Source organism: Macaca fascicularis, chromosome 1, assembly GCF_037993035.2.
Source record: "Macaca fascicularis isolate 582-1 chromosome 1, T2T-MFA8v1.1".
NCBI classification, from domain to species: Eukaryota; Metazoa; Chordata; class Mammalia; order Primates; family Cercopithecidae; genus Macaca; species Macaca fascicularis.
This window is the reverse complement of record NC_088375.1, coordinates 178,063,191-178,185,086: the sequence shown is the minus strand read 5'-3', so window position 1 is coordinate 178,185,086 and position 121,896 is coordinate 178,063,191. Positions and strand designations below refer to the sequence as shown.

Sequence of the window (121,896 nt, the reverse complement as noted above, 5' to 3'; positions counted from 1 at the left end):
GGAATACTTTACAATAAACAAATGAATGTATGAATTTACTCTAACTGGCAGGAATCTTATGCAGATTTCTAGCTTTTAAAGTTTTTTGTTTTTTTCCTTCTATCTCTACGTCAGAGAAAATGTAAGTCCTCATTAATTCCTAAGGACAGGGTCAATGTTTTGCAATTCTCTATATCCCTGCGGCCTGTTTAATTGGATGGTTACCAAGAATCACATGACTATTTGACCTGGATGATGATTAATTGGTTCAAAATTGCCAGGAACTGTTCAGTGCCAGGCAGAAATGCAGGATTTGCAGAGGGTAAGACTTGCTTCTGCCCCTGATAATCTGACAGTCTTGATACAGACCTTTATGCATGCAATTTTGGTACATTAAGCTAAGGGGTTACTGATGTCTGCACCCAGCATGCTCCGAGCCAAGCCCCGGAGGAGTGTGGCTTGGGGGCAGCACACCTGAACAGAGTCTGCAGATTTAAGGAGCAAAGAGTGGGAGTATTTCTCAAACTTTATTGTGCATATGAATCACCTAGGGATCTTACCCAAAGGAAGATTCTGATTCTGTAGGTTGGGGTGGGGCAAGGGTCTCCTAGGTCTGTATTTCTACCAAGCTCCCCGGGGATACAAATGTTGTTAGTCTGTGAACCACATTTAAAGAAGCAAGTCAAGGCCCACAGAATGCCATGAGCAAAGAGGTATAAAAACAGATCTTGCAAATCTCATCTTTACTGAGCAATACCCCAAGGCTCAGAGAGGTTAAGAAATGTGTCCAAAGTCACAACACATAGCTGGTAAGTGTCAGAGACAAGACTGCAACCTGGGCCTGAGTCCCCAGGTCCTAGTTTCCTTCTCCACATCATGCTGCTCCTCACAATAGCATGCAGCTCCATTGTTTCCTTAAGTCCGCATGAAACGGGGCTACTTCTCAAGTTCCATTTGTCAAGTACTGTTGGAAGGTAAAATGGAAAGACTGGGGTACTAGGATCAGGAGGCTTGAGCTCCGGTCTCACCAGTCCCTCCACTCCCTGGGTGCCTTCCTTCTCCCACCCCCACAAACAAGAGTTGTTCTGCCCCTCTGCACATTGGTTCTTCAGATTTGAAATGAAAATTTGGCCTCTGGCCTTAAGGATCTTCCTAGCTACATTTTGGGGCCCAAAGAAACATCACCACTTATAGAAAAATGCTGTGAAATTGCTGAGCTATTCCAGGGGCTGGAGGGGGCTGCATTGTCTAGCAGTAAAGAGCAGGCTGACCTTGGTGTCAAGGAGACACGAGCCACTTGGGTCTATTTCCAGGACTTGAAGCCAAATGGAGCACTCCTGGCTGGATTTTTCTTTTTCTTTTCTTTTTTCTTTTTTTTTTTTTTTTTAGGGTCTCACTCCATTGCCCAGGCTGGAGTGCAGTGGTGCAACCTCGGCTCACTGCAACCTCTGCCTCCCAGGTTCAAGTGATTCTCCTGCCTCAGCCTCCAGAGTAGCTGGGATTACAGGCATGTGCCACAATGCCCAGCTAGTCTTTTGTATTTTTAGTACAGATGCAGTTTCACCATGTTGGCCGGGCTAGTCTTGAACTCCTGACCTCAAGTGATCTGCCCTCCTCGGCCTCCTAAAGTGCGGGGATTACAGGCGTGAGTGAGCCATCATGCCTGGTCCCTGGCTGGATTTTGAAGTTGCTTGGGATTGATGACTTCTTTTTTCCTTCTATTTATCTCCCCCGACTTTTTTTTTTTTTTTTTTTTTTTTTGAGATGGAGTCTGGCTCTGTTGCCCAGGCTGGAGTGCAATGGCATGATCTCGGCTCACTGCAAGCTCCGCCTCCCGGGTTCACGCCATTCTCCTGCCTCAGCCTCCCGAGTAGCTGGGACTACAGGCGCCCACCACCACGCCCAGCTAATTTTTTTTTGTATTTTTAGTAGAGACGGGGTTTAATGTGTTAGCCAGGATGGTTTCAATCTCCTGACCTCGTGATCTGCCTGCCTTGGCCTCCCAAAGCTCGGGGAGTACAGGCGTGAGATACCACGCCCGGCTTCTTTCCCTTTTTAGATAGGAATGTCTTTAACTGTTATTCTATGCCTGTCCCACCACTGAACTTAGGGAGCAGATAACTTGTTTCTTAAGTTTCACAAGTTCATAGAGAACAATGTATTCCAGGGTGGATTAAACATGGAGCCTCTTTACCTAATTTGAATGGGTTAGTTTAGATGATGAGATTTGGGGTGTTTACGTTGTTAAGATTTAGGATTTTGACTTGATACTGCCATATCCTAGGTCTTTAGGGGATGTGGGGATAGGGTGATAGGTTTTGCATGTGGGATGGGTATGAATCTTTTGAGGGTCAGAGGGTGACCTCTGGTACTCCTCATGTTCCCGAAACATGTCCATGTCTTCAATCCCTGGCATCTGTGAATATATGTTCCATGGCAAAGAGGAATTAAGGCAGCAGATTGAATTAAGTTTGCCAGTGAACTGACTTTAATATACGTGATTATCCTAGATTATGAGCAGGCCTGTGTAATCACCAAGGAGGGCCCTTACACGTGAAAGGGGTGGCAGACGAGGAGAACCAAAGAGATGGCAGGTGAGGACTCGACCCAGTGTTGCTTCCTCCATGTGAACATGGAGGAAGAGGGCCACAAGCCAGGGAAAGTGGGTGGCCTCTAAAGATGGAAAAGGCAAGGAAATAGCTTCTCCCCTACAGCCTTCAAGACTGTAAGACAATACATCTCTGTTGTTTTACGTTTGTGGTAATTTGTTACAGCTGCCATAGTAAATTAATATAAGACCTGTCCTACAATTTAATGCTCTAGGATCTTAGACAAATCATTTCATCTTTGCATTCCTTAGTATTCCTTCTTTCTAAAAATAAGAACTGCTGTGAAGATCAGACAGAACAAATAGGCAAAAATCCCTGGCACACAGGTGCTCGATAAATGTGAATTTCTAGCTTCCCCTTTTCTTCCAGGTTGGAGGAACACAAGGAAGGGAAGCAGGAGCCACATGCCATTCTCAGCAGTGCCTGCACCTTCCTTTGATGTGGACTGTGTACAGGATTCCCTCAGTACAGCTCCCCCAGCATACCTTATCTAGAGTGAAGGCTGCTTATCTGCCCTTGGGGCTCCTACAGCTCCTACCTCTCTGATGGAAAAATCCCTTTTAGAATACAAAAGCTCTCTAGAAGAGCCTGAGATGAGGGTAGAGCCAGGGCCTCATTCTGCAAACAGGCTTTCAGAGATGAAAGAGCAGGGCAGACATCAGTATCTACCCTATGACCACCACATTTCCCACTGAAAAAAATCAGGAGTTGGTGCCCTGAGATGAGGCAAGCCCACTCAAAGAGGCCAGCCTGTGATTCTTCCTTCTCCTACCCGCACACCTGAGACAAACATCTCTCAAACACTCCAGGCTTGCAAGTCCTTAATTAGTTGTGTTATGAGCTTTTATTTAAAAAGCACATTTAATACAAGTATAGTTTCGCAGATACAAGTTTTCACTTTGTATGCTACAAAAGTCTTTGAATATTATTCTCTTTACAAAATGGAACCTTACAAAAATACTGACAATTTAATGTTTTTATACAGTTTTCTCTAGTTGCAGTTATTTCTTTCATTATAAAACAATGTCTACCACAGAACTATGATATTTTAGTTGATATTTAAAAAATTAACTCAATGCTTTTTTAAGCAGCTAATGTAAATAACACAGGTCGAGACACAGTTTATAATCATAGTGGATATAGCTAAAATTGTTTCAGAAATAATATCTTACATAGTTAACTTTTAATGTTTTATACATTATTTATATAATATTTATATATAAAAATCATAGCTTGCTATAAGTTGAAATGAAAGGACGGATTCTGTAGTAAGGATGTGCATGTGGTTGATCCATATGGTTACATGTAACCCTTTGAAAGGTCTGCATCCAAGATCTAAACGCATTTCTTCCTTCCTCCTTTCCTCAAAAGGTTCAGTAGAAGGGGTCCCTGTCTATCACCTAGAGTAGGACCTTGCATGGAAGGACACTTATGGATAGAGGATGAGGAAAACTCTCTACCGAGATTTAACCCATATGTTCTGCCCAGCAGAACCTATCAAGAACTGCCCTAGGGGTCAACCCCAAGACAATAGTGCTTTACACAGCAAGAGCAACTCCTACAAAGACCCTCAGCTCTGTCATCCTGAAGGGTAACCTCTCAGGCATGAGACTGCCTGCTTCTCTGGCTCCTTCTGATTTGCAACAGCTAAAAGGTTGGTTCGATTTTCATTCTGCCCCCTTCACTCTCCCATCTGTTGTACAGAAGGCTGCTTTCCATCAGCTGGTGGCAGACCATGCCTTGCTCATCCCGGGCCCTCACAGGAAATCCTGGTGGGCACGCAGCAAGGATTTCAAGGGAGAAGGCAGTAACCGAAGTCGAACTGTTTCTAAGAGTGTGCAAGTGCCCGGTGATTGACGTGCACAACATCAGCATCCTGCAATTGACATTTCAACATCACAGGATGGTGCGTCAAAAGAAGAAAAGCGAAGGCCTGTGCCCTCGATTTCTTCTGAAATTGTGCTATTTGTGAAATTCACTCGTCCACAAAGAGTCTGCTAATCACTAATGTGAGGAACTATGGTTGTTGGCCTATGGGCAGGGGAGGTGGTAAGGCCTTAGCACTGGGAATCTGGATTCGGGATCTGATCACTTGACTGAGCAAACTTGCTCTTTCCTTCTATTTAAAACACAAAGCAAAACTTCCTGAACTAAAGTCACAGTACAGAATAGAATGGGATGGACAGAAAGACTCAAGAGGGCAGCTCTGCAATGGCTATTTTCTTGATTCAGTGCTATGTCTGGCATCGTGTGCTACAATGTGAATTTTTGCTTTTCTCACAGGCCTGGGATTCCTCAGATCACAAAAGGTGACCAGCAGCCTCTACTCAAATAATTTTAGTGTTTGTTCCTGAACAAGCCGTGTTCACTAGAACATGAACACTTAAACCAATTGCACATCCAGGACTCTGGCACTTGGTGTTAGTTTGCTGTTGTTTCCACATAGGCGAACACTACCTATTTTGGAAGGCCACAAAGTAAAACATTTTTTTTTTTCCTTTTAAAAAATCAGTCGGGCAAAAGTTTTTCCCTACATTCTACTGTCTGATGAGATTGGAGAGCAGCAAGAACTTGCTGTCAGCAGTCATTTTACAGAAACAGCTCAGGAGGTGGGTGGCACCTACACCATGTTGTGGTGATTGTTCCTGTCAATAATGTCCACAGGTGAAAGGATTTCCTTCCGGATAGCAGGGGCAGGCAGGGAGAGCGTCGTCTTAGTCTTGAAGAGGTCAGACACGAAGAAAACCTAGAAGCACAAATCAGAGATGGAAGTCAGTAACTGATATCCGGGGTCTGGGTACACAGGATAAAGGAAGGTCAGAGGAGCACAGACTGCAGGAAGAGGGGCCTCAAATCACAACTCTTTGAATAGGGAAGGGTGATAGGGATCATATCGTCAAGGCTTATTGTACAGATAGGGAAACTGAGGCCCAGGAAAAGGCAGTGACATGCTCCAGGTTGCACAACACCAGTTCAGTAGAATCCACTTCTAAGGACTCTCAGTCCAGTGCCCGTATCTGCAACCCACACTTCCTTATTTCTCAAGGCAAACGAATAGCAATGAAAGATAAGTTCCTAAACAAAGGAAGCAGGTCATAATTAGTTATAGTCATTAATTCACACTACTTTCCCTTTCCTCACAAAGGAATCCAGGGTGTAACCAGAAAAGATCAGCCAACATGAACTCCTATCAGCAAGAGCTGAAGTCAGGCAGTGGTGACTATTTTTCCTGAAAACCTACTGATATCAACTATTTGATGGGGGTCAAGAAACCGGGTTCTCGTTGCTGAGAAAGTTGGCAACTAACCTGGAGGAAAGGTTAATGAAAAATCTCTTATCACTTATTCCCAGCGTCCTTTTTCCTCCTGGGAATGTGACCTCACTGAGTCTTTCTTATAATACCTGAGAAACATTTATTGAATGCCACTTGCAAAAGTGTGAGGATGGCACAGGCATAGTTCCTGCCTCAATGAACTTATGATGAAAGATCCAAGGGCTTGATGAGCTACTGGAGTAAGAAAAATTTATGCTTTGTATTAGATGGCAAAATAAATACAGACATCCATTTGAGCCATTTAGCAACAGGAGTTTTTACTAAGTAACCATAAGCGGCAGCTATCAGTCATGTAATTTAATAGGAAACACATGGCTGGGTTTCAAAATAGCAAGTAAAACACTATCAGAGTTCCTATATCCAACAGCTTTCTGAATTGATGGGTCTTTGTCCTGCAGATGGTAATGTGCTCACTACTAATGACAGCACTATGGCTTCACTCTGGCCACATTATAGGCAAGAAAACAAAGTTCTTAATAAGATTTTACCAAAACTAAGGCTCTAGCGATCCAGGGCCTGGCCACAGTAGGGACTTGCATTATTTGTTAAACTCATTTTCACAATGTCCCTTCTGTAGCAACACAGCAATCAAGAAAATGCTATAAAAATCACAGCAAGAAGCTGGTGATGCTGGTTACCTCGAGAGAAGGGAACTGGGTGGCTAGAAGGCAAAGGTGAAACAGATGTTTACTGGTCACTGTAAAACCCGTTGTACCTTTTGAATTTTGTACCCATTACATATATTACCTACCAAAACATTTAATAAGTATTATTTTGTTGTTAAAAAAAAAAATAAAGCTAGGCTACTTCTATGCTACTACAAGAAAATAAAGTATTAGCCAAGAAGTATAACATCGTAATACATTCACAGTTTGAGTGCTATTGGATGTACCACTTTGCAAGGGAAAAAAATTCAGTCTTTTCTCCCTTTCTTTTGTCAGGAGGTTTGAACAGTGAAAACCATGGTACCAAAAGATTTGTCTCCTAGTCAGAGTCAAACTTGGGGATCAGGAGAAAAAAGATCTGTGCACAACCTGCCAGTAGGCTCTAGGCTCCCCTGCCAGAAAATTATTTGTAGTTGGTTTGGGAAACGGTTTTCAAGTGTCCCCAGTATGAGGAAACAGACTCGATTAAAGTTCAATGTGAAGATAATTAAACTTTTCAACTCTACTCCAGCCCCAGCCCCACATTTTCCCTGATCTCCCCCAGTGGCCTTACTTCTTTTTGTACTAAAATGATGTTATCATCTGAGAGGTGCAAACAACAATGTCCTCATCTGTAGCTCAAAATTATCCTCCCCTTTATCCTTCAATTTGTCTCAGAGGAAGAGGTTTTGATCAATCTCTCCATCACTACTTTCTTTTTTTTTTTAATTATTATTATTATTTTTAGACGGAGTCTCACTCTGTCACCCAGGCTGGAGTGCAGTGGCACGATCTCGGCTCAGTGAAACCTCTGCCACCCAGGTTCAAGTGATTCTCCTGTCTCAGCTCCTGAGTAGCTGGGATTACAGGCACGTGCCACTGTGCCTGGCTAATTTTTATATTTTTAGTAGAGACAGGGTTTCACCATGCTGGCCAGGCTGGTCTTGAACTCCTGACCTCGCGATCTGCCTGCCTTGGCCTTCCAAAGTACTGAGATTAAAGGCGTGAGCCACTGCGCCTGGCCCATCACTACTTTTGAATTCACTTATCCCAGCTTAGCAGCTAGATTCATGAAAATAAGTCATACAGGTCTAATTTCTTAGAGCTCTTTCTCCCAGAATCCATCCCATCTGCCAAGGGCAAATATAGCTGGGGACAGCTCCCCCATCCCCAGCAAACACCTTCCCCTTCAAGATCTTGAACAATCTACCACCTCAATCTACTGGCTTATCTCCCAATCTAATTTTCTGAGCTCATAGTCACTACATCTTAGGGTTTCCATTTCCTAACTGCAAGATAGGAATCATATGAAGATTAAAGGCAATAATAACTTGCAAAGATCTAAACCTGTGACTGTTGCATAGTTCAATAGAAGGTGTTCCATTCTCTAATGATCTGGATACCAAAGTAATTACTGGACCCAGAGAAAGCCATGCTCTCCCATGTGTCCAAAACTTTGCTTATCGGCCTTTCTTCCTAGATGAGAGGCTTCTTGAAGATGGAATCCTAACCCTAATCACCCTCAATCACCCAAAGCACTTAGCTTTGAGCCTTGTACACAACAAGGGCTTAATAAAGGTTTGTCATTGAATTTCAAAAATTCTCTTTACTTAATAGAAAGCAAGCACACTGGCCTTGGACCTTATTGACAATACAACTCCTACAGACTTGAGGGGGAACCACATACTCAAATACTGCCTGCTCAGAGCCAAGCGGCGAGGTGAAAAGTTGAGTGAGGTCCAGCAGAATCCCACTTTAAGCTGTATTTCACTTTCAGCATGACTTGAGGTTACACAAACACTTTTTTTGGGATCATGAAACATAATACTGTCAAGACTGAAACAGGGTTCAGTCTTCCTAATATTTGAACAGCAGAACACAAAAAGACCTAGCAAAAGTAAAAGCTTCTTGGCTTGGAGCAGTTCCATTTCCTACAGAAGATGATCTCCACCCAGAAAGAAAACCCAGAGGCCCAGGCTGGGAAGGGTCTATACAAATTAAGTGGCTGTCTTAGGTCTATGGGATAAACCCACTCCCAGCCCACAATCCTACTCCACAGATCTCTGCTGTGCGAAAGGACACATTCGACAATAAATACAGTTCCAGCAAACAAGAAAAACTATACCCTAAGCACCAAGAAGAGATCTAAGTTACAATGTGCCGAACATTTGTTTTCAATTCCGTTTCTCCAATGCTTTGAATTTTAAACATTACTTTTTTTTTTTTGGAAAATGAATGAATGCAATCAATAAATACTTATTGGATTCCTGCTATGTGTTAAACTCCAAAAATATGAAGATGAATATACATTAAGACAGTCTTTTACCCTCCGGGAGTTTGTAGGCCAGTGAGTTAGAGAGCCAGGTAAACAGATGACCACAATACAGCATATTAAGGATTATGATGGAGGGAAGCCAGGGTGTTGAGGAAGCACAGAGAATGTGGCATTTAACCCAGACCGAAGGGGAGTGGGAAGCAGGCCTTAGAAGGCTTCTCCTAAAGGATGTCTATTTGATCTCGGCTTTGAAGGATAAGGAGGAGTTAACCAGGCAGTGAATGCTAGGATGTTGTTTCAGGCAAAGGGGATAGTGTGTGCAAAGGCACAGGAGAAAGGGAGTACAGCACATCCGGGAGCTGCAGGAACCTCAGTATATCTAACGTGGAGCAGTCAAAGAGGCTGGAGAGGAGAGGACTAGATATTGAAAAGCCTCCTGGGACATGTTAAGCAGTTCAGATCTCATTGTTTTAGCTCTAGGAATCATTGTCAAGGCAAAAGTGGGGAAGCAACACATTGGAAAGACCTGCATTAAGATCATGTTGGAGGTCGGGCGTGGTGGCTCAAGCCTATAATCCCAGCACTTTGGGAGGCTGAGGCAGGTGGATCACTTGAGGTCAGGAGTTCGAGACCAGCCTGGCCAACACGGTGAAACCCCCCCTCTAAAAAAGTACAAAAATTAGGTGGCTATGATGGCAGGTGCCTATAATGCCAGCTACTCAGGAGGCTGAAGTGGAAGAATCACTTGAACCTGGGAGGTGGAGGTTTCAGTGAGCCATGATGGTGCCATTGCACTCCAGCCTGGGCGAGAGAGGGAGACTCTCTGTCTCAGACCAAAAAAAAAAAAAAAAAAAAAATCACGATGGTAACTAAAATGGAGATGGAGTCAGAAAGTATGTAGTGAGCCTGGAGGCAGGGATTAAAGAGTCTAGGAGAGGATGAGTCCCGAACAACACCTATGCAGTAAAGACAAAGAAGAAGAGATGGATTTTGAAACGTTGAGTATAGGACTGCAGCTGGTAGAGGTGATATGTTTGGGGTGGGTATGTGTGCGAGGGAGGCAATATTTTTCTTCCTAGTTCTGTTTTCAACTCTAGAAATCTTTGCACTTATTCCCATAAAAACTTAAAATTTCGGTAACTATGCTAGGAAAGAAATATATATACAACTTGCTTTCCTCTGCCTGTGATGTTGTCTTGGGGGAGTGATTCCCCCCCACCCCAGTGGTATTTGGTACTGTAGAGTGTTGTACCACCATCACTTTTATCTAATTCCAAGACATTTCATTGCCCCAAAATAAAACTCCATAAACTTAGAGCAGCCATGTCCCGTTCCCTCTTCTCCCCAGCCCCTGGTAACCATCAATCTGCTTTCTGTTTCTATGGATTTATCTGTGGGGAAGTGATTCTGACCTCCTCCTGAGTCAAAAGGAGTCAACTGTTCCGTGATCCCAGGGTGGAAGATGATCTAATTTACCCAAGCACTGTGGACAATGTAGCTCCTTCCTTCAAGAGCAAGAGTACACACAAGACAACGCTAAGCTGTAAGAACCCCATTCACTGTGATGAGGAGATAAGAAAAAACAAACTAGAAAAAGAAAAAAGAGAGAGAGGGGGGAAAAAAGAGTGGTTGAGACTGTGAACGAACATGTGAAATCTGACACGTTCTAGCTGGACGTAGAGGCAATATGCTGATGGGAGTTTTCTATGGGACAAACAGAATCTGCTCTCAAAGTTCTTACAGTTTCTAGGGCTATCTTTGGCCAAGAGTTGGCACACTCAAAGAGGAAGACGCTTCCGATGGCTTATACCAGCATTCACACTCTGGAAATGTTAACCTCCCAGGAAGCACAAACAGTCCAGCCCTGCTGGGGTGCTGCCTGCCTAGAGGTCACCAAGAACCAAGTACACCAGAAACAAGAAGTCTGGTAGGTAGCCAGCTTCCTCCTTTCATTGCTAGGAATGGCTGAATCAGCAAATTTTGAGGATCATTTTGTTAATTTTGTTAAGGGCAGATTATAACAATAAAATTATCCTTTAAATGTTCCTAGAGTCCCTGAGTGTAAGTGAACTCCTTGAAAATAGGAATCCCATCCTTACATAACACATTGATCTGAAATGCTAGCAAAAGGTAGATAACTATAAAAGAAAAAGATTTTTTGAGTCTTAGAACCTCAAGAAAACTGAGCGTCATCTATTCTGGTATTTCCTAAAGTGTTGTCCTCAAACCATCTGTTTCAGAATCACCTGGGAGCTTCCTGAAATAGCAGATTCCTGGGTCCATCTAACACCTACTGAGAGTGTTGTTTGGAATCTGCATTTTAGCAAACACTACAGTTATTTGTTATGCAGACAACAGTTAAGAGAGCCATTAGTGGACAGTCTGTAGAGATTAACAGATGGGCTCAAATCCCAGACCCGCCATTGCATGGCTGTGTGTCTTAGACAATCTACACTGAGCACACAATTATCTTCTTTGAACGACTCTTCTCTCTTTGGTACCCATATTGAACTTTTAATAACCTTCCATCTTAGCATTAGGCCATAGGCTTTGATACATGATGCACGTATTCCTCTGTGCTCTGGCCCTGGGATTTCCTTTTAGCTTTCTGGTCTACCACACTGAACAATCTCATGGATTAAGGAAGGAATAACTCTCTTTGGAGGAGAAAGCCTTGGGACCTGGCTCACCCTCATGCCCTAAGTACAGTAAGTGCTATCTAAAGAAAAGCCATCTTTGGCAGCCTTGTTTTTTAACTAGATGGGGTTATCCAACTGCAATCATTATTTTTTGACCACAATAAAGGGCTTTCAGTGGCTTTTGGCCCTGGGAATTTGTGAGCATTTCTGTTGAGTGACTTTCTAGTATATCTGAGAAGGAAAATGATGAGATGGAAAAGAGTGTGACACTGGAAATCAGACAGCAGAATATCGTCCCAAAATTTCTACTGGTGTGTGATCCAAGCTGTCACACTTGTCTTGAATTTATACAAGATGAAAAGGTTTTACAGTTGCAGATGATGGGTCTGCCCTGTATTTGTGTGCAAATGTTATTTTTAAAATCCACCAGCTGGGCGCGGTGGCTCACACCAGTAATCCCAGCACTTTGGGAGGCCGAGGTGGGTGGATCACCTGAGGTTGGGAGTTTGAGACCAGCTTGACCAACATGGAGAAACCCCGTCTCTACTAAAAATACAAACATTAGCCGGTTGTGGTGGCGCATGTTTATAATCCCAGCTACTTGGGAGGCTGAGGCAGGAGAATCACTTGAACCTGGAAGATGGAGCTTGTGGTGAGCTGAGATCACGCCATTGCACTCCAGCCTGGGCAACAAGAGTGAAACTCTGTCTAAAAAAAAAAAAAAAAAAAAAAATATTCACCTACCTATGGTTCCTGTAAGGCTTACATGAAATATATGTGAAAACACTTTGAAGAACTATTCATTCATTCATCTATTTATTTATTTTGAGACAGAGTCTCGCTCTGTCGCTCAGGCTGGAATGCGGCACCATCTCCACTCACTGCAACCTCCACCTCCCTAGTCCAAGCATTCTTGTGCCTCAGCCTCCGAGTAGCTGGGATTACAGGTGTGTACCACCGCACCTAGCCAATTTTTGTATGTTTTTGGTAGAGACGGGATGTTGGCCGGCCGGGTCTTGAACTCCTGAACTCAAGTGATCCACCCACCTCAGCCTCCTAAAGCACTGGGATTATAGGCATAAGCCACCGCACATCCAGCCTTATGAAGGACTATTCAAATCATCACTGCTATTGAGGAATGTGAAGGAAATTAGTCCCACAAAATGAACAAAGAGGGTTTAGAGAAGCAAAGAAAGTTGAGAGCAATTTTGCAGAGCATGCTGCTGTGTGCCTGCGGTCCCAGCTAGTCAGGAAGTTGAGGTGGGAGGATGGCTTGAGCCCAAGAGTTTAAGGCCAGCCTGGGCAACATAGCAAGACCCGCCCCCGGCCCTCTCCCCATCCCTTTAAAGAAAGTTGTGGGCAATACTGATGGAGAGCAAGAATCTGTGCCAAGGAACCTTCCAGGAAAATATTCATAGGCTATTAGGGAGGGTGTCTGGTAAGGAGGACCCAGGGGACTGACAGCTCTGTCTATGGGGCGCTAAATGCAGTAGGAGCTGGAGCTTAGGAACACAGTACCCAAAGATGACCAAGGTTCGACAAAAGCAGGGGACCCCATTCCCAGAAACCATCCAATTTTGAAGCCGAAAGGGAGAAGCAGGCTACTATTCATTGAGGTCACCTCTCCCCATTATCCCACAAATTCCGTTGTTCTGCATTTCTAGGGTCACAAAACACATCATGTTCTCACCCATCTCCATGTCTTTGTGCTATTCCTTCTGCGTGGAATTCCCTTCCTTATTTTTTGTATCTTACAGCAAATGGCCATTCATTTTTAAAGAATTACCTACTCTAAAAATTCTTTCTAGTCTTACAACACCCTCAAGAAGAATTAATCACCTCTTCTCTTGTAACCGCACTGTCCTCAGTAGGGTATCCCATCCCAGCAGCTGTGCCCTTCTATTATACTTCTCTGTTTACATGTCTGTTCCTACTAGATCATTCTCAAGCCATTAGCAAGCTACAAAATCAACTAGGTAGTCACCACCAGCATTTTTGAAGATTAATAGAAAATATTAGAATGTCTCACGCAGTAAGGGCAAGTCTTATTTTGTGATGTTATTTGTTTTAGTTATGTGTGGGTGACTCTATTGGGTTATGATATAAAGTGTATTTCTTATTATAGATGGTGGTCAAGTCTTGGAAAGCTACTGCACTAGATAAGCTCTTTAAGGACCAACTCCTTTTAGCTCTGAATCTTTAAACAAAGCATAGTACTTAATGTACAATTCACTATCAACATTGCATGTGCCAAGCATGATGCATCTTTAATTCTCTAAATCCTCAATCCAAAAATCATGTTAGGTATTATCATCCCCACCTCATGGGATTGGAAAAGGTGGCTGAGAGGTGAAGTGACTTATCCTGACAGCTTACCTAGCAAGTGGCAGGAATATAACTTCCCTCTCTGAGCCTCTGCTTCGTCAGCCCATCCATCTTAGCAGGGAACCAAGAAAGGAAGTTTTAGAAGTAAAGTTGATCCTTGAATAACATGGGCTTGAACTGCATGGGTCCACTTATATGCAAATTTTCTTCTGCTTCTGCCAACCCTGAGACAGCAAGACCAACCCTTCTTCTTCTTCCTCCTCATGAGCCTACTCAACATGGAAACAACCAGCATGACTTTTACGGTGATCACTTCCACCTAATGCACAGTAAATATATTTCCTCTTCCTTATAATTTTCTTGGTAACATCTTCTTTTCTCTAGCTTACTTTATTGTAAGAATACTGTATATAATACATAAAACATACGAAATATGTGTTAATTGACTGTTTATGTTATCAGCAAGGCTTCCAGTCAACAGTAGGCTATTAGTAGCTTTAAGTGTTGAGGGAGTCAAAAGTTCTATTTGAACTTTTTTTTGTGCTGGAGGTCAGAACCTCTAGTCCCCATGTTGTTCAAGGTCAACTGTATTTTGACCAGATGTAGAGCACTACAAAGATACTGTCATTATCTATTAGCGGCCAAAGTTTACTCCTTTGCTTCCTTCTCTCTCCCACATCCATGTTTCTACCTGCCTAAGAGTAGGGGCCAGCAGTGGCAAGGTCACATTAACTTAAGGTCACATTACTGGGCAAAGAGCTAGACTTCTGCAGGGCCAGAAGAGGTTTGGGAGCTCATTTCATCCATTCCCCTGTGCCCAGGCAGCAATGGAGTAAGTCAGAAGGGAATAGATGGGACTCTCTCCTATTAGAGAAGGAAGAGGCCTTGCAAATTCATGGCCAGGCATGCTTGGAATTTACTGTTTAGCCCTTTAGATGGAATCAAGAAACTGGGGATTTGGTTCCTACTCTGCTACTGTGTGTCCTTGGGCGTGTCCTGGCCTCTCCCTGCACTGCAGTTTCCTTTTGCAGGGGTTGTCATCGCTGAACTCTTCTTCACACTGGCATTCTTGCTGGTGCCTTTTCCCAAGGTCACCTCACTGGGGAAGAGACAAAGAATGCCCTTGCCCTTCCCTACATCTGGAGGAAGATAGCAGCACACAAAAGAGCAACGGCGAGCGGAGCCACACCCCCGGGAAGAGGAAAACCAGGAAAGCCTCTGCTGTGTATTTATGCAATCCACGAGCAGCTGCTTCCTCTGCTGAACCCACAGCAATGGCAGCCGGGCCCTCCCCTGACCCCTCCCAGGGGCCCCTAATTTGCCATCTGTTAGAGGGTCAGGGAGGAGGTGACCAGATATGCAAGTTGTCACCAGACAGGAAATGAACCGATGTCTCTTCCTTCGTCCTAGTCCCTGGGTGAGTCCAGCTGTAAAGTTCACATCCTTGGTAGGGTGACTTAGTGAGTGTGTAGGCGGGAGGGGGGCTGGGAGAGTCAATATGAGCCTGTGTTGTTTTTTTTTTTTAATTTGTCGTTCTGAGTTCTGGCAAGACAGACAGAATGGACCTCTGTCTATCTGGGTATGACCGGGTCTGCCCATGCACCTCGTGGTCTATCTGGGCTGTGGCTCTCTCCTTTGTCCTGTGTACCCCTGTACAGATCTCTGAAGGTGTGCAGGCAGGCCTATCTGACCCTAAGTGCTTGTGTCTTTGTGTTGAGTCCATGACACCGTATAGGTCTTCCGTCTGTGCTGGCTTCCATTGTCTTCCCTTTCTGGAAAGCATTCAATTAGTAAGCAATGGAGGAGGAAACCAGACATCCATTTGACATGTGATTTTTGTCTAGACAAGTCTGCCCTGCTGTGACAGGATCTACCCTCAACAGACCCAGGTAAAAGTTCTTGGCTGTCATGCCTGGTGCCCAAGGCTCTGCAGTTATGGAACCAACATTCTAGGGTAACGCACGGTACTTCAGTTACTACAAAGTCAGCTGTGCCACAGAATGCCTGTGCACAGAGGTCATGGAGCTACAAGGCCTCCAGCTTCAATTCACAGGTAAGGAAACTAGGCCCAGAAGAGAAGTGTCTGGCCTGAAGCCACCAGCTAATACATCATTCACCATTTATCCAACGCTGATGAAGCACCTATTGTGTCAGCTACTATACTAGGCACTGAGAATAAATAATCAGAAGGTTAAGCCACGGATTCTGCTATTAAGGCACCCACAATCTAGCTGAGGAGACACACAGAGCAGGCAGTGAATAGATCAGGCCTAAAGCCATGGCAGGAAGAAAGCGCAAAGGGCCATGGGGGACTGGAAGGAAGTGAGACAATACTGTCTTCAGGGACTGGGGAAGTTGTGGAAAGCTGAACAATGTCCCCCAAAGACGCCCACATCCTAAGTCCCAGAAGCAATTAATGATGCTACATGATAAAATGAGATTCAGCTAAGATCTTGAGATGGAGAGATCATCCTGGGTTATCAAGGTGGTCCCAGCATCTGTAAAAGAGGGAGGCAAAAGGACAAAAGTCACAGAAGAAGGTGTGACAAATGGAGGCAAAGGCCAGAGAAAGTGTATGCATGTGAGAGAGAGAGGGAGAAGTGAAGATTCTATGCTGCTAGCTTTGAAAGTGGAGAATGGGGCCATAAGCCAAGGAACGCAGGTAACTCCAGAAAGCTAGAAAAAGCAAGGCAACAGATCTCCCCTTAGATCCTCTAGATGGAACACAGCCCTGCCAACACCTTGATTTTAGCTCAGTGAGACCCTTTTCCAACTCCCAGCTTCCAGAACTGTAAGAAAATAAACTTGCATTCTTTTAAGCCACTAAATGTGAGGTAATTTGTTACAGCAGCCAGAGGCAACTAACACAGAAGGCTTTATCCGAGATGAAGTGAAACTGGAACTGTGTTCCATTAAAGGGAACAGCTATCTAATATAGAAACTTGGGTGTTGGAAAATATTGAAATGTTTGACATGCCGGGAGGTAAAGGGGTAGAGAGATGAGAGGAGGCCTGCCAAAGTCTGAGTCTTGGAGTGCCAGCTCTGTGTCAGACTGTCTGGGGTCAACTCCAGTTTTGCTACCTTCTAAGTGCTTGGGCTCTTGGCAAATGTGGCGAAGATTACATCTCAGTTAACAGGGAGTCTGTAGAGGCTCGGCTCAGGAGGTTATCTGGCAGACTGGAAAATGGATTCTGTGTTTCTTGGCACCTCAAGCGGTGGCTTTTGTGCCATACGTGCTGCTTTTTTATGATCCTCCTAACCTCAGGTGATGTCTCTGTGTTTCTTTTTTTTTTTTTTTTTTTTTTTTTTTGAGATGGAGTCTCGCTCTGTCACCCCGGCTGGAGTGCAGTGGCCGGATCTCAGCTCACTGCAAGCTCCGCCTCCCGGGTTCACGCCATTCTCCGCCATTCTCCTGCCTCAGCCTCCCGAGTAGCTGGGACTACAGGCGCCCACCACCTCGCCCGGCTAGTTTTTTGTATTTTTTAGTAGAGACAGGGTTTCACCGTGTTAGCCAGGATGGTCTCGATCTCCTGACCTTGTGATCCGCCCGTCTCAGCCTCCCAAAGTGCTGGGATTACAGGCTTGAGCCACCGCGCCCGGCTGTCTCTGTGTTTCAAACACCATTCAGTACAGCCATAGTCATCAGTAAGAAGAGAACTTGGTCCTTCCTGGGATTCACTGGGACAGCGGCCCTGATTCGTGGGGAAAAGTTTTGTAACGTGGCACAAGCAGAGCAGAGGTCACAGACTCCTGCCTGGCACGTGACAGCTACATTGCACAACCCTGATAAAGTTGCAAAACCCATGAGGCAGATGCCCATGATCCTCCTCACAGTTCCCTCTCCCGGATACCTGGTGTCTTCATCACGTGGTCTCTGGTTCCCCACACCTCCCCACAGATCTACCCATCTCTGCTCAATCCAGGGTCCTGAGCTTTGCTTCTGTCTCTCTCACAATCAAACCCAGGACGACAGAATCCTGGGAGCTTATGACTGGAAAAGACACTACCTTCTTTTCTCCCAGCTGAACATTCCCAAACTTTTATTCTGAGTAGCTACAGCTTCCAGGCACTTCCCTGAATGGGCCTCTCAGATGGCTTCAGTGAAATGAATCTCTCAGTGCTGCGATTCCAAGCCATTCTGGACCATGAGGTCCCACTGAGCACAAGGCTGGGTGTCAGGCATTTGGAGAAAAATGATAAGTAAGATTGAGTCCCTGTTCTTGCATGTTCACAGGTGAGTGGGCGAAAGGCAGGGAAAGATATTTATCACCCCTTTCCAAACCATCTTTACATTGTAAATCAGGCTTTCAAACTCAAAGCAATAACTGGATCCACCCAAAGGGTTAGGAAGGACTCTGTGACACAATTAAATGATACTCTTTAAGCAGCTAACTATGCAGCTTTTGTTTTGGGTTAACTGCAGGGCCTTCAGCTTCAGGGACCCCCTCCTCTCCTTGCAGAGTGCAGAGGGCATAGCTTTGAGTCCAAGAGAATCGTGGTGCAGCTGTCTATTAGCTCTCTGACCCTGGATGACTTAAGTTACCTCTCTGGGCCTAGTTACTTCTGTAAAATGGCTGGAGTACAACGGCTTAATGTGGCTAAAAGAAGACAATAGGCAGCCGGGCACAGTGGCTCACGCCTGTAATCCCAGCACTTTGGGAGGCTGAGGCAGGCGGATCACCTGAGGTCAGGAATTCAAGACCAGCCTGGCCACTATGGTGAAACCCTGTCTCTACAAAAAATACAAAAATTAGCTGGGCATGATGGTGGATGCCTGTAATCCCAGCTACTCGGAAGGCTGAGGCGGAAGAATCACTTCAACCTGGGAGGCTAAGTTTGCAGTGAGCCGAGATCGCACCATTGCACTCCAGCCTGGGTGACAGAGCGAGACTCAAAAAAAAAAAAAAAAAAAAAGAAGACAATGCGTGAAGTATCAGAATGGCACCAGCAGAGAGTAGGTCCTTGTAAACATTAGAATCAAATTCCTATACTGTGCTACAGTCAGCAAGAGCCAAACAGGACACAAGTCAGAACCCTCATTTCACTTCTTGAAAATAAGCCATAGTCCTCCCGAACACTCTGTCTAATTGCTTATGGCCCATGTTTTAGGATATAAAAGAGAGGAAGGCTAGTAAGGATCCCCCAACCTTTTAATTTTTTTAATTGGGGGTGCAGAGGAGTCCAATTAGGGCAGTGGCGCCAAGAAGGAACCACAACAGCAGGCCCCCGCAGGCTGTCCTCCTGCTGAGAGCAAAGCTCAGGAGGGCACAGTCAGTAAAGGGTTACCCTTCGGTGCAAATGCCCATCCCCCACTGTCACCTCACATTAAAGGGCCAGGCACCAGAGAACAAGCGGGTCAGTGACAGCTGCTCTCATTAACGGTTTGCTCCCCTAGTTTCTCTCCCTTTTGGCCTTTACTTTTACAAAGAAAAAAGAAAAATAAAGCAAGGGAGAAAGCCATTAAAACAGCCAGTCCCGTAGGCTGGGATTCCCATGTCAAAGGCTGCAGGCAGTTCACACGCTGCTTTCTTCGTGGCGCCCACTCTGATTGCTGCAACTCCTTCTCCCTCTTCTTGACCCGTGCAATGGATTCAGGTGCTTCCCTGCCTGCTGAAGCCCCCTGCACATGTCACTACGACAGGCCCCCATGGCACCGAGCTCCTGTGCTTGGCCTGTGAGAGGAGCAAGAATGGGATTTCCTTGGGAGGGCTGAGCCTTACTCATCCCTATACCTTCAAGAGAATACTCCCTACAGTGTTCTCAAAAAAGGTTAGATCCACTCGTTGATTCTGGCTTTTTGCTTGTTAAGCACACATTTGCTTAGTCTGAGCTAGAATCCCTGAGAGGCCTTGATAAGACAGGGAGAGTAACATATATGTTACAAACGGTCCCTGCCCCCAAGAACTCACAGCCTAAGGGAAGACACCCATCACAATTTCAATCCAGAGGGTTTAGTGCTGTTACAGAGGAGCTGGGGAGAGGCTGCATAGAGACATGAGCCTGCAGCCAGGCTCACAAACCACGAAAGGATAAGAAGCTGGTTGAGATCTCTCTATTGTTCATAATTCTTACTGTGAATGAGCAAGGATAATACTAACAACAATACAACCTACATGTGTGGTGCTTAAATATCCAGCCATTATTGTATTCTGGGATTCCTGCTGGGCTGGGGTGAGCTCCCCTCAGCAGGGCCCAGGAAGTCACAATATCAAAGTAGGTGCTCAGTCATGTTTGCGGAACAAGCCCCTCAAAACTCTTAGCAGGCAGGAAAAGCAGCGCCTAGAGATGGAGGCTCAGAGAAGTGCAATGCCTTCTCCCACCTTCACCGGGAGTCAGAGATGAAGTATTTCATTTGGGGCAAATCAGTATGTGGTCCATCCCAAGTTATCCCTAGGAAGTCTGTGACTCGATGTACAAGGCCGTCAGCCTGAGGGAGGGCTCAGCCTTCAGAAAACCTCCTCTTCTCCAATGAACACTGAGTTTAGCATCTGTCTGAGTCACTCCCAAGGTCACAGAGGGAAGAGGTGGCATTTTCCAAGAAGCCGAGAAGTCCCATTGCATACTCAGTGTCCACCAAAACAGCATGTGAGCACTCGAGTCAGGAGACTTAGATCTTGCTACTACTAGGTCAACAGACTTAGCATGACACTAAGCATGACCTGCTGACACATGACCTTGGGTAAGTTTCTTCCCTAAATTTCCTCATTCATAACATGAGCAAGTTGGATAATATCTCAGCTCTCTTCCGGTTCCATTCTATGAGTCCAAACCCTCTGTATTTACAGAGAAGATTTACTGACCCTATCGGATCAAAACTCGCAGGCTGGGAAGAAGCAGGAATTATTCTCATTTTACTGAAGGAGTCCTAAGGCCTAAGGCCAGGTGACCCCAAGCAGGGAACAGGAACGAGGTCTCTCTAGCTTTAGTCATTGAGCTGGAAACATTTAACAAGCAACAGTCCAGGGCTCCCCTTGCATACTGAGGACAAAATGCTACTTACTATGCAGCAAGCCACCAGGGCTCCTTGAGCAAATCCTGCCAGCACATCACTGGGATGGTGCTTGTGGTCTGACACGCGGGACAGTCCCGTGTAGAAGGCCATCATGATCAAGGTGAACTGCAGGAGGGGCCGGAGCAGGCGGGCTCCTCGCCAAGTGAAGCGGGCCTGCAGGTATAGCTGGAGAAAGGAGACAAAGAGAACAGACATTATGTGACTCCCCACTCACATGCACTATAACCCCAGGTGACACACACTACATTTCTACGAACTGGGACTATCTAGACCTTGGGTGGCATGTTGTAGATACAGCAATTTGAAGATGACCTCAAGCCAGTTATTTAAATGATGAGCCTGGCTAGGCGCAGTGGCTCACACCTGTAATCCCAGCACTTTGCGGGGCTGAGGTGGGCGGATCACCTGAGGTCAGGACTTTCAGACCAGTCCGGCCAACATAGTGAAATCTCATCTGTACTGAAAATACAAATATTCAGGTGTGGTGGCGTGTGCCTATAGTCGCAGCTACTCAGGAGGCTGAGACAGGAGAATCACTTGAACCCAGGAGGCGGAGGTTGCAGTGAGCTGAGATCACACCACTGCACTTCAGTCTGGGCAACAGAGCGAGACTCTCAAATAAATAAATAAATAAATAAATAAATGCTGAGCCTTAGTTTTCACACTAGAAAACAGGACAAATAGTTTATCTAGGGAGACAAACTAGGGAAAGCTGAGCAAAATAATATGTGTAAATGACCTTAGCATACTGCCACATAGTAGGAACTTAATAAATGATAGTTTCCCTTTATCTTCCTCTTGAGTGAAACTAATAATTAAAGAGCAGTAACCAGGGCTTGCAAAGGTTTTTTTTTTTTTTTAACAATTGATGACAACTTACTTAACACATTTGTGTATTTCCCTGGGGATTATGGCTATATAATGGCTATACTACCTGGTCTCAGCATGGAAATTAAATATGCAATGATAAGAGGAAGTTATTACATCCCCAATGAGATGCTTCTGCTTCAGAAGAAAGCAGCTCTACCAAGGACACATTTCTAAGTCACCACTTGGAACTATGGATATTGAATGAGAATATAAGGAAACAATAAACCAACAAGACAATGCCAGGGAACTTTCAAATACAAGTTGACAGACACTAGACAGGGTGGAGTAGAAGAGTAACCTGAAGTAAAATGGAAGATTTAAAAAAAAACCACCTCTAGCTGAAGCAAAGTAGTTGAAATGACGTCAACTGGGCATTGTCCCCTCAGAGTTATCTTGCTGCAGTTTCCGTTCTAACCTCTGGGCACAACCTATTCCCAGGTTCCTGTGGGAACTTGGGAAGTGAGGGGGAAGAGGCAAGTGGACAAGAGGAACTTCCAACTACAAATCAAAGCGTTTGGAGAGGCAGGAGAAGGGAAGAGAGCAGAGGGGAGGAGGCTGATGGCCTAAAGATAGACCTGCGGCAGTGCTGAAGACATGAGTTTGTCCTTCCTGGGACAAATGGACACCTTCCTTCGGTGGCAAGAAAAGAGCAAGCAAGTGGTCAGTCTTGACGAGACAGAAGAGTGGGAGATCCCAGAATCATTCTTAGCCATAAGTGTCTAGGACTGAATCCTCAACTATATGGAAAACGATTTCAAATAAACAGACATGGAAGACAGCAGACAACTTTATAATCATTTTGAAATTATATAAATGTATTATTGGAAAAACTTAAGAGGAAAAAATAAGAATACTGACAAAAGATCGCACTGAGGCCATTGTCTGCTAAACAAGGGATAAAAACAATGGTTTTCTCATATATAATCACCAGTTAAAAATGTAGAAGAAGATTGCACAGAGCCTTTATGGAATAAAGGAGGTAAAGGACAATTTGAAGAGACAGAGAGTGAGAATTTTACTTAGAACACTCAACTTTTAAATTCAGAAGTTGATATGTAAATACTGTTAGATTGCCATGGACATCCTAAAAAGATCTGGAGAAAAAATTATTCTAAAGATAACCTAAAAGACCAAATCTGTAGCAGTAGGCAAAATAATAATAATAATAATTTAAATTAAATTTTAAAAAAAGAAAGAAGCTAGGCACTAAGAAAAATGCTAAAGACAAATAAAAATGAGGAGTTATAAATCCTGACGTATAGAGCAGACAGTTGAGGGATACAAGAAAATAAATAAGTGTACTAATGTGTTTTATAGGAGCTATGAAAGAAGTTAGAGGCCAGGGTCAATTACTATTTGGAAGGGATACTTGACCTGAATCTTAAAGGTGAATGAGTATTTGCTGGGTTTAAGGGAGCAGGAATGGGGGATATATATTCTAGGCAGAGGGTGGCTCAGAGGCCTGCCATAGAAGTTCCCCCAAACTTCAAATAGTTCAGTATAGCTGGAGAAGAGGGTGTTGGGGAAGTGGGGTGAGCAGGGATGAGAAATAGGGCTGCAGGGACAAGGAGGGCCTAGTTCATGAAGGGCTTTCAGTGTCAAACTAAGCAACCCAGACCTTATTTTGCAGGCCGGTCTTTCCCAAACCGTATTCCACTGAATATTAAGGGCTTCTTCAAAAAAGGTAGGCGAATGATCTATACTAAATCCTTATTTTTGTCCCTTGTCATGCTTATAAGATTACTAAAGGCTCTGAGAAGTCCTGCAGGAAAGAATACTTATTTGACCTTTCATCACTATTCTCAGAGAACACCTACCTATTTGAATCACAATTGGAAAATATTATTATAAGCAATGGTGAAAAATTAAGTGATTTCATGCAAAATACTGAGCACCACACTCTCAGTGCTTTTCAAGAGCTCTAGGCAAGGCTAGGTCACTACAGGCAATACTAAACTAGGCAAGACTGGGTCACTATAGGCAATACCAAAGTCAGTGAATTGGAGCTATAGGCCAAAGACTACTCCCTTAATGACCCACCAGTGGATGAAAAGACGCTTCCTTTTGGAAATGGGGATGAAGAGGGTGTTAGTATAGCTCCAACTCAACACAAGTCTTCAGGACAATGGCAACTTCAAGGAACAAGGAATCATCCACTTGCAGTGTACTCAGTATGTTTGGCCTTCCCTCAGCTATTCTTGGTAGTGGACAAGGGTGGGGTACATAGCACAGATTTTAATCAGGACAAGGGTGATGGACAGTGGACAAGGGTGGGGTGGACAGTGGACAAGGGTGAAGGCAGTGGACAAGGGTGGGGTACAGAGCACAGATTTTAATCAGGAAAACCTCCCTGAGCCTCTGTTTTCTCGCATATAAAATAAGTGTAGCAACCACTGTCTTAGAGGCTGTGGTCCAGTTTGGTTGATAACGTAGATCAAGAGGATGGCATGAAATACTACTCAATAAATAGGTGATTTTATTCGTTAATCACATTTCTTAATTTGGAGCGGCAAGACTTTCTAACTTCCCTTGCTGAAAACTCGGTAGGTCCTCGGAACATGCTTGTTACGAGTCCTCCGACCATTCCCCCTGCCCCTGCACGCAGGCTTAGGTCACAGGCCTTGGAAACCGAGGGTGGGGCAGAGGAAGGGCGTGTTTCCCAACCGGACATGGCCCACATCTCCCCTTCCACTGATTCAGATACTTAAGGTTGGAGCGCAATACAAGAAAAAAATAAATACACTGGAAGAATTTGAGAAGAGAGGAAGAGACCAGTCATCAGAATAGCTCCAGAAAGGAAGAGAATGCTTATGAATGAGAAAGGAGTAGGGAGCCAGGGGGAAAGAATGCCTTTGGGAAGCAGTCAGTCAGACACGGAATCACAGTAAGCAGATGGGACCTTGTTCCCTGATATCCACCAGTAACTAACACATTTATGGAGGAATGCTTCAAGGTCAGCACTGATCCTGGTGTCTGCGGCTGGGGATTTTGGGGAAAGAGGTGCATTAGTAAAGTGCATTTTGGGGTATAATAGCCCTGACTCCAGTCCTGGCTCTATCACTTACTAAGTGGGTGGTCAGTTTACTTCTATAAGCCTCAGTCTCCTTATCTGTAAAATAGGTAGAACAGTATCTCCTTCTCTGGTTTGCCAGTATCAAAGGAGACAATATGGAAAGGAAGCTGTCTGACACAGAATGGGCACTTAGGATACTTTTCAGAAATCCAGGTTACCTTTTTGCCCTGGTGAATGACATTTACTCAATGACTATGGCAATTTTCACCAAAACAAGTAAGTTTTGGTGAAACTTAAAGAAGAGTTGAGAACAAGATTGCACAATGACTTTCCATCCAGTGGCTACATCTGATATGAGAAGTAAGCTGGTAGCAGCAGGCTTTGAGATTGATGAAAGGATACAATGACGTTCTCCATCTCACATCAATTTCACTGCTGCTAAATGGATTGGATTTTGCCAGTGTAGAGCCCAGTTCACACGAGCCACTCCAGGCCGGAGATTTGGGCCTCACTGGGATCAGGGAGTACATTCTGGAGGCTGGGGACAAGTAACTCTGGAGGCTCCAATTATTCCCACTCCACAGGAGACAGGTACAACTTATTCAAGAAAGGAAGTCAAACCCTTCTGATAGATGATGCCATCCCCCTATTCTGGACCAAAACACACTTTCCCAGATCAGAATACCCACAGGGGCTTTAGTAAAGTCCTAGGTGCCCTGAAAGGGTAAGCAGAGCTGGATAAAACCCGAAAGCCTAAATCATCTTGGCCTCTTCTAGTCTACTGCTGACATTGTGGTTTATCTGCATTCACTTCCCCATCTGCATGGCCTCTGGGCTAGAGAATCAGCCCTCTCAAACTACTTCCCAAGCACCACTATGACACAGCAGAAAGTAATTTGCAGCCAGAGCAACTAGATTGGAACCTTTTCTCTGCTGCATACAAGCTGTATGGCCCTGGAGAAGTCACTCTGCTTCTATGAATTTCTGTTTTCTCATATATAGTGTAAGAAGATTAGTTTATTTTTTAAAATGTTAGAAGCATCTATTCAAGACTGTGAAAGACACAGATGTAAAAAAGTCCCTTCACTAGAACAGCATATAATCTTAAAGACCTTTTCTTGTATTAAGATTTCACTTTCAGTTGCTTAAAAACAGAAAAAGAAAGGTGTATGTCTGTTTCCCATACCCCGAAATGATGTATGTAAGTCCCTGGAATGTAGAACTCACTTTATCAGTGGAGTTCTCTTCTCCTTCCCTGTCCTAGCTTCAGAACTGGGGTCTTGTGGAATTCCAACAAAACCTCCTTAGAAAGCGTCCGACTGAACTTGAGGCTGTTCCTCTGGTCTGAACCAGCAGAGTCAGATGAGTGGGTGAGTCACACTCTCGTTCTTGCTAAGTCATTTGTGTTTCATTACATGATTTGCATACTGGTGGAACAGGTCTGTACTGTCCTCTCACTTCATTTCCTTTGCTCTTGGGACAGTTCTGCTAAGAGTGAAAAGGAGGCTTTTGTCCTTCCTTAGGTCCCTGCCTACCCTCTTCCTGGAAGCCAGGCCAGACCACTGACACCCAGTGAGAAACTTTCTCCCTTCTCTAATCTCCTCTATGGCTCTCACTGGGCTCTGGTTCATGTGTCTGGTGGGTAGCTTGCAAACATAGTGTAGAACTAGAATTTCTCTCTGGAATGTTCTTTACTCTCAGGACAAAAGAATTTTTGATTGACTTTTCCTTTAGAAGAAAATCAAATCTTGTCTTCCGTCACTATCAGAGGGAGGAAAGAAAACTACCATTTTGCTGAGCACTGGTGTAGCGCCTGGGCCAGGTGCTTTAAATTACATTACCTGCAATTGTCACAATAATCCTATTAGGTGGATACCACTGTGCCCATTCTACAGCTGAAGAAATCAAACTAAAAGAGGCCATGGTACTTGCTCAACGTAACAAAGAGACGTGATTTACATTAAGTATATCTGCCTCTTTCTGAGTCTGTGCTCTAAGCACAGAACAGCCTAGCCTCCTTAGGAAATTACTGCTTCACATAAAGTCTTAGTCTTTTTATATTGGGTCTCTGTCTTTGGAGAAAAGAGGCAGTTTGAGGGCATTACACCAAAGAACAACCTCCAGGGGACATTTGGAACTTCAGACTCCTCTAATTCACCTGCACACACTTCCATCAACCCCCACATTTGAAACACAAATGTACAGCTTTTGTAAGAGTTACAGTGGAATAATCTCTGACCTGATCTGAAGCAGAAGGGAGTCTAAGAGCTGACTCATTACACCTTATAGCAGAGGTGAGAGCCACTTCCATCCCCCCGGTCCACCCCTAAGCAGAGAATGCATCCAGTTGTTTGGCCATTAATTTACTTCTCTGGCTTTCCACACAAAATTATGAGCTCTTTTGGTGTCCCCAGGCACTCACACAGGTCTGTCACAGAATAGATACTCAGAAACAGATGGATGTGTGGTGGGGCGAGTGAATGATATAGGGAGAAAAAAGAGGAAAAACATCTGGTAGAGATTTATTCCCCTTGGAAACAACAATCTTGCTCCCCCAAGGAGTTTCTATAGCCACTCCCAGGATTTGTGGGTACACCTCGTGGGCATACCAGACCCCAGGCTCCAGGGCGCCGAACATGCTGAACAAAACCTCAATGACTAACAAGCACAGCCCAGAGAAAGGGCTGTCAGAGCACAGCTACTTCCCTGTTTCCTTGGCACCCAACAAACCCTCTGACACAAGAATAGTTCTCATGGGACAGCACAGTAAAGGGTCAATAGGGAAAGAGCTCAGCAAAGAGGCAGCAAAGACCTTGCCCACATGACACAGGCCCTTAGCAATCTATCAAGTCCGTGATGAGGAGACAAAAAAAGTTCTGATTGGAATGGAAAGGAGTATGGCCCGAGAGTGTCAGGAGACCTGAAATTCATTCATTCATCAAATATTTATTGCACACTTACTAGGTATCAGGCATTGTTCTGGGAAGTAGGATATAGTAGTGAATCAAGAGACCAAAAAATCTCTCCCCCAGGGAATTTACAATCTTTTTTAAAACTTTTTTTTAAATATATATATAGAGACAGGGTCTCACTCTGTTGCCCAGGCTGATCCTGAACTCCTGGGCTCAAGCAATTCTCCTGCCTTGGCCTCCTAAAGTGCTGGGATTATAGGCATGAACCACTGCATCCAGCCAGAGTTTATAATTTAGTTGGAAGAAACAAACAAGCAAGTAAAAATGTAGTATGTCAGATGGTGAGAAGTAAGGCTGCAAAGGGGCATAGGGAGAACAGTATCAGAGGTGGGGGTTGTCATTTTAAACAGGATAGTCAGGAAAGGCTTCTAAAGAAGGGGAGGGGGCAAGGTGCAGATTTCAGGGTGGGGTGCGGGGAGAACAGCAGCTAAGGAAAGGCCTTGACACAAAGTGGCTGCCTAATGCACCTGCAAAATGAGGAGCTGGGACTGATCCCAAAGGTATTTTCCACTCTCAAGCGTGCCCTCCATTCCCTGGTTCCTAGCAGCCATCCAAGCTGTACTGAACTGAATACCTGCAGTTCTCCAAATCACCTCCTCCTTTTCACCTTCACACACGTAGTTCTTCCAGTCTCCTCTATCTTCATGTGACTAACTACCTCTACTGCCACTCTCTGCTCCAGGTTAGCCTAGGGGTCACAATTCTGAGAGTCCATAATATAACCTACGCATCCCCTTGCCCCGAGGGACAATGTATCAGACTATTATCATTGTGTACTATTTCTTTAGACTAAATTATGCCAGGGCGGTAACCATCTCCCCATTCCCACTCCTAGCCTGGTGCTAGGTGCATCATAGTCCCTCACTAAGCAAGTACCAAATGCTGAATGTTGGATGCACAGGTGAGTTCCTTAAGGGCAGGACCCAGCACAACAGAGCAGACACCAGGTGTGCTGCATGAATTGGTGTCTGCCCTGGTGTTGACATTTTATCCAGATAGTATGTCATCCTCAATCTCCAACCATGGAGGTGCAGGGTCAATCCAGATGTGGTCCTCTGGGGTTCAAGCCAGGGCTCAGAGGTATAAAGCATACTTTATGTTTATATATGCTGTGGGTTTGTGTGTGTGTGTTTTAATTAGAACTTGCATTAATCTCTAACAAGCCTTAACCTCACCCTTAAGCTTCTGTGTGCAGAGATAATTTGGTGTTTGGGGCATGGTTTTTCCAAGCTCATCATTTGGCAAAATTTATTCATTGACCAAACATGAAGTGCTCTTAAAGTTATGGAGGCTCCAGAAGTGGCTGCTGCTGAAAGGCCTGGAGTGGAGCTGGCTGGTGCTTCCGGTCTGCTATTCTCTGAACTCGATGGTAATGTAGGCATAAGTTTGTCTTGATGGCTCCCCATCTTCCTTTTTAGCACTTAGAGCAGTTCAAACTTTTTTCAAATAGAGCCATAGTGATTGAGAGATAAACAGACAGGCCATCTCATCCCACTCTTTCATCTGACAGACGGGGAAAGTGGGGTCCAGAGAGGAAAAGTGGCAACAACTCTGCAAAATAGACAAGATCACTTCCACTTTACAGATGAGTACGCTGAGGCTCTAAAGCTATGTAACCCACTCATGGCTTCAGAGTTAGTCACGGATACAGCCAGATTTGATTCCACATCTGCTTGATTCTAAAGACAAAAGCTGTCAATGCTGAACCTGGCTGACTCAAATGTGATTCTCCCCAGCACCCCAGGGAAGCTATGAATCACAGGCTGCATGAACAAAAAAACAGCACAGGGTGCACCGGGGAGGCCAGTCTATTTGCCCAACTCCAGCACTTCCTGAAGCCCAACATAAAAGCCCTGAGGGAGGGTCTAAGGGCTTCTTGGACTAACAGCAGAGTTTCCCACCTCCTCTGCGGGGCCTAAATGGTGTCAACTTTTTTAAGAAAGTTTTGCAAATCAGCCAAGTCTAGTGGCTCAAGCCTGTAATCCCAATACTTTGGGAGGCCAAGGTGGGTGGATCACCTGAGGTCAGGAGTTCAAGACCAGCCTGGCCAATATGGTGAAACCCTGTCTCTATTAAAAATACAAAAATTTGCTGGCTGTGGTGCCACGCGCCTGTAATCCCAGCTACTTGGGAGTCTAAGGCAGGAGAATTGCTTGAATCTGGGAGGCGGAGGTTGCAGTGAGCCGAGATTGAACCACTGCACTCTAGCCTAGGCAACACAGCGAGACTCTATCTCAAAAAAAAAAAAAAAAAAAAAAAGAGAAAGTTTTGCAAATCGACCGAGCATAGAGGCTCACATCTGTAGTCCCAGCGCTTTGGGAGGCCAAGGTGGTTGAATCGCTTGAGCCCAGGAGTTCAAAACCAGCCTGGCCAGCATGGCAAAGCCTTATCTCTACAAAAAAAATACAAAAATTAGCTGGGTGTGGTGGCATGCGCCTGTGGTCCCAGCTACTCAGGTGGCTGAGGTGGAAGGATCACCTGAGTCCAGGAGTCAGAGGTTGCAGTGAGCCAAGACGGTGCCACTGTGCTCCATTCTGGGTGACAAAATGAGATCTTGTCTCAAAAAAAAAAAAAAAAAAAAAAAAAAAAAAAGAGAGAACAGCAGCAGCAACAAAGAAAGTTTTGCAGATCAGATGTTAGAAGAGTTGGGATTTCTCTGTAATATCACATAAGCACATGCCCCGGCAAAGAGTGCCATCCTTACTTTTGGCCCTTATCTTCACTGGTTGTTTTAGGGCAAGATAACCTTAGAGCTAAAAACACAGCTGTGTACACATGTGTTGTATATGTGAGTTGTGAGTGTTGAATGTGGGTTTGTACAAGAGTTCTGAAGAATGTATGTGCACAGTGGGGTAGGAGGTCAGGGATATAATACTATGCTAAAAAGAGGATAGATTAAGGAGGCTCTCTTTCTTCTTGTCGTTTACTTTTTTAAAGAGACACGGTTTCCCTATGTTGTCCAGACTTGTCTCAAACTGCTGGCCTCAAGGAATTCTCTCACCTTGGCCTCTTAAAGTGCTGAGATTACAGGTATAAGCCACCGTGCCCAGCCAAAGGAGGCTCTCCTTCTTCCCTCTCTCTTCCCTTCCTCCTCCTTCCCTCTTTCTCTTCCTTCCTTCCAGCAATATGGAAGAACTACAACTTTTTCCTCCCTTTGAGGGATGCAAATAAACCTTCAGTCAAAATATACATCTCACCCATCATCCCCATAAAGATCTCTAGCTGGTAAGGAGGTAATCGGAGTTGGGGACGGGAGGGAGGGGACATCTCAACCATCAAAGCAAAAGGAGACAGGTCTCCTTCAGGCAAAATTTAAGTTAGGGTTAAAAGGAAATATTCCTTAAGTTCATCCTGAAGAGGTCTGGTTTTTGTTTGTTTGTGGGTTTTGTAGCACAGTACAACAAAAAGAACATATAACAATGTTGGAGTCTGGCCTGCAAATACCTTTTCTGCCTCTTACTGATGGTGGAATTTTTGTTACTAAACTGCTTAGATTCAAATTGGATAGGATAATCAAAATACACCTCATCAGGTCACTGAAAAGAAAATGCCACAGAGTAAGTAGATATGGTGCCTGGCACACAAAAGGCATCCAAAGCGTGTCAGCATCTTCACCTGTTGTGCAGCTGTGAAGGCCACAGTGCACAGTGCTGGCTTCAAAACAATCCAGTATTTTTCTTTCGGAATAAAATGAAGGGATATGAAAAAAGTGAACACATACCCAGTTCCTCTAAGCACTTTTATAAAACACCGAAATTACATTTTTAAAATTGTTTCCAGCCCTGGGTAAAATATACACAGGGAGCAGGAACCTAAATATCTTTGCTAAATTTTCCTTTCTAAGAGCAAAACAAAAACAATAAGATGAAGAATGGAGGGAAGTGTTATTCATGAACACACAACATCCACGTTTCATGTTATCATAGGTTGGGGCCCATCTTTCAGCTCTGCATCCTCAGTAATGGGAAGCCAATGTTGGCTTAGTTTAGAGGCCTCTAAACTTGGAAAGGATTAGGGGAAAAAGATAAATAAATCAAACAAACTTTCTGTTGTTTTTCCCAATTCCTAATTATGCTTTTTAAATAAGTAGAAATCAAAATGTTCTTTTTTCAAACAGTTTGTGCTCCTCTGAGCTATGTCTGACCTCTCAGCACCTTCTCACTCTGAATTCCATCAAAGCGGCTGAAAGCAGGAAGTGCCTTGGCACACACGGACCTCATTCAAGGGGAGAGGAAAGGCAGGGAAACCCACATGTAACTGACAAAGAAAAACAGACTAGCCCTCTATCTGCCGGGCAGCTGGAGGCAAGCAGGGCACTTCACCTGCATTGCCCAACCGTCTCCAGGAAATCAGAGCCGACATGGCCATGAGAAGAGCAACATGAGAATCAAATCATCGTTCCACCACTGGTTGAAGGAACTCAAACATGCTGCTTATCCTCTCTGGGCCTTGATCTGTGGATTTGAGAAATGGGGCATGGATTTTATACTTCACAGTGTTGTTATGAAGTCATGCGTCCTCATGGAGCAGAAGTATTTTGCAAAACTCAAAATTATTCTAAATACTTAGGTAATGATAATCCTTAAAGCCCTTCCATCCGTAGAATACGGACGACTGACATGGTGAACGTTGCAAAAAAATTTATCAGAAGGTTTGGGCTTTAGCAACAGTCCTGGTGTTTATGTACATTTTGGCAGTTCACTTTAATTCTCTGAGCCTTACTTAGCAATCTTTTCCCGCAACAGATTTTCAGAAACAGTGCTTGTACCCTAAAATGTTATATTTAGGTTGGTGCAAGAGTAATTGGTTTTTGCCATTTAAGTAATATAGTCCAGGGGTTTTTGTAATGGCAAAAACCTCAATTACTCTTGCACCAACCTAATACAAGTGTCTTTATCGCTTTAAAATTTCAAAATGCGTCCACAATGCTTATCAAGCAGCTATGGCAAATACTACTTTTATTTGAAAAACGGGGGGAAAAACTGGAAAGTAAAATAACTTCTGCTAAGGCAGTGGCAGAGCTCAGAATTAAACCTAACTTTTCTAGCTAACCTCTTTTTCAAGGATTTCACAGTGATGTCATGCTCCTAACTATTTTGAGGGCTATGATATCAGAAGGGATGGAAGCTGGAACTGAGCACTACTCAGATCAAAGGGTGGGTACTTACCACCAAATACAGCATAGTGTACATGGAGAAGGAGGCATGGCCAGAGAAGAAGGACTTCCTGTAAGAGCAAGAGAGGGCCATGAAACAGCCGTATTCACATCCCTGATACACACTTGTCTGTCTGTCTTCCCTCCCCAGACTGTAACCTTGAGAGTAGGCACTATGCCCTGTTCACTTTTGCATCCTTCACAGTGCTTTGGACCCACGCCTGGAACATAGCAGGCACCCATGAATGCATGAATAAACAAAAGAATGAATAAATGAATGTACTTACCAATGCTATATTGGAAGTATTGATTTACATATCTGTCTCAGTCATCTGACTATGAGTTCCTCAAGAATAGGAACTATGTCTTATTCACCCATCTAAACTAGGGACCAGCTAGTAAGTGCTCACTGAACTGCACTGTATCAAAGGGGTCCAGGCTCTGGCCATGGGGAGGTGGTGTCTCACCTGGCTTCCTGGACTTTGCTATCATCACCTCTGCATCTGTAGTTCTGAATGTAGCCTTCAGAGCAGTTGATCTGGCTGAAATCAGGGTTGCAGACACTCAAGAAGTGAGGACGCAGGCGCCCTATGGACACTTTGGCAATGTCTGTGAAAGACTGGCTGATGGCACAGCCAAAGAGGAAGCAGCCCACTTGCTTATAGAGTGCTGCCACGTAGGGGTTCTGAATCGTCGACCGCGACTTCTTCAGGTAATAGATCCGGTAGAATTCCCCCGTGATGATCTAAAAGGAATCCAATAGGGGAATTAGATGGTATCAAGATTCATCATTAACACTGATGCTGTAAAGGATATTTAACAACATAAGAGAATATTCAATATTTGCAAAGGAGTGTCCTAATTTTCTAGTTATGAAATATACAGACACAAATATGCACAGAAGGAAAGATCAAAGTGCTAATAGAGTTGGGTGTTTTAAGCCCTACATGACCATGTAATACCTTTGTAACAACAAAAATATACAAATATATTTATAATATATTTATATGCATATACGTGTGTGTGTGTGTGTATCTCTCTCCCTCTCTCCCTATATATATATATTTTTAAGGGAGAGACAAGAACTTAACTATAGAAAAGAAATACTAAATGAAGAATCAAGGACAAGGTTAAGGGTAGCTATGATGTCACAGGGTCTGAGCAAATCTCGGGATTCTGGGATTTGGGGTAAAGGATCACAGACAATGACCTGACTCTAGTAAGGGCCTCAGCCTCGTGCTGACATTGGCCATGGTGAGAGTTTCTGTATGAAGAGGTGGATATACCACGGTTAAGTCCTGGGGAATCCAGACTCTACCACCAATCTGGTATCCTTCAGCAATAATCTATGCCCTCCAAGCTTCGGCCTCCCGCTCCATAAAAGGAGGCTGCTCACCTTTGCAGCTGTTGGTTCAAATAGGATAACATGAATGGGAAATGACCTAGACCATAGAGAATGATACTTTTACTTTTTAGAAGCAGAATGTGATGAATAGAATACCAGTCTAAAAACTAAGAAACTTGTAGTACGATGCCCTTCAGTGTTTGTGAATTTCCTCCAGTCAGCCTGTGTGGTCTTCTCTGATCCTGAAGACCCTTCTCAAATCCTTCTTGATTTTCACACTGTATCTATGATATGATGCGTAGAGATTTATCACTACTGAAAACAATCCACCAATTACAGATTACCTATTATATGCCAGACATTGCTTTTAGATTCTTTGTGTCATGAAATCCTGATGCTCAAGATAGATATAGTGACATCATTTACATTAAGGATGGGGGACAGCTGATGTTCTATAAGGTAAATGCCTATGATGTGTACAACCACACACCCTGCTGCCTTTGTCTTAACTCCACAGCCCAGCCATGGGCACTTCCTGCTTGTAACCACAGCCCAGAGACAGTGATGGTCAACTCATCACTCACCACAAAAGTCCCTTCACACTTCCTCCCAGGGCAGGATGATGAGCTACACTTGCCCTTTCAGAGGGAAGAGGGCATGTGCACAACCACAAGGGAAGCAATAGTCTGGCATATCTGGACACTCCTTTGCAAAGGCTCCCAATATTCTTTTACAGTGGAGGAAAGCATCAAGGCATGAGGTCTGATCAAGATCCTCAAGGGCTCCAAAGTCTGGGGAAGGACGACCATGTAGGAAGGAAACACCAGCTGGGCCCAGGGACAAACAGGTGCAGCAGCGAGAACAGCTACTATCACTGCCAACATTGACACAGTGACTCTGTGTTTATAAATGCTTTATATATAAGAGCTACATTTCGTTTTCCCAGATCATATTGAGTACAATTCTGTATTAGAGGAACACAGTCAAAGGCTACTTTAGCCAGCATCTTGGCATAGCCGTTTCCTGAGAGAGTAAAACTAGTATGTGACCCTGCATAGATGCTCAAAGACTATAAGTTGAAGGAACAAATGAATGAAAGGGAGCAGGACGGTAGTCCTCAAAGTTGCCTTATTACAAAATTGGAAGGATCCCCTCAACATTACCAAGAATGCTTTGATAACACGTTGCAGAGATTAAACTCCGAGAAGCATGGCAAGTCATTAATGAAAGGGACCATTATATTTAGAAGAAACTTAGGTCCAAATGAGCTCCCATCTAAAGATTAAACCCAGGTGCACTGACTCCCTGCCCAGCATTCTTTCCTACCATTCATGATCTAATTCCCCTTTTGAACCTGTTTATACATTTACCCTATGTAACCTCACAGGCAAACAAGTTCCAGATGTTTATTACCACAATCGTGTTCTCTTACTCTTTTTTATTCTTCCTTACTTATAAGTCATACGAGATTTTTTATGCAGCAGGAAGAGCACTGAACTAGGAGTCAAGTAGCCAAGGTTCAAGTCCCTACTTGTTTAGTGAAATTAGGATAAATTGGTTTCTGCATTTGTAAAATGAGGGTGCTAGACTGATTGATGACTTCATAACTGCAATGACATTTATTCTCAACTCTCCTGGGCTATGTTCACCATCCACCACTAGCCTGCCAACCAAGCACAGGTAATAAGCAATAGCAGAGGAAAGTTACTTGCTCAGAGATGACACCAGAAGCAGGGAGCAGAACCAAGGCCCCAGGCAAAATCCCTGACCTCAGATTGCTCCCTGGTTCTCTGAACCAGCCACTGCTACAGATTAAGGAACTGTTTCTAAGCAGGTGTGGCCTGAGGATCAGTCAACACAATTTCCTGTTTGATGCTGAGAAAGAACATGTGAGTTTCCACTACAAATTAGCATCTCTTGCATGAATTTACTGATTAATCTCAGATGAGTCACCTTTGTGCTCTAGTCACTTTCAGGGAGACAGGGTTTGACTACAATTCAGGGATTCTTTTCAGCTCTAATGTCCCATCTCTAAAACTTCCATTTTTAGTGTCAGTCTTAAGATAGTAAATTGCAAAGTGAAATGTTTCCTTCACTCATGGGAAGACAAGCAGATGAAAAGAACATTTTGGAGTACCTCAAATTCTTAATAATAATGTTAACAGCAGCCATCCCCTACATTTATTTTGTACTGTAGTTTCATTTAATCTCTGTGAAGAAGATATTCCATTCTATGGATGGAGATACTAAGGCTCTGGGAGATAGTGACTTTTCTGAAGGATTTGAGGCCAGTAAGTGACAGAGTTAAGAGTAGAGCCCAGGTATTCTGACTTAAGCTTAAAGACCCACAGCAGGCTACATTGAGTTAATTTTATTATTTCTATTGTTATTAAAACCAATTTCCACCGTAGGAGAGCAATTGCAGATTTTTAAGGAGAGGGTCAGGCTGAAGCCATTTAGCAGACACATGACTCCAGGACCACATGGCTTCTGGGGCAGCCTTGACAGATTTTAGAGTGAATGAGCAACAAATTATGCATTTTCTCTATCCCCTTGTATAGAAGGGTCGAGGAGTCGACAACACAGCCATAAATCATCATTATGAACCAGCCGGACTTGGCTTCTTGTAATCCTAACCCTTAAAAGTCTATTTAATGAAATTTGGGCTGTGAAAGGCAGCCTGAATACCTCACCTCCACAGACGAGGCGAAGGCTTAAATTGTTCTCCGACACGTTACACACCTAACTCTGGAGTCCCAGATTTACTGCTTTCGGACTTTATTCATTACTCACAATGTTTTTATTCCTGGGTAATAAAATAAGCTCTTCCCTCCCCCTCCCCCTACAAAGACTCAGTCCCCACTCCCAGACTCCTGCCCCCAGAGCCCTCATTTCTGCCTCAGTCAGCAAGGTTCTGATATGTAAATTTCACTGCTGAGAAAAATGCCTTCAATGTTGATCCCTTTCTGAAACAGCAAGCAACAGATTCTGGGGGTGATGGCAGGCTGCCAGGCAAGCAGAGAATTCTCCCCTACCTGCCTTTTAAAGCACTTGGCACAGAATCTGGAAACTAATAAAATGGGAAAGCATTGCAATTAAGCTACAAGGGGACAGAAAGGGATCAGTCCTTGCCTGAGAAGGGCTGCAGTTTGGAGAGAGGTTGGCTCCAACTGCAAGACAGCTCCTCTTCCTGTCTTCTCTGGTGAAAAAGACCTCAACTGCCCACATATTTACAAATATTTAACTGTTACGGAGAGGAAATATGAAGAAAAATTAGGATAGACTTTTGGGAAATGATAGCGCATGAGGTGGTGAAAGAAGCAACAACGTTGTAGCCAGAAAAACCTGTCTGAATCTTGTCCATTACCTTAGGCTTGTGACTTTACCTCTCTGGGCTTAGGTGTCCTCATCTATAAAGTAAGGTTAATAATATCTACCCGGCAGGATTGCCAGGGAATTAGATAAGGTGATATGTCAATCACCTGGCACCTAGCAGGAGAGCCCTACAAAAGTTAACTTTTTTATTCCCTCCATTGGAGAAGACAACAAACAAACAAACAAATAAAAAACATGTTTTGTAGAGAATATCTCTTCCAAGAGCTCCTTGGACGATACCATACCTAACTGAAGAGTTTGGAACTACCACCCCTCCAGGGTAGGACCAGAAAATGTGTGTACAGATGACATTGCTTCTGATCATTTCATCTAGTATGTCTTTTTCAGCTGATCAAGACAGAAGCAAAGTCTAAACCCAGAGCAGAAGGGACAACCCTACTCTACTGTTTTGTGTTATTTTTAACATTCCACTGTATTTATAAACTATCGCAAGAAAAGTAGTATCTTTGCACAGCAGCCTAACAATCTCTCTTTCAGAGACTGAGAACTCATCTTCCACTGCTGAGTCTGAAGGACAAACTTTCCTATACTCTGATCTGCTTTAATAATATTTGCTTAGTACTTTACAGCTTACAAAGTACTTTCACATCCACTATACTGTTTGCTTCTCACAACACCATATGAATTACTAAATTATTACCAACACTTATATAAATGAGTATGATGAAGGCCAGAGAGGGCAGTGAATCACTCTTGATAAAAATGAGACAGCAGGAAGACCATCACTGCAGCTGGGACTTCCTCATTCTAATTCCTGTGCTGATCCCAATGACATCGAGTTGGCCTTCTCTTAGAAGTCCTACTAGGTGGTAGCATGTATGTCTCCAGAGAGACAGATGTTCACAGAACGCCCACTAAGCGCCTGCCATCTTGAAAGGCACCTGCACCTCTAAGTTCCTGGTAGCCACAGAGGGTCAAGTTGTTCTTTTACATCTCGGTTACATGAATTGATGAACTTCTTTCGCCCAGAAAAGATTAATTCAACAAACCATTGATGATGGAGAATCATGAAGGGAGAATAACCTCTCTCACTTTAGTTCTCAGTCCCAAAGGAAAGGAAAAATATAATGTATCTGGGTCCTGTTTCTAAGGATGGAGACCGATGTATGGCTGTATTTTCTCTGGAGCTGATTGCTCCATCTACTGCAATAAAGTGAGGCATCTTAAGTAACTAGAAATAGTTGATTAGAAATTTATTCTCTGATTCTTCTGTCACTTGGTTACCATTTTCAGCCTTTTTCAGGAGATCAGTGCCTCACCATCTGGGAAAGGTAATGAAGACAGAGATCTGTCCAAAGATACCAGTGTAATTTCTGGGTTTTATGGGTAAGTCAGAACTCCAATATCTAGAATAAAGACAGCAAAGAGGCCAGAGAGGGGCTACAGAAGCTATTTATGGTTGAAATTAGCAGTGGCTGCCCTGTGCCTATAAGTCTCATGAAGAAGAGAGTCTGAAGCATAAAGCATCATTATTTTCCCAAAAGTCAGGGACTCAGAGTCATGGGCCTCCTGACTGCCCAACCCTGCCAGTTCAGGCAAGAATCTCCTGGCTGTTCTTTCTGCAGCATTGCCTACTGAAACCTCTTACTCTTTTTTTTTGCCTTGAATGTCCTAGGCTTCCTTAATATCACACCAGCATGCTTTTGTTACTACTTCTAAATAAATGTGGGTCTTCCCTAGGACTTTGTTCCTGGCGTTCTGCTGTGATCTCAGCTGCTTCAATAGCTTCAATTATTAGCTCTGTGAAGATGACCTTCAAAAGGCCATCTCTCTCTCTCTCTAGTTTCAGCCTACCCTTTTCCCCTAATTGGCCCAATTCCAGTCTTCTGCTAACTCTTCCCAACTAGAGATGTTATTAGCCTTTCAAATTAACCAAGTCTAAAGTCACACCCATTCCCACTCCTATCCCAAACTTCACTTCTCTTCCCTCTATTTCTGCTCAAGGTGCCACCAAGCATATGACTGACAAAGATGTGCAATCTTAGACTCCTTCCTCTCTCTCATCCCTTTGTCCATCTGGCTTTTGCAAGGTCTCTTGCATCTATCTTTTTCTCTCTATTCCCCTTGCATGGCCACCACTGTGGTTCAGGCCTCATCCTTACCTTGATTAGAAAATTGACCAAGCTCACTTAAAATACTCTCACCAACCTCTAGCCAATTAGCCAGAGTAAAAATTCCTCAGCATTCAAGGATCTTCACAATCTTGCCACAATCTTCTTTTTTTACTGTAACCTTGTCTACTTCCTTATATTCCATTCATTCAGCCAAACAGGTCTGCTCTACATTCCCTGAAAACACTTCATTGTTTTGAAGTCTCTAACATTGCTGAAGCAACGCCTTCTGCCCAGGTCAGGTTCTCTGACGAAAATCCCACTTATGCCTTAAAGTAGAGCTCAAGTGCCAACTAGTGTCCTGGGTTAGAGTTTGGCTCTTTGACTTGAGTCTTGTACAACTGAGCTCTCTCTAAGTCTCAGTTTCCTCATCTCTAAAAATGAAGATTATGACAGTATCAGAAGCAGGGTTGTGGTGAAAATTATATGGGACAAGTGCTTGGTGAATGCTGATGATGATGATGAAGTCTTGGCATAAGTGTTAGCCTTAAGTGCTCTTCCTCTGAACTCCCATAGCACTTTATTTAGACCTCAGACATCTGCAGCATTTGACATGTTTTGTCCTTGAAGCTCTCCCCTCCCTAGCAGCCACCACCATGCACTGCCCTGACTCTCTTCTTATTTTCAGACTAATTATTTCCTTTCCTTGAGGGTCTAATCCTATAGTCAGTCTTGTACTTGCCTTGAATTCCCTTTAAACTGTAAGATCCAAAGGCAAGATTTGTATTTTACACATCAGCTTATAGGCCAAGGTGCCTATCACAAAGCTGCTTGTTATAAGGGAGGTATCACCCTGTACCTACCTACACACAACAGGTGATCACCATCTCTTCAAACCATTGATGCACACTGTCAATCTTAGGCAGTCATCTGCCCAGTGTTCTAGATGTTTTATCTTCCTCCATACATTTAGCTCTCCAAGCCCAGTAACTAAAAGCTTTTATAGCTAACTAAATAAAGAGCACTCTACTTAGCACTGACCAGAGTGGGCCGTCATTAGCATCTGTTAAAGCACTTAGGCTTGAAAGCCAGACTTAGGTTTTAATTCGTGTTCCCCCATTCACTAAGCAGAGTAACCTCAGGCTAGTCACTTCACCCTTATAAGCCTCGGTGTCCTCCCTCATTTGTCAAATGCGGTAAATAATAGCAACCTCACACAGCTGTTGAAGAGGATTTAAGATAAGACATGAGTTTCCGGTCCATTAAATAGCTCATAAATGTTATCTGATTCTCCACCCCATCCCCAACACACACTGCCCCTCACAGAAAGTATTTCTCGGCCTCCTAAGCATTATCACTTCAAATGGACAATATCATCAACTTTGTATTAGTTTTTCAAATAGTCATGAATCCCTAAGAGCTGTACCTAACTAAGGAAGAATTGCTGCTGTTCTCACTTCTTCCAGGACATGAGAGTGAGTGCGGGTGGTGGAGAAAGGGAACAAATGAAAATTTAGTGCAATCTCCATGCCTGGGTTCGTTAAATCACAAATAGATGCCCCCTCCCACTGTTCCCCCAGGGATAATAAGGTCTCAGAAGAACTCCGTAGCCATCTGATCAGGGGACAACACAGTTGAAGGATTAATGTGGCCTCTCTCTGTTGGTGGTCTTGGTAATTGCACAGATGTAGAGGATTGTAAACTGGGGGACTGGGTCTCCCACTAACGCACCACTGGGCCAGCACAACTGCACATTTTTCAGAGTTGAAAATTCGACTAGTCTTTAATGAGGAGGCAATGTTGGGGAACCTTGTTTTCTTGGCAGGGCTCTTGCAGATAAAGGGAGATGGAGGGGTGGGGAGGAACTAATGAAGTCCAGATGTGGGCAAACTGAAGCCTGATACTGAATAAACAAGTCTTGCAGGTACTAAGCTCTTCTTCTTGTCTCTCCAGCAAGAAATCTGCATGTGGTACAGAGTGTGTTCCCGTGTGCCTCCTGGAGCATAGTTGAGATTTTAAGGAAGAAAACAGGACATTTTTCCCTGCTCCGTGAATCCTCTGATATCTTTTGACCTAATGCTTTTGATTTTCTGCTCCCCGTTTATGACTTCTTCAGTGATTTTTCACAAGCATATATTGAGCACCAAGGTCTATGTCTTACACTAGCAATACCAAATCAAATCAGATCTGTTGCTCCCCCATGCAGCTAACAGGATAGCCAAGAAATAGACAAGTAAACAGACATGAGAATCAGCACAGTGACTGCAGCCACAGAGGTAAGCCCAGGGTTCTCTGTGACCTTTGGAAGGTAGGAGAGGAGACAGCTAAGGAATGCTTCCTGGAGAAATGTCTGCCTGGTGTTTATTAAGTACCTACCATGTGCCCAGAGGAAAAGGCCTGGCCCCTGTCTTCCAGCAACCTATTATGTAGCTTTTTTTTTTTTTGATACGGAGTCTTGCCCTGTCACCCAAGCTGGAGTGCAGTGGCACGATCTCCGCTCACTGCAACATCCACCTCCTGGATTCAAGCGATTCTCCTGCCTCAGCTTCCCAAGCAGCTGGAACTACAGGCACGTGCCATGAAGCCCAGCTAATTTTGAAACTTTTAGTAGAGACCGAGTTTCACCATGTTGACCAGACTGGTCTCAGACTCCTGACTTCAAGTGATCCACCTACCTTGGTCTCCCAGAGTGCTGGGATTATAGGCATGAGCCACTGCGCTCGGCCTATGACAGTATGTATTAAAGGTGTTATTTGCTGTTCGAGGTGGGGTGGCTGCTGAGTTTCATGACCAGAGACAACATGCAGCTGGTTGGGCTGAGGTTCACCACTGTGTCCCCAGCACCTGACACATCATAGGCACTTGATAAGTACTTGTGGAAGGAGGGTAGGCTGCAGAAGACAGCAGCAGGAATCAGAGGACTCCTGGTCTGGCCATGCCACTACTTAGTTATGAGAGACTCACTTAATATCCTTGAGCCCCGGTTGACTTAGCTGTAAGAATCAACCTCCCAGGATTACTACCAGGTGCAAAGAAGAGTGTGCACATAAAAGCCATGCTGTAAACTGTACAACACTACAGAAATATGAAGGATGATTCTCACTTATCACACACATAATATCACATGATTTGACAACCAAAACAAGCCTATAGCATTGGTGAACTATTGTGACCAATTTATAGAGAAGCAAAGTATAGCTCCAAGGGGTTCAATGGCTCTCCTGAGGTTGAAGGGTAAGTCACAGAACGAGTAAGCACGGAAGTTGGGACATGAACCTAAGTCAGATGATGCCTAAGTTTGACTTTTTCTCTAGTTAGGAATATTATTACAGAAGTCAGATTCAAGTGGGGTAGCATTTTTATGGCTAGGGAGAGAGGGGATTCATCTATGACTCAACCATACATCAATTATTAGATATTAAGACTCTGTATAAACCCCTTTTAGGGTCTGAGCGAGGCAAGCACTGAGCCCATGTATATTTAAAATGAATACTTAGCATTTCTTCCCATTTTAAATCTTTGCCCATGATGCTCTTTGTAATACAGTGCAAGACAAAACTGAGAGATAGGAGATGATATTTTACTGTTTGCTCCTAGTCTTACTGCTGCTAGAGTCATTAAGCCTTTGCAAGGCAGGGATAGGAACCATTGCTTTGTGGATTTGGAAGGAATTCCTATTATGCTATAATTCCAGAATCTGAGATACATCTGAAAAAGAGGTCAACATGACTAGGTTTTTCCATATCTCCTGCCATTGAAAGGTGTTTGCTTTCTCCATAACGCCTGATGATTTTTCATCTCTAAACCACACTGGTCTCCTCCACTGCCATTCCATTCCTTTGTTGTGGACACCATCCAAATTGCAAAGAGGAGTGAGAGTCAAGAGACCTGGGTTCTAATTAAATCACTATAAGAAAAGAGTGGGGGATGTGTAGCTAAGGCTGGGGTTCCTTTCCTTACTGTTTTTTTTTTTAGACGGAGTCTCGCTCTGTCGCCCAGGCTGGAGTGCAGTGGCCGGATCTCAGCTCACTGCAAGCTCCGCCTCCCGGGTTCACGCCATTCTCCTGCCTCAGCCTCCCAAGTAGCTGGGGCTACAGGCACCCACCACCACGCCAGGCTAGTTTTTTGTATTTTTTTAGTAGAGACGGGGTTTCACCGTGTTAGCCAGGATGGTCTCTATCTGACCTTGTGATCCACCCGTCTCGGCCTCCCAAAGTGCTGGGATTACAGGCTTGAGCCACCATGCCCGGCCTCCTTACTATATTTTTGCCAGATATAATGTTTGGCTGTCACTTCACCATTTTTTGACTCTGTTTACTCATTTAGAATAAAAATAGTTAACATTTACTGGGCATACCGTATGTGCCAAGCACTGAATTACTTTATATACATTAGCTCATTTAATTCTCAAAACCTTAGTAAGTAGACATAGTATCTCCACGTAACAGATGTATTTCCGAGGCAGGGCGCCATAAAGGTAATTTGCCACATGGTCCACAGCAGATGGGTTCAGGTCTGAACCAGGGCATGTGCCTTTAACCCTGTGCTAAACTGAAAACCACAAGAATACCTAGCTCTTGGGGTTTCTTCAAGGGTGAAATGCATCCACATTGTTCAAGTGTATCTCCCATATACAGTTGCACTGGACAAGCGATAACAATTATTGCAGTAATTTCTTGGCTTATGTTTCTCTGGAACTATAGGAAAGCACTATCTAATCCATTTTGCTGCCATTGTATGGGTTGGGGAAGCAATGCTGTTGCTCATTGTATAACAAGGCCACAGCACATGACTGTTTCAAGAAAACCTGGGAGGTCAGGAAACATCGTAATTAAAATATCAACATGAAACAAGGAAAGGGCAAGCCACAGTGAAGCTCTCAAAAGCACATTTTTTCTAAGAAAAGGTGACATCCCTTAAGGAGAAAGGGACAGGCCTTGGCAAGCAGCAAGCAAAGAGCTGCTGACCTGAAGCTCTGCTTGGGGGAAGGAAAGATGGGAGGAGACACGTGAACTCTAAAGAAGTTACTTTAGCATTTTCCTTTGCCCATCCTGGGGCCTGGTGAGAAAACCAGAACCATTCCCAACTAAAAGACTCTGAATGTTCCAGTGAGCCCACTGCTGCAAAGTGCAATTCCAGGTCTTATGGCATTCATTTGATTCTTACAGCGATCCCCTTGAGGGAATCCAAACAGCAATCTCGTTTTACAGATGAGGAAATTGAGGGTTAAAGAAATCAAAGATCCACCTAATTCACATAGCTAGGAGAGGCTCTGAGGAGTGTCTCTTTCCACTGCCCTGTGCCTGGGAGCAGCCCACTAGGCAAGCTGGGAATAATGCCACAGAGAGTGACGAGCATGTGACATTCCTGTCCCTGTGCTTTTCTTATCTCACCACACTCTTGGGTATAGTGGGCTCCTTTGAAGTGTTCAATTAACTGATCCTCTAACTTTCAAAAACACCTGTTCAAACCTCAGTACATGATACTGTGCAATTATTTGCCTTCCCTGACAAACACCTTTTTCAGGGAAAGCCATTCTTCCTAGAAACTGAAACCCACAACTGTCAATTTGGAGCACATGGGAAAACTAGACCTTTCATTTTTCAGTTTTTGAACACAAAGATCCTTAGTCCACCTTTAAGAAACTACTACAGTTGCCAAACGAACTGTTTTTCTTTTAAAGGCTGGAAAGAATTCTACTAGCCTCCCTTCCCCCTCCCCAAATTCAAGCTGTTGATTGTGTGCCTGGTTTATGATGTTATTAAAAAACAAAGAGGGGTCTCAAAGTTTACAACCAACCTCCAGAGTAGGCAAGTCAAAAGAAAACTACATGAAATGTGGTACCCGTAACATCAGCAGCTTACATTTGATCCAGAGTAGGCAAGATAAGCTAACTGCCTATCCCCTTGAGCAGTTCATCTGGACAGGTTAGCCTTCCTGAACTGTAAGTCTCTTTGAAATCAGCCGGGCACAGGCCGAACCCAAATTTTCTGTAGCTGTAGACTTTGAGTATGTCTTAACTCTCACATCTGTATAATGGGGGTGATAGCACTTATTTTACATTTACTGTTCTTAGGATTAACTACCTTGCTTCTTGGCTAAATACAGGCCAGAGAAAGTTGGCTTCTACTTGGTATAAATCTCTGTTGGCTCAGACATTCTGTAATATGACAACACAGGGAGAAGTCAGACAGGATCCACCACAGCAGAGTCTGGACACTTACCGCGAGGATGGCAATGACGATCCCCACGGCGCAGAGCACAGCGTCATTTATTGTCTCACCAGTTTTCAGTGGGTACTTGATGCTCTCATCATTGCAGTAAAACCCTCGGTGGTAAGGCTTGATGGTGCTTGTCTCGATGATAAGGAAGGGGAGGCCCGCTGGTCCAGGTGGAACCACAGCATATACCAGGAGAGAAAAAAAAAGGAAGGGGAAAACATCAGTGCCAGAGAGGAACCTCAAGCAAAGACCATCCTAAATATCACTGAGAGTGCTAATCTTTCCTTCCATTTGTAGAGATCTACAGCCTAGAGAGAGCTTTTGCTATGCACATCGCCGTTCCTCCTTTCCACACCCCTATGAGGAGAGAGGCATTATCCTCTTCTCTTCCCCAAGAGCTTGGAGGTAGGCAGTGAAGGAGCCAGAGCAGGGCTTTTCCCACAGTTCTACGATACCCTGCTAAAATTAAAGCCCAAATCGTAACATTTACTAATATAGCCCCGAATCTAATGATTTATGCCTCCAAGTGCATTCATTTCTTAGCTCTCAACCACTTCCCCTTTGAGAAGTTCACTAAGACTGTGCTGCCTGGGGTAGTGAAGGCCTTGGAGTCAAAAAATCTGGATGTGAACCCCAGATCCATCACTTCTTAAGTGATTTGACCTCTAGTTCCCACTCCATTTCCCTGAGTCCCAGTTTTTTCCCACAGTAAAATGAGTTGTGGTGATGACTAAAGGAGATCAATGCACACACAACCTCTAGCACAGTGCCTGGCACAAAGTAGCTGCTTCATGAATGCCATTTTCCCAGGCTTTTCTTTCACTGTTCAAAGAACTACCAATAAGAGTGAGCAGAGCTGAGCTTGGCCCTGCTGCCTGCAGACCTGAATAGAGGGCCCAGGGCACCCAGGAGCACCAAGTGGCTCTTGCAGCTGCTGCTGGTTATCAGTGACCAGTTCAGACTATTCTCTCAAAGGTCATGACAAATGGATTCCATCACCTGCCAAGAAAAGTCCCTCAAAACCCTGACTCAAAAAGCAAAGGCCCATGATAACTCTCGTTTGGATGCTACAAGAGCCTCCTAATCAGGCTCATGGCCCCCATTCCCTTCTACAGATAGCCACCAGTTTGCTTCCTGAAGGGCTTGGACCATGAGCATGTCAAAGCCTTGCTAAAGCCTCTTCAACGGCGCCCCATGACACAGGGTGAAATAAAGCCTCTAAGTATGACTTTAGGAGTTCCCATGACCTGGACATCTCTCCAGCTTCATGCTCTGCTGCTCCTCTTCAGTAAGCCTCCAAGAAACCAGTACACACAGACTGTGGATTCATGCTGTTCTCTTAGACCAAAATACCTCTTCCTCCCAAACTACCTAACTGCAATACCAAGCTCCAGTGACACTTCGCAAAGTAAAATGACTAGCTCTTTTACAAATCTTGGAACTAGGGAAGACTACCAGAAACACGGTGGCCTTTCAGCCGGAACTGCCATCTTCCAGTAATTCACCAAAATGACGAACACAAAGGGAAAGAGGAGAGGCACCCAACAGATGTTCTCTAGGCCTTTTAGAAAATATGGAGTTGTTTCTTTGGCCATGTATATGAAAATCTGTGATAAAGGCGATGTTGTAGACATCTAAGGGAATGGGTACTGTTCTAAAAAGAATGCCCCACAAGTGTTACCATGGCTAAACTAGAAGAGTCTGCAGCGTTCCCTAGCATGCCATTGGCATTGTTGTAAACAAACAAGTTAAGGGCAAGATTATTGCCAAGAGAATTAATGTGCCTACTGAGCACATTAAGCACTCCAAGCACTTCCTAAAAAACATGAAGGAAAATGATCAGAAAAAGAAAGAAGCCAAAGAGTTCAACTGAAGCGCCAGCCTGCTCTACCGAGAGAAGCACACTTTGTGAGAACCAATGGGAAGAAGCCTGCTGCTGGAACATATTCCCTATGAATTCATGGTATAGTAGGTGTTAAAAAAATAAAATAAATAAAAGACTTCTGGACTGTAAAAAACAAAACAAAACAGTGGCGAATACAGCCACTATTGAATGCACACTCACAATGTGTTGGGTTCTTTATATCCATTTTTGCATTGAAGTATTATTTAAGCACTATCACCCACCTTCAAGTGGAGGGAACAGAGACTCCGAGAGAATACTGAGCTCATTCAGGATCTCTTAGTCCACCTCCAAATGCTGAAATCCCTAATTTAACTTTGCAAATTGATTTCATCCAAATGTGAATTTCATTAGCTGAAAAATCCCAACATAAACAGTTGTTTAAAAGATAAAATCCCATTTTTCATGTTTTTCAAAAAGAATTAAATTCATGTCATGTTGGTTAAAGTCCCAGACCACCTCTAAAAAAAAAAAAGTACCATGAACTCCACAATTTTTCAATTACTTTGGTTCAGACCGGCAGTGATAAAAATGCTCACTTTCTAAAAAGTGTATTTATGTATCACTGTGCATAAACACATGGATTTATTTGGTTTTATTCTTTGGATTTATTTGAATTCTATGGCTATTTATTTTGTGACCCCTAACTGCTTCCTGCTAGAACAACAATTTACTTTATCAAATTCATACTGGTGCTTTGAAAAGAAAGAACAGCAACACACCACAGTATTGTGCCTGACCTTCTCAAAGTAAACACAGAGGGGCCCTGACAGGCAATAGCCATTAGGTTTTAAAACTTTGTCTCTGCAATGGAGGAGAGGGGGCAGGGAAAGGCAGTGGATAAATGTTCTGGCTTAGAAATGATCTTTAGGGTTTAGGGGCCGGGGAGAGATACCATATGGTGCCGAACCATCTTCGTGCCACTGCCTAAACATTTTGAAATGCAACCCAGTTGGCTATGAAAAGTAGCTGAGAAGCCAGCAGTATGATATTATTAATAGTCTGCTTTTAAAGTTCCACATATTGAGATTTAAAAGTTGAGCTGCAGTCGCTCTGGTGCCTAGGAGCCAAAGTGTTGCTAATAAACTCAGGAAGGGAACAGACCCCAAGTTCCCTACATTTGCACTCCACTCTTAGGCCTCCAGCTTCTATATTTAATAGTGTTCACATGATAGGCCTGTAAAGCATATGTTTCTATGGACAATAAAACACATATAAAAGAGTTTTGGAGTTAGACAGAACTGGGTTAATGATCTCGACTCTGCTCCCTACTACTTATTTCACGTCTCCAAAACTCCCTTTCTCATCTGTTTAATGGGAAGAATGAAATCTAACTTTAGCATGGTTGGGATTATATAAAAATTAAAGCATCCATTCATTCATTCATTCAACAAATATTTATTGAGTCTTAACTACATATATTAAGTTACAAGGAATACAAAGATGACCCAGACCCTGCCCTCAAGAAGCTTACAATCCAGTAGGGGAAGACACATATCATCAAAATCAGTTGAGAAGAAAGTCAAGGCAATAGCACTGAGTAATGTCAGCATAGAGTCCAGGGCACACTGAGGACACTCAATGAATGTTAAAAAGAGAAGGGAAGAAAGCCTCACAGAGAAGGCAGGGGAAGAAAGCCTCACAGAGAAGGCAAGGGAAGAAAATCTGGTCAGTCCTTTGCCCACTTTTAAACTGAGAACAGTCCAAATACTTTTTCCTCTTTCTTTGCCTATGGCTTGGGGAGGGTTTCCAGTTCTGATTATGTGGATGAAGACCACAAACAGACAAGAAGTTGGAGCTGAATATGTTCTGTTTATTTTCTTGAAAGGCATGGAGATGGCATTTACAAAACCCAATGGTTTTTGGGTTTTTTTTGTCTCCCCTATAAACTTGTGGTATTATTGAGGGTGATGCCAGTCAAATCTTGATTTTGATCCAGGAAGAGAGAGTAACCACAGATTTCCTTCAGTTGATGGGAAAAGCATAAACATCCCCCCAACTAGGCAACTAGTCCTTAAGAGATATAACACTGTGCCTTGCCCTTCCAGGACACAGAGAAGAGGCTGTTCTTCTCCAATGATCTTTATTTCCAATACCGTCACCATCTTTATTACCAATCACTATAGTCCCTTATCACTTCACTTCGAGAAATTTCCCAGTGCTAGACACTGGAATTCTGGAAGTGAATACATCATAGTACCTGCCCTGGAGGAGTTCACAGTGTTGTAAGACAGTCAAAAAAGCAAGAACACTGAATTATTTCTAGTGTGATGACTGACATATGCATAGAGTACAAAGGACACAAAGACCATTTTACTAGAGTCTTTCAAGGTGTCCAACAGAGGGTGGGAGACTTCAGTTAACTCTTATATAGTAGGAGGGGTTTCTAGAGTCCACAGGCTAAGTACAATCACACACACAAAAAAAATCAGTGCAGTTTAGGGATTTCAATACTGCCAGTTACAAAACTGATGGTATTAAACAAATACAATTTTAAAGTTTGCTATAGAGCTAGAAGAGATGAAGGGAATGAAGGAAAGAAAGGGGAAAACAGCACAGAGAATAATAATAGGTAACATTTACTAAACAGTTATTATGTGCCCAAACTGTCTTGAGGGTCCCCACATAAACTATTGTAGACTGACAGACCTGGCTGCCTATCATGGTCTAGGCATTGACTGGGCCAATGAAATGAAAGAGGCTAAGTTCCAACCTTCAAGTGGTCCAAAGGCTAATAGGATAAACAGTCATAAAAACTAATACATTAAGCCACCCTAAGGTTCAAAGAGATTAAAGTGACTTACCAGTCACTCTGCAAGTAAGTTATGGAGCTGAACAGGTTTCAAATGATCTGACTCTTGATTTTGGGTGCTTTCTATAAAGTGAGTCACTCTTCAGAGAAGGAAGCACCTATAAGTATTAGTAAATTAACTGAAGCTCAGCAAATCTCATGGCCTCTCATGGAAAAGGCACTGTTCAGAACAATCAAGGGAATGGCACTGGCTCAAGTTCACTGAACTTTCACTGTGTATCACACATGTGTTAGGTAACTAATTTCATCAAACTCTGAAGGCAATAGCCTGGAATTTACATTTATTTGTAATAAAAGGTGCATTACAAAATTTTTGCAAAGCATGACCAAAAATAAAAAACAAAACAAAAATATCTAGTGAGTGCAGACTGAGACCCAGACTCAAGCATTTCTCCTTCCTTTAATCAAGGATCAATTAACTTCTTATACCTCTGGGGATTTCTTGGGATGTGTAGGTTGCAGAGGAGGTGAAATATGAACTCACTGACAAACACTTAGTGGGCATAAAATCAAAGCATGAAGAAAGGCCCCTGTGTTGGGTTCAGACCTTTGAAACTTCTCTGGCTTTGAAAAACTAACACTGGGGCAGGTTGGGTGGTTTGGGGGTGGAGTGTAAAAAAACACAGACTAAGTTTTGAGGCCCACCCATTGATAAACTCATGTGGGAAGCGTTACCCAAGTGACCTGGCCCCAAAGCCCTGCTCCCTGCAGCCACAGTTCACCTTTGCACAAAATTAAACACAGCCTCCTTCTCACAAAGTGCTTTTCAGAAAGCCCTTGGTGAGGCTAAGAAGAGAATGAGGGGAAGAGTGAGGAAGGAATCTTTGCATTTTTGCCTGATCAAAATCAGAGCACCAGGAAGGCACTTTCATGTCTCCTACATACCAAGTCCTTCATGTCCTTTTCCAGAGTTGTTCAATTTTTCCACTCGAAACAATCTATAGTCATTATAAAATACATGAAGTCCAGGATCTGCGAGAATAATAATTAAACTAACATCTGCAGAAAGCCTACACATCTACCCACAAAATAATACTGGTTGCACAAAAGTAGGCATCTGGTATAGCATAATTACTCAAATCGGGCAGCTATTAGAACTCTGTGACAAGGCCAGCTGCGGTGGCTCATTTCTGTAATCCTAGCCCTTCGGGAGGCTGAGGCAGTTGCATTGCTTGAGCTCATAAGTTCGAGACCAGCCTTGGCAACATGATGAAACTCCATCTCTACCAAAAATACAAAACTTAGCTGAGTGTGGTGGTACCTGCCTGTAGTCCCAGCTACTCAGGAGGTAAGAGGATAACCTAAGCCCAGAAGGCGGAGGTTGCAGTAAGCCAAGATTGTGCCACTGCACTCCAGCCTGAGTGACAGAGCCAGACCTTGTCTCAAAAAAAAAAAAAAAAAAAAAAGAACTCTGTACATCTTACCTACAGTATAGAGTTGTGAGTAGGCACTGTTCTACCCATCTTACAAATGGAAAAACTGAGGATCAGAAATGTTCATCAGTCCACCTAAAAGGCAGAGCTAGCAATGGTCCCAATTTGGACCAGCTATTCAAAATATAGACTGGAGACCCTGGACCTTGAAGGAGTTTAGAGTTGAGGAATTAATTAACTTAATATCCACAATAGCTATGAAATGTTGTGGGTTATTATTTTCATTTATACTCAACAGAAAACTGAGGCCAGAAGTTTCATAACTGGTACAAGGTCCCCCAAGTGAGTAAATTGGTCACTGGGTTTCGAACCCACATCTGTCTGTCTTTTGGCTCATATTTTCTTACTCTATGACCTGACCCTCCCTTTCTTTATAAACATATTCCCTGTTAAAATATCACTCACTGATTTTTTTAAATCACTTAAGGCCAGAATGGTCAACACAACTATTACTTAGAGGTTCAAAATACAAATATTTACATTGCTTGTAAGTGACAGGGCTTCTTTTTAAAGTAATTAATTGCTACTGGTCTTAGAAGTGTGCAAACTTTCTTTGGTTTACGATATTTGTCCAGATTTTTAGACTGGACACAATCCAGATGAGACAAAACTAAGTTTACTATGAAGGCATTTTTCTACCTTTGAAACAGGCTGCCATGAAAAACACTTGCTGTTGGCTGGTGTGAACACGCAATATTCTGGGTCTGGAGGTCTTCCTTGGCAATTGCTCATTCTTCAGTACTGGAAAGTTCAGGCCCTTTCTCCACAAAAAGAAGACTGTTGGAACCAAAAGCAACTACGTGGTAGAAATGAAGAAACCAGTGGCAGATCTAGTCCTAGTGCTCGGGTTTCCTGACCCCAAATCAAGGTCTTTAGTCCAACTCAACACACAAGTATGGCTCTTTCCTAAGTACTGGGTACCGTGTTAGGTGCTGGGGAAAACAAAGGTGAGTAAAATACTGCAGTCCTTTTGAGTTCCCTGCCTTCTGAAAGTCTCAGCTTCCATGACAAAGAGAAACCTGTTTTAGTTTAACCATGGGTGTTGAAAAGAACTTTGGGTGTCCTTTCTTATTTGAAAGTGCTTACAGTGAAAACATTTTGTTTGTAAAAATAATTAACATCAGCCTCCTTAAAACCCCCAGCTCTGGCTGTTTTGGCCCTTTCAGTTGGATTTTTAAAGGGTTGCTACATTCATCTGCAAATAAAACAAACTGACCAGCAACTCATGGTTCATATCTTTAACTGAAAGAGCTCCAAACCTCTTTTTGTCATCATTATATATTTCACAAATGAGGTGTTTTATTTCTAGTGAAACACAACTACCAGAGCAAACAGGACTCATAATCCTTTTATCCCAGGTAAAGCTGAGTCACTTCCCAAGACCTCCTTCTTTTTGATCCCTCTTTAAATAAGGATGACAGTAAGTATATATTTATTGGGCACCTACTATGTGCCAGGAGCTTTGGATACATCAATTAATTCTCAAAACAATTTTCTAAATTAATTATTAGGATATAGACGAAAGATCGAAGGTCAGAGAGATTGTAATTTGTTTCAGTATCCACTCTGAGGAGAAGAGGCATAAACAAGATATGTAATAGAACGGTCTGGCTCTAGAATTCATTCAGAGATGGGACCAGTTAGCCTTTATTGCTAAGTACACATGAACTATGTCTATGCACATATTAGCAACCTAGAAAGTCAGCTACGAAACTCTTGAAAGTGTATGTTGGCCTTGGACAAGGGCAGAAACCAAGGCTCCTCTTTAGATGTTAAGATAGAACCATACAGATCCAGCCACTCTCTCTCTGCCTCATAAGCTTCCCTTATGACCCAAAGGTGTTCATTTGCAACATGGCTGCCCAGAGTTAAGACACAGCAATAGTTCCATCCATGCAAAGTATTTCTGAGTTCTTACATAAACCATCACATTTGATCTTCCTAACAACTCCATGAAGTAATGTCTTTAACATCTGAATTAAAACAACTCCTATTTATCCTTCAAGACTTAAATATCTCACCCACAAAGGATTTACTTAGCCATGTAACCCACTCTAACAGCATTAATTGCTTCTTTATTTTTTCCAATTTAATCATGATCTTTGGAGTCAGGCAGACAAGATTTCATATTCCATTCCTATCAACTGACATGCTTGCGGTATGACCTTAACTCTGTGAACTTTATTTTTATCACTGTACAATAAGACTTGGCACATTAATTCCCAATGTAAAGAGTTGATTAGGAGGACTAAGATGTAGTTTATAAAATATGTTAGTTCTTGCTCTTATATGTGACAGGGAGCCACCAAAAGCTTTTACATGCGGGTAAAATGTGACCAGATTTCTGTCTGAAACTCATGCAAGTAGCCATGGGTCCACCAGCCACTTCCCATACGCAATCTAATCTCCAGGGAAAAGCATGCTCATGAAGTCCTATAATTCCAGGGACTTCTTGGGTAGACAAATGGGGCTTCAACAGTGGTTAGCAAGAGCCAGCACCCTGACATAGGGAAGAAATATCACAGTGGGAACCCTGCCATATATTCTCAAAAGATCACATGAGGCTGTATGGGAGGCAAGTCTATAAGGCTGAGAAAAATACATTTATTTTTATTTTTCCAGCAGTTAAACATTCATTCTTCAGCATGTGCACTCCCACCCAAGCCATGCTACCCAGATGTACACAAAACACCCCGTCCACGTGGCAGAATAAACAACCTGTGGATTGGCAGGACATCAGACACCAGGGATAGCCAAAGTCCGAGATAGTCAAAAGGCAAGACTGGAGCCAGATGCAGTGCCAAAAGCGAAGAGGTGAGCATTATGGGAGGCCTTGCAAGAACAAAATCACCCTGGTGAGCAATCCACGGGCACTCCAGGTACACCACCGAGCTACATGGCCCATGATCTAGGTCAAAGGTCACAAGCTGGCAGCCCACGGCCAAATCTGGCCTGTAGAGATGTTCCGTTTGTCCCACCCAGGGTTTAAAATGTTTTAAATTAGTTGTTAACATTTAATAACAGGCAGATAACATCCAGATTCCCAGCTTCTTAAACCAGCTCTAAAGTGTGTGGTAATGCAGGCAGTAATAACAGCGGCTGCCTTCCTGCATGCAACATATACACATCCTCCAGGAGCCACCCACTCCTCACTGTCTCCCTGACACGCAGGCTGCCTGTGGGTTGCCATTCTCATTGAGCTTGTGCTGTCAATTTTCTTATACCTGGTCTACTTTAGTCATTCATGTTTAATTGCCTGGCTTTGTAAACATTTGACTTTATCCTTGCTGTAGAGAGTAAGAGTCCTTGGTTAATGACTCTTGGATAAACCTATGAAAACAGAAAATAACTCTTGATTCCGTACCATCTCCCATAGTAAGTAATGGCCACATTAGACATGTGTATATGGTTATGTGTGTGTATGGATTTATGTGTATGTCTTAATCTTAACCAAGAGTGAGCCTCCTATCTATGTTTTCAACTATAAACCCAAAGACCATGTCAAGTCAGGGCAAGGCAGTTCATTTTTGCATTTTAGTTATGGGGAAACCGAGGCTTAGAAGCTAAGTAACTTGCCGAAGGTCATACAGTAAAATGAACAGGGATTTGAAACAAAGTCTTGCTGAACTAGAAAGCCCTTAGCAAGTTGATTCCATGAGGCTGGTGGTTAGGTCAAAATGAACACCTACCTTACTGGTCAGGTAAACAGCTTATCTTAATAAATTGCATGGTTACCCTTCAGAAGATACAGTGGACCCAACTTATAGCTCTCTATGTGATACTAAATGGGAATATCGGAGAGTTGTGTTTTTAAAAGCAATAGCTATCTAAAATCAAAACAAAAACAATCTTCTGATAGAAGCCCACTAATTCTAACAAATAAAAAATAAAAGCAAGGTGAGAAGGGAGTTAAAAATTAAAGCCCATCCGATATTTGTTGGCATCATAAATCTTACTAAAATGGAGTTAGGCACATATCAGTAATATCCTGATGAAAGTTTAAAACTGTAAGAGATCTTAATGTCATTTATTTTCATTTAATTGATGGGAATGTTGAGGCCTCCCACTGTCTAACATTGTAATTATTCCTGTCCCAAAGATCTCCTGCACTAGCTAAGATCCTCAGAAAAGGGTTTATGTTATTCATCTCTGTGTCCCTGAAACAAGGAAAGATTCCTGGCATATAGTGGGAGTTCAACAAATGTGTATTGAATAAATGTATAGGAAACAAACCAAAATCTGGAAGACCTGGCTCCCTACCAAATACACTCTAGGACTTGTGGATCGTTTTCTCCCTACTTTCTAAATTTTAACCTAATGTCTCCCACATCCCAAATCCTGTTTTTTAATGCAATCCCCCAAAACAGCACAACATCCCATACCCTAATAAAGAGTAGACAATTCCATGAGGAATTATTTACAGGGAACCTAACCAGCTTCAAGTCTCAGATGGGTGGTTAGGCCGGATGGCTAAGAATAAGACACTTACCTTCAGTTTCCAGCCTTTTCCACATAATGATAATATTAGAAAATACTCTATAGGACACTCCTAGGCAAGCTGAGCAGACTGCTGCTCAGTGATTCAGCTGCCATGCCCTACCCGGCCCAGCTGCCCAAGGGCGAAGGGATCCATTTCAGCACACCCCTACCCCATTTGCTGGGATCCTCTTGGGAATTTCTGCCCTAAAGAAAGCTCCAAGTAAGGAAGAGCAAAGATCTCAAGAAAGCAACTCAGCCCTGGGTTTGAAAACCAGTTTTGCCACTGACGCTCTATGTGATCTCCAGCAAATTGCCTCATTTCTCTGAGCCTCAACTATAAAAAAAGGATGCCAATATCCACTTTGAAAAGCTGTGAGGATGAAATATCAGAAGGCAGGTAAATTTAACAAAGATGAGTTATCTTCCTTCCCGGTCCTGAAAATCTACTATCAAGCTGTTTACATGATGCCAATCAACTGGCTTGACTGGTTTCCTCACTAAGGTGGTTGGGGTAACCTGGACAGGGCTGTGTCAGCTCAGACGAGGACTGTCACTTGCATTGAGCAAGACTGGAGCCGTTCCAGGGTGCTGTGGATAGGACAACCCTCACCCTGGGAGCACACTCCCCATTCCCGGTCCTGTCAATGTTCCTTTTGTAAAACACAGAAACTTTCTTCAAATCTGACAGCTGCCACCTGCACAAATAATTCAGGGATGTAATTTTGTAACTGAATACAAACCTTGAAAGCTGAAAAGTTTGAAGTCCAAACTAATCCCTTTGACCTTCTGCCTAAACACTCACTAATCACTTTTTAATTTGTAGTTGATTTCCTCTCTATGTGCTGTCCTTACAGGCTACATTTTCGTTTTAGAAGTATCCAGGGAGTAAACGGCATTACAAAATACCCAATTGAAGTACAACTCAGACTTCTTTTCCCAGAGATCTAAGGCTTCTCCACGGCCCACTGAGTTTTCCAAATGGCAATGGGTGGCAGGAAAATGAGGGAGAAAATTTCTCCTTTGAAGGGGGAAACTCCTCACTGGGAGAATTATGAGCTACAGAAGTTAATAAGATGTGGTCTCTGCCCCCCTAAAGATGCGTGCTCTGGGAACAACCACCCACCAGGAATGTGACAAGAACTTCCACAGCGGCATTACTAAAGTGAGAGCACTGAGGACGCCCTCAGCACATGACCAGCTGGCATGCAATACCTATTTACTGACTAATCCAGTAAATGAATTTGAAATACTCCTTGTTGTCATTTGAATGCCATGTCATTTGAATGCCAAGTGGTATAGCCAATTTAAGGCTATACCAAAAAAAAAAAAAAAAAAAAAAAAAAAAAAAAAAATCCAGAACTGAGAAGGTTTTCTTTCCAAGAAGCTGATAAAACTGCTGCTTTGTTCAGCTCTTCCAACCTTTAATGCTAAGGAAAAAAATTAGAAAAGTACTTTGAGGGAGCCCGTCTAGTTCCTAAAACAATAGATGCTGAAAAGATGCTTGCTAAAAAGGAAGCGAACTGGCAGTGAAAGATGTTAATGTTGTTAAATCCAGAAGAATTTTCTTACTTGGGGAAAAAAAGGTGTCTACTTTAATCATCACTAGGATTGTTGTAAAATGAAACAAATTGAATTCCACTGGAGTCATCCTGCTCTGCGTGGCCGTTCTTTTTGCCTACTGGGTAATGGAAGCCTCAAGTGGGCCAAGCTGGATCAGGGAAAGTAAGTCAACACGTTATTGGTTCAATGAAGACATGTCTGATATCAGTAAGACTGCACAAGCAAGTCTGGGATTCAGTAATAACTTAATGTTATTACCACCATCAGTCTTAGCTCTGCCAACCAACTACCAGTGTGATCACAGGATCACACTTCCTCGTCTGCTCTCTGGGGTTCATTTTCTTCATGTGCAAAATGAATGGGGTGGTTTTCCCAGGTGTCTTGTGGACCTTACTAATTTTACGAATTTTCATCTTTATCTAAGGAGTGCAGAGTATTTTGTAAGCAAGAAGGTTTCATTTCCATGGCATCTTTACATGATGAAGGGCCTTCACCACCTACCTTTACCCTAGCTAGGGTAACTGAGGAGCACACAACTTTCTTTTACGTTTGTGAAGGCAGACTGGCTGAGCAGAGACCTCTGGACTTCAAAGATGCTCATTTATAAAGAACAGCTCCAGAAAACACCCCCAAATCTGCAGACCTTCAGATAAAAATTGAACGAATGTTTGGCAGCTCTTGGCTCTGTCGAAGTAGTAGGCATCAGCAAAAATGGGTGGTGGGTTAGAGAGAGGTGGGGATTAACATTAGCTACCGCTAGACACTTTCCTGGTCACTTTATTGCTGCACCTCCCTTATCCTGCCCAATGATCCTTTCCAGGTAAGGAGTATGAGCTTGATTTTACAAAGACTGGAAATGAAGAACAGTGATCAGGCCACAGAGAAGTAGGCCAGAAAAGGACGCTGGGTCTGGCTGACTTTCCATGGAACTGTGAAGCCACCAGATATTCTATCTTTAGGTGCTTTTCACTGGCGCTAAGGAGGAGAGCCACTCACAAACTGGGCAGCTGCTTCCTGTAAACAGAAATCCAGGTACTCCGGGACCATCCTCAGTTGCTCCTGCGGCGCTGCCCCTTCCCCCACCAGAATGGGAATAACAAAATGTAAGGCATTCGGATACACTGGGAGAACTGGCTACAGTAAACAACTCCTAGGTGGTTTGCTATAGGAACCCTATTGTTCCAGAGGGAGGCTCTTTTGCCAGAACGCTCCAGGAAGCCACTGCTGGGTAATGCATTTTTCAGCTGTTGAGAGAAAAGGGTAGTTCCAGGGATGTTTCTTCAATGGTTCTGGAAGCCAGGCCCTTAATCCTTGCAAAGCAGCAAGGAGCCAGCTTCTCTCAGAGGGACAGAATGTCTAGAGTCCCTCTTCCAAATCAAAACATCAAAACTCCCCAGCTTCCCCTTTACAACCTCTCAAAATGTGTGAATCAGGCAGAGGGGAGGAAGAGGGTTGCGAAGCCCAAGTGGGGTTCAGGCCTTCTCTATGCCCCTCCTTCCCTCATAACCCTGCCCACCTGACCCCTCTATTGCAGTAAATTACAAAGCCCCCACTGTTCTCTCTGCCCATCCTCCTCCTCCCACCCACCCCCACACATACACTTTTTTAAAGGGCGAAATGCCAAATAACATTATTCCCCTTCACCATGGTATTGCCATGAGAGCTGCCTGGTATGTTTGCCTGAGAAATGGAAGGTTTTCATGGAAATATCAGCTTCCACAACAGCTCCCCATTTGTAGAAGTGGCCTTGAAAAGAAGTGGAAGAATCCCCAACTGGAATCTAATTGAAAGGACAAGAGGGGAGAGCAAGGCCCCCGGAATTGTTCAAAGGCCTGAGGAATACTTGACTGTGGCTTTGGGAACCCATAGGCCTTTGCGTGCTCTGGCAAAGCCCTGCTCTCCACCCTCCCTCCCTGTCCTACTGCACAATGTTGCACTCTGTCGTGGGTAGCCTCACCTCAAAATGGAAACTCTATAATATTAATGTGAGGGGGAGGGAAGCATTTACAGTATATATATATATTATCCACAGATGTACACAGGTATCCCTGCACACAATGTGAACTGCAGAAAACCATTTCACAGCCCATATCAACCGAACACCAGAGAAATCAAAAATGGCTTTCCGGGTTTGGTGGTGGTGTGCAATTAGCAGACCTAGATACAAGTCCCTCCCTTCCACCTCTGCCAAGTCATGGTGGTGTGACACTTGATTAGTGAATTCTCAGGACCTTAGTTTGCTTGTCTTCAAGACAGGTCCTGCAGTCTAGAAGGGCTGACATGAGGATGGCAGAAGAGATGGCGTGGTAAGCAGCCTGCCTCGGAACAGGTGCACAGGCATGTTTCCTCCTCCCCTTCCCACTCAAGGCACGAAGGGGAAGGAGAAGATGCCTGGGAATAGGACAGGATCCGTGAGAAACAATCTCTCCTATCATACCCCAAGTACTGCTGAGAGCAAATGGCATATGTGAGCTCCTACTTGTCCATCAAGATGACAGAATGGGTCTTGGGGAATTAATTATTCAACAAACTTGCCCTTCACAAATCCCATCCAAAGAAATGGTTTGATGCCTTTCAGTGCACTGACTATACAAAATACTGAAAGACCAGTGCACTTCAAAAGCCTCACAAAACCCAGGCCGGGGTTTGGCAGGAGTTCCTCAGCCACTGGGTTTTTCTGTGTGTGGTTTATAATAACATGCAAACCCGATGCCAAGTCCTAATCTATTAAGGGACTGCCAATTAGCAGAAGGCTTAGAGCTGCAGGTTTGAGAACTGGGGAGCAGGTCTAATTAGGCTTGCAAATCATTTCTCTCCATAGCCCCTCGCATCTGACACAAGGTATTACTGGCTGACTGTTCCGGATATGTTCTTTCTATATTCCTATGCACACCGGTTTTTGTTTGTTTGTTTTAAGGTTCCAGACCTGAAGGCTAAGGCATATTTTCATGTCTGCCTCCTAAATGTAAAATTGGGGATTGAACAAGTTTATCCTCTGGACAGTGATTTTCAGATTTAGCCATTCACCATCAGAGGCACTTATGAGAAAAAAAAAAAAAAAAGAGAGAGAAAGAAAGATAGATAGATTGATTCCAGGCCCTGCCTAGACCTACTTGACCAGAATTTCAGGGGAAAGGCGTGAGAATTCTGATTTTTAATAAGACCTCCAAGTGATTTTATCCCAAGGTGATTTGGGAATCACTACTCTAACACTTCGAAGTTTCATTTTTAAATAAAAGGGCTTTAAAAAAATTGATATATAATTTACATAACATGCAATTTATATATGCATATACCAAGTCAACACAATTTTAAACCACGCTGAATATACAATGTTTACTGAGCACCTTATTGTGTTCCAGGAGTGGGAAATACTGAGATGAGTGAAACAGGGTTTCTGCCCTCAGAGAGCTCCTGGTTCTCATAGAAAAATTGATCTTTCCTCTACAGGGACCCTGTGAAGACTCAAACCTGCAGTTCTCCTCTCCCTTTCTCATCAGCCTAGTTGGGAACTCAGCTTTCCAATATCTTTCCCGGGACAACTTTAAGAAAGAAACAGGATGATTTCAGATGCTAAACCTCAACAGCCTATCTTAGAAGAGGAGAAAAGCCTGAGAAAATATGCGCCTCAGGACTGCCTAAAGACAAAAACTGGAAGAGGGGAGTAAAATGCAGAGGCCCTCTGTGCAGCAGAAAAAGTCCTGGGCTGGGGGTGTCAGGAGCTCGAGGTTGGATTCTTCTGTGAAAGAAGAAAGTCCCTTTTCGTCGCTGAGCCTCTATTAAAGAGAAGAGGCTGGACTCACTGGTCATGTCCCAAAGCAAATTCAACATGGACATTTCACCCTAGGGCCTTCATCAGAGTTTACTGTTACGTTTTACCAGGGAGATGTGCAACCCAGAAGAACTTGGGTTCTTCAGAGCATTCTCTAAGAAATGCTGGTCTAAATAACCTCTAATCAGCCCTAAAAATATGATTCGTGTGTGGCTTTCAAACAAGACTGATTTCCAAGCTGCAGGGCCAGGGTTTAATAACTATCCTCTCCACAGTCCTGGATATCCCAGCAGGGACTCAAAATATGACTATGTGTGGGGAAGGGAGTGGCATGGCAAGGCTGTGTTTTAGAAAGCACACCCTGCTGGCCAGCCATGTGGAAGATAAACTGGGGTATGGAAGCTTTAGTTAGCTGGCTCTTGCTAACCCAGGTGTGACCAACCACCTTCCCAAGGAAAAGCCTTCTGCACTTTGAGACACATCCCATCCTTCCTGAGTAAGATGCATTAAGGCCTCTCACAGCCATGATACCACACCAGGTCCTGGACAGCACAGCTCAAATAAACACTGCCTGCTCTCCAAGAGCATCTGGGACTGGTTGCCTCTTTCCTTTAAACACCTTTCTGAAACTCATTGCTGGAGTTTCCCTACATAGACTCCCTCAGGTTATCTTAACACATATATTCAGAACCACACCTAAGACTAAATTCGAACTAAATAGCAAGAGGAGGGCAATCTATCCGCTGGCAACTGACATACAATGGCAAACAGTAGCACATATACAGCTGTGTATGTGGATTTTGGCGTCAGATACACTTGGGTCCTAATTTTAACCTAAAACAAGTCGATTAACCTCTCACAGTGATGTGGGAGGAATGAAATAGCGTGTGCAAAGAAGGTTCATACAATGCCTGGCACACAGAAAATGCCAGTAAATGTTACTCTTATGAATATGGAATGGTGTGCCTTCCGTAAGAAGGAAAGAGACAAGCGCTGTCTTGGCCCATAAAGAGATCCATTATTTATTTTACATATTGACCATGTATTATGAAAGTCGCCAAGCCTTTGGCTTTCTCCCCCCACTTTGGCTTTTTTTTTTGAGACTCGAGTGGGTGATTGAGAATATGGATAGCAGAAAAAGCACAGGCTTTGGGGCCAAATAGATTTGTGTTTAAAGCTTAGAGCTTAGATCTACCTCTTTTTAGTCCTGTGACATTAAGCAGGCTGCTAACCTCTCTAGGGCATCTGTAAAACGGGCCAGAACCAATCTTGACGGGTTACTGTGAAGTTTAGAAATACAGCGCCATATATAAAGTGTACTCATCCCAAGCAAAGTATTGTTATTATTCATGGTCTTCTCTACAAAATACATCAGAATAAAGAAAGATGACTAGGGTAGCTCTTTGTCTCTGTATAAGAGTATTTCCCTCCCTTTAAAGCAGGCAAGGGCAACAGGCTATGTAGAGTTTTAAGGATACCAATGTCTTTTCAATGTTCCATTATTTCCAGCTAAAGGAAAATACTGGGGAGTTTCTTAGCACTCCACACTGGTTTAAATAAAATGTGTCCTGGAACTTCCCAAGTTCACTTCACACTCATAGTCAATCCCTATCTCTGTTCCACAGTATTTTTCACTCTCCCTTCATTCATTTTTTTCCCAATAAATATTTATGAAGCACCTACAATGAACAGAGCACAGACTTAGGAGCAATGGGGTATATGTGGTGATCACAGTCCAAATGCTATTTTGTATTCATGTGAGGAAATTAAGAAAAGGAGTTGTAATTTGCCAAATGATACTTAGTGAAAAGGGACAGAGGTGACCATGCCCTGCACAATTCCAAGGAACACCACTCACAGGCTTCAATCTCAGGGCTGAAACCAATGCTGTTGCCATTTCCACTCCTCCATCATGGAAGCAGCTGAACTGGCCCCATCCAATCCCTCCTGATTAGCAACTTCCCGAGGGGCTTTTATCTGTCCTGTGCACATGGACACCATAAGGACCATGGGCTGGCTGGTTACATTAGCTCGTTATTGTTATACTGGTTCTGGCCTTCCCTAGTGCCTATTGGGGTGTGTGTGCAATTTGCCATAATCACTTATGCAGGAGAAGGAAGGCCAAACACTAAAAAAAACAAAAAACAAACAAACAAAAAACTACCAAAAACAAACAACGACAACAAAAAACACCCCAAAACCCAAGATGAAGTAACAAGAGAAAAATCAATGATAAGTATCCAATACTGGCTACTTTTACTATGGAATGTGGTCCAATTACCAGGGATTTATTGGCATGCCAGTTAGCCTCTAGGTCACTGTGTCCCTGAATGAAACAATTTGTGAAACATGCTTAACAAGGGCCATCATGCTTGGCTAATTTTTTAATTTTTTGTAGAAACAAGGTCTCACTATGTTGCCAAGGCTGATCTTAAACTCCTAAGCTCAAGCAAACCTCCTGCCTCAGTCTCCCAAATCACTGGGGATTACAGGTGTGAGCCACATACTTTAATTTCAATAAAAAGTTTTAGGTAAGTCTAGTGGGTTTGCCTAACCTGCTTTTTAAATAACATGATGATGTAGGCTTCAACTGGCCAAACTTACTTAAATTTAGCAGTTAATAACCATCAAACAGTCTCACACTAATCAAATTCAGATCAAGGAAGACATTTTTTCCCCCTTGGTTCACAGTATTTTCTATTCATGAGTAGGAAACAGGATGTGATGAAAATGTACCATTTTAGAGTTAGGCCTAAATTCAAATCAAACTACTTGGCTTGGGCTTCAATTTCCTCACATATAATTTGAGGGGTAGAGAGAAGAGTTAAGTTTAAAGGTAAATTGTGCCCTCTCCTACCAAATTCATGTTGAAATGGTAACCCCCAGCACCTCAGAGTACAAACTTATTTGGAGATAGGGTCTTTATAGAGGTAATCAAGTTAAAATGAGGCCATTAGGGCAGGCTAACCCCATATGACTGGTGTCCCTATAAAATGAGGGAATTTGGTCACAGAGATACATATAGAGGTGAGATTACACAAAGATACAGGAATACTTAATTCTGAATGATGTTAAAGGGTCCTGGATCAAGTAATGATAAAACAATTTTAATTATGAAGACTATTAGCAACATAGAAGATCATACGTATATACACCTAAATAACTGAAAGAAAATCAACATGAGTAAAAAGAAATATGCCAAGATGGCAATAGTATTTGTGGTAGATTATGGGTGATGTTCCCTGTCTTTTCCAAATCCTAGGTGGTATAGTTTAAAGCATCAATAATGATAAATGAATTTACCTTTAGAAAAACAGCAACATTTTTATGCTAGTGTCAAAAATGACTTGGGTTTTTGAGACTCTGTCTCAAAAGAAAAACAAAAAGTTTCACTTCAGGGAAGTCCGAATTTAAAAACTGGTCTGGGTGGTTCAGGGAGCGTCAGTATAGGTGAATGTAGTGTAAAGTATTTATCAAGAAGGGCTGTCCCTGGGCAGGCAGGTGCAGTGGCTCACGCTTGTAATCCCAGCACTTTGGGAGGCTGAGGTGGATAGATTGCTTGAGGTCAAGAGTTTGAGGCCAGATGGGCCAACATAGTGAGAGAAGAAAGAAAAAGAGCGGAGGGGAGGGGAGGGGAGAGGAGGGGAGGGGAGCAAAGAGAGAAAGAAAGAAAGGGGGGGAGAGAGAGAGAGGAAGGAAGGAAGGAAAGGAGGGAGGGAGGGGAAGAGAAGAAAGAGGCTGGGCACAGTGGCTCATACCTGTAATCCCAACACTCTGGGAGGCTGAGGCGGGCGGATCACGTGGTCAAGAGATCAAGACCATCCTGGCCAACATGGTGAAACTCCGTCTCTACTAAAAATACAAAAATTAGCTGGGCGTGGTGGTAGGCACCTGTAATCCCAGCTACTCGGGAGGCTGAGGCAGGAGAATCGCTTGAACCCGGGGAGGCGGAGGCTGCAGTGAGCCAAGGTCACGCCACTGCACTCCAGCCTGGTGACAAAGCGAGACTTCTTCTCAAAAGAAAAAGGAAAAGAAAGGAAAGGAAAGGAAAAGAAAGGAAAGGAAAGGAAAAGAAAGGAAAGGAAAGGAAAAGAAAGCAAGAGAAAGTTTGTCTCCTTTATTTCAATCCTCCAGATTTGATCAACTAGATTTTGAGTTCTTTGAGCTGAATCAGAATTGGTAGAATCGTATCTTTTAACTTCATAGCTATATCAACCTGGCGTAAAGTAGCCAATTGATACATGTATAATTAAGTGGGTGAATGAATGCACTAATGAAAGCAGTTGCTTTGGGTCTTGTAAGAAAACCACTGGCTTTCAGGTCAGACATCTTTACTAGAATGGTAATGTGTATGTACCTCCATGGATCATTTCCCTTTTCTGCTCAAAGACATATAACGTTGTCAAGTCCACATTTTATAGACATGCTGGTGAAGCTGACAGAGGAAAGATAGCTTCTGAAACTAACTTTCGAGGGTTTTGAAATCTAAACCCTCACTGTATGGAGAAACTTTATACTTCCTCCATCGATCTCATAGTCCTTCTTCTCTGCAAGTCCCCGGGGCGCTTTTCCAACCCCATATTGCTCTGTGCTGCAGCCAAAGCCCAGTTTCCTGCCTCAAAAGGCCCTTTGTTTGGGCTCTCTTTCCAAATCAGCGTATCCTGAGCTTGAACCCCCTTGCTTTTGAGAACTCTGATGCCTTGGCAGCAGCAGGCTTTGCCAGCAGGTTTGTGGTCCTTAACAGCTTTCAGAAACCTCAATGTGAGGGCATGTCTATAGCTAAGAAACTCTTTTCACGGGAGGGAGGAGAGGGAGTATTATTTTAAGAGTTGCAAAAACAACTTCAAATTGACTCTTTGGTCTTTCATTGCTACCAGAAGACTGAGAACTTCTTGTTCTCTGGTATTTAATTAAGATGATAGTTTTAATCAACTTGAAATGATATTGGTTAATAAGCTCTGCTCAATCTCTCAGGTAGGTTTCGTTTCCCAACACTGGAATGCATTAAAGACAAATTTCCAGCATCTTCCTTCCCAATGGGAAAACATATTCTTTAGTAAACACAAATGGAAAGGTAGCTCCATCTGTGCAGCTGCCATAGGATTCTCTGGCAGGACTCCAAGGTAACTTTTCAAAGATCGGATAAACTACGTCTAATCCATACTTTGTGCTTACACATTCTATACATCCAGGTAATACTCTCTTATGCATTTATTTGTTCCAAAGCTTGCCAATTATTTATGACAGATAGCAGTTTCTAAACACTTAACGGTCAGGGTACATTAGTGTCAAAAAGCCCACCGTCTCTGAGGTATTTTTTTCCCTCTGGACACCTGTAAAGTAGAAATTATTGTCTGCATTTTATAGGTGAGGAAACTGAAGTTTACTATAACACGTGACCCAGGTTATATGCTACCAAGTGATCGGGCCAGGATCGGACCCCAGAACTGTCTGACCCTAAGACATATCCTCTTTCCACTGTGTTCCACTGTCTCCTAACCTTCAAAACTTTGATTCTGGGTTAAAATTGTGGTAGCTTGTGATGGTGAATCTCTTCGCCTTTCCTCCTATTTGCACCTTGTGACATGGTTAATTCAACACAGTCAAGACCTCCAACTATCAGGCACTGTCCTAGAGTCTTATATACTTGATGCCCTCTGCAGTTCTGAAAAACCATTTAATTCAACTGCCTCATTATTTAGGGAAGAAAATTTAAACCAACAGAGTGCAAATGACTTGTTTCACTAACTAGTGTCGGAGCTGGAATGGCTTGAGATTAGGAGGTGAAATTACCTCAGGCTGGAGTAGTGAGGGGTAGGATGAGCAGAACCCAGCTTAAAGAATGGATACTCTTCGTATAGGCAGAGAAGGAGAGGGTGCATTAGCAGAGGAAAGAGCAGGAACAAAGGCTGGAATACAGATTTCTGTGTGTTGTTTCCAGGAAGCAAGGAGACTAATATGGATAAAGGTGGATGTCAATGAGAATACATGTGCATTCAAAATGAGGATGGCAGAACCAAAACCTGTTAACAGTAGATGCTCCGGGGAGCGCAATTTGGAGGAACAGTAACTACACAAGGGGCTATTCCCTTTTAACATAATCATATGGTCTTGAACTCCTGAGCTCAAGTGATCCTCCCACCTCGGCCTCCCAAAATGCTGGGATTACAGGTGTGAGCCACCACACCCAGTCTTGAATTTTTTTTTTTTTCACACTAAGAATATATTACTGTGCTTTGGAATTTTATGTCAAGGTACAAATGACTTTGTAGATTATTGACACATGGGGCTAGTATCTGACTTGCAAAATAACCAAATCCATTGTGTAAAGGAATGCTTAAAACTACAGTATTTACTGGATTTGAACTTGAACCTGCACAAGATAAGAGTTTTCTATATTTTACCCATTTTCCAAGACACTTAATTTGTCTGACCCTAGTTTTCCCATCTGGAAAACGGGGATGAGGAAGGGAGAACTTTTGATGCTTAGCCCCTCCATCTCCTGTATTCTAAGATTATTCTAAAGGATGGTCACGGGTACTGGGCAGAGCTGAGGCAAAGAAACCATTCTGCTAAAGGGAATTCTTCAGTTCAGTCCCTTCCTTGAAAATGGTGCCTAAAAGCATTCTACTAATTTGTCTGTCCAAACAACTGTGATGTTACCACTTTCAGAAGGTTTCCCCCAGAGCCCCTCAAACATAGGGTTAATAATCCCTTCAACTTGGCTACCTCTATATAGAGTATACATTGTATTTCTAGTACTGCACCTGCCCAACATCTACTCCAGAAGACTGAAGGACTGAAACCTCTCCCCATTCATCATTAGACCTCAACACCCAGCACAGTACCTGGTGCATTAAAGGTGCTCAATGCATATTTGTTGAAATGACTCCTCACCATCATTTATTCAGGTGCTTTTAATTATAAAATTGATAGATATTATTATTAACGCTACTAATTACCAAAACGGTAGCAAACATAGCTGATGTTGGGTTAAAATTGTGGGAAGGATGATTTTATATCAACATAACCTTTTGAACAATTAGAACTGCCTCCATGGAATAAACTCACCATCACTGAAAGTATGTGCCAGTAGTGTCTGGTGAGGGCTTGCTTTCTATTTCAAAGATGGCACCTTCTAGCTGTGTTCTCACGTGATGGAAGGGCAGAAGGACTAAAAAGCTCCCTCAGGCCTGTTTTATAAGGGCACTAATCCCATTCATGAGTGCTCTGCCCTCATGACCTAATTACCTCTTAAAGCCCCCACTTTCCATCACCTTGGTGATTAGGTTTCAGGATATGAATTTTAGAGGAACACAGACATTCAGACCACAGCAGTTAGTAACAAAGTTAAGACGTAAACTCAGATTTCTTGTCTCCCAGCTTGCCTATGTTTTCCCTTCATGGGGGTTTCCTCTACTCATTCAGAGTCCTCCGGGTTTTTTTGTTGTTTTTTGTTTTGTTTTGTTTGAGACAGAGTCTTGCTCTGTTGCCCAGGCTGGAGTTCAGTGGTGCGATCTTGGCTCACTGCAACCTCTGCCTCCTGGGTTCATGCCATTCTCCCGCCTCAGCTTCCTGAGTAGCTGGGATTAAGGCGCCTGCCACCATGCCCAGCTAATTTTTTCTTTTTGTATTTTTGGTAGAGACCAGGTTTCACCATGTTAGCCAGGATGGTCTCGATCTCCTGACCTCATGATCCAACCGCCTCGGCTCCCAAAGTGTTGGGATTACAGGCGTGAGCCACTGCGCCCGGCCCAGAGCCCTCTTTAAGGCACGAGAGGAAGATGAAAAAAGTAATGCCTTCTAAATACAGCCCTAGCTTTTAGGGTAGGTTAGAATTTTTTTTTTTTAAATAGACGCTATCAGAGTTAGCACAAATTTTGTTAACCAAGTTCAAAATACTACGTGAATGCAAAATTGAATGTAAATACCTAGTTGTTCTTAAGTTAGTACATATTCCCAATTCTCTCAGGTTAGTTAACACTCTATTATTAACTGTTGCAAACTCTAGCAAGTAAAGGGTTTTTCCATTTCATTATACTGACTTTAGGAAGCAGGCCTTAAGCACCCAGAGTTTAGCTTTATAATTATACTTAATAATAATTCAGCTATTTATAGAAAAGATAAACTGTACCAGTGGCTACCTCAGGATTGTGGTATTATAGGCAACAAAATTTTTCTTTTTCTTTTTACTTCTTGTTTATATTTTCTAAAATATCTTTATATACTTTTTCTCAATAAAATTTTTTCAGCATCTATTATGTACAAGGAGTTCAAAATCTATTTAGAAAAGGTTTCGGAGGGGAGGCAGGCAGGATTCGAAGTGACTATCAAGAGGTAAGTAGCTTCTTTCTTGGCCGAGCACAGTGGCTCATGCCTGTAATCCCAGCACTCTGGGAGGCTGAGGTGGGTGGATCACCTGAGGTCAGGAGTTCAAGACCAGCCTGGGCAACACGATGAAACCCTGCCCCTACTAAAAATACAAAAATTAGCCGGGCATGGTGACACGCCTGTAATCCCAGCTACTCGGGAGGCTGAGGCAGGAGAATCACTTGAACCTGGGAGGCGGAGGTTGTAGTGAGCCAAGATTGCACCATTGTACTCCAGCTTAGGTGACAGAGCAAGACTCCGTCTCAAAAAAAAAAGTTATTAAGTAGCACATACCAAGCAAAAAGAAAGAATGGCATGGTAGAAAAGGATGTGGAATAGCCCCAGAGTGGAGATGTTCGGGAGAAGAGTGTGAAGGGGTCGGGGGAGAGTGGGGTAGAGGGGATGAGAAGCAAGAAATCGAAAGGTTTGGTTGAGGTTAGATTCTGAAGGGTCTTAAATATGCTGAGAAATGGATTCTGTAGTCAACAAGGGGTCAGAAAGTCCTGTTCTGAAGAGACAGGCCTATGTGATCGGGATTGTAGTTGTAACAAATGACCCTGTAGACTCACTGCATAAAGAATACATGAGGGAGGAGAGACTATCGCCCTAGAAATAAATCTGTAAAGACATTTTTTTCAGATCTGGGTAAATGATGGCATGTGCCTAAAATGGAGTCAAAATGGGAAGAATGGAGAAGAGAGAGCAAAATCAGAAACAAAAAAAAATATATTCATTGTACAAACATGAGTTTGCAGTTGCAAAATATTTTTCTATACCTGTGGGATACATACCGTTTGGTCTCAGCAGCTCTGTGAGGTAGGCAGGGAACAAATCATCATCCTCATTTTATCATTCATAAGGTAGGAAACATTTGCCCAAGGTCACTCAACTAATACAGCAAAGCTGAGACTGAAGGCAAGATTGGCATCAAGCTATCTCTTAGACTATATTTTAAAAATTTCATTTAATTATCAGCTCACGACACCTGGCCGTGTTTTTCCCATCTGTGTGTCCATCTTCTCACCTTGTCACCTGCTTCCTTAGGGCAGGTTCCACCTCTTATATTTCTTAGACTTTCCCTCAGCACTGTGTATTTATCTCCACAAATACTGGGAGAGAGATAAGATAGGCAGTGGACTCACAGGCATGTGCTTATCAGTCATTTTCTGGTAATAGAGAAAATGATCAACAGCCCAGGATATACTTTCCCATTGGTCTTGTGGGTGTTTCCCATTCATCCTGGGTCCACAGTGGAGGAAGAGCCCTTGCTATGATTCCTATGGTTTGAGGGGCCTCTTGCCAGCTGCTTTCCTGCTCTGCATTCTAAGTGTGAAGGATCTGTACAAAATGGATCTACTCTAAGTCCTATTTAACTTTTCCATGGGTCTGTGTTTGTCAAAGCTTCATGCCAACTCTGTCAGAAAAAGAAATGCCACAAAACTTCTTTTAGGAAAGGGAGAAAAGACCTACTTTATATACTTGCTTTCATGCTAATCACACCACCATTCAAATCCCAACTGAATAGGGCCCCACAATAGCCTGGGAAATACACGGAGCGTTTTCCAAAGTGCAAGCTCCTTCACTCAAAATGTTTCATTTCCCTGGCTTTTTAACTCCTTTGGAGAAGACTGATAAGAAGAAGAATTAGCAATACAATCTGATATTGCTCTCTCTCTGCAGACAAGATATTCCATTTCTGTAGAAAATTGGCCAAGTATTCTCCTACCATGGCTCCTGACCTTTTCTTCTAAGGCTCTACAGAACTGGAACTGAGATTCTCTCTGATATATTTTCAGTAAAAGTGGATTCATGGCCCAAGTGATCAGCTGAAAGCAGATTCTAGCAGAGCATTTTCCCTGAAATGTTAGTAAATGACCTCTGCTACTGATGAGCTGAATTATTAACAGTGTGTCACTAACCCATCAATGAGGATTGCTGCAGACATTGCTGACCAAGTTCTGAGAAAAACGGAATGAACTTCAACCTCCTCCTTCATAGTGTTGTTGTGAAATCCAAGTGAGTTAATAATACATGAAAAGCCCCTAGCTCACTGCCTGCCACATATTAAGTATTCAGTAAAGTTCATGCCTCTCCCTTCCAGTGTAAAGGTTTGGAGTTCACTTCTATCCTCCAGGGATTTACAAAGAAACAGGAAATACTGAAATTGACAGAAGACTTTAAACTTCAAGTCAAATCTGAACACTTTACAAGGCGTGATTATTTCATTTTTAAACTTTCTGACATGCTTGCTTTCTTCATATGCTCATTATTGAAACTAATAGTGAAAATTCAAATTGCAATCTTAATTCTTGGAGGAAAGAGCATAGGTGTTGGTTGGTTCATAGCCCACAAGCACCACCGTTTTCTAGTCCCAAGATCCTGAGCAAGACCCTCAATCTCTCTGCAAAACAACTGTCTCATCTATGAAATCAGTTAGAGGAATACCTCCCTTTCAGGCTTGATGATTTGATGAGATTCGTGGATGTGTCTGACTATAGTGTCAGTGCTCAAAAATGTTCGTTTCCGAGCTTTTTTCCAACTGACATGTGAACAATGACATTTTGCATGTGGTGGTACTGATGTTTTGTTTGCTTTGAGGGGCTAGGTAACTGGAGTTCTACAATGAGAAAAATTAATTGAGGCAAGGAAGAATATATAAATTCAAACGCTCAGATGCAAACATTATCATTTGGTAGAACTGTTCAGTAAAAGGGATTATTAATTAATAATAAATCCTTGGATTTCACAGCTAGGGCAAGCACAACCGCAAACAACAAATTTATGGCAAAATCATAAGTAAAGGTCCCTCAATTCCATTAATAGCGTTAGGAAAATTAAACCTAAAATCAAGACAGCTTATCATTCCCCTCGGATTGAAAGCCCTGTATTTTGAATGCTTCAATTCAGGAAGCATATTTTAATTTCCCAGCCACTCCCTAGGAATTCTGCTTTCATATAACATCTATAGAGCTGATCTTTCAAAGCAATCAGTCACAAAGGTGAGTGGAGCCCACCATCCCTCCTGCGGTGTCATTGGAGCTGCTACTCTCCAGACAGATTTAAATGACAAACCCACTAAACAAAAGATTCTCCAGTAAGTTGGTAACAACTTTGGAAATATTTTTAAAATCTCAGCTTGCTGGAAGTTCCTCTCTCTGATCATATGTGCACTTGCTTCCAAAGAAGACACTGTGCTTCTAATCAAAACATCTATTAAGGCTAAGATGACAGCAAGACAAATGTAATGATGAGAAATAACGGATTAGGCCATTCTTCTCTAGAAACCTACAGAGGCCAAATTGACCCAAACAGCTACTTTGGGAGAGTGTCTAATGAAATCTGCTGTGTGGCTGAGATGCATTCTGCCACTTCCTGTCAGTGGTTGCTAACTTTACAACAATGTGGGTCATTTGTGGGGAAGAGGCTACTGGTAGAAGTTCCATGTACTGCATTTAATGAAGGAGCTGCATCCGCAGCCACTAACCAGAGAAGCTCAAAATCTTTGCATGTGACTCAAAGGTTACACCAAACCACAAGAACAGTAGCTCCAGCCCAAGGTACAAAAAGGGTCACAGAGTGACCCACTACCACTGCCTGATGTGAATGACAAAAGGCCTAAAGTCCCTCCTTTTTTCTTTTCTTTTCTTTTTTTAATGATACACAGAGTCTGTTGCCCAGACTGGACTGCAGTGGCACCGTCTCGGCTCACTGCAACCTCCGCCTCCCAGGCTCAAGCGATTCTCCTGCCTCAGCCTCCCGAGTAGCTGGGATTACAGGCACCTGCCATCACACCTGGCTAATTTTTGAATTTTTATTAGAGACAGCGTTTTGCCATGTTGGCCAGGTTGGTCTCGAACTCCTGACCTCAGGTGATCCGCCTGCCTCAGCTTCCCAAAGTGCTAGGATTACAGGCGTGAGCCACTGCGCCTGGCCTAAAGTCCCTCCTTTCTTTAGAAAGCCTTCTATAGGATCCAGGACCCAGTGGTATTCCTCACCTCAAAATTCAGAGCTAATAGTCCATTCTAGGGTGTCCCGCCTTTTCACCCACAAAAATCCCTCATGGTTAATTCTTGCCCCTCTATGACACATCTAGAAGACATCTGTACTTACCAAGTAAACTATATTCCACATCATTTATTTATTTTTGCTAATCAAAGCACAAAAAGTATCAGTCTCATCTTACGATTAGCAGAAATAAACAAGACCAGAGTGAACTGACAGCTGTCATTCACATCACAAACACAGCATGCTAATACTTTGACCAATCTAGGCAGAGGCTGATGAGTTAGGCTTGACAAGTTAATCACTGGTGAAAGTTCAGTATGCCTAGATATTTCTGAAGTACTGAAAATAGCAGAGGATGCCCCATGATTGACCTAAAAGACCTCCACAGGTCCAGAGAACCACCAGTCCAACTCATTTTGGATGATGCTTCAGGGGTTGCCAATGCGAAAGCCAGCATGGAGTGATGGAGAAAAGCATGGGATGCAGAAACACGTGGAGAATATAGGCAGTAGGGCCTAGTAGTTAAGAATGACCTCACCAGGCAGATGTCTGACCCCACCTCTCAGACTCACTCACTGCACCACCTTTGGTAAGTCATTTTTAACCTCTCTTACCTCAATTCTGTAAAATGGAGACAATAGTAACAAGTACTTGATAGGCTCATTGGGAGGATCAAATAAGAGAATGTACACACGCTGCCTAACCTGGTGAGAGGTACCTAGCTAGCGCTCAATCAGTGTCAGCACTGGTCATTATTTAGTCAAGCTTGAGTCCAAATTCCAGCCCCAATACATATCAGCTGTAAGAAGTTGGGCAAATCATTTACCCTGTCTCAGCTGCAACACCAGGTTTTAAACATTTCCCTTATTCTGTTATTAAAAAGGTTAAAATGAGATAGCATGTGAAGCACCTAACAATAAATGTGGATCCCTTTTCCTCACCTTTTTGTAATATTTGAGATTTAATTTTCACACACTTACAACTTGATTTTTTAGTGCATTTATAGCTCAACTCATTATTCAGGATTTGTATTTGTGTCTTATATTCTTTAATATTTCTTGGCACCCAGCACCTGAGTCTAAAAGATACATGGTAATTTTAGTCCCTAAGATGACAACTATAGATCAACAGCCATATATCCAGAGGGGAGAAAAGGGTGAAAAAATCAGCCTAAACAGGAACTGAATAGATGGGTTTCGGTTTCATGCCTTTAAAATACTGTAAAGCAGATCCTAGGGATATATAGGTTTTACTATTTGCATGTTTAACTGTTTCCAAGCTATTCTGAAGATCCATCCTTTTTTCTGCGGAGACAAGAGTCTGTACGTTACAGCCTGCTTTGTGGAAGCGCTACTCAGTGGGTGAGCGGGTCTAGCTGACCACCCAGCATCGATTTCCCAGTCAGCTTATTGTTTTCTGCTCACTCATCTTAAACCCAGCGGCACCACTAAACTGATTCAAATCGTGTTTCTTTGTGAAAAATCCCTCTAAAAACAAAGTATCACTTTAGTGGTTTTATGAATATGTTAATTCCAAATCTTCCGGAAAATTCTGGCATTGTTTCCCTTACATATTTGCATTAATCTTAAGGTATTTCTTTTTCTTTTTTCTTTTTTTTTTTTTTTTTGAGACGAAGTCTGGCTGTGTCGCCCAGGCTGGAGTGCAGCGCAGTGGCACGATCCAGGCTCACTGCAAGCTCCGCTTCCCGGGTTCTCGCCATTCTCCTGCCTCAGCCTCCCGAATAGCTGGGACAACAGGTGCCCACCACCATGCCCAGCTAATTTTTTGTATTTTTAGTAGAGACAGGATTTCACCGTGTTAGTCAGGATGGTCTCGACCTCCTGACCTCGTGATCCGCCCATCTTGGCCTCCCAAAGTGCTGGGATTACAGGCGTGAGCCACCGCGCCCGGCCCAATCTTAAAGTATTTCTAAAACGGTGCAGCCACTACGGAAAACAGTTTGGCAGTTCCTCAAAAAGGTAAACATAGAGTTACTATATGATCCAGGAATTCCACGCCTAAGTATATAGTCCCAAGAGAACTGAAAGAATTTATATGGATATTCATAGCAGCACTATTCATAATGGCCAAAAAGTGGAAATCACCCAAATGTTCATCAAGTGGTGAAGGTAAAAATGAAATGTGGTATGTCTATATAATGGAATATTATTTGACAATAAAAAGAAATGAAGGATACATGTTGCAATATGAATGAACCTTAAAAACAGTATGCCAAGCAGAAGAAGCCAGTCACGAAAGACCACATATGATTATACTTTTATGAAATATTCAGAACAAGCACATCTATGGAGAAAGAAATTTGATTCCTGGTTGCTGTAAGATGTGGGAAGGCAGAGGAAAAATGGGAGAGATTGGTAGTGGGTACCGTTTCTTTTTGCAGTGATGAAATGTTCTAAAATTGGTTGTGGTGGTGGTTACCTAACCATGAAGATATTAAAAACCAATGAATCGTGTGCTTTAAATAAATGAATTGCATAGTATGTGAATATCTCAATAAAGCTCTTTGAAAAAAATACCATTGCAACCCAGGAAAAACCCTTTCTCTAAGCCAAGAGGATTTGTAGCCCACTTATTTTAAGGGGCATTTGAGAAATTAAAGAAGTCCAGAACAACAACAAAAGAATGTAACTCATAGCCTCGTCTTCATAATAAGGCTATGCACATAAAGAAGCATTTACTAATGGATTTCGTAAATCTCCTATAAATCCTGCATTTAAAGTGTTTCTAGAAGGAGTAGCCTCACCATAGTTCAGAGGCTCCCAACCTGGAGTTCAGGAAATACCTGTCATGTCTTTCTTATCCAGCCCTCTCTGCTCCCGCCACAGTACCCTCGGTTCAGCTTGCAGTTGCTACCCCACTGGTCTTTTGCGCCTCTGCCTCCCATTTGCCTACTCTCAAATCCAGTCATCTCTCCCAAACCCGAATAAGATTAGATTCATTCCCTCCTCCAATCTTTTCATGAAATATGTTCATTCCAAAGGTCTTTTACAAAACTCTTGTGTTTTTCTTACATATTATAAGTAGCCTTTAGTTTAGTTTTTGTTTTGTTCTGTTTTGTTTTTAAGATATAGTCTCGCACTGTCACCCGGGCTGGAGTGCAATGGCTCTCTCGGCTCACTGCACCCTCTGCCTCCCAGGTTCAAGTGATTCTCCTGCCTCAGCCTCCTGCTTAGCCGGGATTACAGGTGCCTGCAACCACAGCTAGCTAATTTTTTGTATTTTTATTAGAGATGGGGTTTCACTATGTTGGCCAGGCTGGTCTCAAACTCTTGACCTCGTGATTTGCCTGCCTCGTCCTCCCAAAGTGCTGGGATTACAGGTGTGAGCCACTGCGCCCTGCCACCTTAAGATATTTCTAAAATGGTGCAGCCACTATGAAAAACAGTTTGGCAGTTCCTCAAAAAGGTAAATGTGGAATTACCATAGGATCCAGCAATTTCACTCCTAGGTGGTAGGTTTCTCTGTGAAATCTTCCAAAAGAAAAAGAAAAAAGAAAACTCCATTTGCTCTCCTGGTTCACCAAAATAAAGCTCAAATTCCTTAGCTGCCTGCCATACCCAGTCCCCTTTCATAGTCTAGCTCTAACCTATCTCTCCAGCCTCATCTCCAATGACCTCCTTTCTTCCGCTGCACAATGCAAACACACAATATTGACATTCCAGCCTCCAGCTACTCACCCTTCCCAAATAGGTCCCTGCTTCCAAGTCTCAGCACCTGTGCTTCACTCTGCTGCAATACTTTCTCCCTCTTCCTGGCTTGTGAGGTATTATTTATCTTGCAAGACCCAGCTCCACACCCTCAGGCAGGCTTCATCACTCTTCACTGTGCTGCTAGAATAGGCCCTCCCCTAAGGCTCCAGAGTCATCACTTACATAGTGTTTGTCATTTGGGGAAAGCCTGTTTCCCTTTCACCAGCCTGGGAATTCCTTAAGGCCACGGAAACCCGGGGGCCTGGCACATAGTAGGTGCTCAAGAATCATCTGCAGAAGACAAGGCTTATACCTGAAAGACAGGTACAAACACAGGCTTAATAGGCTCTCTAGAAATTATACTGATTGACACCACAAACTAATTTGGGGGCTAGATACAAAGAAACCATCAATGAGAATGGCTTCCTTCGTGTCAATGTAATCATATGTATTATGTGTTTTAGGGATACATAAACAGGAACCAAAGCACACTACTTATTATGACAAGGCGCTTACAATGATTTGCATTTCTCTGCAAAACTCTTTAGGCATATAATTTTGTTAATTTGTGACAAACCTCAAAAACACACTTACCAATACCCTGATTGCAATATATACTTTCAAAGCACACAAGAAATCAAGTTGCTTTCAAAGGTTTCCAAAAGAGTCTGATGTGTGTTGTTTTGTTTGGTTTGTTTTAAATTTGGGAATTTAAATGTAGATCATAATTTATAATTTAACCCAGACTTAAGGGAAGAATAGTTTTACGAGAATGTTCAAGAACCTGACCTAGCCTTCTTTTGAACATTGGCACTGACAATTAATGCATGACCATGAGAAGCCTGTTTAATCTGAGACTGTTTCATCCTCAGTCACATGAGAATAAGGAGAATTTGTTGAGAGCCTTTTAAAAAGCAAAAATACATAAATAAATAAATAGAATAAAAAGCAAAAACTTCGAAAACATGATTCTCTTTTTTCTCCCCTGAGATACATCATTGGAAAAAGGTGGCACTGTTCCAGCTCAAATCATTCAGCAGTGATCTTGGTAATAAGCACTTTCCTGAAAAAATACCAGTTTGAAGAAAAGTAATATATCAAAACACTGCCTAGTCCTTCACATTTGCCCCATGTGTCTTTGGCTTCACTCAGCCAACATCCACTGATATGGATTAAAAGTTAAACCTGTTTCTCTTGTTCTTTTTTTTACTGACGCAGGAAGGAGAGAGAGCGAGCTCCGGAGAACTCTACCTCGTGAATAATATCAAATTTCACATCAACAAGAACACATCCGAAAAGCAGAATGGTAGAAAGGCAAGACCTTGGTTCTAGGTCCTGCTCTTTCACTATCACTGAACAATTAACTAACCAACCAAGACCTCCAGTTCCTGTTTGTGAACCAAGGGCACTGACCAGGACGTGGTGACAATAATGACAGCAGCAACTACCTCTTGAGTGTCTCTATGTGCCAGGCACTGTACTAGACATGTCCCCACCACACAGAATCTCATTTCATAAATGAGGATTTATGAGGCCTCACAGAGATCAAGTAAACTTGCTTAAGCTTCTATGGCTAATAATAGTGAGCAAACTCCAATCTGACTCCAAAGCCTGTGCTATTCCCCTCACAGCTCTCTCCCTTCCCCAGCTCAAAAAGGCCTATTTTTCTAACTGACATTAAAAAATGACCTTGGTATTGTTGTTAATGAAATCTCCAAGGTACCTCCAAATTCTAAAGATTCCATGAATCTAGGTGATGAGGAATTGCTCCAATGGTATTCTCTTTATTATGTCTACAGAGAAGCTTATTCATCACACTTTAAGCTGCTTTGCAATTATTTACATATTACTCTGTCTACTCCATGGCCCAATAATATCCTTGAGTTAAGACTCTGAAATAAACGAAATGGAAAGAAATGAAAAAGACTGCCTTGAGTGCATTAATTGCATCGAAAAGTGGGGCAGCAAGGTAAACTGACAAGAGTTCTGGAAAAGTTGGTGCCTGCTTTCTAGCTGGGTACCCTTGTGCAAGTTACTTAACATCTCTGAGCTACAGTTCCCTCATCTATAAAAGGGATCTAATCTCTATATCACATGATTGGCCTGTATAATAAATATGGGAGCCTAGCTCAGTGCCTTCCTTCCTCAGCAAATACAGAGGGTCCCCTAGATGACCAGCATTTGGATCATTTCCAATCATTGCTGTTCTTTTGTTGTTGTTGTTGTTGTTGTTGTTGTTTTTGAGAGAGAGTCTTCCTCTAGCACTCAGGCTGGTGTGCAGTGGCATGATCTCGGCTCACTGCAGCCTCTGCCAACTGGTTCCTGCCTCAGCCTCTGGAGTAGCTGGGATTTACAGGCAAGCGCCACCATGCCCAGCTAATTTTTGTATTTTTAATAGAGATGGGGTTTCACCATGTTGACCAGGCTAGTCTCGAAATCCTGACCTCAGGTGATCCACCCGCCTCAGCCTCCCAAAGTGCTAGGATTACAGGCGTGAGCCACTATGCCTGGCCTTGCTGTTCTTTTTAGTTAGGTTTTCCTCTGGGCTGTTGAATGACATGAATGACATAAGTAAGAGCTGACCCTAAAACAGACCATGTGTCTAAATTCTCTCCCACCCTTCCTAAGGCCTATCTGTCTTTCTCTCAAGATAATATGGCCTTCTCCCTTTCAAAGGAGAAGAATGCAACCACCAAAGCCTATTGAGGTTCCTGCACTTTGACTTTTCCAGAAAGGGTCAGGAAACCTGCCACTGCTTTCCTTTAGCTAATGGAAAACATTTGTGTCCACTCTGCTTGGTGTTTTCTTGGGATTCTTCTCAGAATCTTTTTCCTTAATATAGTTCAGGCAACTATGCTGCCAAGATATAAAAGAGGATTTTATAGAACCATCGAGGAGTAAGAAAACTGGGAAGAAAATGAAAATTCGACTCTATGAAGAACAATAGCAACTTAATTCCTACCTGATGATGATAATGTGACTTTGAACTTTTCAAAATGCTTTTAGATTCATTATCTTACCTGAGTTTCACAACAAACAGGTATTACCAGGCTTGTTTATTTTACAGATGAGGAAACTAAAGCCTGGAGGAGGTTAAATAATTTTTGCCCAAATTACACGTTGGCAAAAGGTGGCTGTTAGCTTTATGTCAGGATTCAAACTCAGATTTGGGGAAATCCAAAGCTTGTATTGTTTCTACACTACTTTGCTAAGCTTATTTTATCTTCTAAAGGCTTTATTTAGGAATCTAATTTATTCCTGCTTCACCTTGCACTCATGCACAAACTTCAATATCTCAGAAGAAAATATTTAAAATTAACACCTCATTTATCCAAAGGGGTCACATGGCTGGCAACTTCAACTACGTAGAGTTCGGTTTACAACCAGAAAATACATAAAGATTTTAGCCTCTTGGCTTTAGAAACAACACCAAGTCTTTGCACTGAAAGTCACAGGACACCTTCAGGTCTGCCCCCAGAGGTAATTTTCCGTTCGAAAGAATTCTAGCAAGCTTGATTACCTTTTCTGAAAAAGACAAGTGCACTGGTCACAAACAAACAAACAAACAAACAAAAAAGTAAAGACAACCTAACAATGCAGAAAATGCCAGAACATTCAGTACAGGGACAAAAAGCCCACTACATAATTAAATTGCCCTTAAGATATCAGCTGTTAAACAACATAGTGATTCTAAAATTGGCCTGATAAGAATCACCAGCAGTGTTTATAAAATACAGAATCCCAGGTCCTGACTCAAAGCCAGCTGAATTTGAATATCCTGGAGAAGAGTCCAAGAATCTGTATTTCATACCAGATAGGCCCCATGTTAGGTGAGTTTATGAAATACTGGTGTAATAGGCAACCCTAAAATAAAGTATTACTCCTCAAATAATGTGTACTGGATTGAACTGACACAAAGGACAGGGTTTCTCCATAAATATAACTGCCTACACAGGGAAGAAGCCCTTGACTATGGTCTCATTAGCATCACGCTATGACCAACTGGGCTTCCTAGCCCAAACTACTGCACAGGAAACGGTAAAGGCAGAATCTAAAATTGACAGGCAATCAAAAGGGTTAATCACACCTGTAATCCCAGCACTCTGGGAGGCCAAGGCGAGCAGATCGCAAAGTCAGGAGATCAAGACCATCTTGGCTAACACGGTGAAACCCTGTCTCTACCAAAAATACAAAAAATTAGCCAGGCATGGTGGCTCGCGCCTGTAGTCCCAGCTACTCAGGAGGCTGAGGCAGGAGAATCGCTTGAACTCGGGAGGCAGAGGTTGCAGTGAGCCAAGATCGCGCCATTGCACTCCAGCCTGGGTGACAGAGCAAGACTCTGTCTCAAAAAAACAAACAGACAAACAGACAAAAAAAAAAAAAACACCCTAACCATTTTGGACAGTGAGGAAAAAGTTTTTAACCATACTAGAAAAGTCAACAGGGCTTACCTACTAAATCATCCTAGGCTGGAGTGCAGTGACACAATCACGGCTCAGGGCAGCCTCCAACTCCCAGTCTCAAGGTATCCTCCTGCCTCAGCCTCCCAAGAAGAGAGGCTACAGCTGCAGGCTTGCACCACCACGCCCAGTTAATTTTTGATTTTTTTGTAGAGACAAGGTGTCACTATATTGCCCAAGCTGATCTTGAACTCCTTAGCTCAAGTAATCCTCCTGCCTCTGCCTCCCAAAGTGCTGGGATTACAGGAGTAAGCCACTGTACCCAACTGAGGCTCTTTTCTTTATTTTCATCTGTGTAGGATGGTTGGCTAGGCAGTTTACCAGTTGATTAATGAAAATATATAAATTTCAGGAAGTAGGTGAAAGGACACATCTAGCCAAGGAAAAACCTTATCAGTTTCTCATGGTATTGCCTTAACCTTAATAAAAGCAATGCTTACCTCCCCTCCAGAATTAACAGCAACTTAAGCTAATTTTCAACATCAATTCTTTGGTCATACATATATAACAATTCAATTAATGACAAATGGTCCACGAGAGGCAGTGAGTAGGTTTCTACATCACAATATCTACCAGCCTAGGCTTATAAAATTGTTAGAGCTAGAAGGACACTGAAAGTTGGTCTAGTTCCTTCCCTTTTTTGCAATGATAAAGAAACTGAGACTCAGAAAATTTTAATGAATTTCTCCAAAGCTGTACAGTGCAGTGGCAGTACAAGACTCTAATGCCTGTCTCTAGTTCGTGATGATTCACAGAGCTAATATATAATGAAGAGCTCAGCAGAGTAGATGCATAAGGCAGACATTCAGCATATGTCAAGTCTCTAATGTCAAGCCTCTACTAGAAATTGGTCACCGCATGTTTAACGGCAACATTAGACATAAAACCACACAATCATTTTGCAGATGGAAAAAAACTGAGACACACAGAAAACCAACTCATCCACACAACGCAACTGGCCAACCTGAAACCTGAAGCTTCTAAGTGTCTCTTTTCAAGATACCATGCTGCCCTTCTCTCACTGTTAAAAGTAAATAATAATAAATTATGACTCTATGTATCCCATATATAGAACCAGTTCTAGAATTTTAGCTCAACCATTTAGTTGGAAATCAAAAAACATCCAAAAACGTGGTGGAGCGACCAAATTAAATAGCATGGTTGCTGACCACCCAAATTCTGTTTCACTGACCGGAAGACTGGGACCAACTTTATTTTTCTGCTTTGTTGCAAATGGGTAACTGGGAAATCTGGAGACGCAGAACTTTTCTGCAAACTGAGCTTCAGAATTTTCTGATGAGAACCTCAATTTCAAGATTCTTCAGATGGGGGAAAGGACTCCACTCACGCTAAACTGAGAATTGGGGATCAATTCAAACTGACTTCACTGTTAATCTATCCTTCCCTTTTCTGAGACATGGTTTCTGGTTTATAAAACGGAGATAATCTATTCATAGGGGTTGCATTAAAGAGTGTATATATGAATTTATATAAAAAAGAGACTAACAGAGCTTAGAAAGACAATAATTGTTCCTCCCTTCTTACCTGGGAATTGTTTGTCGCTCTCCTGTAACCCATCCACCACAATCAATGTACAACAACCAGGAGGTGATAAACATTACTTAATTAAAAGGAAAACAAAATCAATTTCAGAAAAACCTATCACGCAAAGATTCATAACTGTATTTAAAAGCAATTAATCTGCAAAGATAGCTGTCCAATGAAGGGTAAACTCCCACTGGTGTTATTTGACACCAGATTGTCTTGGCTTTCCAACGAGAGTGGACTTCTGTCTTTTCACCAAGAATTTAACGTTCTAAAAAGGTATGTGAAACAAGTTAAACTACTTGCATATTTCCACTTACATAACACTGACATAGCACATCAACTTTTATTTTTTCCAGATACTAGATGAAGCTTGGTGTATATTCTTGTGGGAGAAGAAACAGAAAACTGTCTCTCTTCTTAATATATTAGTGCTCTGTAATCCAGACCATATGATCAATAAACTATATAAAAATTAAATCATACTGACGGTCTTAGGCAAAAAGTGGAAACAATTTTTTTTAGGACAGTGATGTGTGGAATATTAAAATCACATGTTGTACTATTAATTTTTCTTTTGGAAGCCAGATAGAGTTCTCCTGCATAAATATCTCACCTAAATAATGTTTCTCTTGCAAAGAATTTTTCCTATTAAAGGTGTTTAAGAGACATTTAATTAGCGATACTGTGATTGGCCTGTGCTCAGGGGAGACACTGATCAATAAGTCACTTTGAAAATGTTGCCATGGTTTTAATGGCAAAGCACCCCTTAAAACAAGTAGCTATGTGCCTCTATAATAAAAATACGTGGTCGTGACAGCTTATTGCTTTTTGGAGATAAACAAAATCATTTTGTTCAAACATAGGACCAACAGTGAATAAATATAATCAACAGGTTAGAATAGTAGCTTTGGGGGGATGGAAGATAGGTGGGGCAAATGAAGAAGTGACATGTGCGTGTGCCCACACATGTATGCACGCACACACACCTTTTTTACACCTTCTATGTACAACAGAGTAGCTTGGGTTTTTACATCCCTGGCTAAACTATAGCTGATGGGTGTGTCTTTTTGCAAATTCCTTTACATCTCTTTCCTTTTCCCTTTCATAAGACACCACCTCTTGGGACTGCCTTCTGAAATCACAAGGGTGGAAAGGAAATTGTACAAAGGCTGTCAAGCATGTTCTAGCTCTGCTTTCTTAATCACAAAGTAGGAGGTAGGAGAGTATCCTGCACAGGCAGTCTAGAAAGAGCTTTCCCTGCCACCAACAAAACACACTGAATAAACACAGGGAGTTCCAGTCAAGTTTACAGCAAACAGCTTCCATGTGTTTAGTGCTTCCTTATACTCCCCTAGGACCAAGGAGGGTCTTTTAAAAATTCAACAGCTTGATTACAAGACTTTAAGTAGTAATCTGTCCCACTGTGCATGATAATAAGCCAGCTGCCTTCAGGAAGGTAGGCCCCCCAGTGACAATTCCTTTACATAGCATCTTAATGTTGAATTAATATTGAGAGATGTGGAAATGGGATGTGCCACCTGAACTACAGTGACCTTTCTTCCCTTCCACTCCTCCACAGAACACAATTATACCTTCAGCTGTCTCTCCTTATCTGAAGGGGACTGTCCTTATTTTTAAACTCTAAGAATCCTATCTTTCTTTACTATGGACCATCAAGAGGACACTGCACAATAAGGACAGTGCTACAGCAAGAGTCATGAACACCAGGGAGGTGTAACTCCAGCCTAAGAAGTCTCCGGTCTGCAAAATCTGCATGGACAAATCCATTTCAAAGGGGACTTAGGTCTCCGTGCAGGAGTTCTATTTTAAGGAAACTGAATTGGGAACACAGATGTTTCTTCAGTTAGCAGAGTTGGCAGAACAGCTCCTGGACCAGATCCGAGTTCTTAATGCAGGAAGGGGCCTCGGAGAGCATCTACTTCAACCCACTCATTCAACTCAGAGGAAACTGAGGCCCATGAGGCAGTTAGGTGGCACACCCAGCAAGTGGCAAGAGCGGCAGTGTTCTGATGACAAGTACTGTGCGCTTTCCATTACACCATGATTCGCTTTAAAAAAAAAAAAAAAAAAAATCCTAGGCTGACTTCAACCTTGGAAGTCCTGTTCATTCGTGTGAAGCCCTTTCTCCCTCCCCTACCGAGTTCATAAATCCTCCTCACTCTCCCACTCCAATTCCTTTAACTCCCACCGCTCTTCCAGCTGTGGCTCCCAACGACCTTGGAAAACAGAAATGGATCATCGCCTCAACTTTCTGGGAGTGCAATTAAATTTGTGGTCCCCAAACAAGATCGCAGCTGGCTTTCCCAGTGTCTCAACGTGCCCATCAGGGAAATGGGGCTCATCATCCCTGCTGCACCAAGTCAGGGAGTGGGCGAGCTAAAACTGATGCCCGTGAAGCCGCCTACCACCTGGCACACAGTAGGCACTCAAGTGATTGCCGAAGCCGTGCCCAGCACCAAGCCCGGGGAGAGCACCTCCAGGAGAGAAGCAAGTGAAAAGGCCGGCTAGCCAGTCTGGCGAGCCTGGGCAGCAAAGGCGGAAGGGTTGGATGTTTACATACAGCCGCGGTAAGGCAGCCCGGCTCCAGGCAGGAGCCCGGCTCTCGGGGCGATCCATTTCACTCGGATGGAGGGCGACCAGCTATACGCTGGCCCTAGAGCACGGCTCAACCAACTTCCCCTACGCTAAAAGGACTAACCCACACCTTCCGCGGGATTCCGCCCGGGCTTCCAACCTGGAGACGACTTTTATCGAGCTGGTTTAACAGTTGCCCACGAACGCTTAAGCATGCCCAGACCCACTCAAGTACAGGCCAGGAAGTCGGTGGGATCGGGGAGGGCGGGGGCTTCGGGCCCGGGCGGCGCGAAGGCTCCCCAGGAAGGCTGCGGGGCCCCCCGGAGCTGACAGCGCGGCGCGGCGCGGCCCCAGGCTGGGCTGGGACGCGCGCCGAGGGCCGAGGGGCGGAGGGACAGCGGGGCTGGGCTCACCCATGAAGAGGCAGAAGAGGTCTAGGCAGATGAGCAGCACCCGCTTGCTGCCGCTCCTCCTCGGGTTGTTGTTGAGCGCCGGGCTGCCGCCGTTCTTGCTCTCCGGGACGATCGCTTTGTCGTACTTGTAGTTTTGCATGGCGCTGGCTGCGGCGCGAGCCTCCCGCCTCGCGAAGACGTCCCGCAATAGCAGCCACACACCCAGGCGCCCGAGTCGCCTCCTGGCCGAGGCTGCTGCGGAGGGTGGCCGGTCGGCCCCGGCTCCGGGCGCGGCGGCGAGAGTGCAACCCGGGCTGCCTGCCTCCAACTGCAGAATGTGGTGTTTTCTGCTCCTCCTGCGCGCCTCTGCTTTCCTCTCTCAACCCCAAATCGTTCGAAAGTCCAAGAGGAAGAGAGCCAGATCCCGAGCAGAAACTTTTGCAGAGCTGCGCAGCTTGGGGCGCGCTGGGCTGGCGCGCGTCTGAGTGCGCGAGCGAGCGAGTGGGCAGCGCGGGCGCTCGGCCACCTTCCTCCGCAGCTGGTTCCTTAATGAATGGGAGCTGCGCTGAGTCCAGCAACTCCGGAGCGCCAGCCCCAACTCCAACTTTGCCTCCTCCTCCTCCTGCTCCTCCTCCTCCTCCTGCTCCTCCTGCTCCTCCTGCTGTTGGTGCTGCTGCCGCGGCGGCTGCTGCTGTGATCGCCTGGGTTTGTTTTCTGCACTTCTATTTCACGAGGTCCTTTAAAAAGAGAAGACGTGGGGGGAGAGAGAAAGAGGGACCTCCTTACTTGGCTCGGATGGGATTCTGAAAGCACAGCCCCTTCCTTAAGCTGCCTAAGACGTAGGATAATTAAGGCCACATTTTCCCCCACCCCCTTCAAAAAAAAAAAAAAAAAAGTCCTAAAAGGAAAAGTTGCTCTCAAACCAGAGAAACCGGGAGCCCCTAGCGTTCAGAAACACCAAATTGTCACCAAAGAAAAAATATATATAAATAAAAAGAAACATTTTCTTGCTGGCCTTGGGTCAAGTAAAAGTTAGGGCTGTACGACTAAAATGCATTTTTCCTCCCTTACAAACGTGAGGCCTTCACGTCTTTGTTGTGACTTGAATTGTATTACCCTGAAAATATAATTTTTAAGGAAAACTAGTTTTTTGTTTGTTTGTTTAAGATCTTAACATCCAGCACCGGGTACTGTGCTAGATTTTGAGAATACTAAGATGAAAAAGACTGCACGACTGTGGAACCACATCTCCTGGATTTCAATTCTGTGACTCTGTGCCTCAGTTTCCCCATATGTAAATAGAGATAACTATTCCTTTTCATATAGAGTGGTTGTGAAGACTTAATTTGTTAGTCCGTGTAAGCTCCTAGAACAGTGCCCAGTACGTAGGAAGTGCTCTATGAGGGTTAGCCATTACCTTTTTTCTGGGTGAAGGAGTCAGGCCATCCAACCCCTCTCCTGGCCCCAAGAGTACTTGCACTATTATGGGGAATTCCAGGGCAGCCAAAATGCTCCCTGCTTGAGTTTCAGACAATCTAACACTTTTCCTTAGAGGCTGGCATCTTATTTTTAATTATTTTATGTGAGTTAATCTTTTTTCTAGAAAGAGAATAAACATTTCCAGGGCAAGGGCCTGCCTTCCCTTGTATCTTCTATAGTGCCTAGCATGGAGCTGGGCACAGTGGACAATAAATGGTTGTTTTCTCCAGGTGGCTGTTTGTGTGCATCCAGAAATGGAAATATTTGTAGCTTTTTGATAGATTACACAAATCATGTTCTTTCTTACACTGACTTATTTTGGGTTTTGATAACTTTATATGCAGCCACCATCAACCCTTTCTGGTACAATTGCCCTTTCTGGTACAATCCTTTCACACTACACACCCCTGCTCTCCTACATGCTCTGCCTGTAATGCATACCCTTTCCTCCTCTAGTTAGGAAAGTGCTTCTCTTGCTTTAGTATCCTCTGAAATGTCACCTCTTCTCTGAGTACTTTCTTGACTCCTGCACAGAATTAACTTCACTTTGCTTATAACTGTTTTCTTTTCCCCCCTTAAGGTGGTGTCTCACTCTGTTGCCCAGGCTGGAGTGCAGTGGCGCAATCTTGGCTCACTGCAGTCTCCACCTCCCAGGTTCAAGGGATTGTCCTGCCTCAGCCTCCTGAGTAGCTGACATTACAGGCATGCGCCACCACGCCCAGCTAGTTTTTGTGTTTTTAGTAGAGATGGGGTTTCACCATGTTGGTCAGGCTGGTTTCAAACTCCTGACTTCATGATCCGCCCGCCTTGACCTCCCAAAGTGCTGAGATTACAGGCCTGAGCCTACCTCAGCCTGATTTGGTGTTACAGATGGTTAAAAACTAGCAAGCTGTGTAGGTTATCCGCGCCACGGCATCTCTCTGGTACCTAGCACAGGATTTGCTGTGTACTGAATTAAGTTCAAGTTGGGACCAATTAGTAAGTGGGGCTTGCGAAGAAAGACAACATTGCTATCTTCTGGAAGTAAGAAGATCTGACTCTCCCAAGAAGTTTTGGAGCTGAAGCATCCAACTGCAAATCAGACACAGCACCTCTCAATTCAAATAGCACAGGTAAAAGCCAAGGTAGTTCAGAAGATAGATTCTTGAGATAGCTTTTTATTGAGAAACACCTTCTCTTGAAATGTTAAAAGAGTGTAAACAAAACAAGGCCAGGTTCATAATTATTGACATTCTAAGAGGAATTCAGGATTTCAGGGTCTTTGCCTACTCAACAATTATAATTATCCTTGAAATTCTTAGTCACCAAACCATGCTTTTGGAATTCCAATCTAAAAGCAAGCTTTCTTGAAACTGCAGGCCTCTCTGATCTTTCCCTCCTTTGAGCTCTAAAAGACCTTGAGTAGACACTCAAGGTCTTATTCCACTGGACACGGCCCTGTCTGATTGCTTCACTTTGCAAATAATGAGATTACTTGCAAAGTGAAATAATAAGACAGTGTCATGTGCAGTGGAATATAGTGGCTTGTCTTACTTGCAAGTGGTCATAATTTGTCCCTCAAAGATTGTTAGCTCCATGAGGGGAGAGACTTGACCTTGATACCGCAATAAATAAAGGTGAAATCCTAAGCCAAAGAAAGAAATAGTGACTACATGAATTTTATAGGTACCTCCCTGTATGTTTCCTGTCTGCTTTTCCTTATCTGTGAAATGACTTTTATTAATTTAAGAATACACATATTTCTAAAAGTCAGACTGGCTGGGTGCAGTGGCTCACGCCTATAATCCTAGCTCTTTGGGAGGCCAAGACAGGCAGATCACTTGAGGCCAGGACTCCAAGACCAGCCTGGCCAACATGGTGAAACCCCATCTCTACTAAAAATACTGGTGTGGTGGTGCAGACCCATAGTCCCAGCTACTCCCTGAGGCTGAGACACGAGAATCGCTTTAACTGGGGAGGTGGATGTTGTAGTGAGCCTAGATCATGCCACTGCACTCCAGTCTGAGCAACAGAGGAAGACTGTGTCTCATAAAGTCTATTATTCCAAAAGCAGATAAAAGGGAAAATAAATGGATGTTTAAATAAGAGTTTTATATTTCCATTTATAAGGCTCTGTGGGCTATTTTTCCGTAACTAAAAGATCATAGTGTTCATTGATGTATGTAGTTCTATGCAAACAGGTATTATATTTGGATAACTTTTCAAGGGACCGCTACAAATACTTGTTATTATAAAACTGATTTGAACAGCTAATAAAATATAGTGTCAATATCATTCTTTGGATAATGGGAAATAAAGCAACTAACCAGACATATAAATTTGAAGGCCTCTTTGCCTTAAATCCTAAAGTTGAATAATCTTACCAGCAAATAAAATGCAGCAAAACAGACTTGATAATTAAGAATGGTGTCATTTCAAAGTAATTAAGTAATTAGAATTTCTGGCAAACAAACTTACCAAAATTCACACATTAAAATGACATCCAGTTCATTAAATTGGTCTGTATAAAAACTATAACATCAGCGGGGATAAATGCTTTTTTAAGATTGACTTATTATGTGTGGCAACAACAGCACATCATTCTTACATAACTGATACCTCCTAACAGACTTAAATGGCTTTCATTTCTAAGATCTCTCTTTACCTCATAATTTTCTTTCTCTCTTTTTGACTCCTAATATTTAATAATTAATTATTTGTAGTTTTGAAAAGATATGAATTGGCTCTAGAAATATTTAAGAGGAAAGTAGAAATATTTAAGAGGAAAGTAGCTGAATCCCTTTATATAAAATTGTATAGTCAAAAGGTAAGAGCCTAAGTTTCTTAAGCCATTGAAATTAAGAAGACATAGACGTTTTGGCTAAGAAGTGTCTATTTATCCAGATTCTTCCAAACTGTTACATTCATATTCCACCTCTGGTTTTTTACTAAACAAAAATTGCTAGTTTGCTGCTGTAAGTGTTGGATTTGATATCACGAATGCTTCCAGAGGACTGAATGGAAACATTTACAGTAATACTCCCGAGAAAAGGCAGGAAGGGGCAGGGGATTGGAAGTCAGAAAACCTTGGTTCTGCTGTTTGACCTGAGGCAAACTGAATAACCTCCCTGAACCTCAGTTTCCTCAACTTTTAAATGGGACTGGCATTTTTCTCTAGTTCTGAGGATGGTTAAAAAGTATAAAATGAAATAGTACATTTGAAAATGCTTGGTACACAATAGGCAATCAATAAATATTAGTTGAATGTTAATTTTTTTTTCTTTGAGACAGAGTCTTGCTCTGTCATCCAGGCTGGAGTGCAGTGATGCGATCTTGGCTCGCAGCAGCCCTCCTGGGTTCAAGCGATTCTCATGCCACAGACACCCAAGTAGCTGGGATTACAGGCATGGCCACCAAGCCTGGCTAATTTTTGTATTTTTACTACAGACGGGGTTTTGCCATGTTGGCCAGGCTAGTCTTGAACGCCTGGCCTCAAGTGGTCTGCCCACCTTGATCTCCCAAAGTGCTGGGATTATAGGGGTGAACCACTGCGTCTGGCAAGTTGAATGTTAATATTTTCAATGAACACTTCATTTCTACAAAATACCTCATTTAAATACAGCTATTTAAAATGCATTTATGAAGTACCACCTTGAATATAACCACTTAATTGTAGTCATCTTTCCCTACATAAAATAACATCTTCAGCCTCTCAACTCCTGTCTTTTTAAAATATGCAATTTCTTGAGGTTTCAGAAAGTAATAATTCAAAATACTTATTTTCTTGAACGATTTACTTATACGTTGTTTCCTTCAGAACTGTTTGTGAAATCCAAGAAAAGCCATTTGCTTAAGCTAATAATCTTGTGAGAGTACAAATGAAAGTACTTTCATTTTAAAAGCACTTTCACCTCTATTATCTTATTTTATCCTTACAACTCACTGAAGTAGGTGGAGTTGCTCTCATTAGTCCCATTTTACAGATGAGAAAACTGAGGCAAGCTCACTTAACTGGATAGAACTGGTTTTCCCCATAGGTAAAATGAAAATGATTCTAACATTAGCTCATGCAGGGTGAAGTGTATAATGCTTTACAGTTTATAATATTTATAATACAGTTATACTCCTTACAGTTTATAATGCCGTTTACATTTACTGATCTCGTTTCTGAATAGGCAAGGCGGATATTATTTTCCTTGTTTTAGAAATAAGGAAACTGAATCTTGGAAAGATAGGAGATTTGATTAAAGTTGGAGGTGAGAAGATTTCTAAAGAGCCACTAGAATCCAGGTCTCTTAATTTCTAAACTAAAGGTTTTTTCTTTACCCCACAAGGTCTCATACTGAAAGGTGCTCAGAAATTTCTGCTGTTCAACAGTGAATTCACAGAGTAACTTAGAGGGACTGAAGAATTAGCTTCATGTCTTTAGTAAAGAGACAGAGGAGAAGTTGTATTTTGTTTGTAGTTTCTTACAGGCTTGGAAGGGAACAGCATTGTTGCACTGTGTGTCTTTGAAACAGCATTTGGCTTCATAATTTGTCAAGCAACTTTGTGTTACAGAAAGGGAGCTTTAAGGACACAAAATCGTAGTGGCACCGGAAAGCAGTCTTGGATTCATGTCAACATTTTTACCTTTTTACAAGTAGTAATCTTTCCTTAGCTAGAAATTAGAGCAGTTAGGAGGTAATCTTATGGTAATTCAAACAGTTAATGTTGTTCATTAAAAAAAAAAAAAAAAAAAAAAAGTAGAATGGATGGAGGAACTTGCAAATAAAAATGCTTCAGAGAATTTCCAAAATTGGTCAAACTAGAGCATGGCTGATAACTTAAAAGGAGAGTGATGCTGCCATCTTGTGTCATTATAGGAAAGTGCCATGGCTCCCAAAGTGAAAATGGCATTAATTGGTGGATAGGGAATTATTGAAATGGGAATTAAGAACTTTTATAGCATACATAAAATAATAGCCAACAGTTATTCAGTTTTGACAATCCAGATATTGGTTATTCATTCAGTAGAAATTTATTGAGCATCTGGTATGTACCAAACACTCTTCTATAAGCTAGGGATATGGCAATGAATAAAACACAAAAATTCCTGTCCTCATTGAACCTTTAGGCTTTAATTATTTGATATGTGTTAACTCCTTTAATATTCCAAACATTCCTGTGAGGAAGATTTTTTCATTTTACAGGTGAGGCTACTGAGGCACAGGAAAGTTAAGTAACTTTAACTGCTAGGTGATAGAGCCTGGATTTGAACCCAGGCAGTCTGAGATAGGAGCCATCAAGTCTTTATTACTATTATTCTTAAATGATGATTTTTCTGGTGAATATTTAGAATTAGCCAGTTGGACTCAACTTAGACGATCCCAGTTTTCTTGGCCACATCCGAAACGTAAATCAGGAGGCAGTTGAACATATGCGTTCTCTCCACCAGGCCTGATCAGGGTGTTGACCTTGGCCACATCAGTCATAGAGCTCCTTCATAGCCTATTTGATCGGTGCTTGTTTGTTGACTTTGACATCCACAATGAACCCAAGTGTATCATTGTTTTCTTTTCTGTTTTTGCACATTACTTCCTTTATAGTTTATGATGAAGTCTTTCAAATATACAGAAAAGTTGAAAATAATTTACCGTGAGCATTCATATGCCCACTCCCCAGAATCTGCCATTAATACTTTATTATTAATACTCCAGCCTGGGTGACAGAGCAAGACTCTGAATCTATCATTCTGTTATCCATCAATCCATCTCGATTGGGACATTGTTTTTTGTCTTCTTCATAGCAGACTCAGTGGTCAGCGGAACTGATGAGGCAGAGTGAGTAAGCTTGTTTCTCCTGGGGGCGTTCATCCAAGGATATCTGGGCTGCTTCAAGAACCACAGTGCCTTGGGTCACTAGAAAGAGGGTGACATATGGATCTTTTTCTTGTGGCCAAAGCCTTTGCTTTGGCATCAGCTTCGGAGGGGCAAGACCTTCCTTCTTCATCTTTGGCACCATCTTGTGAAAAGGCTAAGACGTTAGTCATTAATCTATAGTGAATAAACTTTGTCTGTCTAAGGCAGCGGCCCCCAACCTTTTTGGCACCAGGGACTGGTTTTTTGGAAGGTAATTTTTCCATGGACCAGGGAAGGGGGTCGGCAGGTGTGGTTTCAGGATAATTCAAGCACATTACATTTATTGTGTACTTTATTTCTATTATTATTACATTGTAATACGTAATGAAATAATTATACAACTCACCATAATGTAGAGTCAGTGGGAGCCCTGAGTTTGTTTTCCTGTGACTAGACGGTCCCATTTGGGGATGACGGAAGACAGTGACAGATCATCGGGCATTAGATTCTCCTCCTTGTGAGCGCAGTTCACAGTAGGGTTTGGGCTGTTATGAGGATCTGATGCCATTGATGATCTGACAGATGGCAGAGCTCAGGCAGTAATGTGAGCCATGGGGAGCAGCTGTAAATACAGATGAAGCTTTGTTCGCTGGCTGGTGGCTCACCTCCTGCTATGCAGCCCAGTTCCTAACAGGCCACGCACCACTACTGATCTGTGGCCTGGGGGTTGGGGACGCCTGGTCCAAGGCACAAAGGAAAAAAATTAGTGGTTTCTGAAGTGGTACTTTAATTGTGTTCATCTGGGAGGAAAGAGTGGAAGGTTGTTTGTGTGCATGTTGGGCACATATATATAAACATTTATGTGTATTCACTGAATTAAAATATATGTGTATATATATACTCACTATATATATGTGTATATTTATTCAATGTATATGTGTATTTACTTGCTCATTTAATCATTCATCAAATTTCATGATCACCTTTTCTACGCTAGGATTTATGCTAGGTGCTAGAGATAGTAAAATTAATGCTTATGGCTTTTTTCTTCAAATGACTAATTTTTAGAAAAACATGTGAACAGGGCCAGGCGCGGTGGCTCATGCCTGTAATCCCAGCACTTTGGGAGGCCAAAGCAGGTAGGCGAATCACGAGGTCAGGAGTTTGAGAACAGCGTGGCCAACATGGTGAAACCCCGTCTCTACGAAAAATACAAAAAATGTGTTGGGTGTGGTGGCAGGCACCTGTAATCCCAGCTACTTGGGAGGCTGAGGCAGGAGAATCGCTTGAACCCAGGAGGCGGAGGTTGCAGTGAACTGAGATCACACCACTGCACTCCAGCCCAGGGACAGTGCAAGACTCCGTCTCAAAAAAAAAAAAAGAAAGAAAGAAAAACATGTGAACAAATACTTGCAATATTATCATATTTCATTGTATAGTTTAAATTGTTTTCTTCAAAAAACTATAACTTTCTTCAGACACAAACCACACCATGTGCCTAACATGGTACATAATAAGGCTTCAAAAAGTAGTTCTTGAAAGAATGACTATAGGAAAGTTACAAGCGCAAGGTAAGGGTATCAGGGAAAGCTTCAATGAACAGATAAGTCATAGTTGCATAATAAAATTGAAAAAGATTTATAATAACTTAAGTACATACAAGCAAATATGTGAAACCTCTATTTTACATTGTTCATAAAACTTAATCCCAGATGGATCATAGACATAAACATGAATAATAAAATGAAACTTCTAGAATAAGATGAAGGATAATATATTCATGATTTTGGGATAGGCAAATATTTATTAAATAGTAATAAAAAAGCACTGATGACAAAAGAAGAGACTAATAAACTGAAATTCATTAAAATTCATAATTTGTATTTATTAAATACACCTGAGCTGCCAAACTATGGACTATATATTAGTCTGTTCTCCCACTGCTATAAGGACATACCAAGACAGAGTAATTTACAAAGGAAAGAGGTTTAATTGACTCACAGTTCCACAGGGCTGGGGAGACCTCAGGAAACTTATAATCATGGCTTAAGGGGAAGCAAACACGTCCTTCTTCACATAGAGGCAGCAAGGAGAAGTATAGAGTGAGTGGTGGGGTGAAGCTCCTTATAAAACCATCAGACCTTGTGAGAACTAACTCACTATCACGAGAACAGGATGGAGGAAGCCACCTCCATGATTCAATTATCTCCACCTGGTACCTCCCATGACACATGGGGGTTATGGGAACTACAATTTGAAATAAGATTTGGGTGGGGACATAGCCCAACCGTATCAGACTATAAACTTAACCCAGCCTGTCAAGTGTCTTTGTACAATCTGTGAGCTAAGAATAATTATTAAATTTTGACATGGGTGAAAAATAATCAAAAAAAGAATGATAAAGTTTTAATGGAATACAGCCATGCTTATTCAGTAAACATATTGTCTGTAGCTGCTTTTGCACTAAATGGCATAGCTGAGTAGTTGCAAAAGAGACCACATGACCTGCAAAACCTAAAATATTTATTATTTGGCCCTTTACAAAAAAAGTTTACTGACCCCTAAAACATAAAATTAAGAAAATAAAAAGGTAAGCCACAGATTGGAACAATGCATGGCCAAAAAGGATATTCACTAAAAGGATGTATATCCAGAGTAAATAAAGAACTCCTACAAACCGATAAGAAAAAGACAGACAACCAAAAATGTGTTGTTGTTGTTTTCAAAAAAAGAGGGGGGGGCAAAATTCTTGAATAGGCAGTTAACAAAAGAGGATATACGAGTGACCAATACACATATGACAAAGTGCTCAACATCAGTAGTCATTAGGGAAATGCAAAGTAAAACCACAATGAAATACCACTCCAAACCGCTATATACCCATCAGAACGGCTAACATTTAGAAGCTTGACAATATCAAATGGTGAGGATATGGACCAACTGGAGAGTTCATTGGTATAGCTACTTTAGAAAAGTCTTGGGTAAAATCTACTAAAACTAAACCTATGTCTATTCGACGGCCCAACAATTCCACTTCTAGGGATATGCCCATCAACAATGATGACATATGTCTGCCACAAGACTTGTACAATAAGGTTCATAGCAGCTTTATTCATGACAACTCACAAATGGAAACAACACAAATTAGAATAAATATATATCATACAGTGATACGCAGTGAAATACTATGCAGTACTGAAAAAAAATAAACCACAGCCACACACAAGAGCTTGGATGTGTCTTTCAGACATATGTCAAAAAAAAAAAAAAAAAGAAATTTACACAAGAGTGCATACTATATCACTTTAGAAGTTCACAAACAGGTAACTTGTCTATGGTGATATAACTAGATAGAATAGTGGTCACCTTTGGGGAGGGAATTGTTAAGTGGGAAGAAGCCTTTTGAATGTTTGATTTGGATGATGGTTACACGGTTAAACAGATATGTAAAAACAGTGTGAGATGAATATGTGAACATAAAGCTTTTGTACCTATTGCACATATGTTATACTGCAACAAAGACTCAAACTGTCAAAAAGTAGAAAAAGATAAATGAAAGTACGAATAAGGATGGTAACATAACTTAGCTGTGTATGGTATGAATGGGAAAAGGGATAAATAGAATAATTTCTTCAATTTTCCAAATTGTGAACATTGATTATATTTATCCATTTCCTGTTTGGCCAACAGAGAAATAATTAATTATTCTGAAATTTTAACCTACTCACTGCAGTTCCCAAACAAATGCCAACATGATTTTGCCCTTGAACCACATTAATGGCTGTGGTCACATGAACGTCTCTATCTCAGATGATTCTCAGTCATCTCCCTCACTTATGTCTGTATAGACACTCCAAGAAAGAGAGAGAGAGGGAGGAAAGGAAGGAGAGAGAGAGAGAGAAAAAAAAAAAAAGAAACAAGAAAAGAAAAAACATTTCTCGAAGACAACTTTTCAACTTAGAGAAAAAAGATGAGGAACATGAGAAAGTCCATAACATGGACAAAGAAGAACTAAAACACCTTTATTGAGTGTAGTGGATTGAATGGTAGCCCCCCCGATGATATTTTCACATCCTAATGGCCAGAATCTGTGACTGTGACCTTATTTGGAAAGTTGCAGATGTAATTAAATTAAGGATTTTTTTTTTTTTTTTTTTTTAAGACAGAGGCTAGCTCTGATGCCTAGGCTGGAGTGCAGCGGTGCTATCTTGGCTCACTGCAACTTCCGTCTCCCAGGTTCAAGCAATTCTTCTGCCTCAGCCTCCCGAGTTGCTGGGACTACAGGTTCGTGCCACCACGCCCAGCTAATTTTTTGTATTTTTAGTAGAGACAGGGTTTCACTGTGTTAGCCAGGATGGTCTGGATCTTCTGACCTTGTGATCCGCCCGCCTCAGCCTCCCAAAGCGCTGGGATTATAGGCGTGAGCACTGTGCCCGGCTTAAGGATCTTTAGATGAGATCATCCTGAATTACTCAGGTGGACCCTAAATCCAAGGATAAGTGTCCTTATAAGAGACAGAAGAGAAGACATGGGCACACAGAGAAGGCCATGTAAAGACAGAGGCAGGGATTGGAGAGATGCAGCCAGAAATGCTGATACAACCCCCAGAAGCTGAAATTGGCAAGGACTGGTCTCTTTCCAGAAGTTCCCTGAAGGAATGTGGCCCTGCTGGATTTTGGACTGCTGGCCTCCAGAACTGTAAGATAACATATTTCTGTTGCTATAATTTACCCAATTTGTGGTAATTTGTTACAGCAGCCCTAGAAACTAATACTAAGAGCATTATCTTCCTCAGCCCAGTGAACCTTTTCTATTTCTTTACATTTTGGAGGATGGAAAAATGGGATTCAGAATGACAGAGACATAATGAGTAGGGCCTTTGCACGAAATGTTCCCTCTGTTGGAGTACTCCCCTTCTTCAGACCTTTACTTTGCTCACCATGTCTGCATCTCCCCTGATGACCTTGCTTTATTTTTCTCCACAGAAATTTTCTGACATTATCCTTCCTTCCTTCCTTCCTTCCTTCCTTCCTTCCTTCCTTCCTTCTTTCCTTTCTTCTGCTTTTCTTCTTTTTTGAGACAAGGTTTCACTCTTATCACCCAGGCTAGAGTGCAATGCCACGATATCAGCTCACTGCAAACTCCACCTCCCTGGTTCAAGCCATTCTCCTGCCTCAGCCTCCAGAGTAGCTGGGATTACAGGCGCACACCACCATGCCTGCTAATTTTTTTTTTTGTATTTTTTAGTAGAAACGGGGTTTTGCCATGTTAGCCAGGCTGGTCTCAAACTCCTGATCTCAGGTGATCCACCCGTCTTGGCCTCCCAAAGTGCTGGGATGACAGACGTGAGCCACCGCGCCTGGCCTGACACTGTATATTCTACTTGTTCATTTCTTTCCTGTCTTCCCCCAGTATATTTCACGCTCCATTCAGCTAAGAACATTCACCTTTTCCCCCCTTCTGTCTCCCTGATGCCTGCTGCTCAGTAAATATTTGTTGAATAAACTAGAAAATAAACAAATAAGCAAGTGAATGAATGAATGAAGGACCAGTGGGGATGGCACACACACAAAGGTCTCAGGCAGAGTGCATGATGCTTTTAGATACTGTTGAAGTCGTGTTGTCATTTGAGGAGGCCTGCTTCATTGTTATTCATTAGATAAAACACACAGCTGTGGGGTTCGTCTCATAACAGCCAATTTTCCAAAGCAACCCCACTTTTCTCAGGAATTATACAGTCTGGTCCACTGTTCATATTTGCTGATTGCGTTCTGTCTCCCCAACCTGCATTGTGCCTCCCCACTTAGACATTCTTTTCTTCATTTTCCCCTCCTGTGGCAATGTTCATTGACCTTTATCTCCCATCTTAAACTGGTGGGCATACTAAGAAAATGTCTAGGTTAGCCTAGTCCAAATAAAAGTGGAAAGTTTAATTAAGACAAAATTCAGGTGAAAAAATGAGGAAGGAAACTTTAGTAACATTCTTTGAATATCTAATACGTGCTGGTTCCTTTCATATGTATTATCTCATCTCTTTATGTCAACCCAGTGAGATAATAACATTAACTACCACTTATATCTGCTTACTATGTGACAGCCCCAAGCACTTTTCATGCATTATCTAATGCGTATCTTATTTAACAACCCTATGAGATAGGTGCTATTATTATTCCCATTTTGGGATTTAGAAAATGAGACTTAAAGAGATAAAGTAACTTCTCCAAGATCATACAACTATAGTCATGGCAGAACCAGGATCCAAATGCAGGCAGTTGGAGGTTCAGAGTCTGTGCCTTAAACCAACAAGCTATAATAAGCCAGTGGATTATTAGTTGGCTACTGTAGTTTATGTTCCCTCCATCTTACAGATGAAGGAATCATGAAAAATAATAATGGTTTTCAATGTCACATAGCTAGTAAATGGCAGAGCCAATATTTAAACCCAAGCTAAACCATCTGTCAAACTGTCGATGTATGTGTCTACTTGGTTATTTTCAAACGCATCTCAAGTTTAGCGTATCCAGAACTACCCCTAAAATGACTCTTCCCCAGGGTTTCTCAATCTAAGTAAGTGGGATCTCCATCTACTCATATCCTTCATGCCCTACATCCACTCGGTTTGCCAACTTTCATTGATTCTCTCTCCAAAGTAGACACCAAACTCCATCTCTTATATCTGCCTGTAATTCAACCATCCTTTCTTCCTAGTCCACTGCAATCACTTTTAATTGCTCTCCCGGTTTCTACACTTTCCTACTTCTAATTCTCCCCACACCAGCCAGACAGAATGATTTTTTTAATGGGAATTTGATTATGTCATTTGCTTGCTTAAATCCCTCTAAATCTTTCTTTTGGGACTTCTGATAAAATTTAAAATCCTCATACTATGGTCCTTATTTAACTGCAGCTTATTTTCCAACTTGTTCATACACCTTAAGGATATTGGCCTTCTCTCTAATATCATAGGTACCATGATATCTATCAACTCATAGATACTAAGTTCCTTCCTAATATGGGACCTTAACATACGCTGCCCCTTTTATTATGTTCTTTCCCTCCTTTCTATTACCTAACTCTCTTTTTTAAAAAAACAGATTTATGGCAATGTAATATAGAAATGTAATTCACATACCATAACATACACCATGCAGTGGTTTTAGTATATTCACAGAGACCCGTAACATCACCACAATCCATTTTAGAACATTTTTATCATCCCTAAAAGAAACCCCGTACCAATTAGAAGGAAACTCCCTGTTTCCTCCAACCCCTCTAGCCCTAAGGAGTTCCTAATCTACTTTATGTCTCCATAGATTTACCTATTCTGGACATTTCATCATTTCATATAAATAGAGTTATACAATGTGTGATCTTTTGTGACTGGCTTCTTTCACTTAGCATAACATTTTCTTTTCTTTTCTTTCCTTTTTTTTGAGATGGAGTCTCACGCTGTCACCCAGGCTGGAGTGCAGTTGTGCGATCTCAGCTCACTGCAACCTCCATCTCCTGGGTTCAAGAAATTCTCCCGCCTTAGCCTCCCGAGTAGATGGGATTACAGGCACCCACCATCAAGCCCAGCTAATTTTTGCATTTTTAGTAGAGACGGGGTTTCACCACGTTGGCCAGGCTGGTCTCGAACTCCTGACCTCAGGTGATCCACCCGCCTCAGACTCCCAAAGTGCTGGGATTACAGACGTGAGCCACCGTGCCTGGCCTCATAATATTTTCAAGGTTCATCCAAATTGTAACACATATCAATTATTCTCTTTTTTAATGCTAAATACTATTCCGTTATATGGATACAACACATTTTCGTTTATATGTTCATTTGGTTTTTTCCACTTCTTGGTTATAATGAGTAATGTTGCTATAAATATTTTTGCCACGAAAGGACTTCAGCTTTGACTCTAAACAAAATGAACGTCCATTTTAGACTCGAGTCAGAGGAGTAATGATCTGACTTACCATTTTAAAAAGCTCAGTCTGGCTGTTTTGAGAACAACTGGATATGGACAAAGGTAGAAGCAAGGAGTGTGGTTCAGAGGCTATTGCAGTAATCCAAGAGAGAGAGATGACTGTCCATTGAATTAAGGTGGTCACAGTAGAGAAGGTGGTAAGGATGGTGAGTTCCTGGATATATTCTTAAGACAGATTCCACAGGATTTGTTGACAGAATCGGCACATAGTAGGATAAAAAGAGAGGCATCAAAGATAACTCCAGGGGTTCTAGCCTGAATAACTACAAGAATAGAGGAGTTGCCATCAAAAGAAATGAGAAAGACTGAGAGTGAAGCAGGTCTGGGGAGGAAAGATAAAAAAATCAGTTTTGGACATACTACATTTGAAATATCTATTAGATATCTAAGTGTCAAGATGTCGGGTAGACATATATATATTTTGAAAGTGGATCCGAGAGGATCTACACATATATATGACATCTCATATATACAATAGATATCATCCTGGTAACATTAAATAACCAGTGTTGTTAATTTAATTTTGAGGCGTAACTGTCGATTTTTTTTTTTCTTTCTTTCTATTGAGACAGAGTTTTGCTCTGTCACGCAGGCTGGAGTGCAATGGCGTGATCTCGGCTCACTACAACCTCTGCCTCCCAGGTTCCAGCAATTCTCCTGCCTCAGCCTCCCAAGTACCTGGGATTACATTTTTGTAGTTTTTAGTAGAGACAGGGTTTCACCATGTTGACCAGGCTGGTCTCGAACTCCTGACCTCAAGTGATCTGCTCGCCTCGGCCTCCCAAAGTGCTGGGACTACAGGCGTGAGCCACCGTGCCCGACCAACTGTAGACATTTAATAAGGGTAACCTAACTCTTTGCCTCAGATGGTATTCTACGTATTTCAATGAGAGCAGTGTGGGGTCTGGAGATCTGAGTATGAGTTCCCTTTCTATTGTGATTGATTATGCGATCTTGAGCAAGCATCTTTGCTTATTTATGCCTTAGTCTCTTCAACTTTTTTTTTTTTTTTTTTTTTTTTTGAGATGGAGTCTCGCTCTGTCACCCAGGTTGGAGTATAGTGGCGCGATCCTGGCTCACTGCAGCCTTCCCCTCCCTGGTTCAAGCGATTCTCCGGCCTCAGCCTCCTGAGTAGCTGGGATTACAGGCATGTGCCACCACACCCGGCTAAGTTTTGTGTTTTTAGTAGACACGGAGTTTCGTCATGTTGGCCAGGCTGGTCTTGAACTCCTGACCTCAAGTGATCCACCTGCCTCGACCTCTCAAAGTGCTGGGATTATAGGTGTAAGCCACTGCACCTGGCCTCTTCAACTTTAAAATGGGGAGTTGTGCAAGATAGGAGCCAAGACCCACTCCACCCCACCCTGTGCCCTGCAGCCCTAAAAATTCCTCATTTTACTTATCTTAACTGAAAACTGATTTTCTCAAGGTGACAGCATTTTTGGAATTTTACTGGGGAAGGCAGCTTCTTTTCCTTCTCCTGTGAACTCAGTGGGCAAAGAAACAAGAATTTTGTGTCTATATATGCCTGTCCCTCCATGGCCACTTTTTATTTCATTATTTATTTATTTATTATTTATTTATTTATTTTCAATACTTTAAGTTCTGGGATACATGTTCAGAACGTGCAGGTTTGTTACATAGGTATACACGTGCCATGGTGGTTTGCTGCACTCATCAACCCGTCATCTACATTAGATATTTCTCCTAATGCTATCCCTCCCCTAGTCCCCAAACCCCCAAAAGGCCCCAGTGTCTGATGTTCCTTCCTGCATCATGTGTTCTCATTGTTCAACTCCCACTTATGAGTGAGAACATGCAGTGCTTGATTTTCTGTTCTTGTGTTAGTTTGCTGAGAATGATGGTTTCCAGCTTCATCCATGCCCCTGCAAAGGACATGAACTCATCCTTTTTTATGGCTGCATAGTATTCCATGCTGTGTATGTGTCACATTTTCTTTATCCAGTCTAACATTGATGGGCATTTGGGTTGGTTCCAAGTCTCTGCTATTGTGAACAGTGCTGCAATAAACATACAAGTGCATGTGTCTTTATAGTAGAATGATTTATAATCCTTTGGGTATATACCCAGTAATGGGATTGCTGGGTCAAATGGTATTTCTGGTTCTAGATCCTTGAAGAATCTCCACACTGTCTTCCACAATAGTTGAACTAATTTACACTCCCACCAACAGTGTAAAAGCTTTTCTATTTTTCCACGTCCTCTCCAGCATCTGTTGTTTCCTGATATTTTAATGATCGCCATTCTAACTGGTGTGAGATGGTATCTCATTGTGGTTTTGATTTGCATTTCTCTAATGACCAGTGATGATGAGCTTTTTTTCATATGTTTGTTGGCCACATAAATGTCTTCTTTTGAGAAGTGTCTGTTCGTACCCTTCACCCACTTTTTGATGGGGCTGCAGTTTTTTTGTTTTTGTTTTTGTTTTTGTAAATTTGTTTAAGTTCTTTGTAGATTCTAGATATTAGTCCTTTGTCAGATGGGTAGATTGCAAAAATTTTCTCCCATTCTGTAGGTTGCCTGCACACTCTGATGATAGTTTCTTTTGCTGTGCAGAAGCTCTTTAGCTTAATTAGATCCCATTTGTCAGTTTTGGCTTTCGTTGCCATTGCTTTTGGTGTTTTAGTCATGAAGTCTTTGCCCATGCTTATGTCCTGATTGCCTAGGTTTTCTTCTAGGGTTTTTATGGTTGTAGGTCTTACATTTAAGACTTTAATCCATCTTGAGTTAATTTTTTTATAAGGTGTAAGGAAGGGGTCCAGTTTCAGTTTTCTGCATGTGGCTAGTCAGTTTTCCCAATGCCATTTATTAAATAGGAAATCCTTTCCCCATTGCTTGTTTTTGTCAGGTTTGTCAAAGATTAGACGGTGTCAAAGATTAGATGTGTGGCATTATTTCTGAGGCCTCTGTTCTGTTCCATTTGTCTATGTATATGTTTTGGTACTAGTACCATGCTGTTTTGGTTACTGTGGCCTTGTAGTATAGTTTGAAGTCAGGTAGTGTGATGCCTCTAGCTTTGCTCTTTTTGCTTAGGATTGTCTTGGCTATATGGGCTTATTTTTGGTTCCATATGAAATTTAAAGTAGTTTTTTCTAATTTTGTGAAGAAAGTCAATGGTAGCTTGATGGGGATAGCATTGAATCTATACATTACTTTGGGCAGTATGGCATGGCCACTTTTATACCATTGTTTTCCTACCATGAAATTAATAATCTCTCTTTTTTAAACAACAAATAATATTTTATTATTATTACAAGAGTAATACCTATTTAATGTGGACAATAATTCAAATTATGTTGCCTCTTGTGTTTCTCTGCTAATTTATCATTACATTATGCTCATACCTCTGGTATGGCATTTGTAACATTCTGTCTGCTGTTACTGATATTTGTGGACTCTGAGATACTTCATTTCATGATGCCAGTGATTGTCTCTGACTCATTTTTGCCAGTCACAGAGTGTTCAGGTAAATACCTTATCAATCATGAACACTAGAAAAATGTATGGTGAATTAATGAGTGAGTCAATAAACCAATTGTATAATAATAAAATAAATTTTCTAAAATATAAAGTACAATAAAATTCAATTTCCTGGAAGGACCTTTCTGAAATCTGTGGGTAGATTTTCTGCTGTTTTGAACTTTTATGTAATATCATTAAACAGCTTTTGATTTCATACCCACCTATGAGGTCATTGAAATTATCTCTGGCACATGCAACTTATTTCTAATTTTTTAAAAAAGTAGCATAATGAACAGATTATTAAAAGTAGCAATTAGAATCCTAAGTCTGTCCCTAAGTAGCTGTGTGACTTTGGGTAAGTTGCTATCCCTCCCTGAGCTTCAGTTCTCAATTTGATAAAGTGAGAATTACAGATCTTATACACTGGGTTAATGTAAAAACACAATGAAATAATGAATGTGGAAATTCTTTGTAGACTAAAATGACTCTATTAAAATATCTTTAAAAAGATTTCTGAACCAGGCAGTGTGCCTCATGCCTGGAGTCCCAGCACTTTGGGAGGCTGAGATTGTAGATTGTTTTGAGCCCAGGAGTTCGAGACCAGCCTGGGCAACATAGAGAGACCCTGTCTCTTAATAAAAAAAAAAAAAAAAAAGAAAGAAAGAAAAGAAAAGAAAACAATTTCTGAGAAGACACACTACTATTATATTATTTTTACTGTTAAAATGATCAAATTCTTAAATAGAATAATTTAGCAGACTCCCAGTTTAATGCTAAGATATGATATTGATCTAACCTGAGAGTTGTGCTCTATGATTTTTCAAATGAGGAGATAGAAAAATATGTCCATAAAAATTTTAGAAATGTATGCTTAGGGTTGCTGCATGTGGCTGCACCACTCGGGTTCTCTATTCACACAGTCTCCAATAACGGCACAGTGGTCCTCGTGGTCATCCAAGCAGTTAGTCACAAGAATAATTGAGAGACCTAGCACAGATTACCTAATACATTCTGTGAGTGATATTTATAATAAATTATTAAACTGTGTGTGTCACTCCTTGTCATTACTAATACTAAAAACATGAAGAAAAAGTTTTGAATCAGGCCGAGCGCAGTGGCTGTAGCACTTTGGGAGGCCGAGACAGGCAGATCACGAGGTAAGGAGTTAGAGACTAGCCTGGCCAACATGGTGAAACCCCGTCTCTATTAAAAATACAAAAATTAGCCAGGTGTGATGGCGGATGCCTGTAATCCCAGCTACTTGGGAGGCTGAGGCAGGAGAATTGCTTGAACTCGGGAGGCAGAGGTTGCAGTTAGCTGAGACTGTGCCATTGCACTCCAGCCTGGGTGACAGAGTGAGACTCCATCTCAAAAAAAGAAAAAAAAAAAGTGTTGAGAGAGAGAGATTGAGTTGAGAGGCTATAGCTAACTAGATACAGAGAGAGTGATACGTATAGATATGGATTAATCCCTCCTTGACCTAGGTTCTTCATGTCATTTTTTTAACATAGGTCTGTATCTCGGTTGGGCACAGTGGCTCACGTCTGTAATCCCAACACTCTGGGAGACCAAGGTGGGTGGAGTTCGAGACCAGCCTGGGCGACATGGTGAAACCCCTATCTCTACGAAAAATACAAAAATAATTAGCTGGGAGTGATGGCATGTGCCTGTGGTCCCAACTACTTGGGAGGCTGAGGTGGGAGGATCATGTGAACCTGGGATGGGGAGGTTGCAGTGAGCCGAGATTGCACCAATGCACTCCAGCCTGGGTGACAGAGTGAGACCCTATCTCAAAAAAAAAAAAAAAAAAAAAAAAAAGAAAGAAAAGAAAAACGAAAAAGATTTGTATTTCAGTCTTCAATAAGAAGTGTTTTGAAACAAAGGTATGCTTATACTTTGTTAAAAATTACATATCCCCAATAAATAAATCATAATGTCTAAAAATGTGCAAATGTATTGCATAGGTATATTTAAATACATAAAGGCTGCACTACACAACTTTTCTTATGTTACATAAATATTATGTTTCATGGATTTATCCATTTATTCAAATAAACATTGATTAGACATTTAGCCTGTGTTCAGTCCTAGGAACAAACCAAAAAAAGAGAGGGGGGGAGAAATAATGACAATTTCTTTTTTACATGGGGTAAAATCATCCCCAGGTAAGAAAGAAAGAGTTCAGACACATGAGTTAGGGTGGTGCTGAAGTTCATCATTTGAAAGGAATTGTTTGGCCTACGACACTCCCCTCTGTGACCACCTTTGCCACATAAAAAAAGGCACATCAGAAAAATTATTCCTTCAATACATAAAAATAATCCACTCTTAGAACTAGAAAGACTCTTGGTGGTAGCTTGGACCACAGCCTCATTCTACAAGAAGGAAATTAACCCAGAGAGACTAAGGAATTTGCTTACGATAGAGAAAAATGAAGATCCCAAGTCTCCTTATTCCCAGTTCTGTGCACCTTCCACCACACCACATTGCTTTTGTTTTGTTTCCTGTGTAGGATTGTGTTTTACCAAAGAATTGAAAGCAAGAAAGAACCCTTACCTTCATATATCTATTCCTATACTTTTTAATTCATAACTCTTTCACATGTAGTTTTCAACCAAAAGTATTTGGAAGTGTGTGATAACATTTTTTCGTAGTCACTATGACTGGGAGTTACTACGTGTACATAGTGATTGGGACCTGGGAATATTGCATAATACAGCATAATAAATATCCCACATAGGTGCAGCAGTGGTCCTGGTGAAAAACAAATGACACACTGATACGGGTTGGCTGTGTTCCAACCCAGATCTCATCTTGAATTGTAGCTCCAGTAATTCCCATGTGTTGTGGGGGGGACCCAGTGGGAGATAATTGAATCATGAAGGCAGTTTCCCCCATATTGTTCTCGTGGTAGTGAGTAAGTCTCATGAGATCTAATGATTTTATAAGGGGTTTCCCCTTTCACTTGGCTCTCATTCTCTCTTGTCTGCTGCCATGTAAGATGTGCCTTTCACCTTCTGCCATGATTGTGAGGCCTCCCCAGCCACGTGGAACTGTGAGTTCATTACACCTCTTTTTCATTACAAATTACCGAGTCTCGGGTATGTCTTTATCAGCAGTGTGAAAATGGACTAATACACACCCTGAATGTGGTTCAAGGGTTGTGCTGCTAAGTGCTTATGTAAGTACATTATATCCCATTTAATTCACACACTAAATAAGAGTCATACTATTAAAATTTCCACTTTACAGAGTAGAAAACCAAAGCACTGAGGGGAAGAGTTGTATGTATGTAGGTATGCACATATGTATACGCATTGACATTTCCTCAACACCATCCTTTTTAGTATCAAAGCACAGAATACAGGCATACCTCATTTTATTGCACTTCACTTTTTTGTGCTTCACAGATAGTACACTTTTGCAATGGAAAGTTTGTTGCAACCCTATATCAAGCAAGGCTATCAATGTCATTTTTCCAACAGCATGTGCCCACTTTGTGTCTTCATGTCACATTTCGGTATTCTCAGAATATTTCAAACTTTTTCATTATTATTACTTGTTAAGATGATCTGTGATCAGTGATCTTTGATGTTACTATTGTAATTCTTTCGGGACCACCACAAACCATTCCCGTATAAAATAGCAAACTTAATACATTTTGTGTATGTTCTGACTGCTCCACTTTCTAGCCATTCCCTTCTCCTCTCTCCTTCTCCTCTGGCCTCCCTATTCCCTGAGACACAACAATATTGAAATTAGGCCAGTTAATAACCCTACAATTGCCTCTAAGTGTTCAAGTAAAAGGAAGAGTCACACATCTCTCACTTTAAATGAAAAGCTAGATATGATTAAGCTTAGCGAGGAAGGCAAGTCAAAAAGTGAGATAGGCTGACAGCTAGGCCTCTTGCACCAAACAGTTAGCCAAGTTGTAAATGCAAAAGAAAAGCTTGTGAAGGAAATTACAAGTGCTATTCCAGTGAACACACAAATGTTACAAAAGCAAAATAGCCTTATTGCTGATATAGGAAACGTTTTAGTGATCTAAATAAGAAATCAGCTCCAACATTCCCTTGAACCAAAGCCTAATCTAGAACATGGCCCTAATTCTCTTCAACTCTATGAAAGTTGAGAGAGGTAAGAAAACTGCAGAATAGTTCAAAACTAGCAGAGGTTGGTTCATGCGGTTTAAGGAAAAAGCCATCTCCGGGACATGAAAGTGCAAGGTGAAACAGCCAAGTGCTAATGGAGAAGCTGCAGCAAGTTACTCAGAAAATCTAGCTAAGATCATTGATGAAGGTGGCTACACCAAATAACAGATTTTCAATGTAGATAAAACAGTCCTCTATTGAAAGAAGATGCCATCTAGGACTTTCCTAGCTAGAGAAGAGAAGTCAATGTCTGGCATCAAAGCTTCTCAGGACAGGTTGGCTGTCTTATTAGAGACCAATGCAGCTGGTATCTTTAAGTTGAAGCCAATGCTCATTTATCATTCAAAAAATCCTAAGGCCCTTAAAATTCATGTTACATCTATTCTGCCTGTGCACTATAAATGGAAAAAACGAAGCCTAAAGGCCAGCACATCTGTTTATAGCATGGCTTACTGAATATTTTAAGCCCACTGTTAAGACCTACTGCTCAGAGAGAAAAAAAAAAAACAAACCTCTCTTTCAAAGTACTACTCTCATTAACAATGCATGTAGTCACCCCAGAGCTCTGATGGAGAGGTACAAGAAGATGAGTGCTGATTTCATGCCTGCTAATACAACATCTAGTCTGCAGTCCATGGAGTAAGGGATAATGATATTTAAGAAATACATTTTAGGATGCTATGGCTGCCATCTCTCCAATTTTTTTAAAAGTTCTTCTGTGGGTAAAATGCTATCAAATAATTTAACATACTACAGAGAAATCCTTCATGAAAGGAAGAGTCAACCAATGCAGTAAACTTCATTCTGGTCTTCCTTTAAGAAATTGCCACAGCCATCTCACTCTTCAACAACCACCACTATGGTCAGTCAGCAGCCATCAACATTGAGGCAAGACCCTCCACAAGCGAAGATTACAACTTGTTGAAACCTCAGATGATCATGAGCCTTTTTTAGACATAATGCTATTGCACACTTTTAATAGACTACCAGATAGTCTAAACATAACTGAAAACCAAACAATTCGTGTGTCTTGCGTTAATGAGATCTAGCTTTATTATAGTGGTCTGGTTCCGAGTCTACAATATCTCCAAAGTGTGTCTGTATCTAAAACATTACAAAGTGAGGGAAAACCGTTTTCTGTGTAGTTCCCTCTGCTTTGGTACCCTGCTCTGAAAATTCCAGCCAGCTCAGCTTCCCTAACTTCTGATCTCTTTCTCTCTTCAATTCAGTGAAACATCTGTGCTTGGTCTGTGCTCTTTCCTGAGAAGGATCATACCAATATCCACTATTCTTTTTTTTTTTTTAATTTTAGTGGCTATTCACTATCCATTATTCTTTTGTTTGTTTGTTTGTTTTGTTTTGTTTTTGTTTTTGTTTGAGATGGAGTCTCGCTTTGTCGCCCAGGCTGGAGTGCAATGGCAAAATCTCATCTCACTGCCACCTTCACTTACTGGGTTCAAGTGATTCTCCTGCCTCAGCCTCCTGAGTAGCTGGTATTACATGCACGCACCACCATGCCCAGCTACCATTATTCTTTATTTTTATTTTTATATATATTTTTTGAGACAGGGTCTGCTCTGTCACCCAGGCTGGAGTGCAGTAGCACAATCTCAGTTCACAGCAACCTCTGCCCCCCTAGGCTCAAATGATCCTTCTTCCTCAACCCCTCTATTAGCTAGGATCACAGGCACACACCGCCATGCCTGGCTAATTTTTCTATTTTGTTTGGTAGACACAGGGTCTCAACATGTTGCCCAGGTTGATCTTGAACTACTAAGTTTAAGCAATGCACCCACCTCAGCCTCTCAAAATGCTGGGATTATAGGCATGAGCCACTGCTCCTGGCCAACCATTATTCATTTTCTACCACATTTGTACAATTATTTTTTAGTACATTTCCTTATGATGTTATTTCTTATGCATCTGATTTTTTAAAATTATGATATTAGTATTTATACAAATGTTTACATTCTGTTGTTTTCGTTTAACATATTATAAACATCCCTTACTGCCATACAGTTTTCATAACTATCACTTTAGAATTACAATGTAATTAAGAAGTTACAATATTCAAATCACTGCCTATACCTTAATTAATTAAGCATCCTTTTTTAGTCCTCTTTGCTATATTAAATACAAAAGGAAAATATTCATGATTGATGTCCTCCTAAATAATCTCTCTTTATTTCTCTCCCTGCTTCTCTGCAAGTCTTATTGTAGGCTTCAGCTATATTTTTGATAGTTCTAGCATGCCTTTCTGCCTCTGTGTATGCTATTTCCTTATCTGAAATAGCCTAAAATATCCTCTACCCCTTCTCCTTTTGGCTTCTCTTTTAAAGGAGGCATTCTTTTCTCTAGAAAGTCTTTTTGCAAGACTACTATAAGACCTATGTGGTTGGATTAATTATTTGCCTATATCTATCAAAACATTTACTATACAAAACTTCCACTTCCATCATAATGGGATAACTAGTATTGGACTTGCCCTCCTGCCATTAAAAAAAATTAGAAGAATGGACAAAATATATGAAACCATTGTTTTCAGAATTTGGTCAATAAGCATAACAAATCTCTGACCCCTAAGGAAAGGGAAACAAATGAGAAAAGCCCTATGATTGCCCCATTTTTTTTTACTTGGGGGTACTCTACAGAATATGAAGTAGGGAGAAGGAGCACAGATGTCTCACTGAATTGAAGGAAGGCTAAAATGGCTGGAATTTTCGTAGCAGAGTACCAAAGCAGAGGGGGCCACACCGAAAAAGATTTTCAGTAAACTGCATGGGAACCGACTGAGTCTGTTGTTGAATACTAAGTTTTGAATACATAGAGTAAAACTCCGTAAGGCTGGAAAACAATAACTGAAGACCTGCAAGCTGAACGATTCTCAAATCCCACAGAAGAACAGAGAGATATTCAAGTAACAACAAACTAAAGAACCGAGACATTATTGAACACCTATAGCATATGATAGAAACCTGAGAAGGCTCATACCACAGTAGTAAAAGTCTCATACCATAGTAGTAGAATTCAACTAGTCCTAGAATAAAGGCTACAGAGTACTGGGTTCACCCCAGTAAAACTTAAAACAAGCCTCAAAAGTAAGCCGATCTCAAAACAGCTTAGCATTCTTTTTAAAAAGACATCAAAATTTACATATTGGAGATTATAAAATCTCAATGTCTAATGTCCAATCAAAATGTCTGGACATACAATGAAGGAGGAAAAGATGACCCATAGGCCAGGCGTGATGGCTCACACATGTAATCCCAGCACTTTGGGAGGCCGAGGCAGGTGGCTTACTTGGGGCCAGGAATTCAAGACTAGTCTGGCCAACATGGTGAAACCCTGTCTCTACTAAAAATACAAAAATTAGCCGGGTGTGGTGGCACGTGCCTGTAATCCTAATTACTCAGGAGGATGAAGCATGAGAATTACTTGAACCCAGGAGGTGGAGGTTGCAGTGAGTTGAGATCGCACCACTGTACTCCAACTTGCGCAAAGAATGAGAATCTGTCAAAAAAAAAAATAATAGTAATAATAAAAAAGAAAAGAAAGAAAGGTCACCCATAATCAGGAGAAAAATAAGCTCATATAAATCATCCAGAAATAACAGGTGCAGGCAGGAATTTTAAAGCAGTTCAAAAATTTAAAGAGAAATACAAACATAATTCAGAAAAAAATATTCTAAAAAGAGTACAATGGAAACTAAAGTACAATATTCTAAATAAAAGAATTCACTGAATAGGCTTAACAGATTAGATACTACAGAAGAAAAGGTGGTTAAACTTGAAGACATAGTCAACTGAAATACACCCAAAGTGAAGCACAGAGGTGAAAAAGAACAAAAAATAATGAAAAATTACAGTGACTTGTGGATAATATCAAGCAATATAACATGCATATAATTCAAATCCTAGTGGAGTGGAGAAATAATGGTTGGAAAAGTTTTAAATTTTTTGAATACTATAAACCCACAGATCCAAGAAGTTCAACAAATATCAAACCCAATAAAAACACACATATATACCCACACACAAGCACATGGCCCAAACGAAGGCACATAATAAACAAATTGCCAAACACAAGTGTATAAACAAAGTCTAAATCCAGCAGGAAAAAAAACACAGACATATTACACACAGGGGCCATTTTCATAAACAATGCTAGCCAGAAAAAAAACGTAGCAACATAAAATATTGAAGAGTGACAGAAACTGTCAATCTGGAACTATATACCCAGAAAAAATATCCTTTAAAAGTGAAAGTATCACAAGATAAAATTTAGAAAATAAAAATAAATTTTTAAAATGCTGGCAGATTAGACATTCATAAAATGAAATTTAAAAAATAAAAATATAATAAAAGTTAAGGTAAAACATAGAGTCAGACAAATAAAAGCTGAGAAAGTTTATTGCCAATAGACCTGCACTACAAGAAATGTTAAAGGGGTTGGGCTTAGTGGCTCACGCCTGTAATCCCAGCACTTTGGGAGGCCAAGGCAGGTGGATCACCTGAGGTCAAGAGTTTGAGACTAGCCTAGTCAACATGGTGAAACCCCTTCTTTACTAAAAATACAAAAAAATTAGCTAGGTGTGGTGGCGCATGCCTGTAATCCCAGCTACTTGGGAGGCTGAAGCAGGAGAATTGCTTGAACCCATAAGCCAGAGGTTGCAGTGAGCTGAGATGGCACTGTTGTACTCCAGTCTGGGCAACAAGAGTGAAACTCCATCTCAAAAAAAAAAAACAACAAAGTGTTAAAGGAAGTTCTTCTGACTAAAGGAAAATCACACAAGGTAGAAATTGGATCACAGATCATCTCTAATACAAGGTGGTGGCCCAGTTGCCAAAACTGTCACCAGTGGTAACTTGAGAGGATGTTCTGGTGAAGGGGGGTACCTCGGTTGGTGTAATAATTCAGGCATGGGGAAGGAAGCAATGCATGTGAGACTATTGTCTTGTTAATAAGTTATATTTACACTTTATAGAGGGATAACGAAAAGCTGAGGGCAAAATTAATTGTGAAGGCAAGAGAGCCTTGTTAGAAAGAGGCTCTTACCTCCTGTAGTGAGTAGCAGAAAAAGCTGAAAACCAAATTCAAGATTGAATAGTTAGAATTGCCTAGCTCAAAAACACTTAACCAAAGACGACTGTATGCTAATGTCAGGATCTTGGTTGGGAAAACCTGGGATTCTGAAACATGGGATGGAGAAATCTGGTTGAGTGCCCCTGAAGATTTGTGTTACCTAGACTTAGCTAAACCTTTAGAACCTGCAGAAGTGGCCTGCCTCTCCTTACTAAGAGCCAGCACTCTCCGTGGAAGACTTGTCCTCTACAGTGCTATTGGGCCTGAACAGCAAAGTCAATAGCTATGTGGAGTGATAGCATAATCTAGCTGGGTTTATGCTGACTCTGAGAAGGGAAGATAGGGTCACTACTCCAAATGAGCGCAAGAATTAGCGTTTTCCAGATAAAACTAGGGGAGTACCTGTGGCCAGGCTATGGTGCCTGGATGTTTTATCAAATACCGGTCTACATGTTGCTGTGAAAGTATTTTTAGATATGACTATTTTTTTTCTTTTTTTGAGACACAGTCTCACTCCATCATCCAGGCTAGAGTACAGTGGCACAATCTTGGCTCACTGAAGCCTCCACCTCCCAGGTACAAGGGATTCTCATAACTCAGCCTCCCAAGTAGCTAAGATTACAGGCATGGGCCATGCCTGGATAATTTTTGCATTTTTAGTAGAGACGGAGTTTTGTCATATTGGCCAGGCTGGTCTCGAACTCCTGACCCTCAAGTGATTCCCCACCCCCCCCCCCCAGCCTCCCAAAGTGCTGGGATTACAGGTGTGAGCCACTATGCCTGGCAGTTTTGTTTGTTTGTTTTTTTTTTTTGAGAGAGGGAACACAACTAAACCATGTCATTCTGCCCCTGCCTCCACACAGCTCTATGTCCTCACATTCCAAAACCAGTCATGCCTACCCAACAGTCCCCCAAAGTCTTAACTCATTTCAGCATTAATCAAAAGTTCACAGTCCAAAGTCTCATCCAAGATAAGGCAAGTCCCTTCTGTCTATGAGCTTGTAAAATCAAAAGCAAGTTAGTTGCTTCCTATATACAATGGGGGTACAGACATTGGGTAAATACAGCCATCCCAAATGGGAGAAATTGGCCAAAACAAAGGGGCTACAGGCCCCATGCAAGTCTGAAATTCATCAGGGCAGTCAAATCTTAAAGCTCCAAAATGATCTCCTTTGATTTTATGTCTCACATTGAGGTCACGCTGATGAAAGAAGTGGGTTCCCATGGTCTTGGGCAGCTCCACCGCTGTGGCTTTGTAGGGTACAGCCTGCCTCCTGGCTACATTCTTAGGCTGATGTTGAGTGTCTTCATCTTTTCCAGGCAAACGGTACAAGCTGTCAGTGGATCTATCATTCTGGGGCCTGGAGGATGGTGGCCCTTTTCTCACAGCTCCACTGGGCGGTGTCCCAGTAGGGACTCTGCGTGGGGGCTTTGACGCCACATTTTCCTTCTGCACTGCCCTAGTAGAGGTTCTCCATGAGGACCCCACGTCTGCAGCAAACTTCGACCTGGGCATCCAAGCATTTCCATACAATTTCTAAAATCCAGGCGGAAGTTCCCAAACCCCAATTCTTAACTTCCATGTGCTTGAAGTCTCAACACCACGTGGAAGCTGCCAAGGATTGGGGCTTGCACCCGCTGAAACCACAGGCCGAGCTCTACTTTGGCTCCTTTCAGGCAGCGCTGGAGTGGCTGGAATGCAGGGCACGAAGTCTCTAGGCTGCACGCACCATGGGGACCCTGGGTCCAGTCCATGTAACCACTTTTTCCTACTAGGCTTCCAAGCCTGTGATGGGAGGGGCTGCCATGAAGACCTCTGATATGCTCTGGAGACATTTTCCCCACTGTCTTGGGGATTAACATTCAGCCCCTTGTTACTTATACAAATTTATGCAGCCGGCTTGAATTTCTCCTCAGCAAATGGGATTTTCTTTTCTGTTGCACTGTTAGGCTGCAAATTTTCTGAACTTTTATGCTCTGCTTTTTCATAAAACTGAATGCCTTTAACAGCACCCAAGACACCTCTTGAATGCTTTGCTGCTTAGAAATTTCTTCTGCAAGGGGTTGCAATCCTAGTCTCTGGTAAAACAGACTTTAAACCAACAAAGATCAAAAGAGACAAAGAAGGCCATTACATTATAGTAAAGGGATCAATTCAACAAGAAGAGCTAACTACCCTAAATGTATATGCACCAATACAGGAGCACCCAGATTCATAAAGCAAGTCCTTGGAGACCTATGAAGAGACTTTGACTCACACACAATAATAATGGGAGACTTTAACACCCCACTGTCAATATTAGACAGATCAACGAGACAGAAGGTTAACAAGGATATCCAGGACTTGAACTCAGCTCTGCACCAAGCAGACCTAATAGACATCTACAAACTCACTCAAAACGGCACAACTACATGGAAACTGAACAACTTGCTCCTGAATGAATACTGGGTAAATAAGAAAATGAAGGCAGAAATAAAGATGTTCTTTGTAACCAAAGAAAACAAAGATACAATGTACCAGAATCGCTGGGACACATTTAAAGCAGTGTGTAGAGGGAAATTTATAGCACTAAATGCCCACAAGAGAAAGCAGGAAAGATCTAAAATTGACAACCTAACCTCACAATGAAAAGAACTGGAGAAGCAAGAGCAAACAAATTCAAAAGCTAGCAGAAGGCAAGAAATAACTGAGATCAGAGCAGAACTGAAGGAGATAGAGACACACACCAAAAAAAAACCCTTCAAAAAAATCAATGAATCCAGGAGCTGGCTTTTTGAAAGATCAACAAAATTGATAGACTGCTAGCAAGATTAATAAAGAAGAAAAGAGAGAAGAATCAAATAGACGCAATAAAAAATGATAAAGGGGATATCACCACCGATCCCACAGAAATACAAACTACCATCAGAGAATACTATAAACACCTCTACACAAATAAACTAGAAAATCTAGAAGGAATGGATAAATTCCTGGACACATACACCCTCCCAAGACTAAATCAGGAAGAAGTTGAATCCCTGAATAGACCAATAACAGGCTCCAAAATTGAGGCAATAAGTAATAGCCTACCAACCAAAAAAAGTCCAAGATCAGATGGATTCACAGCCAAATTCTATCAGAGGTACAAAGAGGAGCTGGTACCATTCCTTCTGAAACTATTCCAATCAATAGAAAAAGAGGGAATCCTCCCTAACTCATTTTATGAGGCCAGCATCATCCTGATACCAAAGCCTGGCAGAGACACAACAAAAAAAGGAATTTTAGACCAATATCCCTGATGAACATCAGTGAGAAAATCCTCAATAAAATACTGGCAAGTCGAATCCAGCAGCACATCAAAAAGCTTATCCACCAAGATCAAGTCGGCTTCATCACTGGGATGCAAGGCTGGTTCAACATATGCAAATCAGTAAACATAGTCCATCACATAAACAGAACCAAAGACAAAAACCACAAGTTTATCTCAATAGATGGCAGAAAAGGCCTTCGACAAAATTCAACAGCCCTTCATACTAAAAACTCTGAATAAACTAGGTATTGCTGGAGCATATCTCAAAATAATAAGAGCTATTTATGGCAAACTTACAGCCAATATCATACTGAATGGGCAAAAACTGGAAGCGTTCCCTTTGAAAACTGGCACAAGACAAGAATGCTCTCTCTCACCACTCCTATTCAACATAGTGTTGGAAGTTCTGGCTAGGGCAATCAGGCAAGAGAAAGAAACAAAGGGTATTCAATTAGGAAAAGAGAAAGTCAAATTGTCTCTGTTTGCAAATGATGTGATTGTATATTTAGAAAACCCCATTGTCTCAGCCCAAAATCTCCTTAAGCTGATAAGCAACTTCAGCAAAGTCTCAGGACACAAAATCAATGTGCAAAAATCACAAGCATTCCCATATACCAATAACAGACAAACAGAGAGCAAAATCATGAGTGAATTCTCATTTACAATTGCTACAAAGAGAGTAAAATACCTAGGAATCCAACTTAAAAGGGATGTGAAGGACCTCTTCAAGGAGAACTACAAACCACTGCTCAATGAAATTAAAGAGCACACAAATGGAAGAACATTCCATCCTCACAGATAGGAAGAATCAATATCGTGAAAATGTCCATACTGCCCAAGGTAATTTATAGATTCAACGCCATCCCCATCAAGCTACCAATGACTTTCTTCACAGAATCAGAAAAAACTACTTTAAAATTCATATGGAACCAAAAAAGAGCCCGCATTGCCAAGACAATCCTAAGCAAAAAGAACAAAGCTGGAGGCATCATGCTACCTGACTTCAAACTATGCTACAAGTCTACAGTAATCAAAACAGCATGGTACTGGTACCAAAACAGAGATATAGACCAATGAAACAGACTACAGCCCTCGGAAATAATACCACACATCTACAACCATCTGATCTTTGACAAACCTGACAAAAACAAGAAATAGGGAAAGGATTCCCTATTTAATAAATGGTGTTGGGAAAACTGACTAGGCATATGTAGAAAGCTGAAACTGGATCCCTTCCTTACACCTTATACAAAAATTAATTCAAGATGGATTAAAGACATAAATGTTAAAACTAAAACTATTAAAACCCTAGAAGAAAACCTTGACAATGCATTCAGGACATAAACATGGGCAAGGAATTAATGGCTGAAACACCAAAAGCAATGGAAACAAAAGCCAAAATTGACAAAGCATCAGATCTCATAAGACTTAGTCACTATCATGAGAACAGCATGGGAAAGACCTGCACCCTTATAGAAGCATCAGATCTCAAAAGACTTACTCACTATCATAAGAACAGCATGGGAAAGACCTGCCCCCTTATAGAAGCATCAGATCTCATAAGACTTAGTCACTACCATAAGAACAGCATGGGAAAGATCTGCCCCCATGATTCAATTACCCACCACCAGGTCCCTCCCACAACATATGGGAATTCAAGATGAGATTTTGATGAGGACACAGCCAAGCCATATCAGATCCTTAGAAGTGTAACTGCTAAGTCAAAAAACAAATATGTATGTTTAATTTTGCTAGATATTAACTGGTAGTCATCCTTGTAAACCCATTTCTTCTCTTTAATTTGTCATCTTCCTTCAAGAAACCTCTAGATATTCAGTCAAACAACTCAAAACATTTGGAGATGACCTCCAACCTTCCTCTTATTCCTTGCCACCATCAAAATAGACATACAATTAAAATAATTTTACCTTCTAGGGATGTTTCAAATTGAGTTCTGACTTTTAATCCCTGAAGCCACTGCTTTAACTCAAAGCCTTGTGAGCTCTTTGGACATGCTCTTACACATATTATTTCTATCTTAGAATACAGGAGATGCCAGGCACAGTGGCTCACACCTGGAATCCCAGCACTTTGGGAGGCCAAGGCAGGTGGATCAGTTAAGGTCAGGAGTTCGAGACCAGCCTGATCAGCATGGTGAAGCCCCGTCTCTACTAAAAATACAAAATTAGCCGGGCATGGTGGCGCACACCTATAATCCCAGCTACTTGGGAGGTTGAGGCAGGAGAATTGCTTGAACCCAGGAGGCAGAGTTTGCAGTGAGTCGAAGTCATGCCATTGCACTCCAACCTGGGCAACAGGAGAAAAATTCTGTCTCAAAAACAAACAAACAAAAAAACAAAAACAAAAACAAAACATAGGAGAGAGTGTATAATATGACTTGGAAAATTGAAGAGGCACTAACTAGAGAAAACGCATTCTAGGCAGAGGAAAAGGCATTTCCTAAGATACTGTGGTACGAATGTGCATGGACAGGAAGTAAAAGAAAGCCAATGTGTTGAAAACACAAAGAGCAAAAGAAAATCAGTTGGAGAGCAAAAAATGGCGGGGTTTACAGGCTATGTTAAGGATTTCTTATTTTATTCTAAAATATATAGAAACCATTTAAGGCGTTTAAGCAACTGGGTGAAACAATGAGATTTGGGGATTGGAAACATCATTCTAGCTGTTGGATGAACAAAAATTGGAGTAGTCCAGGCAAGAGATACTGATATACTCTGGTGGCAGTGGTTGTGGCAAAGTAGAAAGATTGAATGAATATTTTTAATAGATTTAATATATGTAAAAATAGATAGAACTTAGTGATGGATTGTTTAAGGGAGTGTTTCCCTTAACCACGTTTTTTCTTATATGAGTTGATGGACAGTGATTCCAATCACTGAAACAGGAAAAACTGAAAGACAACCAGATTGGGGCAGAGTTGGTGTGGGGTGGGGATGGAAATAGTGAGTTGGCTTTTTATTTTTTATTTTTATTTATGTATTTTTTGAGATGGAGTCTCACTCTGTTGCCCAGGCTGGTGTGCGATGGCACTATCTTGGCTCACTCCAACCTCCGCCTCCCAAGTTTAAGTGATTCTCCTGCCTCAAACTCCTGAGTAGTTGGGATTACAGGTGTGCACCACCATGCCCAGCTAATTTTTGTATTTTTAGTAGAGATGGGGTTTTATGGGCTGGGCGCAGTGGCTCACGCCTGTAATTACAGCACTTTGGGAGGCTGAGGCAGGTGGATCACCTGAGTTTGGGAGCTCGAGACCAGCCTGACCAACATGGAGAAACCCTGTCTCTACTAAAAATACAAAATTAGCCAGGAGTGGTGGTGCATGCCTGTAAACCCAGCTACTTGGTAGGCTGAGGCAGGAGAATAATTGAACCCGGGAGGCTGAGGTTGCAGTGAGCTGAGAACGAGCCATTGCACTCCAGCCTGGGCAGCAAGAGTGAAACTCTGTCTCAAAAAATAAATGAATAAATAAATAAATAAAAATTTTAAAAAAGATGTTGGCTAGGCTGGTCTAGAATTCCTAACATCCAGTCATGTGGCCACCTTGGCCTCCCACAGTGCCGGGATTATGGGCATGAACCACCATGGCTGGCCAAGTTGGCTTTTTAATGTTTTGTTGTTTTGTTTTTTTTAATCTTTTGAGATAGGGTCTCACTACGTCTCCCAGACTAGAGCATAGTGGTGCAATCACGGTTCACTGCAGCCCTGACTTCCCAGGC

At 42.2% G+C, this 121,896-nt stretch overlaps 1 protein-coding gene across 1 annotated transcript; it reads right to left on the bottom strand.

The window, feature by feature from the left end:
* Positions 1-3,413: 3,413 nt before the first annotated feature.
* PLPP3 (phospholipid phosphatase 3) lies at positions 3,414-87,595 on the bottom strand. The gene is made up of 6 exons (XM_005543252.5): positions 86,901-87,595; positions 45,844-46,001; positions 33,295-33,572; positions 32,841-32,898; positions 20,806-20,982; positions 3,414-5,334 (listed from the first exon to the last, which is right to left on the bottom strand). The coding sequence occupies exons 1-6, from the start codon at positions 87,037-87,039 to the stop codon at positions 5,209-5,211; spliced, it is 936 nt and encodes a 311-aa protein (XP_005543309.1). The 5' UTR covers positions 87,040-87,595; the 3' UTR covers positions 3,414-5,208.
* Between the last annotated feature and the right edge of the window lie 34,301 nt (positions 87,596-121,896).

What these genes read in the sequence shown, in the direction of transcription:
- PLPP3 (XM_005543252.5), bottom strand. Translation starts at nt 87,039, where the DNA reads ATGCAAAACTACAAGTACGACAAAGCGATCGTCCCGGAGAGCAAGAAC. An exon ending in ACACTATGCTGTATTTGGTG is followed by an intron (nt 20,983 to 32,840) that starts GTAAGTACCCAC and finishes TCCTTTCTCCAG; the next exon opens with CTATACCTGCAGGCCCGCTT. An exon ending in CCCTGGTGGCTTGCTGCATA is followed by an intron (nt 5,335 to 20,805) that starts GTAAGTAGCATT and finishes TTGTGCTTCTAG; the next exon opens with GTTTTCTTCGTGTCTGACCT.